Below are 143,330 nucleotides of genomic sequence, written 5' to 3' on the forward strand. Positions count from 1 at the left end.
TCCAAATCTTCAAACTTTCAAGAAGCTCCTGAGGTGACTCCAGTCATTATTTTCATAAGTTCCCTGTCTATCCTAATCTCATTCTTAGGTTCTTTTCTCCTCGGCCAGTCTCCTCGGCCTTCTATTTTCTATTTCTTTCTTCAAAAAAGTTCTTTCCTTTAACCTTAGCTTGCTTAGATGGGTAGGTTTGCTCACCTAGTAGATACACTGACAGGGATGGAAGGGTTTAGGGCCCTGTATCATATTCCCTAGGGTGTTTCCTTGCAGCATTGCCCTCTGGGTGGTTAGCACACCCTCAAAAGGAAGGGAGAGGTCGTTATCCCAATGATCGCCTTCCCTGAAGGGGGACTTGGCATTGGTAAGTCTTTTGGCACCTCTTACTAACTTCATGTTAGGTTATTTTCTTCTTATCTGATTGGGTATTCTTTTGTTGTTTTTGCACAAGCCATCCAGGAGGTATTCATGGCCAAAGAGTGGGTGAAAGATGCCTGGTCTAAGGCTAGACTCTCAGACAACCTTCGCGCAGAGCCTAGCAAGTCCCTGGCCACTGTCGAGAAGAAGAATAAGGAGCTTGCTTGGCAACTGCGGACAGGGAGAGGAAGAGTGCTGAGGCTGGCCTCCAGAACGCTCAAACGCAGGCCAAGGAGCAACGTAAAAAGCTCCACTATACGGAGATACAACTGGCCATGGCCAACCAGCAGGTTAAGGACTTGAAGGCAGAGCTAGAGAAAGCTAAAGAGGCTGCTCAGGCGACTGTGAAGGCTTCAGAGTGGAAATACTATGACCTTAGAGCGAAGGAGATCAAGGTCTGCCTAGCTGATGAGTTGGATAGGGTCTGCAAGGACTATTGCCTCGAGGTGTGGACCCAGGCATTGAACTTGACAGAAGTTCCTACTACTTCGAAGTGGAGGAAAGCTGAGTATGCCTACTATCCACTGGACCTCCGAGAAGCTCTTGAAGCACCTTCAGCCCTTGAGGTAGATGCTGCCCCAATAACAACTGCACTGGAGCAGCTTCCAATCACCCAGGCCTCTCTTCCCCCCTCAAAGACCTCCATAAGGCCTGGCAAGGCTGGTGACCAACGCTAGGGGGTGGGGGTGGCTAAAGGCAAAGAGGCTGCCCTTGGTGGAACTTGGCTAGAGTCTAAGGGCAAATGGTCTGGTCAAGGAAAATGGGTCTCCCAAGCTAAGCCTTTGCCAGAGTCCAAGGGCCTAGAGTCTAGCCAAGGCAAGAGAATTGCTTCCAAGACAAAGGAGTTCGAGCCGGCCAAGCCTCAGGCTATAGCCCAGGAAAAGGAGGCCACCTCAGGCAAGGCTGTTGATCCTCCTGTCTCCCAACCAGCCAGCAAAGAAGATCCTTCTCTAACCCAGACTTAGCTAAGGCCTTTCTTTTCTTTTTATGTTTTTTTTTAATGGCAGTTTGCCCTTGTTTGCAATGTACTTTTCCTTTTTTATTAATGAAAAGATGTTAACTTTTGTTTTATGACAAGTGAATTTTTACTTTGATTAATGTAGAAATTGTACTATTTCCTGCTGAGAAGTTAGACTGATGATGCTTCTAAGGGTGAAACTCATATTAACGATAATGAACTATTGTTAATCCAAGTAAATTGAGCCCACGTAAATAGTGAGAAAAATGGCTATGTCCTAGTACTAGAAATTGTATAATTGGTAGAAGTGTTTAAGTCCTTAGAGACGAACAAATCACTTAGTATAAAGGGGGTGTTTGAGGTCTCTCATTTCAAGAGTACCTCATGAACGCACCTTTAGAACCTTTAACCAAATCCCAGGGTGATTTCACCATTTGGGTGTTGCCACATGTGTCCCTGTTTTCCCTTGATAATGCATATGTCGAGGTCTCATCCTTGGTGAAATTGCGAGGCGTTACTTTACTTAAGACATGTGGTCCAAGGGACCAGGCATGACCATTGTTCTATTTAACCCTTATGGCCTGTTTGGATGTTTAAAAAAGGAGGGAGAGTAGAGTAGAGGGAGGGAGAGTAATTTAAATCCCTTGTTTGGAAGTTTTTTAAGGAATGAGGGGGAGGGATTTGGAGGGGTTTGGGGGGGTTTCAACTACCTTTAACCCCTCATTTTTAATTCCCCCAAATTGGAGAGATTTGGAGGGAGAGTAGAGTAGATAAATTATTGACCAAATGAATTCTCCAATTTACCTTTTTTAAATTAACAAAATTACAAACCAATTAATCATAGACCAATATTGCAATTTATTTTCAAATATGGGTAAATTTGTCTATTTAATCATTTCCTCTCCTCTCCATCCCAATTTTAAAAACATCCAAACAAGGGGAAGGGCTAATTACTCCCTTCCCCCTTACTAATTTTAAAAACATCCAAACAAAGTGGAGGGTAATCATTTCACTCTACTCTCCTCCCCACTACTCTCCTCCCTCTCTAAACTTCCAAACAGGCCATTAGAGATATGTGAGGTGCTAATTTACCTAAGGCATGGGTCCGAGGGACCAGGTATGGCCGAGGTTCTATTTAACCCTTAGTGAGGTTGTGAGACGTTAATTTACCCAAGGGATGGGTTCGAGGGACCAGGCATGGCCATGGTTCTGTTTAACCCTTAGAGATATGTGAGACGCTAATTTACCAAAGGCATGGGTCTAAGGGACCAGGCATGGCCATAGTTCTGTTTAACCCTTAGAGATATGTGAGACGCTGATTTACCCAAGGCATGAGTCCGAAAGACCAAGCATGGCCGAGGGTTTGTTTAACCCTTAGTGATGTTGTAAGGCGTTAATATACCCAAGGCATGGGTCCAAGGGACCAGGCATGACCGAGATTCTGTTTAACCCTTAGAGATATGTTGGGGTGTTAGTTTACCCAAGGCATGGGTCCGAGAGACCAGGCGTGGCCAAGATTCTATTTAACCCTTAGAGATATGTTGGGTATTAATTTACCCAAGGCATGGGTCCGAGGGACCAGGCATGGCTGAGGTTCTGTTTAACCCTTAGCTACAATGACATAGGAATAACAAATGAGATGCGCTTGTATTAATAATAATATGTTTTCAAGTTACTTACATTTCAGGTTCATAGTACAATGTTTCCATCTAGGTCATCTACTCTAAATGCACCTATGCCCGCTACTGAGGTGACGCAAAGGCCTTCCCAATTTGGCCCCAATTTGCCCCAAGAAGGGTTTTTTGTATTGCCAACCACTTTCCTGAGGACAAGGTCCCCTGGCACGAGGGGCCGAGACTTCACATTTTTATCGTATCCCTGCCTCATCTTGTGTTGGTAGTGGGCAATTTTTATCGTTGCCATCTCTCTTTTCTCCTCAGCTCAGTTTAAACTTGCACATAACTGACTATCATTGTTATGTTCTTCAAACTAATCTGTTCTCATCATCGAGAATTTCGTATCCACAAGTATGACTGCTTCCACTCCATACGTCATGGAGAAGGGGGTTTCCCCGGTTGATCTTCTCGGGGTAGTTCTGTATGACCATAGTACATGAGGCAACTCGTCTACCCACTTCCCTTTCGCCTCATCCAGTCTTTTCTTCAGACCATCAAGGATCACCTTGTTGGTGGCCTCGGCCTACCCGTTTCCTTGTGTGTACGCAGGGATAGAGTAGTTGTTCTTGATTCCAAGTTCGCTACAATATCTCCCGAAAGCCTTGCTGTAGAACTGTGTTTTGTTGTCAGATATGAAGGCGTAAGGTATGCCGAACTACGTGACAATGTTTCTCCACACGAATCTCTACACATCTTGGCCCCAGATATTAGCCAACGGCTCAGCTTCTACCCATTTAGTAAAATAATCTATCATAACGAGCAATCATCTTCGGTTTGCAGTAGCCCGAAGGAATGGGCTCACGATGTCTAGACCCCATTGAGTGAAAGGCCACGAGCTAGAGAGTGGGTTCAGAACCCCTTCGAGTCGGTGGATGTTTGGGGCGTACCTCTGGCATTGATTGCATTTCCTCATGTAATCTTGGGTGGAATTCTGCATACTGGTCCACCAATACCCTTGGGTAAGGGCTCTGTGTGCCAAGGATCTTCCCCCTGTGTGGCTCCCACAAATCCCTTCCTGTAGCTCTTTCAACAATGGCTCCACTTCCTCTGGGTGTACATGTTCGCGTAAAATAATCTGCAAGCGTACAGAATCATAACAAGTAGTAAAGTGTTTTTAGAAAACGAATGTCGAACCCACAGGGATTACTATGTTATTGAATACCGAAATTCACTAAATTAATTACTATTTGGAGAATCGAAAATAAATGGAACGTTCTACTATCTGAATTAAATTAAACTATTTAATAAAAATAAATCTACGAATAAAAGATTAACAAAATGCAAAAATCTAAAAGTGTAAAAATATGATAAGAATGGATCTAGAGCAGTTGATTTCACCTAAAAAATCCCACACAATTTATTCTTCCTAATTATTAAATTCTAATAATCTCCCGTTGATGATTAAAAATTCCTTAAGTATTCAATATCTTCTCTCGAATAATATCAAAAATATCTTCAACTAACAATTCTATATCTCTATGTGAATTTAATTAATTGGAGACTCATTACGTACTTAGAATTTTCTAAAAAATCACACTAATCGCGGTAAAGCATCTCTACTTTCGCTCAACTAATGATGTTTAATTCTAGAACTAAAATTAAAAATCACCTCTCGGTCTCATTGTAATTCAAATGATTAAACAATAATTCGTAAAAAAAATAGTAAGCATTAAGAATAAGAATTAAACACTCAATCATGGAAATATTAAAAATAAAATAACTCAGAATATAAATTGTGTGTTCATTGCTAGACTACATCAACGCTCTAGAAAATAAATTTAGTTCATAATAAAATTGAAAAGAAAACAATTAAAACTTATGTTTTTCATCTAAATTGGTTGATCAACATGAAGCTCTCGCCTTTGTCCTCAAATCCTCCTCTTCATAATGACTCCCAAAACAAGTTCTTCTATGCGGCACCCCCTTTTCCTCTCTGGTTTTCCTTCTTTTTTCCCTAAAGAGCCTTTGAATAGGTCAAGGAATCCTATTCCCATTTGGAGAAAATCCCAGATTTTTAGGTTTCACTTAACCAACGATTTTGGCCTATTTAACTTCAAAATATGGACTGTTGGTAAACTACAAAGTTGTAGCTCTTTAAGTTAACTTTCCAGCCCAACTTGAATCATCTCTATTGGATATCTGAGCCAAAAGTTATGCCAAAAACACTACTGATGTGCAGGCTGGAATCCTAATCCAAATTGGACTTGGATTTGGTGCAAATTTCCTCTGATTCCTTACTCCACTTGGCCTTGAATTTAATTGGCTTGGTCTTCTCTTGAATTCATGCTTGACTGGATGAAAGTTGGCTTGATTCAATTGGCTTAGCCCCACTTTGCATGTAAAACTCGTGTTACCTACAACACAAAGATATTATATAATCAGTAACGAAATAACATAAAAGTAAGGCTAAATATGTAGATATGTGAATACTTTATTGTATATATTTCATGCACATCAGTACACATAGTAGATATGGCCCAGAAAAAGACAGTCGATACAATTTTTGCTCTTAAGATAGCCAATATTGCGGGGCGTGCCTTTGGATCTTCACGGCCTCTGCCTTATCCTTTGGCAGGTCTCCACTCCTTAGGAATGCTACTATGGGCTCCATCCAGTTGGGTCTAGCACAAATGGCATGCACCATGGTTGGGCTCTGGTCCTTACACCTCGTCCTGTCTAATTCCTCCACTATGATTAACCGTGGCAGAGCACCATCAGACATGGTTGCCAGTGTAGCTAGTGAATCAGCATAAGAATTTCTACACCATGGTACTTGCTTCAAGGTGAACTTCTGAAAATGTGCCTAGAGTTGTTTTATCTTGCCCAAATAGGCTTGCATCCTTGCATCCTTGGCCTCATACTCTCCCAGTACTTGCCCCACTATTAGTTGCAAGTCACTAAAGACCTGTATGCTATTTCCTCCCAAGCCCTTTAATGCCTCCAATCTCGACCATAACGCCTCGTACTCGGCCTCGTTGTTAGTGGCTGAGAAGGACAGCCTCAAGGATTTCTCCAGAACAATCCCGTTTGGGGAGACAACTCTAACTCCAACTCCCGAGCCCCTTTGGTTGGCAGCCCCATCCGTGTACACAGTCCTTGGAGGGGAAATTTCAGTGGCAAAAACTCTAACAGCTTCCTGGTCTTGTAAACCCTCCTTGGTTTGATCCTCCGAGAACTTGGCAACGAGGTCAACCAGGACTTGGCCTTTAATCGATATCCTCGGCTGGTACTTGATGTCAAAAGCCCCTAGCATAGTTCCCCACTACACCACCCTTCTAGAATAGTCTGATTTCCGCGATAACGCTTGCAGGGGAAGCTGAGTCAAGACCACTACCGTATGTGCCTGGAAGTAGTGTGGCAACTTCTTGGTAGCGTGTATGAGGGCTAAGAAGGCTTTTTCTACGTGAGAGTGCCTCGTCTTGGCATCTTACAGAGATTTGCTGGCGTAGTACACTGGCATTTGAACCCCCGAATCGACCCAAATCAAAAAGAGGTTGATCGCATGGTTTGTGACAGCTATTTAGGCATAGAGGACCTCATCTTGCCCAGGAGAGGACAACACCGGCGGATTTGACAAATACTTCTTTAGTTCTCGAAAGGCTTGATCACACTCCTCGGCCATGGAGAAATCCTTCCACTTGTGCAGAAGTTGGAAGAATGGTCTGCATTGGTTAGCCGACCACGATATGAACCTGTTCAGGGCTGCTGTCATGCCCGTCAACCGCTGCACCTCTTTGGGGCTCTGAGGTGGATGTAGATCGTTTATGGCCTTGATCTGATTTGTTTTGACCTCAATGCAATGGTGTGTTATCATAAAGCCCGGGACTTCCCCTGAGCTCACCCCAAATGAACACTTTGAAGCGTTTAGCCGCGGTTGGTGTTTCTTGAGCACTGAAAAAGCTTCCTCGAAGTCTTGTACGTGCTCGGACGCAATTTTGCTTTTTATCACCATGTCATTTGTATAAGCTTCCATATTCTTACCCAGCTGGGCCTCGAACATTCTTGTCACCATTCTCCGGTAGGTGGATCCTACATTTTTCAACCAAAAAGGCATCACCGGATAGTGGTAGTTGCCGAGGGGAGTCCTAAAGGTTGTTTTTTCCTAGTTGGCACGCGTTAGAGGGATCTAGTGGTATCCTTGGAAAGCAATAAGAAAACTCATCCGAAGGTGTCTAAAGGTGGCGTCTACCAGTTGGTCTATCCTTGGGAAGGGGTCTTTAGGACAAGCCTTATTGAGATTAGTGAAGTCCACACAGACTCTCCATTTTCCATTCTTCTTTTTCACTACCACAGCGTTTGCCAGCCAATTCGAATAAAAACTTCCTTTATTGCCCCAACTTGTTTCAACTTGTTGACTTCCTCTTTCACTGCATTGGAATGCTCATCGAAGGATCTTCGAGGTGGCTGTTTCTTTGGCCAAGCTTTAGGGTTCATGTTTAGCTGATGGCATATGAAGTCTGGATCAATCCCTAGCACTTTGTATCGGTCCTAGGCGAACACATCAATATGCAGCTTAAGGAAAGCCACCAACTCATCGCTTTCTGCCGGTGATAGATGTGCTCCTACCTGAAAGTATTTGTCGGGATTGCTCCCAATAGCCACCTTGGTGAGGCTCTCATAGGCCTCTACCGCCCCAACCTTATCGCCCTCGGCTTCGCCCACTGTAAGCATTAACTACTATAATTTTGGTCGCCTTGTCCATTCCTTCTAGAGGGGTTCGGTGGTTAATTGCTGTGATAAGGCATTGTCTCGCCAAGGCTTAGCATCCTTATATCTCTCCGATCTAACCTTCAGTCGGGAACTTCACCTTTTGTTGCATAGTGGATGATACGGCTCCGAGAGCGTGTAGCCACGGCCGAGCCAGAATAGCTGTGTATGGTGAATACGCATCCACCACAATGAAGTCCACCAACACCTCCTCCTTCTCTACTTGGACCGGTAACTTGATTCTTCCCTTTGGGATCACCATTTTCCCATCGAATCCCATGAATGGGGCTTCGTAACTCTCTAGGTCTATCTCCTTTAGCCCTAATCCTCTAAACAGATTGGGATACATGATTTCAGCCCCACTTACCCCGTCGACCATTACCCTGTGCATGTCGAAACCCCCAATAGACACTATGACAACCAAAACATCAACATGAGGTTGGGTAGTGCCAACCAGGTCTTTGTTAGAAAAACCTATAACCAGATTGGGTCCTGTCCTGGCCCTCTTGCAGAGGTCTTCTCGGCTGAAGTTGGTAATTGGGGGAAACACGGACATCACCCCTGTTGACGTGGACAGCGTCTATTCAGGTTCGGCGAGAATAACATGAATAGTCCCTAAGGGGAGCCGTGGTGCTTGCTCTCCCTGGTATCCTTGATGTGGGGCTCCTCTTTGTGCTGAGGTCTCATTCATGAACTCTCCCAGCTTTCCTTCCCTACTTAGACGGTTCAAGTACAACCGTAAGGTTTTGCACTCCTCAGTGGTATGCCCCTTATCCTTATGATATTGGCAATACACTGACTAATTTCTTTAGGTCGGGTCTCTGCCCATCTTGTGTGGCCAAGTGAAGTAAGGCTCATTTTAGATCTTTTGCAGTATTTGGTAGATTGGGACCCTGAACACTGAGCTGACCGGTTGGACCTCGCTTGGCTGTCCCTGATTGCGGAAGTTTGCCTTGGGCCAAGTTCCCACTATCTTACTGAAGCAGTTATCCTTTCGGTCATGGAAGTCCTTCGCCTTTCCCTTAATTTATGCTTGGTCATCTTCTACCCTCTTATGCTCGTTTATTCATTCCACCAACTGTTTCATGGTCTAAGTAGGTTTCATGGTAAGGGACTCCTATAGGTCAAACTCGATGGGTAGCCCGCTTTTGAAGGTGCATACTGCAACATCCTCAAAGTCCCCTCTAATTCGTTGTACAGGTCTTAATACCTATTTGAGTAGGTCTTCAAGTTTTCTCCCTCTCTCATCAACAACGCTAGCAAGGAGTCCAATGTCCTCGGCACTCTACTACACATAACGAACCTCACACCAAAAGCTCCAGTGAGCTCCTCATAGGAATCAATGGACCCTTCATGTAATCCATCGAACAACCTCATAGCCACGAGGCCGAGGCTGGAGGGGAACAACTTGCATATTAAAGCCTTGTTTCTAGTGTATATGGTCATCTCAGATTGAAGTGGCTAATGTGCTCTATGGGATCAATCCTCCCGTTGTAAACGATGAAAGTGGGTTGCGTGTAGCATTTGGGCAGCTCGACCCTCTCGATCCACCTCGTGAAAAGCAACTTGGAAATCTAGGAAAGGGCCTTGCTCATGGCGTCCCTACCCCCATCTCCACGAGGGATGGGCCTGTGTCACCTTTAGTGCTGCCTTTCTCTGTACGAATCTTCGGAAGGATTAGTTTCTGTTTCACTAATGGGCGTCTTACTTCTCCTATGCCAGCCCCGCTTTAGCTTCAAACTAGAGCCCGATCTCGTAGTGAGGCTCCTACTTTGTAGGTTTCTCTGGTTCTACCTTACTTGCCTGCATCAATGGTTCACCTCCTATCTTAGGCCAACGGTCTCATTTGAAAGATGGCTCCACAATCTCGAACTGTGGCTATGTTGACTGGAACGAGCTGGTCTCGAGCCCCTAGACTCAAACCTAGCTAACTCACGGTCCCGGCGGTTTTCTAGGTTTATGAACTGGTCTTACCACCTAGGATGAGAACTCACGAATACTTCACTGCTAGACATCCTTTGGTGTTCTCCTTGAAGGTGTAGATTAAGTGAAGTTCTGAAGTTCCCCACAAATGGCGCCAATTGTAGGTGTCACGAATGAGCTAACGTAATATAATGAATTTTTAGAGGCGGAAACTTGAATCAAATAACCTAGCACAGTTGAAGAAGAAGAAAAAGACAAGGAACAATTAAGAATACTGGTCCTCTGCCAAGGTCCAAGGACAAATGCTTATATTAAATTGATCTCAAGGAAGATTTGCTACAGTATTTCTCTCTCTCTAGGATTCTCCATGACCCCCATTTCAGGAGAATCTCTTACATTATATAGTCTCCTTCAGCTGATCTTGGCTCTCCATTTGTTGATCATGAAGGCCACTACTCGAGTGCTTGTCCCATTAGACGCCTTGCCAAATCTTATGTGAGTTGCAGCAACTAAGACAACACTATTCAGGAGTCTTCTTCACATAAATGTGGCTAGAGGGTTTGGTGGGGTGCATTAAATATGGTGGCAACTATCATCCCTTCAGACACGTCAGGACTAACCCCCTCTCTGAATCTATTCCTTTACAGTGTGACCTCCTTTGGTAGTGTGTCATTGACGTGGCTAAGGCTCGCCTCCCTAACCTTGCCATTCGAGGGTATGGTCCCCTTGGAACTGTATCAACCTCTTCAGTCTCAGATATGACACATGGCACAATTACCTTATTAAATTTCTATATCTCACAGTTGTAACACTGTAAAATCTGTTAGGATTAGATCCCTTAAATCCTATTGTATGATGCTATGTATGTTATTATTTATGACATTATGTATGACTTAATGTTGTGTTTAATAAAGTTGTTTTATTATTATCTAAAAATAATGATAACATGAATATTAGAACATTATCATATAATCCATGAGATGCATTGTATGTGATTTATGTGATTTAGTCACAAAAGATGTAAATCACAAGTTCCTTGTAAACTCAAAATGTAGTTCGTAGTCGGTGATGAAAATTGGGCATTTCATCTGCGAAGACTATAACATATCAACTAAGATGATTTGTCTTGATCATGAAAATAGAGATTTCTAGTTGGTATGTTGATATGTTTTAAGAGTTAAGACATACTGAACTGGACCGTTGTGAGTTTTATTATTCTCCTAACGGTTGTCAATTGAATCATAAACTCACGGCTTGTATTTGCATAAACTCTTAATCTTGAGAGAATAATGAACTTGATCATGGGGTGTAGGTTGCTTTGATATATCAAGAGTGAGATCTAGAGTAATGGTCAAAACCTCAGTATGTTGGGCAACCACATTTAGTGTTGATGGAACATATATTCTCAAGATAGAATTCATAGTCTCTTAACTGAGATACAAAATACTCCCTTGAAATAAGTTTAATGGATTTGTTATTCAGAGAGTTAGGCCTAACCACTTTAGTAAGGAGTTACTAAAGTATATGTTTATGGAATTGGATTTCATAAATATATGATGAATAACTTAAAGGATTAAACCGGGTACTCAAGGAATTAAGATGTAGTAATCTACAAAATGACAGTCTTCTTTCATGACTTTATATTACTACGAATATTTTATGAAGGGGTTGCATGTACAATAAAGTCTTGGGATATAATTTATAAATAAGGCCTAGAGTGCAACTATATTTATATAGTGGTATTAAATATAGTTAATGGTAATTTTGGACTTGTCAAGAGTTGACAGAAAAGCCCAAGGCCTATTGAAGCTATTGTCTTATTGGTCCCTTTTAGTATCATTCCAAACCACACACTTAAGCCCAATTGGAAAGGCCTAAAAGGCAAGCCCAATTAGATAATCAGTTGACATAAATGGAGAAATATACAGAATTTTTTGTAGAGAATTTTGTAAGAACATTTACGAAGTGGTGCAAAAGTGTTAGACACTTTTTGATATTCTCCCTTTGGAACTGATTAAGAGACCACACATCTTGGGCGTTAGTAGAATTGGAGTGAAGATTGAAAGCATTCCCAAGTGCTTCTGATCTTCGGTTTTGAAATTTACCACTCCAAGGTATACTCTCTTGTTCTCAAATTCTGAAATTTACATAGTACATGTTAACATTTATGAATGAAGTAGATCCATTTGTTTTCCGCTGCGCACATGCATTTTTCTATCAAAATCTTATATAAAAAATGGATCCAAAAATTGAAATTTGTTGTAATTTTGAAATTAATTGAAATGCTTTGTACAAAAGTTAAAGTGGAACTTCATTGATGCAAGAGATTTCACTTCCACTGTTTTGTACTTTAAAGTAATTTTAAAATATAGTAATACTTAACACAAAATCTAATATATACTTGAAATCTCTAGAAACATTAATACGAAAATTGCAATATGTTGTAACTTTGAAATCTAAGTTTCAATAAGAATAAAAAATAAAAACTTGGATATTTAAGGCTAGAAACCAAGGATGTCAATACCGTACCGGAGGCTGTACCGGTTTGGCCACCAATACGATATATTTCGGATACCGATCAAAATCGGTGTACCGTTTCGGGTTTACTGCTATTTTATATATTTAATACATACACACACAAAATCTCTATTTACACACACATACACACACAGACTCTCCAACTTTTAGTCTCATAAATACCTTCCATTTCAACTATTGTGTACTGATTGATACAGCAACCTAAAGATCAACTGGAGATTAGAATTGATGCAGGTAAAACAATTAAAAAATGAGAAAATGGAACTCTTAATTCAAACACCAAATCCAAATTAAGTAAAAGAATTGGAGAGATCAAAGGTTAGGTGAAATAATGAAATTATCTATAAAATACTTTCATTATTGATTATTTTAGAGACAAAAACTGCCACAATTACAAAAAAAAAAAAAAAAAACACACACACACACACACAGCATTTTGTGTTTCCGTCTGGTACGGCCGGTACACGGCCGGTACACGACCAATATTTTTTTCGGTACAAAATAGAAGTGTACCGGTACCAGTGTACTGGCCGGTACCGATACAGTATCAACCACTCTGCTAGAAACCCGTAACTTTTAATATTGTAATTCTTTTACTGTTGTACCAAAATAAATTCCTCATATACTAAATTTTGTTGTATTGCGTTTGGGTCCTTGATAAATTCTAGAGTCACAAAATAAAATAAATATGCATCCATCTCTTCCCTAACCCACCCAATCATTACAATAAAATCAAACCATTTACATCCTCACAAACCACAATTCACCAGCAAACATAGACCATTGTCAAAAGACACCATTCCTTACTACCTTAAGAATTGAAAATTAAATCCAACTCCATGCAAAAGCAAAAACATCTACTGAATAGTGACATATAAAAGATACCCACAAAAGAATGGGAAAAAAAAGGGAAACAAACTTCCTAATAACTAGCCGTTCAAAAAAATAATCCTAATAATCACAACATAAAACACACATAAATAAAACAAGTAAAAAAGAAAAGAAAAGAAAAGGAATACATGTTAAGGGAGACGCCCACATAAAAATATCCAATTGTTAGCATATAACTTAATTCCAATTGTGGATTTTAGTTAGTTTAACTGGTAAAGTCTCTGATGGTTGAATAAGATATTTGGAGTTCAATTTTCACCTGTACCAAAAACTGATTGGCATCTTGGTTTGATGATAAAGAACTATCATCAAGAGCAGACGTCATATGTTGAAACTCTCTCTCAAAAAATAAAAATAAAAACTTAATTCCAATTTGTTTCAAAACAGAATTAAACCAAGAAACCACTATCACAAAGCAACAAAAGCCATACAAATGCAAATAGATTTCAATAAGTTTGAGATTCAAAAAGATAAAAAAAGAAAGATAAGAAACCCAAGTAGGTACTCAACTATCAGATGAATGTTCAATTTAAATATGTAGTGGGAGAGAAGAAGTTTATCTAAAATTAAGGATTTTGAAAATTAGAAATATGACTTGTCTCCATTAATTACAACTTGTCAAGTTTCTATTTAAGACTATTAAAAAGTCAAGCTCAAACAAGGAAATCTTGTTATTAGCATGATAGATGAGTTTTCATCATTAATATCATTTTTATTAAGCAAAGATTGGGTCCAATGTTTTAGTACGCTGGACTCATTGCATTAATAATATGTGTCTATTTTTTATCACGTGTTGCCATCACAACGGATACAATCATACACTGGAGGCTCAAACCAAGTCCATTCGTATTATCTATTAGTCATAAAAATAAATTTAGCATTGTTAGATTTATTTTGGGGCAGAAAAATGATAGGTGATGCCCAAATAAGTAAGGTACAGTCTATAATTGACAACTCCAAGATTGCCTTATCATGATAGATCAAATTACTATCTGAATTAGATGTCAATCACACTGAAAAAGAAAAGGATTACATGTCAAACATCTATATTTTTTTTTAATGAAGATTTCTCACCTTAAAAAAAAACATAGATGACCAGTATAATTGCATTTTCATGCTAACAAAGAATATTCTATGGTAATAACGGAAAGAAATATCATGAAGCAATGTTAGGTGTACTACTCCATGAAGTGAACACTTGTTTCTATCGATAGTGAACAAACTAAAAGGCTAAGATCCATTTTATAAACAGGTGACCGGTAAAGGAAATTAACAATGCGTTTGGTATGAGGAAAAGGTACAACAACATATTACTTGTGAAAAAGTTTGTGCCACGAAAAATGTCATAAATTGTTGACAACAAATTACTGTAGTTCTTTCAAATATTTTGTACTAACCAGATATTTCATTGATAAAATTAGTATAAAAAAAATTTATAAATAAGATAGAATTTAAAATTTATGAGGTATATTTAATAATGATTGTTTTTTACAATTAGGCCAAAATACTAGTTAGTTTCTTTTTTTGTATAGCCAAAATTTTAATAACGTATTTTATATTTGAGGACAAAGCACTTTATTAGTTGGCTTGGCCTAATTAGAACCACAAATTAATAGTTATACTTATACCCAATGAATATTACTCAAGTATAAAATTCTGTCTCAAAAAAAAATATATAATGAGACAAAATTTAATACTTGAGTAATATTCATTGGGTATAACTATTAATTTGTGTTTCTAATTAAGCCAACTAATAAAGAGCTTTGTCGTGAGTTCCAGTTAGCTTAGGTGGTAAAATCTCTTATAATTGAATAAGAGATTTAGGATTCAATATCAGCTATCATTAAGAGCGGACGGCATACGTTAAAACTCTAAAAAAAAAAAAAGTTTTTTTTCCTCAAATAAGAAATGTGTTTTGTCTCATTAATATGAGCAAATCAATTCACTCAAATATATATATATATATCACATCAACATTACAAATTACATGAACTCTGTGATCGACATTGCAAAATGCAGGCTAGAGCACGAGGATGAGTATATTCCGAGCCAAACAAAAAAGGAAAATCAGAAACAAACAAACTACCTTATTTGCTAGGAAACATACCATAGATATTACCAAGCACTAGAGTCTCTATTGTCATTGCAAATAGTAGTCCTCACTCACTCCCTTAGTGTCATCTTTGTGGCTTTCCTATTTGCTTTACAAGACACTAAAGTTTAACTATGCATATATAAAAACAATATGTTGGTTTAGTTTAGGCAAAGCCTTGTTAGACATTCAAATTTATTTGAAATATAACTTTAACCTCTTTAATCCAAGCACCACTTTTGTCAAAAAAATAGTAATGGGCTTGGACATATGATAGGATAATGGCAGACCCAATAAAGTTCTTTCTAAATTGCTTTGTCCCCCTTTTCACAAGGAAATTTATTAAAAGAAAGAAATTATTTAAAATAAAAGACAATACAACCCAATTGAAAAATTCCACAAACCAAATCAATCAGTTTGCGTAAGAGTCGCTCATTCACAAGTGGTCCTTGATTCAATATGATGCAAGCTGACTCCAACCCATATGAGTTCATAATTCTCTCTATCCCATGGGAGTTTGATTCTCCTTGAGTGCTTCTTGATTCGGCCTTTTATAGAAGCTTACTTGAGCCCATAACATGTCAAACAAAGTTGTCCCCTCACACACCCAAAAGGATAATAAGAATGGAATCGGCAACAAATGTAAAGGAAATAAAGAAAAAAACAAACAAAAAACAAATTCTCCCACCCTGTCAAGCTAAAGAGAGCATGGAGAGAGATCCAATTTTGCACAATTATTTGCGTTATTTGTTGTAATTGATAATTTGATACATAAAAAAAATGTCAGTAATAGATCCATGAGAAAGTGACATCAGGTTTGATAAAAACTTGCTACATTATAAGTTGTGAATAAAGTTATGCCCATAGTATTGCTATATAAATAGCATTGTTTTTAATGGTAGGTGACGAAACAACCACCTCAATCTACACTTTCACACTGAATGATAAAAAGTACATCGACTTTAATTCCTAATAATTCCACAAACCAATTATCCCTAACCAATCTTTGAGCTCAAGAATTTTACTCAACCACTCAATATATTCCCTTTCATTGCCGACTTATAAAATTAGTGAAATGGAGAATCTTTAACAATAAGCCATCCTGTTTCGAAAAGGGAACTAAATTGTAGCCTTTGTCTGGAATAAATAGAATTCATTGGGTTGACCCTATGCCATATTCTATGGTAGAGAACACTAACCCAAAAGAATTATGTGGTAAAGAAATACTACCAATCAGAGTAGATCTTATATGCATTAATCTGTGTGGACTAACTTTTTTACTATTAGTTTTTTTTTTTTTTTTTTTTTTTTTTTTTTTTTGCTTATTTGATTATATGCAGATTTTTAAGGCCTCGTTTTTCCAGATACAATTATATTTTGCCAACTTTCAGCAAAAGAAGCATTATAAGTTTTCAACAAAAGCTAATCAAAATGCACAACTTCAAGGAAGAATGATTAGGAGCTTTACAGAAAATTAACATAGTATTATATGAATGTGAATAAATAGTATTTCGGCTTGGAACTTCAAAAGGAAACTTCCCTCCCAACCTTTAGAATGGAACTTTATCATAAGGCCCCCTCAAAAGCAGGTGGTCCTTGATTCTCTATTTTCCTTAAGAAAGTGCTTCAACAGTGAATTTTGTTCAAGTAATCATATGTGCTGGGGACTGATATTAGAAAATTTTCAATGGTAACATTTGAAACCAAGACCTACCTCAACCCAACCCATCAAATATTCACATTTAGTCCATGTCCAAAGGAAACAAATTTGATAAGACAAGCTTAATAAGAAAAATGTTGTGATTTTTACTCATCCAATGTAGCAAAGAGAGACAGCTTTATTCAGGGTCTCCACAAAGACAAAATTGGGACCAAAAATCACAGTTTAAAGCCACTAATTGAAGTAGTTTTCAGGGAAGATGTTAAACTAAAGAAGAAATATAGAACTAATTTCGTGCACATATGGCAGTTTGCAGATGAAATAGACGAATGAACTTAAAAGAAATGAAGAACTTCAAATGCAAGACAAACTGCTGTGTACAGGGCCAGGAGCAGCAATGGAACATTTACCTCAACCGAACATTCTTGAATCTGAAGCAAAGTGAAAAAGGAAAAGAAATTGGCCAACTTGTCTGTACACCTTTGCATCTCTTGCATCTTCATGGAGGTTTGATAAAAATAAATAAATATATATAAATCAGCAACTCATTGCTTGTTTCTGCTTGCAACCTACCATGGCATGAACTGGGCATCATCCCCATTTGCCTCTTCATCAATGGGAGCAGGAAGATTAAGATCAATTAGACCATGAAACTCAGGGAGCTCTTGCTTGAGGACCAAAGTTCTTTCTTCAGAACCTCCAATAAAATGGGACCTCTTGTGACCACCCAAAGCTTGGCCCGACCGGAAAACCCTGAAGCAGATTGGACATTCATGCCCCTTGCTTTTCCTTGGCCCCATTCTTTTCTTAGAATGGCCAGAGAAACTCTGACTAGTTGAGGTCTTCACACTGCAAGACACAACATGTTTACTCTGAGGCTTTGGAACAGCAAGAGAACCAGTGCCTGTGCTGTTTTCGCCGCTCTCATATATAGCCTCACAGTATCCATTGCTCTTTGTATGGCTAGCTCTGTGTCCCCCGAGAGCCCTATGAGAATGGAAGCTCATGTTACAATTCAAGCACTCATATTTGCCTCTCTTTTGTGCATTCTTGCTACCTTTAACTTTGGAAGAATAATTTTTTATCTTCTTGCTGGAGCCCTCTGAAAATTCAGGACTGAAAGAATCATTTTTAGCTTTCATTCTTAAATCGCACTCTGTACCAACTGGACCATATCCTTCATCATTGATCAACTCCTTCCTTAATTCAAAGCTTGAACTTTTACCCAATTCAGAATCAAAGCCCCCAATCCCAGATCCATAATACACTTTAGGCTTCTTAAATCCATCACCCCAATAAGACCCATCAACAGAAACGTCTGACTCAGCCTTTTTGGGTCCATTCCTAAAATACCCAGAATCAGAATTGTCAGAAAGACTAATCTCAGAAGTTTTCAACTTCTTGTCTATTTTCTTCTTAAGCTTCACAATCTCATTAATGTTAGAGGCACAGTCCCTACTATTCTTCATGGTAATTTTCATTTTCACATCAATAGAACATGATTTGGCCTCTAAAACCACTGAATTGTTATCCGAAGACTCTGCCAAAGAATTCAAGCCATTTCTTTGACCAGAGTCCCTAGACAACATCATCAAACACTTAGCCACCTCTTCTTGTTCTTGTTCATTCCCAGACACAGATGAAGAACCATTTGCCATAGTATAACCAGAAGGGTAAGCATCAACAGCCTTGTACCTCATTCTCTTCGATCTCCTAAGCTGTGTTGGACCCGATGTCTCAGTGTCTGAGTGACTATCCATCAATGAATTGTCCTCAAATTTGCTAATCAGCTTCTCTTTATCCGAGTGACAAGCCATGTGACCGCAGAGAGCTTTCAAAGATTGAAAACCTTTGCCACATTCTTTACACACCCTTTCCTGCAATAGAGTAGCACTACTTGAATCCACAAGCCTCCAAGTTTTCCTGGGGTTCTCTCTAAGACCATAACCAGAATCCAAACCATCAGCTTCAAACCCTGACAAATCCCTCTTGCTCCTCCTTCCACCATTCAAAGATTGAAACTTTACCACATTATTAGCATTAACATTACCATCAGCTTCCACTTCTACTTCGTCTTCTTCTTCAGCTGAATTCTTATTCATGTGGGTCCTGATGTGACCACCTAAGGCCTTCCCACACGAGAACCTTCTGTTGCAAAACTTGCACACGAACTTCTTTTGCTGATCTTCTTCCATTGATTTTATATCTGACCAGTAAAAACCAAAAGATGTGCAAAAACAAAACCAGGAAACTATATAAGTATTATTACCTCAAATCCACAAGAATGCTATTGCTACATTCCATGATCCTAAGCAAAAGAATAAGCAGTGAGAAGAAGCACACCCAGATCGAGAAGTTCAGCAACAGATCAGGAAGTTTCTTGCTTTTTCTCTGGTGGTGATGATAAGCAAAGAATCAGAAAGGGGTCAGATGTGACAGTTCGGTGAAGTACGAGATCCAAACCAAAACAAAGGGGTCCCTTTAAATTTCCATTATTCTCTCTCTCACTCTTTGAATGTTCAAAACAAATTTAATGGGGCTTTGAAAAGATAATTCAAAATTGGGTCTCGCTAATGATGGCGATGAAGAGGCCTACGAAGAACAATCAAAGCAAAACCATGACTCTTTCTCTTTCTCTCTCTTTTTGTTTGTGTTGTAGTTGGAGGAGAATTCCATGCATGGAAGCAAAAGACTAAAAAAGGGAATAAAAGATAGGCAGCACGTGTACTCGGGTGAGAGACTTTAGCTGATAGGATTGAACGGTCAGGATTTATGGGGGTGTTTTGAGGATCCCAAGGAAACAGGAGTACTAGATATGGCAAACTGAAACTGAAACATCCAAACTATGCCTTGGCTTTGTCTTTTGCTTGTAAGCTCACACAAAGTGAAGGGTCAGAATATAATAAGATTGGTATGTCCAACCGTTATTGTTTTTGAGCGCCCCCTTCTTCTGGTCCCCATTGAAAATGATATTTATTTAGGCAGATGTTACTATATCTTGATCAATAAATGTAGAATGAATATAAAAAGACACAATGCATTCAGAGAAAAAAAAATGAAGCATTCAAAGAAAAAATATATACATACAAGGACGCAACTTTTTTTTCCACGACTATTGTTATGATATATTGTAATTGGAACAAAAATATTTTATTTCATCTTTTCAGGGAAACTTAAGTGTTGGGTTTTGAAAACCAGTCGTGAATCTTGAGGTTCTAAATTTCATCTATAATATTATATGTCAATAAGGTTGTCAGGGTGTCTCATGCACAAGGAGTGAAATAATCTAAATAAAGATTAAGATATTACCTAAATATCTAAATCATACGTGTTTACTTTTCGTACTCCATTTTGTAATCTATCAATTACCCGTTAATTTCCTTTGAAAATAACCAAAGTTTAAAATAGAGGGGAAAAAATCAAACACGTGACACACTACAATTTGTGGAGTATAAAGTAGAATACTTAAAATAGAACACATGATTCTGGTTCCTCCATTGGTACTAATAAGTATTGGACCCATATGACAGTGATGTTTCTCTGATCACACCACTCATTAATTGAATTATTATGAAAAAAAAAAACAAAATTTTTTTTCTTGGCATTATTCTATTTTGATTCTCTTTATTCAATTTCCCTTATTTGCATTTTCTAGAATCCGCACCAACATTTTTCTATTTACTTTGGCAACTAATATAATATTTCCCATAAACAAAACTACTAATCACTAGGGCCAAACACAATCATAACAGGGAAAGCATAGCCAATGGACCTATATAATGATATTTATAATCACTTCGTTTTGAATTGTTATAAGTCCAATTGTAATTTTATTTATTTTATTTATAATGGGTTCATATCTTATTTTGTTGCGAAAATATTAAGAGATTTTGTTATATTTATAAAAGAACTCATAATAAGTAGTAATAAGAACACCAAAGAGTAAAGATTCACCTAAATAATGGACGAATAAATAGTATCATGAACTATTTGCATATATGGAGGTGGATATTAATCTTTAACATTTTCCCATTTTTCCCTTACATATTGTCAATAATTGGAACAGATCTGGGAAATATGAATGAAACCATTCCAGTAGCCATAGCTGAAAATTGGAGTAATACATTGAAACAGGACAGTCACTGCTGATGAAGGTCCTTGGAATTCTTTCATAGCTAGCTTTATCTTATTTGTGTTTATATATCAAATTGAATTTCTGTAAAATATTTTATTGTCAAGTTCATTTAAAGGATATGTAGCCACATGGCAAAAGGAAAAACGAAAAAGGAGTTAAGGCTATGTATACTGCAAAGACTAGTTCATAGTTTGGCTATGAGGTAATAGATTCATTGGTTTCACATTTGCTACAGTGCTCAAGAATTAACAAAAAAAAAGGACTTACCTTACCTTTTTTTATTAACAATGAGAACAACTTAGAGCATCTTCAACAGGAGAGCTAAACACAAAATCCTCTCTACTGTGGAGAGTGAACCCACAAAATATAGGTCTCCAATAGTCTCTCTAAATCTCAAAAAATTTATTAAAAAAAAAAAAAAATTTGCTCATGCACAGTAGCTCACCAAGTTTGATGGGCTACTATTCCTTAGCAATTGAATTTTTTTTATTACAAATTTCCAGCAGGTAGTATTATATCAACTCTTTCTCTTGTTGATTAAAAAAAGATGAAGAAATAAGAAAGATATAATAAATAAATAATATTTAAATGAAGTAAATAAAAAATAGAGAGTCTATTGGAAAGCGTATTTAAATAAGTAGTTTGGTAAAAAGTAAATATAACTGTTCACTCTTCAAATAGTACAAAAATTTAAAGAATTTGCTGAAGATGCTCTTATTGTAGTAGATATATTATTTTATTATAGTAGATATATTATTTTATTGTGATATTTATATTATTTTATTGTGTTAAAAGCTAAAACAGATCCCCTGATGCTGGATGTTTTGTAAAATGGGTAAATAAAATAAATAAATTAACTTTTTGTGGTATCAAATAACTAAAAAAATAGCTTCACCAATGTGGACGCTGTTGTAAGTCTATTGTTTTTTTTTATTTTTTGAGAAACAATAAGTCTTTTGTTGAGTGTGGAAAGGGTGTCATAGTTCAGTGGCACGTGTGACTCTCCTCATGGGGAAAAGAGTTTAGGCATAATCCAAAGTGTCATCCCATGCTTAATTTAGACCAGTTTGCACATTGTTGAGTTTAATTTTAGGTGTTTTCTGTTCAGTGCTAAGCATAATGCGCTTTCCTTGGTGGGATTCATTTTCCGTGTGATACTATGAACATTATTTGATTAAGAAAGTATAATAAATTGGGTGAAGAAATTTAATCTAGTTTTGGTCACTTTTGGTAGCTGCTTTTTCTGTTTGAAGAAAGTATCACTCCTAACAGATATTCGAAGTTATCCATGTAACAACCCAATAAATGAATGTCATGTGAATTAATTTTATAATTTTTTTGTCAGAATTAATCTACTGACCTTTCACATGCTATTTATTTATTGAATTAAAATATGAATGACTTAGTATATCCATTCTAGATACATTCTTATCCCGTTTGAAAATTTTTGGGAGTATCAATTACACTTTACACTCTAAACTTTTAGAATATATAGTTTGCATCCTAAACTATAATTCGTGTTACAATTTGCACCCTACCATCAATTCTACCGATATCTTGGATGGCACCACGTGAAAAAACTCAATTGTCCATCTTCTCAATCCCTTAAAAACAAAAGAAAAATCATACTTTACCTCTCTAAACTATATTCTAAATTACATTTTACACCCTAAACTTTAATTTTTTTTTTTATCTAGCAAAATTAACAATAGGATGCAAAGTGCAACAGATTATAATTGATGGTGAAAACTGTACATTCTAACAGTTTAGGGTACAAAATTTAATTTGTGATATAGTATAAAGTAATAAAATGTAATTACCCAAAAAATTGCTTGCTTTCTTCTCTCCCAATCTATTAACACACACACACACACATATAATATATATTTTGGACAAAATTTAGTTACAAAATTGGTTATAGTCTAAAGCTACAATTTTACCTAATAAAATAAATATTAATATATATTTTAAAAATCTAATCGTTAAGAGCAAATTACAATTTACCTACCTGTGGTTTGATCGAAATTTAAGTTGCCTGCCTGTAGTTTGACTTTTGACACTTTACCCACCTGAGGTTAACTCAGTTAAGGTTCTGTGACCCACCTCAGTTTAAAATATGATTAAATATGTAATTTTGTTTCATTTTTATATCTCTCCTCTCTAAAAACACAAAAAACATAAAAATTCAAGAGAAAATAAAATCATAAAGACCTTAGTAAAGATAAAAGAAGATCCAGTTGAGCTCAAATCACAATCTCACCTTCTGACATTCAAACAAACCTGAATTATCAATTTTTATTATATATTTCGGAAAAATAAATAAGAAAAATAAGGAATTTTCAATTTTGACATTTTACTAGGAATCTCCAAGAATTACGCTTTGAAATTTTCTTTTATTATAATTTCTGGATTTTGTCTTAATGCATATGAGTGGTGAGGAACAAAGTAAGCATCAGATCAGAGGAGCTGGAATTTAAGAACGTGGGTTGATGCAATAATGAATAATCCGATATTTTTTTAGGTTTTTCTTTTAAGGGAAATGAAATTCCAAGGATACCCTTTTGTTGGAATTGGATTCCGATGTATTGAATTCCTGGGAATTGTAAAGAAAACAAAATCAATTGGAACTAAAGTCAGTTTAGGAACAGAGATTTCCCTTGGAAAACGTAAGCTTCTTTAATCCTTATTAGCATCTTTTTTATCTTATTTTCTCCAGAATCTTTATGTATTTTATGTGTTGAGAGGAGAGATATATAAAGGTGGAGCAAGATTACATATTTAGTCCTGTTTTTAACGGAAGTGGATTACAGATCCTTAACTGAGTTAACCTTAGGTGGTTATAGTATTAAACTTCAAATCACAGGAAGAGAATTTAAATTTCAGTCAAACAACATGTGGATAAATGTAATTTGCCCAATCCTTAAATTGTACATTCTTTGCATTCTTAATACACATATCAAATTTTGTATCAATTGGATATTATTTACTGTATGATTTATAATTTTATATTTTATGCATAATTTGAAACTTCAAAAACTTACAATTTAAACAATTTATTGATGAGATAGCTATTAATATTTAATTTTCTAGAAATTTTACAAGTATGAAGGATATAAGATGAAGATGTAATCCAATGATGAATTTGTTAAAATTCACCTCCAATAAAAAAATATTGAATAAGATTGTAATTTTAGGTTTCATTTAATTTTGTAACTAAACTTTATCCATATATTTTTAGGTAAGTCTCATAAAAATACTTCTTCTTTTTTCTTGTTCTTTCGGGTATGGCTGGTTAGTTTCAAGCGGTTTGTTTTTATTTATTTATTTTTTGAGTAAATAACCAATTGTCTTTGTACTAGCTGATCAAAATGTGACAATTTAACTAATAAACTTAATCATAATTGAAGGCATTGACTTTGAATAAGATATTCATCAAGCTGTTATAATCAATCCATTGCGCATGGTAGAGGGTGTGTTGATAAATGAAGATACCTGTTCGAACTTCGAACAATGCGGACACATTTCAAAGGCATAATAAGTGCCGGCTGAGCAGTGAACTCTGCCTCTATCTTGGTTGTTGTAACCAGTTCTTATATTTTTAATCTCAACAGGGAAGGCCTCGGATCGAGTGTGAAACAGCAGTCCACTTAAAGTTACTGTTGAAGCAGGCTTCAACCATGACATTACTTTGTTAGTTCAATTTAAAGAGCTTTAGAACTTAGAAGTTGGTAGGATGAGCAAGATTACACATTTCCTTTAAACTTCAGAAGCTTAAAAAAAAGGGGGAGAGATACAATTGAGGTTGTATTAGCGTTGCATGCATTTGGCTATCCAGTTGCAATATAAAGTTGAGCCATATGAAGATTTAAACTGGCTGAGCACTGTGATCATCTTACAGAAGCATGACTTATGTCCTATGTTTACCTCTGCATTTGTTCTGATGGTAAAAGTTTATGTAATGCTTCTGGCAGTTGATCATAGTACTCAACCAATGACAGATATATGCAGTGGAATTGTGGTTAAAGTTATATAAAGTTACAATGTGAAAAATAGAGAGAGCAAAATTGGTTTCCGACCCCAATAAAATATTAAATATACAAGAGCATAGCAACTTACAAAAAGCATGTTTGCTCCAGAGCATTTCAATATGCTAACAAATATGAGATTTCCAAAGAATGTACACCAAGGAAAATGGAAAAACAAAATATCCAAGGCTCTTAGAAGAAATGTTCTTGCATGACAGTTATAAGTTACAACTGCCAAAGCCTCAAAAATTTTGGCCCTTGAAAAAAAAAAAAAACCCAGATAAGATATGTACAAAGAAATTGACACAACTATCTCAAAGAGCCACTAGTTGATGCCTTTTAGTCATCCCTCTTCTTGTTATCCGAAGTGCCTTCCCCAAAAACCTCTTCGATCATGTTCCATGGGGATAAAATATCAAAATTTTTTAAAGAAGTTGATGTACACCTGGCATCCCAAACTTTAGCATCACAGGGCTCGAGAAAATAGAATTGACCCACATCGCTACACCAATCAGCTTCGCTGCGTTTTCCATGCTCACTATTAATGCCACGCACCTGTAAAGCAGTTCCATTGTTAACAGAACCACAGGAGCTACTCATATTGGCTTGACAATCAAATGACAAGCATGAGTCATCTTGGGCATAGAGATCCTCCTGATCACTCCCAGGAGTATTATCCACATGCTGAATTAACTGGTCAAATTTGCTCTCATCATGCGATTTCAAAACTGGTGCTTCCGGCAAAATATCCACACCACCATCTTCTTCAAGGACATCTTCTCTACCATGTCCCTTGCCACCGTCATCATTGCAGTCATCATCACCATCGTTATCGTCATCATCATCATCACTACTACAATCATCTTCTTCAAAAGAATCTACCTGATTATCTTGATCAGCAAGAGAGATAATAGCAGAGTCTTCATCTTCTTCTGAATCCCCAACCTCATAGGAGCCTCTATTACTTCCATGCCATTCATCATCATCACTGTCTATGTCCAGAAAAGTAGATCTGTTCTGAGCAGCACGTCTCCAAAGCATGAACACGTTGAAATAATAGCTTACAAGCTCCTTTTTGCTTCGAGAAGGAAACACCAATGACAGCTTCTTCCAAAAATTCCTACGCAGGGATAGAGGATTGGAGTAAACAACCTCATGAAAAATCTCCTCTTCTTCTTCAGTCCATTTGTGTGCCACCTCCTCTCCCATGTCAGAAAACCCCAAATTCACAAACTTATCATGCCCAAGGGTTTTTCTTAGTTCTTCCCGAGCTTCATTGACGTGCTGGCGAACACATCTAACAGAGCCAGAATCCAGACAGTCACAGGCTGTCCTGCCACATCCAGCATAGTAGCCCTTGTCTGTTGACATATCAGGCATTGGGATAACACAAGTTCCCATCAGCTTCTCCTCACTGCTGCCACCATCACTAGTGCTGGAATCACAATTCTCTGCCAGATCTAACTTGTTCTTATTTATATGATTGCCCCACAATGGAATACTGGCTTGATGATCTGCACCAAGAGGAACTTGTTTTCTAGGATAACGATCCAAGTAAGAAGGCAAGACATCCTCAAATGGAACTAATGTTCTCCGTGGGAAATCTACTTCGAAATATTCTGGGGAAAGATATGAGTAGGCTGATGCCCCAGACCCATCATCTTCTTCATTAGAACTGATGGAGAACGACGACAAGGGTTCATTGGTCTCAAGATCCTTGTCACCTAAATTTGAAACTTCAGTAACAGTGTCTTTTCCAAGTTCCTCATCCCACTGAAATTTATGAAAGCCATCCACAACCTCACCTGTTTCATGCAGAATATATTGAACATCAACAAACATTTTGCAAATAAAGATGGTTCAGTCCGGTTAACGGCACATGATACCAGCTTTGCCAGTGCAAGCTAAAAGATTACAAATCGCCTATTTTTACCTGAAGAAATAGGTTCTTGTGGGGCATTGTAGGCACTGTTACAAGGAACAAGTTCAGCAAATGGAGTCCGTGTATTTCTATAATCAGGCTTCCTTGGGTGCTTACAAGGAAGCTCTGGGAACTCCTCATCATCAAAAGACCTTTTAAATCCCATGTTAACCTGAAAGAAGAAGAACTAAAAGTTAAATTTGAAGGTGCAAAACAATCAAGAAGATCATTCAAATGTATCTGATGTGTGTGCGTGCGCATGTGTGTACCTATTTGCATATGTATATATAACCTCAAAATGAATGATGCACAGAGCCATGTTAATTTTCTGTTAAAGCTTACATACATAACAAGGAAATAAAATGTTCCTAAAATGATAACAATAAGTTATTATTGTAGATACAGATACCATTACATGTTTTACAGTTTCCACACACATGGAGGAAAACCAATAATAATAAGCAAATTTATTTACCCATTTCAGTTTTTAAAGGTTTCAACAGGTAGTCCTTTATTGATATAGTAAGTGAGCTAACTACGAGAGAACAATTGTAGTGGGTTCCTTTTTATTCTTACAACAAGTGGGAGGGGGGATGCGAATGCAAGTTCTCCGCATAGAGAGAATTGAGCAATTTCACTAAGCCACATAGCTATTGGCTGTAGTGGGTCCTAATTAGCTCAACTAATAAACTATCTTATGCGTTGGGATCGAATCCCAACTACATTAAAATGTCTTATTGGTGCCTTGAGCTGACGATAAAAAATAATGATCATAGAACAGAAGTTCAAAAATTCAATCATATCTATTAAAAAAAGCCAACAATGTAATCCAACATGCAAAAATCCTAATATAAATAAATTAAATACCAAAAAAATTGACATTTATAAGTAACTATATGGTTATCAATGAAGTAATAATCATAACAAAATTATTTATTTTTTTACCTCTCGAATCACACGCCTTAATTCGGATGATATGTTCACTGAATCACACGCCAAAGACGATTTCCCTACAAGGCTATACGTATCCCCAATTTAATTTCACCAAATAGAAAACCCCCAAATTTTTCTGAAACCCTAACCCTAGACGAAGCAATTACGCTTCCGAATCGCCTATCAAAACCCAAAATCGAGGACAAAAACTAGCACGAAACAATCAAGCACCGAAAAATCAATCAAACCCCTCTTGAAATTCACAGAAAACAAGAACAAACCCAAACCGAACGATTCGAAACCCTAGAAAATTCAAACCGGAAGAGAAAATCTACAAAATTAGAACCGAATTAGAGAGGGGGAATAGAACGAAACACGAAATTAGAAAAGAAAAGGCAAAGCTTTATAGAATTCGAAGGGTCTAAGGGACCGAATCGAAACCCTAACCCTAGAATTGGGTAAAATCAACGGGTGGAGATGATTTGGGGATCAATCGATAGAGGATTGAAAGAATTAAACAGATCAGGGATTTGATTCGAAGATTTGTTGAGATTAATCAGAGGAAAACCAGTGCTAGATCTAGAGGAGAATCGAAAGGAGTTAGCGATTGATCGATGTTGAAGAAAATATCAAAGAATATGTACGGAAACGCGGTTTTTTTTGTTTGTACACGAGACGGTTCGAATTCGAAGTATTTGAGAAAAACCGGGTTTAGTTTATATAACCGATAGCACTCACTGACCAGGCCACTATATAATAGACAAAACCGGCCTCCTTTGGAAATTACCATGAAAGTCCTCATTTAACTAGTTTTTTTTTTTTTTTAATATATATAAATAAAAAAATTAAGAATAAACAAATCCTTCTAATAATAATTAAATAACTGATAATCCAGAATTATCCACTCACAAGTCAAAGCTATAATTGAGGATATTCTTAATATATTTTGTAAATGTAGTGTCGGTTTAAAACAGCTTATTTAGTTAGAATTAAGAATTTTTTTACTAAAAGTACTATAAATAAAACTAAAAACTAGTTAAAATAGTATATTGAAACTTATGAATAATAACAAAAATATGTTAAATAGTAAAAAAGTTAGTTTTTTTAGCAACTGCTAAACGCAATTGTAGATTTTTCTTTTGTGTATAAACAGAGTATTGTGATTGTCCATCTTTTAGCTCAATGGATTACCCTTTTGTTTTGGACTGAACTAATTCTCATCTCCTCCTTGTTGCCTCGAATTGTCTAGGCTTTAGATAGAGATGGTCCCAAGCCCAATTCTTTTGGTTGTTCTTTGTTTTTAGTCGATCAATAAAATATTTATTTGACAAAAAAATTAATAAAAAAAATCAAACAAAATAATTTCTCAGTGTAACTCATATTAGTCATATTTAATCTATATAATATAAAATATAGTAACTTTTGTGGCATAAACTCACTTTTTTTGAGATTTAGGAGAAGCGGTAGGTAGACAATTGTATTTTTAATTTCTAAATAAGTTAATTCTCAAAATCATACACTGTATTTTTATTAATTAATTATATATGATCTTCAATTAATATGTGTATCACAAACATGCTTTTTTACAAACTAGGCTAATTTTCCATTTTAACCTTTTCAAATCCAATGAATATGATCATGTATTTTCTTTCACTTTTTGATTCATTAAGCTGTTCTTAAGTATGTAAACAAGTCAAGTTTTGTTGAGTAGTGAATGTTTGAAAATGATTCAATAACAAAAATAAAATGTTTAAATTTAACTCAAGTTCAAATCAAGCCTACAAATAATGTTCAAACTTAATCTTGTCAAAAAGTCTAAAAACTTGAGCTCGACTTGGCTCAACTTGATTTATTAGTCAAGCCAAGCGTGAGCTCATCGTCAAACTTTTAAGGTTGAAATCCAACCTAAGTACATTATCAAACCCATATCAAACTTATTATCAAGCCTATTTGGTTTGGAAAATTGGTCCAAACTTCCTATTAAATAAAGTCTTAGTTCAATATGTGTTTATTTATCAAGTTCAAATCAAGCTTATTACTAAGCCCATAAAAAAACTTAGGCTCGGCTTATTTTATATTAAGTACTAATATTTACGAGACTATTCATGAACTTTTTTATTTATTTTCTATTTGGGCTACTTGTTTATTAAACAAGCATATGAGTTTTGAACGCACAATCTTACTTTTTACTCACACACGTGGATTGAGAAAGTTTGAGAGAAAGAAAGTCATTTAAGGAGCAAAGCACATTGGAACTTTTTTTTTTTCCTTTCTAATTTACTTTTTTTTTTTTAATTTTCTATTAATAGATGGGGCAAAATGATTTTTAGCCAGAAGCTAAGTTTATGCGGTGTGAGTTTGGAAAGCACGTCTTGTGCATTTTCCAACTCACACATTTTTTTTGCGGGTCCTGTATATTGTTTATGAGACTCATAAGTATTTTTTTTTAGTAAATTTTTCTTTAAAATTGAGTCTCACAGTACTATTTATATATTTAAAAATTACTTTATTATAGTATTTTTAGTTTTTAATTTTCAACAATAAACAGTACTTAGAGAGACCCATCATCTTCACATACACAGCCCATTGTTTCGTAGAACACAGCCCATTGTTTGTTTTCAACTTTGCCGCAGTTTAAAATTGACTAGCAATGACGTCCAAAACCAGTCTCGTGTGAAATATTGACCTTCTAGAAGGCCTCGCATTCCCACTAATGCACTGTGCAACATATTAACATTTTAAAGCCTCTTTTTTTCTTTTTTTTTTCTTCTTCTATATATAACTGCTCTTTTACTCACTTTCAGCAAATCAACAAATCAATTAAAAGATACCCAAATAATGAAAAGGCTTAGTTTGTTGTCTATTGAGTTGTCAAGTCGCAACATAGATTACTAACATTGACTAAAGTCCAGACCAAAGAGGATAATTAAATCTATCAAATTGAGATTTTAAAGTGCACTCTTTATGTAATGATTATTCTGCAAGTATTAAGTGCTTGTAGAATATGAGAGTAAGGACCAAACTTTAAGTCTCCAAGAATAAGTTTTTAACTTTAAGTAAATCACAATTCCTGTAACCACTTAGTTAAGCATCGTAAAATTTAAATACAATTTCTTAAGGATTATACTTTAAGTTATTCAATTAAAATTAATTATGTGACCTTGGATGGTGTAATTATATATATACATAGAAGTAAAATTAGCCAAAGATAATAAACTAGTTGTTCCGCATTGGCTAATAAGCCATATGTATGGTTGAATTTAATTGGAGAATCTAAGGTAATCCTTAAAGAATTCGTATCTAAGTTTTATCCAGTATTTTAATTCATGGCATCAATAGTGTCATTTCTTGAAGTTCTACCGGAGACTAGGCCAACATGAAAAGTGCCAATCCTCTAGCAATCACCAGTAGGAAGAGAGGAGATCCAAGAAGGGTTTATGCATAGTTAACTTATCAGAGGCATATCCAACAAAACTCTTTAGTTAGGGCAGCCACCTCTTCTTCTTCTTCTTCTTCTTTTTAAAAAAAATAATATTTTATTTATGAACATTAAGCAGATGAAGGAAACAAGAAGAATTCACATAAAACTGAAAAGACTGGAGCAGTGGCCAGAGGTCTACCTGGTGGCTAACTTCAGTTCTTCACCAACTCCTGAGGAGGACAGGTTACCCAATTTCTTGATAGTGCTCACACAGAAAGGGACAGTTTATGTGTTTGTTTGTTTGTTTGTTTTTCCTGTTTCTGTAGGCAGATTGTACATTAATACAACTCACCCACTTGACTGGTTTCAAAACAGCAAGAAGGTAGGGTGACTGGTCAACTCCTGAGGCCTCAAAACATACATCCCATATGTAATTTTATTCGGGGGCTTAGCTCATTTCATATTCTAGAAGTTCCAAACAAGCAATCAGTGATGGTGTTGCATTTCCTGAAAATCTACCATCTTCCCCCTTATCTTTAAGAATTTCATGAGCGATGAGACTCTTGAAATATTTGAGAATAGCATATTAGGCACATTAATGCTCCATCTGTTTCAACAGAAAATATTAAAAATACTGACTTGTTTTGTAGTGTTTATTTGACATTAAAAATGAGCTAGAAAGCATTTCCACTCTATTGGATTTTTTGTCCATCGAAAAAACATTTCCGTTAACTTGCATTTTCCATCTTACCAAACAACAGAAAATGCCGAAGTTTTCTCGAAAACGTCCTGAAAATTCTCTAACTACTCGAGTAAAAAGTAAAAGCATTATCTTTGGAACTTTGCTCATAGAAAGGGGGTTTCTTTTTTTTTTTGTTGGGGGGGGGGGGGGGGGGTCAAGTGTATTTGAAGGAAAAGAAAAGCAGATGAGACTTATTGAGTATAACTACTTAAGATCATATCAGCTAAATAGGTAGAATGGTATTAAAAAATCCTGAGTTGTGATTTATTACATTATATCAAATAAAGAACATATTCCAATTTTCTATTAGCTAAAGACAGATTCAAGGATAAAACAGAAGGAAGAGAACATAAAACCCAACTCTAGAAAAAGGTAAAATTTGGTAGGACGATGCATCCTCTCTCACAAATTAATTCCCTGCTCACCATGAGCCAATAGAAATTATGCTTCTCATTTTTATGCCACAGCAGGCATGTCCTTCAGCCATGGGTCCAGTGGCTTACCAATGGAGTAAACGATAAACCCAATTTCCCTCAGCTTCTCCACATCCACAATATTCCGGCCATCAAACACAAATGCAGGCTTCTGCATATTATCATAAATCTTCTGGTAATCAAGCGTCTTAAACTCATCCCACTCAGTCATAATGCAGATACCATGAGCATCCTTAGTTGCCTCATAAGCATTCCAAACAACGCTGACTTCCTTGACGGATGTAGGGCTCAGTGGCTGAAGATGAACTGGATGGTCCCAATCAAACTTCTTCATTGCAAGATCCCTCTGGATCTGATCCCCAGTCACCTGTGGGTCATATATGCTCAATCGAGCTTTGTCCCCCAACAGCCCTTTACAAACATCAATAGCTGGGGTCTCCCTGGTATCACCAGTGTCCTTCTTGAAAGCAAAGCCCAGAATTGCAATCTTCTTACCGGAGACTGTGTTGAACATTGAGGCAACCACGCGGTTCACAAACCTTGTCTTCTGGTAGTCATTCACCTTAATAACCTGTTTCCAGTAATTCGCTACATCAGGAAGGCCATTGCACTCACAGATATAGACCAAGTTCAAGATGTCCTTCTGGAAGCAAGACCCACCAAAACCAACACTGGCATTCAAGAACTTGGGACCAATTCTTGTGTCCTTGCCAACAGCATGGGACACTTGGGTGACATCTGCACCAGTTGCCTCACAAAGTGCTGACATGGCATTCACAGAAGAGATCCTCTGTGCCAAGAAGGCATTGGCAGCAAGCTTAGAAAGCTCAGCAGACCAAAGATTAGTGCAAATTATACAATCCACAGGGACCCAATGGGCATAAACATCTTTCAATGCTTGTATTGCCTTTTGCCCATCTGGGGTCTCCCTACCTCCAATGAGGACTCTATCAGGATTGAAAAGGTCTTTAATTGCAGTTCCCTCGGCAAGAAATTCTGGGTTGGAAAGGATTTGGAAGTTGATCTTCTTGCTATTGTGGGTCAGGATCTTTTCTATTGCCTCAGCAGTTTTCACTGGGACTGTTGATTTCTCAACCACAATTTTGTCAGATTTCGATACATCAGCAATCATTCGAGCAGCGCTCTCCCAGTAGGTCAGATCAGCTGCTTTGCCAGCTCCAAGACCCTGGGTCTTGGTAGGAGTGTTAACTGAAACAAAGACTATATCAGCCTCGAAAACATGTTTCTCCACATCAGTGGAGAAGAAGAGGTTCTTTCCTCTGCACTGCTTCACTACTTCATCAAGGCCAGGCTCATAGATGGGAAGAGTATCACTGTTCCAGGCATTAATTCGAGATACTGATATATCAACCACGGCTACTTCAATTGCAGGGCACTTAAGTGCAATCACAGCCATGGTAGGCCCACCGACATACCCAGCTCCAATGCAGCAAATCTTCACCATATTTGTTTGTTTTCAACAGCCTACAACAACAACCAAGTCTTGAGTCCCAAAAAATTTGGATTCAGATATGGATCCTCAACAGACCAATGAATGATACCTAAAAGATAAGACATTTCTAAGCATTTGATGTCTGAAGTGACTATCACTCCTATACTTGACTATACAATCAGGGGTAGATTTTAAGAGAGCAAAAACCATTCAAACAGTTAACCAATCATTCCCAAACAATCTTTAATCATAAAAGTTCAACTTTTTTAAAGCTTCCTTTTTCAAGGTACAGGTTTTAAAACAAAATCATTTTCAAAAAGCTGAAAATAAGCTGGATCAACCGGGAACCATATATACACCAAAAATCATAATCAACTTAAGAGTGACATCACATTATTCATCAAAAAGAGATCAATTCTGCATTTTATAACGATAAAATTGAAACTGAAATTGACTCATACACAGAGAAATCAGATCTATGGACTCCCAAAGTGAATAGCACTATAAAAGTTGAAGATCCAGAACTTCAAGTAGATGCAAATGGGATTACAGTATTATGCACATGCAATTGAAATGCAAAGCCTCATTTCATATGATTTGGGTCTCTCACAGCTCAAAAAATGACATACCACAAAACCAAAAATCCCAATAAGCAGATTCAGCTATCAGATCTACACTAAAAACATGACAAGACCAGCAGATCTGTCCATAAACAAACAGTTCAACCCACCAAAACATAAAAACAAAACAAACCCACGCACAAAAATGCATAATTTAAGCATTTGACAAAGAAACTGAAAGCATAACTCATAACCCGAATCATGCACAACCCACATCAGCTAAACACAAATAGAGCAAAACCCAATTGAGTATAGGGAAAAATGGATTACCTTTACTAATGATCACTGGATTTTGTGCAAAGAAAAAGAGAAAATCTGATGATGCAGAAGAAAAATGAAGGAAAGAAATTTCTTTTTTCTGCAGAAGACTGAGGAAAATGGAAGACCTTGCCTTCCATATATATACCCCACCAAGGTGTTTGTTTCTTAAAAAAATTATTTAAAAAATTAAAAATAAAAACACATTACCGTTTCTTTAGATTTAGACCATTCTGTTCAACACGTTTTCAATTTTGCCACTCACCAATCATGATCCTACAACTAACCACCAACCAGTTGATTTTTAGTTTAGAATAGCAAATTTTTTTTAATTATTTTTAAAATACTTGTAAATGAAAATCATAACGGTCATTTTTTAATTATTTTAAATCTTACATAATTTTAGTATGTTATTTAAAAATACATAATTCTAAATAGGGAATGATAATTGATTTTTTTTTTAAAGGTAAGGAAGGATAATTGGTTAGTGTGATATTCTTTAGAATTGTTAAGATAACATTAGTAAAGAATACTAAACATGCTTTCAAAAAAAAAAAAAAAAGAGAATACTTAACATGTAACAATTATTCTATGCATATGATATATGTATTTATCGCATATATCAGTTGCATTAAAATACTTTATTCTTAATATATCATGAAAAATACTACCTTGTTCATCACATTTTTATACATGTACCATACTTATATAATTATTTTTCTAATAGAAGTCACTTCATACTTTTTTTCTTATTTTTTTTTATACAAAATATAATTTATACTCTAACCTAATCTAAGGGTATATGTGTGTGAAACTCCCTTCTAGAGACTTGAACCCCAGCTCTTGCCCCCCACATCCTACAAGCATTTATCCTTGTAGCGTGACCACCCATCAAGGGGGAGCGGTGGTAAGTCACATCATACTTAGTTAATGTTAAACGTTAACACAAGTTGTTGCTTTATATAATATATATATTTCATAATAATATATGAATGGTTAAAATCATAAAGGTATTAGACTAAAAATAAATAATAATAATAATAATCATAAATGTGTGTTGTGACGTTGAATGACCATAATATTACATATAATCATACTCATTCTATTATAAATGGAGTTAAATGAATTTTATTACATCACTAACACTTTTTTTTTTGTTGAGGAGAGAATGACCATAATATTACATATAATCATACTCATTCTATTATAAAAGGAGCTAAATGAATTTTATTACATCACTAACACTTTTTTTTTTGTTGAGGAGAGACATTACTAACACTTAAATTAATAAATATTGACTCATATGTTTTTTTTTGTTTTTTTTTTAGAAAAGACATTATTAACACTTTTCTTTTAGAATCTACATCACTAACACTTTTTTTTTTTTTTAAGAATCTGCATTATTAACACTTAAATTGAGGAACATTAACTCATATTTTTTTAAAGAAAAATGCTACATCCACAAAATTAAGTTTTACAACAATTTTACAACAAATTATATGTGTTAAGTTGTTACAAGCTGTTACTTGTGGGCAAAAAAATAATTTGAGTGGTGGTTCAAATTAAAAACTTAGAACAACCTGTTACTTAGGATTTGTTGTAAAAATATTATGAACGTCACACGTTTTTTTTAATGATAATTTAAACTTTTGATGGTATGAAAAAATTCCATTCACTCATTTCATAAAGAATAAATAGGATTCTAACTTTTGAAGAACAAATTACTTTAAAAACTCAAGAAAAACTTAATGGGTGATGAAATACACAATTTTGCATAATCTGTAAAATTCTAAAATGTTTGACTACTTTTCTTAGTTTATTTAAGAGGTTTAGCTTTTAAAGCCTTACTCTTATATTTATAATTTGTTTTGATGAAGAACCTTGTGTGAAAATAGTTTTCACATTTTTTAATAGTCGGTAATATCATTAAAAAGAGTAATTCTTAGGTATTTTCGGAGCACGAAGAATGGTGCTCCTTCCTCTCACATTTATGGTAGGGTCCGCTCATTAAATTCATGGTGGAGTCTACTATGAATCTGAGAGGAGGGAGCACCATTTCACTATACTCTGGGACTACTTATACTCTAGGACTACTTAAGAATTTTCCCATTAAAAAAATGATCAAAATAAAATTATTTATTGACTTTCTTTATTTAACTTAGGGTGAGATAAAATTGTTTTTTAATAAAATTTTGTGAAAAACATCTCTATTTAATGCAAAGCTAAATAAAAGAAGTTTAGATATAGATTTCTAACTTATTTTAAGGTGTTAACTAAACATGAAAAAATAAAATAATTTTTTAGATTTTTTTTTTGTAAAATGATTTATTTAAAAAAATGTTAATGTCAATGAGTGTAAATCTTGACTAATTTATTTTTCTACGTATAATAAGCTAAAAAAAAAAAAAACAAGAAATCATAAAGAAAGTGTTTTACCATGCCTAGCTTATTTTTCTATATACAACTTTCTTTTTTGTTATGGAAATGATTCACTTGTTTCCTTTTCATTTCTAATCTAGGGGTCAAAGAAAGAAGGAAAAAAGCAAATGCCAAAACTATAGTATTTTACCAACCAAGATACTATAATAATAGTGCACCGACAAAACACTTTTCTGAAATGCAAAGCAACTCAAACATAAATACATATAAAAAAGGTTTTCTGGATTTCATAAAATGTCAATGTTTATTTTAAATATTAATCATGAAAAGGTGTAGAGAAAACTTTAAATGGCAGAAAAGTTGCTCTGGTCCACATGGACAGAGGGATTGAGTGAGATGAAAGCCATGACAAAATAGAAAATAGTATATGCAACATATTTTAGAGAATTTAAATTGGAATAAATTGAGTTCAACGATGCATGATGGTATGGTTGACCAATATTATACAAATTATATTCATGCATATTCATATTATTATAATTTATAGATATTATTATTTGGGAGACGTGTTAGACACTACAAGCTCATTACCACTAATAAATTGATTAAAAAGGAGGCTTTAAATTTAAAGGCCCATTGTATTCTTACTCACATAATCTCAACAGTAAAAAGAATTTCTGACTTTTTGCATGAAATTTTAGAGTAGTCCTCGTGAAATTTTAGACCAGTTTTAGGACGTAACAAACTGTGAGAAGGTAGTTATTATTTACATATAGACTTATTATTTTTTATTCATCTATCACACTTTATCGCATCACAATTGTAACAAGAAATTGTGAAAGATTTTGTGATTTTAGACTTTTTTCTGAAATTTTATTCATAATGAATAATTCTTACTGTGCATAACTGGGTAACATGATAGCCCGTAAATATTGTTTATTTGTATTATAGTATATTACTTATGCATACAATGTAATCATTATGAAAGGTTCAAATCTTATAATACTTAATTTGATTAAAACTAGCAATTTTATCATTCCATCCCATTAAAAAAAAAAAAAAACACATTCCATCCCATCACAGCATTGATGATTTGTCATTACATCATTTTTTTCTTTCTTCTTTCATGATAAACAAACTTTTTTTTTTTTTTGGAGAAATAACCAAACTATCTTTAGATACTTAAAAACCAAACGAGATCTTATTATCATAACTTAAAAGAGAAGCAAAACATCATAATAATGGTTGGCCTCCAAATTGCTTTTGGCTAAAATTTCTCCAATTCACTATAAAACGATTCAAATAATTATTCATGTGTTCTTTTAATCTCATGTCATATTTAATGAGTCATGTAATTTAACACAAATTCATAGTTTATGAAGTGTCACATAATAATTTAAAGGAAAACTTTATTCATACTATTAATTTTGCATTCAAATTTCCTTCATATTGTTGACTTTATGATATCTCTTTGTCAAGGAAAGTAATGCGGAGATAGACATTTTAATTTATACAGTAAAATGTTGATGAAGCAACTCGCTAATTAACTATTCATTAAACTATTCCCTCGGGTGTAAGTCAATCTTATAGAATGAAATTATTGCAAATTAAAAGAAGCACTGTACTTTTGTTTTAAAAAATTGTTAGTACTATGTGCCATATATATATATGGGAACCATATTAAGTCTGAAATAAAGTATAAAGCATAGAATGTTAGTACTTAGTATCAGGCTGTCAGGATACGTGGTATATTGTGATAATCAAGGTAAACCATTCAAATAAGTCATACAATGGCATCACTCTCATGACCACACATCATAATTGATTAAATGCCATGTTGACATTAAGGCAATGCCTATCAAAAAATTAAAAGAGACATTAGGGAATTGGCAACTACAACCGCATATGCCTGAATTTATGTTTTGCGGCTTTGAAAGACTTCAATTCTTATATTCCATTTAATGAAGCTGGTCCACATTAGAGCAATTTGTAGTTTTGTACTTCTAGGATTTATTTATTACTCACCATTTGCGGAATCGGAAAAGGCTTGGATCAAGTAAATGAAAAAAATAATAATAATTGTTTGAGTCTCTTTTGTTAGAAAATCTTGTTGAATCTCTTATCATCTTATGGCCATTTTGAAGTTGTTTATGACTGTCACTACTTTAAAAAGCTTTTACAACAAGGAGAAATTAAAACTAATGCAATATTTGCAATTAAGTTTTATAAGAGTGTTAAATATTAGTTATGATATATATTCTATGTTGAATATGTTTGAATAGATGCGGAAAAAGGAAGTATAAAATAGGAACACAAAAACACGAGGGTTATGTGGTTCAACTTTACGGTCTACGTTCACGAATGAAATTCTTAAGGGTTACATTTTTATTATATAAGAGTGTAGTACAAAACTTATATTATAATGAATCATAACATGGGTATATATAATAGATTAAACCTTAAACTCTATGCTAATGTGCTAATATATTTATAACAAAGACATTGTCAATAACCTTACGACTTAGGGTGTGTTTGGATATCACTTATTTTGCTGAATCTAAAAATTTATTGCTAAAATTATTGTAGATAAAGATAAAAATTAGTTGAAATAGTACAGTGAGGTCCATAAATAGTACCAAAAAGTGCAGTGAAGCCCATAAATAGTAAAAAAAAAAAGTTAAATAGTAAAATAATTTTAAGTTTTTAGCCTTATCCAAACACACGCCTAGTGACATTGTCCAATTCTATAGTGAGAGCCTCAATTCAAATTATTTTCCTCACTTGTTGTAAAAACACACACAAAGAAAGTTTTTTAAATGTGTAGGGCTTGATTTAAAATCTATAAAAATATAGAATCAAAATAAAAACTCACGCCTAAATTATGGAATATGAAATATAATTTTTGTTTTCTTCCCAATTTGGTACTGTACATGTCCTTATCACAAATGATATACTGCCTACCTCATAGTCATAGAAGACCTCTTGGTTAAATTTGTGGGTCACATACAAAGACAAATTTGTGTTATTCGATTCAAAGTTTTGTTCACTTTTTTGTCGATTTCAGTGCAAGAGAATGGCGGGATCAGCTGTCCAAAAATCACTCACGAAAGTCTAAGAAAAGAGAAAAATCAAAAAATGGAATACGGAATTTTTTTCACATATAATACACACACAAAAAAAAAAAAAAAAAAAATTGCAGCGTTATCTGCGGCGTGAATCAGTTTTTTATATAACAAAGAAAAGAAAGGTCATCATTATAAACGAATTACAAGCTAGTTCAAATTTCAGCTTGGTGCAATTTTAACAGTTTTCTTTTGGAAAACATACAAAGCCTATAAAGCCAAGTTGTATATTTTTTTTAAGAGATAATTACAATATGTTGATAACTTCTAGTGATTAACGTGTTAATTGTGTAACGAGTGTTACTAATTAGGATAATTATTTCAAGGTTCTTAAAGTTATTATTATATATTTATTCTTATTGAAGTTTTATTAAAGTAATTTAGTGGGATTAATACCACATAGGCGTTAATCTGTGTGTGGATGAGAGTTCATAAATTCTAATTTTTAAGGGTAAATGTTTGATCCATTATTATTTTCACATCTATTTATTAATAATCTGTGACAAAATTTAAACGATTGATAATCACTATTTAAGAATTTTATGGTAGAAATTACACTACAATGATTCTAATCCGTATGGATGCAAGTGTGTATGTTATAAGCTTGATTATAGTGAGTAGTGGTTAAATAGATTTGATTCTGCTCAACGTATGATATGATCAAAGAAAGTTAAGTTTCAACTAGAGGCCTAACTTGTTACAAAGTTCAACAATTTCAATCAAGATTCTCTGTATCATCTGCCAAACAAAAAACCTGAAACCCTTGAATTATTTAAGGGGTACAGGAAGTACTTGAGAGAACCAACTGAAATAAGATAAAACTTCCACTTCCAAGCCAAACATTGAAGCAAAGTCAATGAAAAATTTCACTGCCTCAAGAAAAAAGAGAACATGTTCCATATATATCACATCTCTTTTTATTTTCTGGCCCGAAAGAATAAAAATAAAAACCAACTATAAACGGTCTGAGAAAATCTCACGATTAAATAAAGAGAAAAGTCTATATCACCGAAATCATAGAAAAATTTCAGACCTTTTCACTACTTGTGCATTGTGATAGATCCAAGTGAAGTGAACTGTGAGATTGATATGAAAGTCAAAACATAGTCAGATTGTCCAAAATCATATATATCAAATCCTAATTCAAACAAATAAAATATCTCATTCAAATACATACGCGAGTATATATATATTCAATAATAAATATACTTGTGATAATTATTTATTCTTTACTTTATACCAAAGTAGCTAAAACAATTAATAATATTGTAACAATTATAAACAAATTTTAGTGGTTAAAATACTGTAGTATAAGCAAAATAAAACTAATTAGGGTAAGGTTACTTCAATCCAAAACCTATTCAAAATCCTTGCAGTTTCCCAAGACCAATCCAATGTAAACCTTTTAGCAAACCAAATAAAGAATTTATTACAAACAAATTTGTCACTTTGATCCTTGGACCTCAAATCTCAATGCCATCCAACACCATGGAGACAACAAAGCAAAGATGCTTTACATGTGAAAAGACTAAGTTCTTAGAAATCTTCAAATAATTGATATTGGCTTCATCTTTTATCTATCAATAAGGAACCTTAATGACAAGTCAGTAATGCACATAGTGGCCAACAAGCATATAGTTACGTTGCCCTCAATAAGAATCAAGGAATAAAAGTGATGTGCTTTTGGTGAAATTTTGCTTAACTAGACATATACTGGTTGGCTTCTTAGATAGGAGAAAAGATGAGGAGGGGGGGGGGGGGGGGGGTGGACCGCAACTCCTCTAATAAATCTTTAGGCGTAAAAAGCAAAATCCTTAGGGTGGCTAAGGTTTACATGATACAATTAGGGTATAAATATTGCTAACTTCAATATCAGAATTACTAAGTTACCCCAAAAAAATAAATCTCCTTTTTTTTTTTTTTGTGGAACTGGGTATTACAAAAGGTGGCTGGAATGTACTAAATTTTAGCATATACCGAACATCTTTCTCCCTACTCTCCTCTCCTTTCATCTCCATTCGTTCCAAACATGCCCTAACTATCGCATGATTTTGCGAAAATAATTCAAATCATAGTCATATGCACACCAACCTACTGAACATGTATTTCCACCTTAATGAGGAAATCAAGCTAATGATCACAGACATATCAGTATAGATCAATTTATTTGCTCTTCCCTTCACTGCCTCTATTAAGAATCATCAATAGTACAACAGACCCCACGGCAACAATGTCCGTTTTATATTTGGTACAGAAACACCAGCACTGCACCCTTTAAAAAGATGCACAGATTCATAACATTGCTTAACCCCGGTACATAGCTGTGAACATTAAAAATTTATCAGCATTGCCAATTTCCTCAGTATTTCTTTGAAGCACTCATTTCTTCCACAGACCTGAACATTTAACAAGATCCTGTGGCTAAAGCGGACTTAATAAATAGAAAACAAAATCACATTGTTAACAAACCTACCATTTTTCTCGAAAAATATTTTTGATCTCCAACTGGCTATCAACTATTGCTTCTTAAGTGCATTCATTTTGTCCCTGAGATAGTAAAGCTTGGCCCTTCTCACTTTCTTCTTGTCCAGCACCTTTATCTCCTTTATGTTAGGTGAATATCTGTCATACATTACAACAAATGATGAGGATAGCTAAAACCATATATGTGATGCATAAGGAGGTAAGTAGTTAACAAACTCCAAAAGTTTGACCTTAGTTTCAAATTTGATTATAGTTTATTTACATCCATATTCAACCACATAATTTCAAATTGGGTAAACAACGTTGTTACTAAGAAAATACACCTGTGCAGAATTTAGATAAGAAACTTATAAATTGTTCTTTTATTTTTTCTTTACAGCAACTGAATGTGAATCCACTTCATATTGTGGCAACAGAACTGCTAATACTTGTATCAACAAGATCTGTTAAAAACAGCAGAACTGCTGAAACTTGTATCAGCAGGATTTATTAAAAACAACACCAATCTTTTCCCCCGCGTCCACTTATTAAAAGAATAATTTTACAGATTACTGCTTTTATTATCGACTCCACGTCTGTGCATGACTCCCCCCACCTCCCCCCCCCCCTCTCCCCCTCCCCCCTCCAACCCCCTTTTCTCTTAATTGAAAAGATAAAAGTGAAACAACTTATTACATTGCCAATCATTATATTGGAACTTGGAAGTCTAAGATACACAAGTTCAATAGAATCCTGTCATCTGTGGTATTTCAAGATTTGATTAACAACATATTATGCATATAAAAATGACTACTGGCACTATTTAATGTTGACAAAATGATGAGAAGGCTTCTGTGGAACGACTACTGGCACTATCTAATGTTGCTGCCAAGCCACACGGCAAAAACCAGGAAGTTGCTTTTCCAGTTAAAAGCAGCAAGGCCAATGCTTATTAAAGGGCCATATTTACTTAAAAGAGCAAAAATGAACCTCAAAATACTTACAGCGGGAAGAGAGATTCAACTCCAACCCCAGCCACCAGCCTCCTTAATCTGAATGTAGTATTTAAACCAGCATTACGCCTTGCTATAACAATGCCTTTCAGAACTGAAGCACGTCGCTTGTTCTCAGGTACTACCTGTTCATATGAAGGATCATAATGAACAAATTTACTTAACCAACATAACAATAGCAACAACATCCTCTTAAAAAGAATTTGCTATACCACTTTGAGTTGCACAATATAACCAGGTTTTATGTCAGGTATTTCTCGGTTCTCCCTGACTTCCTCTACAGCTTCCTTATCTAAAATCTGTGAAGTACAATACCAATTATTATCAAATTGACGAAAAGAAGATGATACTATTGATTACTATAATAGCAACACAATGATGCGTGCCTGCATTATGTGCTTGGCAGTTTTATCGAGCCTCTTAAATTTGATCCTGGGAGTTACATCAGGGATAGATGCAGAAGAATCCTGCGAAGCCGATTCAACAGTATTTTCAACCGTTGAAATGCATCTGCTAGTGAAAGGAGGTAGCACAGCTGCCCAATGTAACAAACCTGGCCTAGAACTTCTGCTTGACACTGATACCGAAGGTATGCCATTATTAGATGGTGTTGTCATAGCTGCTTGGGAGCCAATTCTTGTCTGCAAGAACAAATTTGTAAACATCATACAAAGATGTCTTGATTTGAGAAAAAATAATAGCTAATAATTCACCCAAAAAAATTTCCTCCACAAATAAATGTTAAACAATGTAAACCGTGATGTGTAATCGCCCAACTGCACCTTTCTAATTCAAAGTATGAACCGCATAAAGCTCATTGGCTAATAATTAATTTCCCCACAAATTGGTAAGCATAAAATGCAAGTAAGTGAAACAAGTTCTGCTGGTATCAATTCTCTAGATTTCAAAGTCACAGAGGTGGAGTAAAAGACAAATGACCGGTGAACACAACTCCAAAAATCTTTGGGAATAGCATTAAACAAAGATCATAATTTTTTATCAGTCAGTTTTGCAGCTGTTAACAGTAACATACTTGCCTGAAGCATCTCTATATTGCCTTTTTTTTTCTTCTTTTTTAAATATTGGTAATTAAACATGCACCCAATGTATTTTTATCATTACTTCACCCTCCACCTTGCTCTTACAAGGGGAAGAGTGATTTGAGCTAGAGCTCATTGGTAGCATCTTCATATTGCATCTAAGAGACAAGATATGAATCTTCAGACAATCAACCACTTAACCCCGAAAACAGTACATATGCCTATTGGAACTCAATTCCACACTAATCGAAAGATTGGGTGCCATCCACACTCAGTATTCCACACATCAAGCTCACTTTATTATCATAAACAACAATTTGATCCTTACAGGTGACAATTTGAGGGGTAGAGAGATGGTTTTTGTTGACTGGTGTATCATGTGCCGTTGTAATGGGGAGACAGTGGGTCATTTGTTACTTCATTGTGGTAAGGCTCATTGGTTGTGGAGTTTGGTGTTTAGATCTTTTGGGATTTCTTGGGTTTTGCCAAGATTGGTTGCGGATACTCTTTTTGGTTGGTGGAATTGGCCTGGAAAGCATGTGTCTAGCATTTGGAATTCAGCTCCATTATGCTTGATGTGGTGTTTTTGGAGGGAGAGAAATAGGAGGACGTTTGAGGACATAAAAAGTTCGGATGACCAGCTATTGGCTTCAGTGGCTCTCTGTTTGACTGGTCTAGGGCTTGTGGACTCACCTCTAGTGACTCTCTCCCTATGTTCCTTAGCTCTCTCTTGTGTAATTAGTATCTTTTCATCTCTTTTTTCTTTTTTCTCTTTCTTTCCCTTTGTACTTTTCTCTCTGCCTTATGTTTTCTACATAAGGTAGTGTTCTTGAATATATATCTTTATTACTTATCAAAAAAATAAAACAAAAGCTTTCACAAGAAAAAATTATCTCATGATCACAAGAAGCTCAACAACATCAAGATCAAAGAAACATTTGACACATGCATTGATTGACAAAGACGCATAACACAATGTTGCTTCAAACCTCTATGCGTTCCCCAACATTTAGCAAAATTTTACTCATAATTAAACCTATAACAACTAATCAACCACACTAAATATCCAAATTGGCTGATACTAAATACTATTAAGACAGTTCTTTTTTTCTTTTTCTTTTTTTGATAATCAAATTTCACTTTTTTCTAGAGTTGGGTTTTATGTTCTCTTCCTTCTGTTTTATCCTTGATGGACTCTAAGATCCTGTAGTCTCTGAATCTGTCTTTAGCTAATAGAAAATTGGAATATGTTCTTTATTTGATATAATGTAATAAATCACAACTCAGGATTTTTTTTTTTTGATAAGTAAGAAGAAAATATTATTGAAAAGAGAATAGCAAGAAAAACACAGAGTTCACGGTAGTGAACAAAGAGTAAAAAGAATCAAAAAGTAACAAGCAGCCACTAAGCTATTCTAAGAGAAAAAAGAAAATCCATAAGTGTAGAACAATCCAAGAGCCCCCAATACCGAGACCAATCAAAGGGGGTCCGTTGGCATAAATCTAACAACTAAGCCAAAGATTTCCCAGTATCCTCAAAAGAACGTCAATTCTGTTTAGTCCAAATAGTCCACATTAAACAGCCTGAAACCAAATTCAAATATCAAAATTATGCTTCCCAAGCCAATGATACCAACAAAATAATAAGTCCGCAACTAAACCTAGCATGACCCAATCTATCCCAAACAACTGAAGCATATACATCCACAAAGAATGAGCTACCAAACAAAAAATTAACAGGTGATCCACAGGATTTTTTTAGCACAAACAATCAATCCCAACTCAGGATGGTAATTCTCTATTGAATATCATCTATTCAAATTCTTGTGCGTGCTAGTTAAGTAGTCATACTCAATGAGTCTCGTCTGCTTTTCTTTTCCTTCAAATACACTTGACCCCCCAAAAAAGAAACCCCTTTCAACAAGCAAGGTTCCAAAGATGATACTTTTACTTTTACCCAAGTAGTTGAGTTACTTAGAGAGAATTTCTGCATTTTCTCGCACTTGGGTATGATGGAAAATGCAAGTTAACAGAAATATTTTTTCAACTGACAAAAAATCCAATAGAGTGGAAATGTTAAGCAAAATCACCCCAAAAAAAAAAAAAAAACAAAGCATTATAACTACTGAGACAGATTTAACCAAATCACAAATTTTCTCAAATTAACATTTAACTTGGATTAAACCCAATTACAATAGTGTCCAATTTTTTCAATAGTGTTCGTGCCCATGATTCTTAGCTTATATAACACTAATTAGTACACTAATAAATACATAAATAAATAAAGCAAAACTGAAAAAAAACATAATCAGGCTGAAGATGGTAGTACATTAGAGTACAATGAGTGAGAAGACATACGAATTTGGAGAGGGACCCTAAAAAGCGAGGATTTGAAAACCCAGTTGAGCTGCCATGAAATTTGGCAGTTGCAGTGGCAAAGTGAGAACCGTTTGATTTCAAATCAACGTTGTTTGAGCATTGCCTCCGGACCAATCGGATGCTCCCACGTAGAGATTGCATCGTTTTTCTTCAACAAAAAAACGATGGTGTTCTTCGTCCTCGGTGAAAATGGAAAATGAAAAACCCTCGGAGTGAGACTCAGGGTTTTGAGGAAAAAAAACAGGAAAGACTGGAAATATGGGCCGTTGATGGGCCTGGTATCGGAATGAAATGGGTTTTTTATTTTTTATTTATATATTAGCCCATATGTATTTTATTTATTTATTTATTTTAATTTTACAAACAGAGGTATCTAGATCTCTTCGAGTGTCTGAATATTGTCCTGGATGTATAAAGTCACCCCATTCCTTACATGCCAAGTTATTACTAGAAAAAATTTCTTGAGGGTGACCCCTAAGACACTGGCAAGAGACTTAAGATTTCATAGTTTTAAGTTTAGAATAAACTCTTATTCTTGTAGGAACGGTGGATCCCATTGTAAGCCATGAATTTAATTAATGAGACTTTACAATTCATGTGGAAGGAGAATGTGTCATATCGTTCTACTTTGAGAGTATTGAATAACAAGTCTAGAGGCACAATAAAATTCACAACTATTTTGAGGTGGCAAGTTGTTAATATATTTGATAATAAAGTAGGCTAAGCAGTGAATCTATATTAGAATCAATAACTTAAAATGAGGGGTTTAAGTGATAGCTTAATGGTAATGACATATTTTATGGTATCCCATATTTATAGTTCAAATCCCACCTCCCCTCATCTCCCCTATTATCTAAAAATAGTAAAAGAAGAAAGAAGTATAACATTTGACCAATATTTTTCATGGTAATTTATACTTTAAAAGTTTATTAGGGTGATATTTTTAAAAGTAAAATTGAGATTTTAGCCTCTATGTTTCAATTTATTTTAGTAAAGAGGGATATAATATTTTTCACATATTTTTAAAAATTGCTAATATGATCTGTTTTAATTGGAGCAACATCACTTTTACATAGATCAACCGTTAAAACCATTTCGTTTTTATGTACCAATCATAATAGGTTATGCATCAATTGTGAAAAATATCTTGTACTTAGACTTACTGATTTTTTTTCCTTTTTTAATATATATTTCTAATATTTCTATTTATATATAGTCACTTACGATATATCGATAATTCTAAGATTTTTTTTGTTTTCCCCAATATCTATATCAATATTTATGGTATTTAAGCCAAGATATCTCTAATTAAATATTCAAGCATTATTCTAAATTTTTATAATCGATAAGGATCTCTTGAGATATCATTGGGAACTAAAAACCATGGCTTAGGATTATCCCAGAGCCTAAATAAAAGGTTTAGATATAACCATAGGCTTTTCTCAAAAAAAAGAAAAAAAGAAAAAAAGATATAACCATAGGCCTAGGAAAAATCCTAGTCTACTGTTTTAATTCTAAAAATACAAAAAGACCTGTTAAAGATTTAAATCATTTTGACAATGACAAAGTCTTCATACAGGTCTTCTTCTTCTTCTTTTTCTTTTTCTTTTTTGAAGAATCTCCTTTAACTTATTACATAGTGATTTAGATAACAATCCATGTGTGTTTTAATTAATTAAATTATTTAAACAAATCATACAACTATTAAACAAGTCATGTGACTAAAATCATATGATCACCTTTTGAATTACCCCATAATATTTTGGAAGAATTCTTCCAAACCAATTTAAGATTTTTAATTCTTCCCAGGTTTGGGGCTTAAGAAACTGATTTTTAGAAAGTATGAATGGCCATACCACATAACAAATTGGCCTCTGCAATAGTAAATACTGAACTATAAATTGTGAACAATGATACTTGAGAAATTATACAAGAACTAATGCTGCCCCAGGAACAGTTTAGTCTACTTTCTTATTTCTTTGGATTATTGAAAATAAAAATATTCAAATCAATACATGGAGGACACATTTTCTTCATATCTTAGGATGAACTGCCTCAAAAAATAACAAGATGGAACAATTAAGAATATGCTTTCAGACACTGCTTGTACATTCAACAAGCAATGCATTGATTTGGAAGAGTCTGGTTGCTGCACCTTCATTTTTGTCCATCTTTATGTTGAAGCCAAGAACTGCTTGAACCATGTAACAGAGTCCTTTGGATATCTCTTGAGATTGTCTTTATAATCAACAAAATAGAGACCAAATCTTGAAGTGTATCCAGCTGCCCACTCCCAGTTATCCAATAAAGACCATGCAAAATACCCTCTCACATTGCAACCATCATTCCTGCAAGTATCAGCAAAGCGAACCATTATAGATCTTATCAACAATGACCAGGGAATATGTGCCTGCTGGATAGAAGACACTATTACATACTTGATTGCAGCCAGCAACTTGGTTAGATGGTCATTGTGATATTTGACCCTTTTCCCATCCTTTAGAGCATCTTTAATGGAGATAAATGAGTTGTTTGGATCATCCATCCCTATTCAACCATGATAAACAAGATTTAGATTGAGATTTTCATCATATTTGTAGCACATTAATGCGGATAAATATGTTTAAGCTACAGATGGTGATAATTCAATCGCATTTTAGAATAGTGCAATGCTAGAAACACGAAAAGGTTTACAATTTTTTTTCCACAACTTACAAAGGCTGCAAATTGTGATTGGTGCAACATAACTTGCACATGATCTCACCACTAACACTACTTTTTATTGCACACCAATCACAACATGCCATCTTAACTGTTGATAATTTTTGTTTCACGAGACTCATTGTTTAGGTTATCCATTGAAATGTGTTCATTTATGAAATAAATAATAAGTACTTGTATACAAATCAGCAAGGTTAAATGGAATAACTATTGAAAAAATTGAACAAGAATCCGAACAATTCTTTTATTTCTAATCCATTATAGAAATAGTGTACTGAGTTATTTGCTTTTGAAAACACAGAATTCGCCTCAAATGCTGTTTAAGATGTAACAACTTAGTTTATGGGGTATGAAAACTTTGATTCTTTTAGAGGATTACCATTTTCAGTGATAATAACCAGAGGGTTCCCATACTTTTGCTTGATGTAGTTCATTAACTTTCTGATCCCTTCAGGTACTATGTACAACCAAATAGAATTTGCCTGCAATTTATATGGGTAACAATATATATTTAGGTAGACAAATTATATTATAATCAAAATGCTTGCATGACCTACAGAGGCATTATATTTTTCCACTCTCTCACCAAAATCTAGCCAGTCCAAGAAAAAAAAGGTCAATGTAAGCTAGATTGATGTTGGTTGGCCCTCTATCATGTCATGCCACCTTTCTTAGAATATAGAAAATGTTAAACCTATAATCAATTTTAGTACAAAAAACTTATAAACTGAAGGGACAATAAATAAAATTAATTCCACTTCAACAACAATATAAATAAATTTCATAAGTACTTTTTTGTGATTGGTAACACATCACTACATCAGTTTGTACGGTTTAAAATTAAATCATATTTGTAATATCCCTAATATTTCTCTAATATATTAACTTATATGTTGCTTTAGATACACTTACCTTGTCTCCAATAGCTTTCCCATCTTTGAATGCTGAAAACAAAGACAAAAACCAATATGACAAAAGTAGAATACAAAGTTAAAACAAATAGATCATTATCTCTAACTAGGTAAGTTTTCCAAACAATATTACTAAAGTTTATGCAGTTTTAGAAAGGAATCACCATTAACTTACGTAGGGTAATTGCACCAGAGTCTGCAATGGAGTCATCAAGTATTTTACCAAGTGAATCACTTGAATTCTTTCTTGCATAATATGTTGTATAGTAATTAATGCCAACAAAATCCAAAGAACCCTTGATTAGAGCTGCCTCGGATTTAGAAAATTCTGGCAACCGGTTTCCTACCCTACTTCTCATCGAGCTTGGATAATCCCCTAAGATCAAAGGCTCAATAAACCTGCAAATATAATGTAACAATTCCACTAAGTAACAATAAAATTTAAAATCTAGGAAAACCATAAAAGGCTTACAAATTAATGCTACAATTGATGTGATTGATGTGCTACATCAACAACATAATAAATAAATTTCTGTATTACTTTTTTTATTTGTTAAAACTTGTTTGCAATATTTATGCAGTATAAATTGTAGAGATAGTATCATTACTCTAAAATACATCAAAACATAATTGCTGGTGATAGCAGAAGCTATTTGTTGGAATAAGTAGTAAACAATCAACGATTATGCCAGTATAATAGTTTTAAAAAAAAAAACCCCTATTTTTCTCTTCCTTATGCACTCTTTGAACCAAAATGTGTTGCTGAATAGAAGTTAAAAGTTACCAGCCAAGCTGAAAATCTTGAGCTCTTTGAGTAGCTTCAATGTCATCTGTGGAGTTTGTTGCTGGTTCAAACCACATAACATCAAAAGCTATTCCAAGTGATCCACGCTGTTTTTGCTGCACAATAGACAAGGAAGAATCAATCAGTGTTGTTTATATCTAGTTAATCGTGAATGCTGCCAAGCAATGTATAAGTGCATGCACAGACATATACAAGCATGATTATTTGCCCGTTTGGATCCAGCGTTTTGCTGGCTGAGTTTTGCCTTCTTTTTTTTTTTTTCTGCTGCAGTGGACAAATGGGTTGGTGCGCGCACTGTGCGAGTACTGCGCACTGTTTACGTACATTTTCAGCAATTTTTTATTAAAAATGGTCCCGCAACACTATTCATATATTTAAAAATTATTTTACTACAGTGTTTTCAGTTTTCAGTTTTCAGCAATAAGTTTTATCCAAACGGACCCTATATATGTTAGTGCACACCAAGGACCAATGTTTATCAAAAAAAAAAAAAAAAGTACCAAAAACTGTTTCATATAATGTTTCATCCTTGTTATGTTGATTTGAAATAGTATCGGCCATCATACCTTGTACTTTTTTCTGTATATATCTGCCACAGTAGCATGAGAAAGGAGAACATTGTGGGCAACAATGTAAGGCTCGGTTGCAGAGTTTCCTGCCCTACAAAATACGTGAAGTAAGATAGAGCACCGCCCTGGTGCCTGGAGGCCAACGTCGTACCCTTGGACAGTAAATGTATGAGGCTCATTGAATGTGATCCAGTGCTTCACCCTGTCACCAAATTTCTGAAAGCATGTCTCGGCATACATTGCAAAGTCCTTTCTGTAACCAACTATGATTAGTTACTTGAACTGCTAGCATATAAACTATTCAAATTTACAAAAAAGGAGAGAGAAGTACAAAAGTAGGATCAATTACATGATTTGGGGGTTCAACCATCCGTTGTATTTATCTTCTAGTGCTTGAGGAAGATCCCAATGGTAGAGGGTCACATATGGTTCAATTCCTGCACATGTTGTCTTATATTGCATAAGCATAGCTCCAAAGGAATGTATACTGGATATGTGCCTGACATTAACGCATTAATTTTAATGCTTTTGATCTTGCATTAAAGTTGCTATCAACAAGTTTATCAAAAAGAAAAAAAATAAGTTGCTATCAACAATCTGATGGTTACAGCCTTCAAATTGGTTTGAGGTTTCAAAATAAGGTCTTCACCCTTAGAAAGAGGGGTTTCGATTTGACTTGACAGTGTAGATCAATGCTAGCATAATTTATAGATATGTAAGCTTACCTTTGGCTAGTAAAGCATTGATGAGGTTGTTATAGTGATCAACTCCTTTCTGGTTAATTTCACCACTTCCATCTGATAGAAAGGAACTCATAATAAGAAATTTCATTTTTAATTCTATTCTTAAATAAGGTTGCAGAGAAACTATTGTGAAAAATAAATAAGATCTTGAATAGCTATATTATAAAAAATAAATACACAGTTCTTTTGAAATTTCCCAACATTGGGTCAAGTTACACAATGCTTTGGAAGTAATAAAATAATGGCGTAAATGCACTTTTAGTGCTTACATTTTGGTGTTTTTCCATTTTAGTCCTTATATTTTAATTTTATCACTTTTAGTCCCTAATCCAATTAATACGTTCTATTTTGGTCCTTTCCATCAGTCAACCGACGGAAATCGCTGAGGTGGCAACCGGAGGAATTAAAATACTAAAAAAAATGCCACATCACCTTGACACGTCAGCATATAAATTTAAAAAATTTATTTATTAATTTTAACTAAATAATAAAATTAAAAACTAAAATGGATAGAATTAAAACATAATCTAAACTAAAATTCATGATTGTTCTTCATGTTCATTTGTTCGTCATTTTATAGAGCCTTCTCTCTCTCTCTCTCTCTCTCACACTCGAGCCTCGATGGCCTTGAACTCATCACTTCGATCACCAGCACCACCACCACAGAGGTCTTCTCCATCTCCGAACCAACTATCTCAACCTTGAAATCTCCGATCCGAACTGTCTTTGTCTGATGGTGAAGCCTCTCAAGCTCATCACCGCCGCCACCATCGATGGTGGTTTCACATCGGATTGGTCTCAAGCCTCTTAAGCTCTCTTGCTCTGGATCGGTCTCACCCTCTCTTCGATCTAAGCAAGGCACAACCTCCTAGCTCTGTCGTGAAGCCTAGCCACCTCCACCACGATGATGGTGGTTCCCAACCTCTCATCCTTTCTCTCTCTAAACCCGAGCCAAACACTTCATATTTTTCCGATCTCTCTCTAGAACCTAGAACTCAACTTCTTGATCTATTGCCTAGGACGGCTTGTGGAATTGAGGAGGTTAATGGTTTCACGGATCTACCAAGAACCGTGGCCGTGGCGACGCGTGAGATTACATGTGGCGGCATGTGAGCTTGTGATCAACACAGGTATGACAGAGGGTAAGGTACTGGGATTTTTGTGCTCATGTTCTGTGTTTGTGAGGATTTGTGAACATGTACATGTATTAGAGAGTGTATACTCACATATGAAACAGAGGTTTTCAGATTTACCTTTCGTGTTTGTGATTTTTGTTTGTTTGGCTACAACTTGTTCTTCAAATCGAATCTCTGTACACGTCGCTAGCGGAGGAACTGAGCGCGATGAGGAAGAAGATGGAGAGGCTGAGGTCGGACAGAGAGAGAGCGGAGAAGATGCTGAGAGAGAGGGACTTGATGTTGGAGATGAAGATTTCTTTGTTTTTGTGTTTTGAATTCATTTAATTTTTGAGATATTTTGTTTAATTTTTTGATATTTTGTTAACTGGGTTTATGGGTTTGATTTGCTGAGAATATAGTGTTGATTGTGTTAGAATTTGGGGAAGAACATGAGATGATCTTGATTTGTGGTAGATCTGATGGTGCTGGGTTTGATGATCTCTGAGGCGTTGAATTTGGCTTTTTTTTTTTTTTTTTTTTTTTTCATTTATGTCCTAGTGATTTGGGTTTGAGTTCTTGGGATGCTGGGTTTGTGTTCTTGTGATGAGTTTGAGTTCTTAGTTACTGGGTTTGATTTGGGAAGAATATGAAGAACCATGTGAATTTTAGTTATTTAATTCTGTTTTTATTTTTATTATTTAGTTAAAATTAATAAATAATTTTTTAAAATTTATATGCTGACGTGTCAGGGTGATGTGGCATTTTTATAATATTTTAATTCTTCCGACTGCCACCTCAGCAATTTCCGTCTGTTGACTGACGGAAAGGACCAAAATGGAACGCGTTAATTGGATTAGGGACTAAAAGTGGTAAAATTAAAATGTAGAGACTACAATAAAAAACACCAAAATGTAGAGATTAAAAGTGCATTTACACCTAAAATAATCCACCTACGGTTAAATTCTATCTTCTGATATGAGTGCTGGCAGGACATTCTACCGTATCAAAGAAGGACAAAGCATAAAGCAGTTAATTTCTTTCATAAAAAATTGTTTAAAGCATGGTGTGATTGAGTGATTATGACACCTGTAGCCTGCATTTCATGTAAGCTAATTTATTTTTGATCCATCCCCAATCCAAGATTACTTTTATTTAAGCACTGTAACTGTTGATTGAAGGCTTTATTTGCTTGATGAATTAGTTCTAGATGAGCACTGATGCTGATTCCAAAGAAGACTTACTAGGAAAAATCCGAGACCAAGCAATTGAAAACCTATAGGCATCCATTCCCATGTCCTTCATAAGTTGTATATCTTCCTGTTTGCAAAAAAACAAAAAATTTAAAAAATGTGTACCTTTTATCAAGAAGAAACAGGTAAAAAATCATTTCTAAACCGAGATTGGTTGTGTTTAAAGCAACTTATTCAAAAAAAAATGTACTTGAAATATGCCTCAGAAGCATTCATATGGCTAATTCAAAAATTAAGCAAGCATTCATATGGCTAATTCAAAAATTAAGCAAGCATGCATACACTTCTTTCAAGTCAAGTTTCTGACCATTTGCACATTCAAGGTTGTCCTAGACTGAGTGAGACATATGATGTGCCAATATATTTGTGTACCTTTTATCAAGAAGAAACAAGTAAAAAATCATTTCTAAACCGAGAATGGCTGTGTTTAAAGCAACTTATTAAAAAAAATGTACTTGAAATATGCCTCAGAAGCATTCATATGGCTAATTCAAAAATTAAGCAAGCATTCATATGGCTAATTTAAAAATTAAGCAAGCATGCATACACTTCTTTCAAGTCAAGTTTCTGACCATTTGCACATTCAAGGTTGTCCTAGACTGAGTGAGACATATGATGTGCCAATATATTTGTGTTCAAATCAGAACATTCTTATGGTATAAGCAGAGGATATCATCCTAGAAGGCCATAAATTAAGTCTTATATTTTCTAGTGACTAATCCCTCATTGAACGTGCATGACTATGTAGGAGCATGATTGGCTATCATGGGATGAATCCTAACAAACCAGTATTATTTCACCTAGTGAAAGAACCAAAAATGGATCGAGTAGATTTACATTATAACGGTGATAATCATCCACAGCGACATCGGCATTACTGAAATCAGCTACTTTACCTGTAACAGAATACAAAGGTAAACAATAATCAGACCCTTGAAAAACTCAATTCTTTCACAGTTGTTAGGTACACAATAGAACTTTATGGACTTCTGCTAAATTCTAAATGGTATCTAAAACATAGCCAACAACTCCAATTGGTCATATACTGAATGATGTTTTGATTGCCAAAAGCCTATAAAACTTATAGATATGTTTGAAGTGGGCTAATACAACTTAAGCATCATAATGATTACAAAGTAAGAACTGGCAAATTGCAACAAACGAGACGCTAAGAAGCACGGACACTTCAAAACCCTTGGTGTGTTCATGTTAGACACTCTAGGATACTTTTGCATGTGTGTCCTTGTTATGTTCGGAAAAAAATTTATTTATTTTAAAATTCCTTGATTTTAGATACATTTTTAAATATTTTGATAGCTGTTATTTATTAAGAAAATTTAAAATAAACATAAAATATCTCTAAATAAATAAATTATACCTAAAGATATATATTACCTAATTAATTAATTGTCGCATTCCCACCATGTCAATGTTCTAATTTTCAAGAATTGTGTCTTGTGATAGTGTTTGTGTCCATACTACTTAGGAAAACTACCTAGTCCATTTTGTGCTCATAACAACTGGGGGAAGAGGATTCAAACACAAGTTCTTCTAGGAGAGTTAGATGGTGCTACTAAGCTATAAGAATCTTGGTACTTGTGTCTGACTTTTACACTTATGTTTGGTTAAAAGGAAGAGAGGTGGAAAGGAAGGAGAGTGTGAGAAAAGCAAGGGAAAAGAAACTTTTCGCTTGTTTGGATGCGTAGAAAAGGAAAGGAAGGAAATGGAAGGATTTTCTTCCCCTCTCTAATTTTCTTTTTCCTTTTTCTCCCCTCAATTTCGCCAAACATAGTGTAAGATTTTAGGTTTTGAGTGCGAAAAAAATTAAATTGAAGAAACAGGTGACACTTTGAATATGGTAACACATAATGGTGGACATGATTTGAATAATTCATCATAAGACGAAAGTCAAAGAGAGATACAATAATAATTTTTTTGTTCATTATTAATATATGCAATAATATTATGGAAAATTCTTAATTTATATTATACTAAACAATATAAATCTTACATTGCTAATGTAAATCTTATCTAATGTAAATCTTACATTGCTATTATAATGTATAAGAAATTTCTTAATATTGTTTTTGTTGGGATTATATTTTTCAGATGAAAACTAAGAATTTTAATAATGTTATATTTATTTTAATGTACCCAAAATATATATATATATATATTTACCAAATTTATGTGAAAAAGTGTCCCAAACAGTGGGTCCCCTCCCGTCCTCTTTCACCGCTCCTTCATACTGCATCGATCAAAGGGCAATTCTTAGTAAACAGCATAAATATGGATTATATGATCACATGTTATATGTACTTCTTGGCTTTTGGCTTAGGCGAATAATCCAATGAAGAAAAGACAATCCAGCAATAATAATGCTATTTTTAATTTAAGCTGAAAGTTCTAACATGACATTAACACTAATGAGAAAAATAAAAAGGGAATCTTATTAATATTCTAAATGCAATAATTTTCATCTTGTTCTCTCTTGACTTGCCAAACAGATGTGCTATGTTTCCACCAAGTCAAATCTACAATGAACTGACCTCCATAAAATTAATAAGTTTTTTTTTTTTTTGGTTAAAATAAAATTAATAAGTTTAAAAACACAAAAAATTTCCCTTTTTTTTTAATAAGAGGTGATATGTTGTGATTGTTACTAAAGTGCTAATAAAAGTTGTGTTGGTGGTCTCATGTAAAAGTAATATTGCTCCAATTGAAAATTGTCAAGTTAATAATTATAAAAAACTTTTTTTTTTCTCTCTAGCCTTACAGCATTTATATTAGTCCTTATTAAAAAGAATAAGCCCCACATTTTAACCAACTCCCAAAACCTACCACATTAATTAGTTTATGTATTGTTATGGAAAAAGACAATTATGCTACAGTATATGTGTAAATTTACACAATTACTATAGCTTTGCAAATGAATATTTTAATAATTCTTTACTTGTTTTGGTTTGACTATGAAAGAGAAAGAAAGAGAGATGATTTGGGATAATAATAAAAAATTGTCCGTCATGCTATAGCCTTGGTAGCGTGCCCAATGCTTCCAAGGCCATGGCTGCCTCCATGGGCAAGCAGCCAAGGTATAGACACTATGGGCATGGCCCGAGAAAGGTAATAATATTATAATAAAATAAAATGTAAATTAAATAAAGTGATGTTGAGTGTTTTAAAAAGTAAGTATATGTAAAAAAAAAAAAAGTAATTTCTTATACTAAAGTAGATAGAAAATTTTACTCAAATTGATCCGAATACGGAAAAAAAAAAAATACAAGATAGTGGCTTGCCAAATTATTTATTGTGAAAAGCTTTGCGAGTCTAACATCACTAAGGATAAAAAGAAAAGACAAAAAATAATTAAAAAAGGTATTGAGTTAACTAACTCACCTAAGGACCTATTTAAAAAGATGAAAGTAGTTATTATTATTATTATTATCATTATTATTATTATTATCATTATTATTATTAATGTTGTAAAGGTTAGTCGTTATGTTTGTGTCGTGAGGTTATATAGTCCCATGCAAATCATGAAGGACTAAGAAATAAGAATATTTGTGAATTTATAAAAGATTAGCTTGGGGAAAAAAAAAAAACTACTTATACTAGTTCCTATATAATTTCCTCAAATGATTGTAAATGCAAGTCATTCGCTCACTCAGTCGCCACATCTAAAGCTTAAAAGTCAAAAAAGTCTATTTTTAGTTATTTCCCTTATATTTTCTGGCCCCAAAAAATAGACACAGAATAATTGGTTCCCCTATATTCTCGAATCTCAAGGAGTTTGTGGCCTATCCCCGCCACTTTATGAGCGAAATAAGTGGGGATGACAAATATGCTCCTAGAGAGAGAAACTAAAACCCAAAAAAAGAATATATATATATATATATATATATATATATATTTAGAAAGAAAAAGAAAAAAGAAGAACTAAGCACTTTTCATCTACCCAATTCTTTTCAGATACTCATGAAGAAAGAGTGAGACAAGTTAAGAATCAAATATTTTTATTTCAATTTCTGTTTATTAAATTTCACTGTTTTTATCCTTCTTTTCTTATTGTGGTTGAGTGGCTGTAGTGCACCTTCTCATACATGGAAAACGACTTTAAGAAAACAGTAAGTCTATTGGGGTGGCTTATTGTGGATTGGTGCACAATTACAGTGTCAGTAACAGGTTTATTATGGAAAAGTATTGTTCCAACAACAACTTTCTCACCTTAATAAATTATGAATTTTTTTCGGTGTTTCTGTACTTTTTAAGAAATTCACCAAAGTATTCATATTCACATGCAAACAAGACACAAAAAAGTTTTTGGTGTTTCTGTACTTTTTAAGAAATTCACCAAAATATGCATATTCACATGCAAACAAGACACAATAGAAGTTGTTTTGAATATTTTGATGTCCACTAAAGGAAACAAAATTGTGTGAGTTTTGCTTAACTCTTCTCCTAAAGAAAAAGCTTGCATTAATTAGAGGGGCCCAAAAAACATATCACAGACATAACTGATAAAATATCATTGATGTCAATAATAAATAAATATAGAAGGTCTTGGTTAATGGGGTCATGACCAACCTGGAAAGCAGAAGAGGCAGTCCCAAAAACAAAACCCTTTGGAAAGCTTCCTCTGGTAATATTCTCTGACAAACATATGTGGATTCTACAAACCATCACCAGTGTAACCAAAGCAATGCCTATTCTTCTCAGCCTCATAGTTTGTTCAATGAATTCTTATTAGATATGAGAGAGAAAGGAAGATATTTTTTTGTGCTGAGGACTAAGACTTGTTTGGATTCACAGAAAGAAAAGAACGAGAGACAGAGTCAGAGAGATAGAGAAGAAAAAGATGAAAGTATTGCAACTTGTATTAAGACAAGACTTGGTTGGATTGTATTTATAGGAGATAGATAGAGAGGGATTGGAAGAGACTAGAGCAGTGAGAAAAGAGAATGTTTTAGAATATATGGTCTTTGAGCAAAAGCTAAAACAATGATGGTGTTAAGTGGTGCATCATGTGGCTACACAAATGGTGAGGTGGCTGTGGTTTTTAAGTCCTGAGTTCACACGTTTTTGCACCATAATAAGCATCCATGGGATTGCTTTTCGATACCCTTTTGCTTTGCTTTCATCTATGTTCTGATCACTGATGTCATTGGTGCGTTATTAATATTATCATGTTTCTTTTTGTTATTCTCAAAAAAAAAAATGTTTCTTTTTGTTTTGATGGATCTTATTCGTATTGGCCGACCATAACAGCCACAAAGAATTCTCATCATTAAGTTAATTATGGTCCTGTTTCACATTTTTTTAAGGTACAACTGTATAGATTGACCAAAATAAATCTCATTCAATTTAAATAATAACGCACAATAAGTCTGATTTTTCATTCCACTCAACAAATTTTGGAGTGTGCATTGTATAGACCTATAATAGTGGCCTTTGTTCACTGTTTACTTCCTGAAACTTTGCATCTAAAATAAATTCTCAATTAACAATTAATAATTATCTCAGGTACCCGTGCTCATTTTTCTCATATTTATGGTGAGATTCACTCATTAAATTTATGGTGTGTCCATCATGAATGTGGGAGCATATCCTCCGAGAGTACGTAAGCATTTTTCTATATTTTCTTTCTCATGATGCTTGAGTCCTGCAATCACATAATTTAATGGGGCTTGTCACATATCCTCTAACCAAAAAAAGGAGTGAGATTGTTTGTATAATTGTATTGCATGCATGAAGCTGGATTCTCTATTTTTATATAAATAGCCCATGCATTTCCTTTTCTTTTTAGGTGAGTATATAACCAATCTTAGTCACAGTGACTGTGTTTGTATAATTGTATGGCATGCAGCTGGATTCTCTATTTTTATATAAATAGTCCATGCATTTCCTTTTCTTTTTAGGTTGAGTATAACCAATCATAGTCACACACTACAGTTTGATTGAGCTCATATATATGTGGCAGATGCGTATTCTTAGAGGTAAAACTAATTATTTCTAGTTTTGGATTTCTTGTAATGATATACAACTCTAATATAGGGAAACAAATGTCATTATTACTTAGATTTGTATAGGAAATGAATGAATTGGGTGAAAATGATTTAGGCATGACGCTTCTCCCTTTTAGCTATCAGTCTAATCTAATCACTTTTAAACCAACATACTCTGCGTGATTCTTTTTGAGAGGTAGGTGTTCAGTTACGAAGGGGATTGTTTCTATAAAGTGAGCAACCTCATGTGTCTTTCTTGTGCTTATCCAAGACATGAAAAGACACCGTTGGCAATTCTTTTTTCTTTTCTATTTTTGTTTTTACATGTGTGCTTTTCTGAATAAGTTAGAAACGGGTCTTGTTTTGCCGACTGTTTTTTGATGAAATGCTAGCTAGTTAGTTCACTCAACTCATCGGTGGACACTACTCCATATATTCCAATGCTTTGAGGTGTGTGAAAGCATCTCGTGAGACCTGATTTAACGGTCATATTTGATAGGCTACAAATGTGGGATTCATATGAAAATGAAAGAACGTTATTGGGTGAGTTTATTTTTATCTATAAAAAAATTATACAAATGTTTGAAGTTTTATTTATTTTTGCACAATAGCATAAGTTATCAAAATAAAGCTAAACCTACAAAGATTCCAACACAATCATTTCATGTGAGGGATAAAATTTTTTTCCTATTTGATTGATGATATAATTATTTATCTTTGATTTTTTTGAAAATTTTGCAAGTATTGAAGATATAAGATGAAAACGTAATCCATTGGTGAATTTATCATAATTCACATTTAATAAAATAATATTGAGTGAAATTCTATAACTATATTTGCAGTCAAACCTTCTCCTTGTTAAATTTTCTAAATTCTCTTAATAAGTTTAATAAAAAAAAAAAGAGCTTTGTTTTTAGTTATCCCCACATCTAAATTAAATATTACTATAAATAAAAAAATTTAATCATATATGATTTATTAAATTTGAGAAATAATTTAAAAAAATTTATAAGAATAAATAAGTTTTTGTCTTTATCAACTGAAACTTAGATGCATATATGTTGCATGTTTTGTTAAAACACTTATTGTTATTTTATTTAAAATGCATATTGCATTTTTTTAAAACACTTTGTTATTTTATCTAATAAACTAATTAATAAGAAAAAAAAGTTGTCGTCATTATCAACTAAAACTTAGATGCAGCATGTTTTGTTAAAATATTTATTGTTATTTTATCTAAAGAAGTGGATAAAAACAAAATAAGTTGTTGTCTCTATCTAAAAAATTGTTTTTATCTAAAATATTCCTATAATTTGGTGAAGTCACTTGGCACAATCACAGTTTTTAAGCCATTTTTTAAAAATTATACTAGTATTATTATCGTGCAAATGCATGACTTGATGAAGATTCATATAAAAACTAGTTTTTTTTATAAAAAATGATTAAAACTAAATTATTAAATAAATAGTAATAATTAATTAGAAAATAAGTAGATAATTTTAATAAAAAAATTACTTTAAGTTCTAATTTTTTAGAGTTTAGACTTTATACTTTGAAGTGTTTATCTATTTATATATATTTTAAATTATCTTTGTACTTATGTGTTAATTTCTTAATATGAGATGTGGTATGAGTTTGATCATTCCTATTTGGATTATGTTTAATCTATGTCCTAGTCAGCACAAACAATAATAAATAAAATAGTTCCTCAATAACGATTTTTTCCTAATGATAGGTTAATAAAAAAATCAGCACACTTAACAAAAATATACACAAAAGAGTTCAAGAATAAATACAATAACCAAAACACTCACAAATTAAATAAAATAACCAAAACCCAAAATCAAAACATACACAAAAGAGTTCAGGAATTGAGAATAAATTTTTTTTTAAAACTTACATATGAGAATCAAAAACTTAAATGGGTGTCCATTATTTTGCTTCTTTATAGTAAACTCCCTTTAGCATAATATCCTGTACACAAATTCAAAAGCAAAGAAAAATAAGTAAGATGAATTTATTATATTAAAACATAAGCGTAAGTTGCATCTTGGGGAAAAAATGTGAAAAAAAAAAAAAACATTGTGGGGTGTATTGTGTGGGATTTAATTATAGGGATGACTTTATTGGTTAAGAGACATTACATAAAAAATTCATGACTTTATTGGGATTTAAGTTTAAAATTTTTTATAATAGATTTTTAGTTTGGGTAGAATTTAAATTTGTTAAATGTATAAAATTAATTTACTAATTAGTTGTTTTTAAAATATTGATAATATATAGAATTTTAGTTGGAGTAGAAGTCAAAATGTGAGGTTTTTTTTTTTTTTTTTTTTGAGAAAGAAGACGTGGTTTCTTGTTTGGGATTAAAGTTAAAAATTTTTTGCAATGGACTTTTAGTTTGAATAGAATTTAAATTTGTTGAAATTTAAATGATAAAGTTTTATCTAAGCCCAACTTTTATTACATGATATATAATATAGTATATATATATATATATATATATATATATATATATATATATATATATATATATATATATATATATATATAAACCTAACACCTTAGTATTGCATGTGATAATGATATTTTTGGTGCCATAAATAGTTTTCTTAATCCTTGGATCCATCAGGAGGAAATGCCTCATCTGTGGTTCATCGGGACAAATTTCCAGTCCACCTCCTTTATGCCTCGACGGTCTAGGCGCCACCCTCTCCGGAAACTACCACCTACTTCCCTTTGGGCGCGTAAGCTCAAATACATGGTTGGTATGTAATCCCAATGGGGACTTTCGTGGGAGCCCAACGGATGGATGCATAGCAACTCGACGGACGGTCACGCATGGGCCTGATGGATGGATGTGCATGGACTCAACAGTTGGACATGTTGGGCCTCACATACCTTTTTGTGTGTTCTCCACTCATGTATCCTTATATGGAAATAACTTAAGCACCATGCCCAAAAACCCTACAACATGTTCATGTCTTCCCCATATGGAAAGAGGAACCCTGATATCTCGGGGCCTTAATTCCAAACCTTCTCTACAAGGAAAACTCCTACATTTAAGGGATCTCAGCTAGCTCTATATCACTATATAAACACTAGACCTCCTCTCCAATAAGGTACGTGAAAATCTCTAGCTCTCGCACTACTAAGCTCTTGGAGATTCTTCTATCATTAACTTAACATACGGAGGGTCTTTAGCCGGCACCCCACTAGTGCTCTCTGTAGGTTCTTTGTTTTTTTTTTGTTCTTTAGGTACTTCAATTGGCACGTGTGTGGACGATCAGCTCACTGACCATTTTTTAGCATCATCAGCATGCATTATGATTTTTTTTTTATTAAAAAACCTCTAAGCAATTACCACAATATATTTAAATGAAAAAACAAATTCACAAATAAAAAACTAACTAAATTTATAAAAATTAAAATTGAAAAACTCAAATTAGTGTGAAAATACTAATGCTTGTTCAGACTCCAAAATTAAAATTACGGTTAGATTGTTTATACTCTAACTTAACAAAGTGCAGAACAAGAGAAAATATACGCAATAAACCAGTAACACTACTCTAAGCCATATTCAACCACAATGAACAATAAATGAAAAGTTTAAAGAGTAGGGAAGAGAGATGCAAACACAAGATAACACTAATACATGTTATCGAAGAGAAAACCAAAGAGCTCGGTGAAAAATCTCTCTGCGACCCTCCAAGTTGAAATTGATCCACTAGTGAATAAGTTGGAATACATGAATAACAAAAGACTCTCTAAGCCTAGTTTACCCCATGTACTTGAGCTCTCCAAGCTCTTGCTACCAACGGACTTCTCGGAGTATTGTCTTCACTAACTTTCCGGATCTTGCAATCAACCTGATTGCATCTGCCACTTAATGGCTCCTTTCAATACTTCCCAAAAGCACCAAAACTTGACTCAGCACTCAGATTGGGTGAGGTAAGTGTTTAGGCTAAGAACCTCTCAAGGATGTAGAGATGAAGAGATAAGAGCAAAGGAAAACCAAGAGAAAATGTGTAGATGATTTTGGGTATAACAATCTCTAACTCTTAAGTGTTTTTGCTAGGGTTTTCTCTCTGAAAAGAACTCCTTATATTTCGTGAGTAATGAGAGTATATATAGTGTGCGTAAAGAATTTGGTAAAACGCTTTTTCTTTTTCCAAATTGAATATTTCGCGAGTACCTCGCGAGATGGCCTTTCTTGCGAAGTACTCGCGAATTTGACAGTCTGGCATGACTCTTTAGCTTCTAGTCATATGTTTCACATGTAGCCTTTCATGGGTTACTCTTCTTGAGAGCTTCTTGTGAGCTAATCGCGAATTGCACTGATTCTTCATTGACGTTTGATTCTTTATCAATTTCTCACACTCATCCCTTACAAATAAACCCACATAAATACAGGGAAATGATTGAAGAAATTACAACAAAATTTGACACGGAATTAAAGCTAACAAAGGCTAGTTGAAAATAACAACTTTACACAAATTGAAAGCATAACAAATTAACAATCCAAAAAAACAATTGCATGTTTTTTTGAGTAGGAACAATTGAATGTAGAGTTAAAGGGAAGCCTCGATTCAATAAAAAAAAAATCCAAATATCCAAACAACTTAAGAATTATAGGAGAAGGAGAAGAACGGTGCAGAGGGAGATAAAAGTAACAGTTGATAGCCAAAGAGAGAGTTTAGGCGTATAAAATTTGTTAAAGGAAAGAAAAAAATTATGGAGTTGTGTATTAAACACTGCTTAAAAAGAAAACTGTTAAGAGAAGTTGAAAAGAAAAAAATTATATGCTAATATTAATCAGTTAGTAAAACGTTAATTGTAGAAGTTAAAAAATTAATAATAAAAGAAATTGTATTAGATGGAGAATTCAAATTATAATCGAGTAAGGGTTTTTAATCAACTTAAAAATGATCGGAGAATGTGACCCTAAAAAAATAGTGTATTAATTAAAATAATCAACAACCTCACAATACTAATAACTACTTTTAATGCCTTATTATTATTATTATTATTATTATACAAGATAGAATTCTACTCTAACCTAATCTAAGTGTATATGTGTGTGAAACTTCCTTTTGGAGACTTGAACCCTAGCCCTTGCCCCCCACACCCCACAAGCACTTATACTTGTGTAGTGACCATCGCACCAATGGTGTGTGGTGGTGTTATTATCATTTTTCTAAGAATACTGTGATACACTTGCAAAATATATGATCAAAATTGTGTCATTTTTTTGTGATTTTATAAAAACATAATCGCAAACCACACCACACTTGTACAGCCGGTAAGATTACTTATCATAATCTCTCCCAACCTTCATAGAAGTTGGGGATTTGTGCACTAGATACAATCAAGTAATCAACTAAAGCATAATCTAACATGCAAGAAAGATGCGTATAACTTCATTAAAAGTGAACTTCTTAACAAGGAAGTCATCCACAATTTTTGAGATTATAATTATGGAATAATTTTAACACGTTGGTTTGAATGGCAACCCAACCTGGGGTTTAGAGTACAAGAAATGACCTACTTAAATTGGTCACAAGTTCAGTAAAAAAAAAAAAATTGGTCACAAGTATCTTATCACTTCATCTCAAAGTGACATATACATAGATCGCAGTTATATTTGATTTCATCAGCTAAATTAACACTAGTTGTCCACAACAACCAATCAATCCTAGAAGAAAAACCTCTAACTCTACATGGCAAAAAGTAATTACAGAATGAATACTTAAAAAGCCCCATAGCCCAATTCCAGGAAACAAATCCTCCTGTGCCTCAATTTTCAGCATCAAAGCTAAGAATGTACGTACCTAAACAAATTATGGCTTTTTCGAGAAATAATCGATTGCATAATCCAATAAATATATTATTAATGATGTGGAACCTCACTAAGACACAAGGTTCAAACCCATTGGGTGTAAGATATTTGATTTAGAATAAAATAATGCTAAAGTTAGTTCATTTATTAAAAAAAAAAAACTTAGACAAAAGGCCATTTTTCTAAAGAACACAAAATCTTACCATCATGTATTTTTGGAGTGATGGTCATTTCACAAGTACAAGTTATTGTGGGGTGAAAGGAGGTAAGGATCGCGTTTCAAGTTTTTAAAAGAGAGCTTGAGAGTTTTCCACACATATATATATTTAGATTAGACTAGATTATGATTTATATCTATATATCAATATTTGGAAACTCTGTTGCTAGAATTTCGGGTTGCTTTCCAATTCGTATATGCCAGATGCTAGACGCAATCCCGCAGGGAGTCTCTGAAGCCATGAACACTCTACTTACATATATATAAATTATGTATATATAATGAGTTTAAGGCAAAAGAAAATTCTGTCTTATTTTAATATTATATTGCAACATTGCGTATCAATTAAGTTCAAGGCAACTAGATATTAGTTATTAATTATAAATGTCCTAAGAATGAATCTGAGAATCTTAGAGAATTAGTGAAGTGACTAATTTCTGTTGTCTAAAGCCTAAAGGTAGTTTAAACTTTGAAGCTATGCAACTCACTGTTGGTGACGGCTAGAAAGTTAAGATATCATGTCACTCTCTGCAAAATGTGCAAGAAAGGTGTTGAATTACTCACAAGTGGACAGTTCATATCGGCCCATTGCATTTGATGTCTTCTAAGTTCCATCTTTCTATATCTATAAAAAAAAATCAAAGTATATTCAATTAAATAAGTACATTAGTTCACAAGCAATTTAGGAGTTGCAATATTGCATTATACATACAAGACAAATCAAATAATTTCTGGTCATGACATTGAAGTATTTTGTTTCTTTTCCATTATGTAATTGTCAGTTGAGATCAATTTATCTCATACGTTTTTGAATTGAATTCATTCTAATGTACTATATCTTCGGAATCAAAGAGAAGTAAAAATTATTAATCAATGCGGATGCTCATGCTACTGAAGTTTTCTTTTTTCTCTGCTACCAATAATTCTAACATACTAAACTCTAAAGTACTAACCCAGCCTCTGGTGGCTGATTGCAAATCCTTCACTAATACTAGGGAAACTAACAGAGCACACTACCAGATCCTTTTTTTTCTTATGTAAAACCTCCTTTTGATGTAATGGAGGTTTTAATTTCCGATAACTCTTCTGTAATCATTACTTGGTCAAATCCGGGTAGTACTATTAATAATTAATATGGTCCAAGTTTAACCAAAAAATAAAAATAAAAATAAAAATAAAAATAGAAAATATTCAAATTATTACAGATTCTATTACAAAAGGCTTACAAACTAATATTACAATGAATGTGATTGATTTAACATCAATAATATATAATCTAAATTTCAAAAATATTTTTATGTTTCATGTTTAAAAGTTGATACATTAATTTTCAAAATTTATGTATCAAAATTTGTAATAAGTATAGTATCACCCTTTGTATTAAAAACTCACTATGGTTTAGAATGGTCTCATCCTTTTTTAGTAACAAAAAAAAAAAAAAAAAAAAAACCATACTTCTTGTTGTGTGAAACTGTGAATTAGTAGCCAAAAAGCTTGGATTCTATTACACTTGCAACTCTTTTTGTGTGTGTGTGTGTGTGTGTGTGTGTGTGTGTGTGTGTGTGTGTGTGTGGAGAAGAACAACTCTTTTCTTCTTTTTTAATAAATTTGATTATGACTTTTGTGGGGGTCAGAAACACAAAACAAGCTTAGAAGAAGTATGAGTTTCTAATCAACACAACTAATTTCTAAAGATAAAGGGATGAAATCCCACAATGAGAAGACTAGATAGGTGATCGGAGATGAAAACAACAAACCTAAATTCTTTCATTGATAAAAATCAGTTTCTAGAGCTATACATTGTCCCTCTTGCAATGTATAGGTTGCACAAATGTGGGCCTCGCCAAATATCTAAGAGGGGTGTTGCATAAACTTGTCTCACAAGGTATTTTCTCTTTGTTCTAGTGTGAAATAATTATATTACCCATGAGAGCCTTTGTGTTCGAATAGTTATTAGACCTAGACAAAACATTAACTTGGCCTATGAGTTGGGTCACTGGTTCAACTAGTGAGTCACCGGTCGAACCACATGGATCAAATAAAATTTTTAAAAAACTATATATATATATATGTGTGTGTGTGTGTGTGTGTGTGTGTAAAATTAAGTTTAAGAAATCATAACATGAATATGTAATTTATAAAAAAAAGAGGTAATACCTAAATTAAACTCGCCATTATAATTTAAAATCAAGGTTTCACAAGCAACAACATTAGAAATTTTATAAAATTTACAAGCAATATAAATGATTGTCATAAAATTGCAATGAAGTCTTTGCTAAATAAAATCTTGTCACTTGTCTTAAAATACTATAAATTAAAAAAAGGCAAATCTCAAACTACATAATTAATAAAGAGAAAAAAAAATTAAGGTCTTAAACTTAAAGCAATAAACAAATAAAGCATAAAAAACATAGATAAAAGAAGTGAAAAAAAATTTGAGGTTAAACTTAAAGCAATAAACAAATAAAGCATAAAAAACGTAAACAAAAGAAGAGAAAAGAAGGTTTAAGCAATAAACTATATAACATATACTGATATACTCAGACCTAAGTGCTAACTAGTTATGTGAAAATGCATTGTTGTAGTTTGGGGAACTAAAATAGTGACAAGTGACTAGGTAACGGTATAGTAGTATAAATCGGCAGAAAAGTAAGAGGATAATGCATGTATTTATTTAGGTTTTCTCTTATTTAAATTGTCGTATCATCATGCATAAAATAGTAAAGAAATTAATGAGATGGACCAATTAATCTAACTTTACACAATTCACAAACTTAGTCATCTTAATGAAACGGTCACACAATTTGTTTAAAACCTACTGAATTTTGCCGGTTTTGACTAGGAGCTAAGCCGGGGGGGAATTGCCCCTTGACTCCTCCCAAAATATTTCATATATATTACTATTAGGAGTTTTTTAAAATGCTTTACCCCTTAGGCAGAAAATAAACATAAATCAGGAAAAAAAAAAAGCTTCTCGACCCTGCTGAAATAGTGGGAAAAAGGCAAGCTTACCTGACACCCAATAGTGGGAAAAAGGCAAACTATACCCCCTTGGGCAGAAAATAAACACAAATCAGGAAAAAAGCTTCTTGACCCTACTGAAATAGTTGGAAAAAACACCCAATAGTGGGAAAAGGCAAGCTTACCTAATGCCCCATAAGTCAATGACAGTGTGCAGGAAAAAAAACACAAAACAGGGAAAAAGTTTCCAGACACAAGCGAAAATAAAGGGAAGTATTTCCCTGGGCACAATAACATACACCAAGAGCTTTGACTTGTCTGCTGTCAAGCTTAGCAAAATAATAATAATCATCACTCATTTTAGTGTCTTTGTTATGACATTTGAATTGATAGTCCTATATTTTACACAATTTTCTTTTTGTCCTCAATTTCTTGACAATTCAGTTTTAAATTGTGAGTTTACATTATGAACACAAATTTTAATTACTTTGAAAAATAAATAGAAAGTTGAATTTCACCTATAGTTTAAAAAACAATCAAATCAAGACAGTGAGACCTATATACAACTTTGCAAGTAAATTTCTACACTTTTAATATTTTAAAATTTATTTATTTCCACAATTTATTTTATAGAATTAACTCAAATGTCTAACTATAGTATATGTTTGTATTAGTTTTTGTATGACACTTATAGTTGTTATTGTTTATTTATTTTTTTGTTAATATATATTAATATTTTTTTCAGTTATTTTTTTTAATATTGACTTCTAATCTTGGTTTCTTGAACTAAAATCCTGACTTCGCCACTGGTTTTGATTGAGTCTTGTGCACATTTTATCCAATTGATCACTTGGAATGGTCTATTTGTCGAGTCACCGGATTACTAATTCGACTGGCTAGGCTAAGTTAGGTTTAATAACACTTCGAAGTTTCTTCAAACACGTTTCATTTTCTTCAATATCTTTTAAATGTTTTTATTTATATTTTTTCTACAAGAGAAACGTGTTGGGTGAATTACGCTAATTATTTTTTTGCTTTCTAATATTACCAATGCTAGCTCCAACTTAACCACTCTCTCTCTCTCTCTCTCAATGTTGTGATGAACTGCACACCATATTCTTTCCACATCACAATGATTCTAATTACCATCTAGACAATTTTATATAGAAATCATTAGGTGGAAGGCACCGGAGCTTATCTACTTGGATGAGAGCTTATGCATAGATCAAATTGGTGGCTTGACATTAGCCAACAAACCATCAGAAAGTTGCATGCGCGAAGAAATGCAAGGAGCTGCATTAAATGTTGCATGGACTCATAGCCCTCTTTATTGACTTCTTTGTTGATAGAAGTCTTGCATTGTTCTCATGTTCTGGAACACTTGACATGCATACATGCTTCACCTTTTAGCCAAACTGTATGACTTCATTGGCATTCATGAATTGTCAAGAAGGGCAAGGAACTATACCTGAGCAAACCAAATACATGCTAGCCGAAATGTATGACTCCATTGGCAATAAATGCTGGCCATTTTTGTTGACTTGATAAGTTTCATGACGGTGATATTTTTGCTGAAGTTTAGCTATAAAGAGAGGTGGAGCAAATGAGAGCTATGTATATGAGCTACGGAGATTGCAATTAGAACTTCTTTTGTGTGTGAGAGAACTAAGGGTGTATTTGAGATTTGGGTATATGAGAGAATGTCTATAAGTCATTGTTGTAATCTCTAAAATTATAGTGAAAATTTATTTTGTTGCTTTCTGTAAACGTAGGCATATTGCCGAATCACGTAAATTCTTTATGTCATATTTTCTTCTCTATCTTTTTTAACCTTGTGTAAACAAATTATTTCACCAATTTTCACAACACAATGGCAACAATCCAATAGACTATGTACATGGTATCCATGACTATCATCCTTCGCTTAATCAGTTTTAATCTCATACAGTTTTGATGCTCTAACTTCCTCTGATTTACACAATTACACCTAACCCTACTCATAATTAAAAAAAAAAAACTGTTTGGAGCTGTTCCTGTTCTTTCCACAAATGGTGCATGTTACATCATCTCATTTTCTCAGCTCCTTTCAAAGTAGCAGATGCAGGAGATAATGGCTGAACACAATTAATCCGTTTTGACCGAGTACAAGAATTTCTGCAGGAAAGACATATTGCCGAATCACGTAAATTCTTTGTGTCATATTTTCTTCTCTATCTTTTTTAACCTTGTGTAAACAAATTATTTCACCAATTTTCACAACACAATGGCAACAATCCAATAGCCTATGTACATGGTATCCATGACTATCATCCTTCGCTTAATCAGTTTTAATCTCATACAGTTTTGATGCTCTAACTTCCTCTGATTTACACAATTACACCTAACCCTACTCATAATTAAAAAAAAAAACTGTTTGGAGCTGTTCCTGTTCTTTCCACAAATGGTGCATGTTACATCATCTCATTTTCTCAGCTCCTTTCAAAGTAGCAGATGCAGGAGATAATGGCTGAACACAATTAATCCGTTTTGACCAAGTACAAGAATTTCTGCAGGAAACTGATGGTGGGTAGCCAAACCTTAAGTTTCTTAATTATCAACTTTATTTCTATAATGGGCTATAGGATCTTGCCTTGACAATCTCATGCCTGATTAATGGAAGAGCTAAGCTGCGATCACCTTCCATTGAATGATAGAGATAGAGTCCAAGTTATGATAGGCCAATAGGGCACTACTGAAGTAAGCCTTTGGGAAAAATTCAACTTAGGTAAAGACTTCTAGAAGCTCTCCAACAACTGTAAAAGAAAGTAATATAAAATCGATTATCAAATATTATCATACACTATCATAATTGAAGAAATTACATATTATCTATTTCCTTTCGTTCGTGAGATTCAATAATTTTCATAATTTTAAATCAATTTCAAGTAGACACATTAGGAGTCAGTTTTTTATTTATTCTTTAATATTTTAGAAAACTCCTACATCAGTACGGGTATAGATACGTCACTATGACATGTCAATTTTTGAAAAAGTATGATACAGGTACAGTTGGAATATGTATATTAATTAATTATTAAATACATTTTTATTTATATTTTTATATATGGTTAAGCATTTATTTTTCATATAATATTAAACATATATCAATTTAAGAGAAATAAAGAATATTATATTTCTATATATTATTAATCATTTTTTTATTAGAGTAATAATAGATAATAAAACAAATTCAATACTGTTAAAGGATGTTCATCTCAACTTTATTTATATAATGGGCTATAGGATCTTGCATTGACAATCTCATGCCTGATTAATGGAAGGGGCACTACTGAAGTAAGCCTTTGGGAAAAATTCAACTTAGGGAAAGACTTCTAGAAGCTCTCCCACAACTGTAAAAAAGTCAAATAAAATTGAGTATCAAACATTATCATACCGCAGTGTGCTCATCAAAAAAAAAAAAAAAGTGGTGTAAAATAACAAACCACTAATCATAAGTAAATGAAAAAAATTGGTTGTCTTCTATTATAATTGAAGAACTTATATATTATCTCTTTCCTTTCCTATGTGGGACTCGATAATTTTCATCATTTTAAATCCATTTTAAGTGGATATATTTAGAGTCAATTTTTTTTTTATTTACTCCTTAATATTTTAGGAAACACTTGCATGAGTACGGATACGGTACGATGACACAACAATTTTGAAAAAGTAAAACACGAATACAGCGAGAATATGTATATTAATTAATTATTAAATATATTTTTATATATGGGCTAACATTTATTTTTCATATAATATTCAATATATATCAATTTAAGAGAAATAGTGAATAATTTATTTCTATATATTATTAATCATTCATTATTATCAAATTAAGAGTAATAATGGATAATGAAACAAATTCAATACCATTAAAGGATGTTCAAATTTTTTTTTTTTTTGATATAAGATAAAAATTCTACACTAACCTAATCTAATTAAGTGTATATGCGTATGAGTCTTCCTCCTAAAGACTTGAACCTCGACTATTTGCCCCCTTAGTCCACTTGCACTTATCTTTGTAGAGTGACCAATCCTATCAATGGTGTGCGGTGGTTGATGTTCAAAAATTAGAATACAAATCAAGAATAAAGATATTTATTAATTTTCAAATGCAATATTATTATTTAAAGTTAGGCTCTTTTAGATATACACCAAAGTAAATTTCTTTAAAAAACATTCTCTCATCTCCTCGTGTATGTGTTAATACTTAGTATTCTAAAAAAAAAAAAAAAGCATGAGTTCTCTTTGTTTTGTGAAAGAGTATTCGATTCCTCTTGTTCTCGTGTCCCAGATTTGTCTTCCTTTTTAATTTTTTTTTAAAAGGACTCAGTTGAGACATGTATGCAAAAATGTTCAAAAAGTGTCAAGTGTCTGACATGAATATGATACCCAAAATGAAATGTTTGTACTTTTCTAATTCTGAAGGATGGGTTTTGAGATGGATGGGTTCTTGGTGAGCATTTGTTAATCTGGGTATTTGGTTTTGTGTTTTGATTACATCAAAATGACGTCGTTCCATGGGTTATTAGCAGTGCCTTTTGTTTTAGGTAAAACGACGTCATTTTGGAAGACTAATTTGGCCCCAAAAAAAATCCACTTTATACGCTAGCATGTTGCTTAATGGGCATGTAGGCAAGATACCGACAAGGGATGGATCTTGCTAACGGAAAGAAAGTGTAAGTGCTGGTTTGGATCTAGCTTATAAGAGCGCGTCTGCGTTTTGTTTTTGTTTTTGTTTTTTTTTTTCTTCTGCTGCAGGGGGACAAGCGCGCAGTGCGCGTACTGTGCGTGCACTGTGCGCGCACTGTTTATGTACGTTTTTAGCAATTTTTTATTAAAATGGGTCTCACAGCACTATTTACATATTTAAAAATTATTTTGCTACAGTGTTTTCAGTTTTCAGCAATAAGTTCTATTCAAACGGACCCTAAGTAAAATTCAAGCAACCCCAAATTTCTATTTTGTAATTTATGAAAAGAAAAAAAAGAGTAAAAAAAAAAATTAAACAAACTAGCCTCATCATACACGCTTCGCACGTTTAATAAAGCTATTTTTTTAGTGGTCATAGTAAAAAAAAATTTGTTTTTTTATTTTATATATATAATTTTTATTTTGAGAATCTAATTTATAAGTAGATAAATAAATTTAAAAATCAACAAAGAAATAATTCCATTGAAAGATAGAGTTATATTTTTACTGGATTGTATTTTAATTTTCCCCCTACTTAAATAACAATGTAGGGTATTTAAGAAAAAAAAAATCTAGTAGTATATATAAAAAAAAAAAAAAAAAAGAAGGGCAAAAACCCGCTATCTTTCAACTGTATCCCAGCCGCAACAGACAGAGAGAGGGCGAGCAATAACCCCATTGGAAAAAAAATGGAGGACGATGAAGAAGAGCCACCGCTCGCTGTTCAAATCGAAGAAGAAATCAAACACTCAACGCAGCCACCACCAAACGACGACGTTTCCGTCGGAGTAACCGTCATCACAGGCTACCTCGGCTCCGGCAAATCCACTGTAAAAACACATTTAACTCTCTTAATTTTTTTTCCCAAATTTTCGATACAACCACTCTCTCTCTCTCTCTGATCTTCGTTTGATTAATTTTGTGAAAAAAGCTGGTGAATCACATACTTAATTCGCAACACGGGAAGAGAATAGCGGTGATACTGAACGAGTTCGGCGAGGAAATCGGCGTGGAAAGAGCCATGATCAACGAAGGCGACGGAAATGGCGGAGCCGTCGTCGAAGAATGGGTTGAGCTTGCAAATGGCTGTATTTGTTGCACTGTGAAGCACAGTTTGGTCCAAGCACTCGAGCAACTTGTGCAGAGGAAAGAAAGGTTAACTCCAATTAACTATATATTTCAACAAAATTAGCGATTATCCCAAAAGTTTAAGCTATTAGAAAACGCGTGGGCCTAAACCACTCTTATTAAGTGGGCCCAACACGGGTTTTAAATTACGATCTCCTGCTTTAATACCATGAAAAATTAGGATTATTTGAAAAGTTTAAGGTTTTAGGAAATAATTTGATTATATCAAATTTGAGTGATATATGTTGTTTCTTTTGTGTGTGTAGACTTGATCATATATTATTGGAGACCACCGGGTTGGCGAACCCGGCTCCACTTGCTTCTATTCTTTGGTTGGATGATCAGCTGGAATCATCGGTCAGGCTCGACTCAATTATCACTGTAAGTTCTATTTATTTGATGTTTTGTTTATGGGATAGATTTATGTTCATTACTTGCACTACTAGTCAAACTAGGGATATATTGCTTGCTCTACAAGTACATGGACTTACAATAAGCCTGGACTAAATCTTGTAAGCGTGTTGTAAAATTCAAATATAATAATTGGTGCTGATATTTTGTTATTTCGGTCTTGGTTTATCTCGATGGAATGGATGGGTTTATTTGATGTTAGAGATACTTACATTATGAGTAGGACTAGGGTTGCTTTGCTGCACATGGACCTACAATAAGGTTGGATGGGATTTGAAATTTGAGTGTAAGATGTGATTTCAAATCCATAACATTATGAGTGTTCTGTTGGAGCAAAATCCTGAAAGCATTAAAACGTAGTATTTTTTTGTTAAACCCCTTGATTTTAAGTGCTTAAGTCCAAATGCAACTTTTATTGTTTTACTGTATGATAATACGTTTGATCATATATATAAGTCAATTGTTGTGAATTTTCTTTTAATAAGTTTTGGCAATTGAATGTGGGATTGTAAATCACATTGCAGTGTTGTTAGAGTACTGTTGTATACTGTGTCTTTCTTGCCAAATACATATAACAGCATGGGGTGTGTTTGTGTCATTTCTGTACTCAATTTGTGTCTTGTGACGGTTTCCTTTCTCTCCAGTTCTTATTACCATGCTGAATTAAAAGATACCTCTCTTATTACTCAATATCTTTCTCTAAGAGATATGTTGTTCTAATAGGTTGTTGACGCCAAAAACCTTCGGTTTCAGCTCAGTGAACGCCGAAATTCATCTTCATTTCCTGAAGCATTTGTTCAGATAGCATTTGCGGTAATGATCATGTTTTTACATTGTGAGGACACATGTGGCTAATAAATTTTTTTATTATTGTTTTTTGTTTTGTCTTTTTAAGCTGGAATTTTGTCTGAATATAATGCATGTATTATGGTGTGAGCACCTAAGAGATAAATTTTGTTGTTTGTGTAGGATGTTGTAATTCTTAACAAGGTTGATTTGGTTTCTCCTGAGGGCTCTGGAGGTGTCCTGGAGGAACTGGAGAAGGAAATTCATAACATTAATTCCCTTGCCAGTATCATTCGTTCTGTTCGGTGTCAAGTTGACTTGCCCAAGATATTGAACTGTCGGGCCTATGAGGCTACAGTTAGTCATACATCTCTTTGTTTTTCATCTGCAAGTTTATCTTCTTAGTTCATACTGACTTTATTTAAGTGACATCACTGATTTTTTTGCCCTTTTCAGCATGCTGCTCGTTTAGAGCAATTGTTGGAAGAGAACCGTTCTCTATCTACCAAAGATCTTCATGATACTGGTGTGAGAACCTTATGCATTTGTGAGCCACGGCAGGTTGATCTTGATAAGGTAGTTTTTTCACTTTTGAAATAGCCATCATATTCTTGTTCTGGAAAATTGGCACTTCATTACTGCTTTTGACAACAGTTTACAATTCATTACAAGTATTGCAACCCAATTAGTTGGCAAAAAGTAATCTTCCAATGGAAACTTGATTAGTGGGTGCTTGCTGTGTTTTGTGTTTTTGTTTGGCTCAATGTCCATATAAACTAGGGCTGCTTTAGGCAGAGAACCAATATATAAGTGTATCCTACTAAAAAGGCTTAAAATTTTATTAGGTTATGCCATGGTTCTCCTCTATTTAAAAAGTAAGGTTCTAGATTATTGGATGGGTGAAAGAAGACTTGTGTCAGTGACCAAAAATATTTGGGACACAATATTTGTAAGAATATGGTTGCTAGATTCTGGTTGGTCAAATGGATAAATCTATTGATTTACTTATAAATCTCAATACTTAACAGTTACACTTTAGGATCTGCAGGAAATGTCACAAATAACAGCTGATCTTTTCTGTTTTCTGTCACCAAAACATTTAATATCTTGACCACACTAGTGAAAGCTCATATATTTTAACTATGTTATTTTTCGCTGGGGATGCTTGTCTTCTTTACTTATTTTATATCAACTTGAATCAGCACTTCCTTGTTTATGTTGCTATTGGTGTATGACATCATACCTAATTGTCGTTGTTTATAGGTTCGTTTATGGCTTGAGGAGATTCTTTGGGATAAGAAATACAGTATGGATGTGTATCGCTGCAAAGGAGTTCTAAGTGTTCAAAATTCTGATCAGTTACATACTTTACAGGTAGTGTTTCATTTCAAATGCACTCTAAGTACTCTTCATTGGAAGTCAACTAGTGCTGCATTAGACCCACATCACCTTGGGGTTCTGGTCACTGGGATGCTTATTTAAATTTTTTTTATATTAATCGTTGGATAAATGGTATGTTTATTTGAATTAAAATCCACATAAGGGTTTCATTTTTCTAGGGTGCATATGAAATGGCCAATATGCACAGGACCATGCTAAGGCTTTATGTACGTGTGTCATATAGGGTTTTAGCCTTACTAGGCACTGCAACCCTTAATATTGACATTTCTCCGTCATTTTCTTTTCATATTTTTTTCTTTTGAATTTACTGCTTGAATTAGTTTGTTTTTGGAGGAACTAATTTTGTTGTGTTCTGTGATTTAAAAACCTTATGTTCCTGGCAGGCTGTGAGGGAGATATATGAGATTGTTCCAGCTCGCAAATGGAAAGGGGAAGAAAATCAGATGAACAAGATAGTTTTTATAGGTATTATCTAATATACAACATCATCTTCAAGTGAGGTTCTTTATGGATACTGGTCAAGCTCCTATTTTAGTTTTTTTAATCTGTTTGTTTTATATTGCAGGTCATAATCTGAATGAGGATGTTCTTACTGATTCCTTCAGAACTTGTACAACTTCTTAATTTCTAATACTAGCTGACAGTTGATTGTCATTACATCTCAATGTTAGAAAGTTAAGTTGTAAATCATGATTTGGATAGAATAGGAAGTCCTACATCAAGTGTTATCAGCAAGAACTTTGGACGATCCAACTTGTTTCTAATATTTGTATTCTATTTTTTCTCCCATGTTAAATTTTGGTTACAGATTGAATGAGAATTGATTACTTTAACTCTTTGGGGTGTGAATTAAGTTAGTGATCTTTAGGCATGTTAGTACTCTGGTTGGGACAGTCATTCGGGGCTTTAGTTTCTTCACTTTGCTATGTTTTATTGATGTTGCATGAGGTTGGATGCTAATATAGCTTAAAGGAAAGGGAGACAAGGTTGCATTCGTTACATCCCTTTATTTGTATTTTTTAAGTTTATGGAGGAATATCAATAAACAACCAATATATAGTCCAAGAAAACCACAAAGAGTAAAGTCTAATTTTGGTCATAACTGTCCTATGCAACTGCTGTTCTGTTTGTTTCTTATGCAACTGATGTTCTGTTAGTTTCTTATTTTCCTATGGTTGTTTTATATACATACTTTCCAGTCAGTTTTTTTTTTTTTTTTTAGATAGGTAGATAATGGGGGCGTGGGAGATGAAATTCAAATCATAAACATGATATACCATAAAAGATGTCATTTTCATTGTGCCAACACTTGATTCCCCCATCATTCTTCTTTAAATTTGATTAGTTGTCTGAACAAGATAATTGGTCTAATCACAACCAATATTGTAATGTGCAACCATTAATTCCACAAAAATGTTTTGGTTTTGAAAAAAATTCTCAAACTAACAGTAAAATTGGCTGAACTAGACAAAATGACTAAATCGAAAACGTATTGAAATTTAAGAATTAAATTAAAATGAAAAAAAAATAAACTTACATAATTGAATTGAAAGGTTAAGAGTAATGTTATAGACATAACATTTTTACAACAGTTGAGTAGATAGATTTTCATTGGTTCTTATTTGGGCTCATCACTAACATCACTTTCATTTATTGTTCAACAACTAGTTACCTCAATTGTTGTAAAATGTTTTGAAAAAATTCTTGTGACAATATTGAAATGTCAAAGTTTGAGTGTGTTAATTATGGGGCTTTTGTTAATGAGTGCAACCGCACATCCATTAAAGAAGAATTTGATGAGTTCTACTCAACCTTAATCTTCATACACTCGTTAGCCAGATTCTATTTATAATTTAAGGGTTTTTTTATTTTTTTATTTTTATTTTTTTCTATCTCCACCTAAACCCAACATACACACTACAATTAGGGGTGCACATCGGGTAATTCAGGTAAATGAGTCTCAATGGTAAACCCATAGTGATACCTATATATATATATATCATATTTTTCTTTTAACTTATATAATCTAAATTCTAATAGAAAAAAGAAAAAATCTAAACCCCATAACTAAACTCACAGCCGCACCTAGGAATGGCCATAAGTAGGGTATGGATCGGGTATACCTATACTCTACCCGAAAAGTTTGCCCATGAATATCCAAATATCAATACTCATTAGTATTCATACTCGAATCTTACCCGAATTTATTATCTATGGATATTCATACTCTACCCGAAACTCATTTATTTATTTAATTATTTTTTAATCCAAATCATTTTAACTTAAAAACTAATTAATAGCTTTATCTTAAAAAAGATAAAACTAATCAATAAAAAATTTTAAAAAAATTTTTATTGATCTACTTCTTTCTTTTTCTTTTTCTTTTTTTAAGATAGGGATTGAAATTTTATTAGATAAAAAAATAAAAAAAATAAAATAAAGAAGCAACACATTTTATTCGGACCTGTTTCAGAAAACCTTGAAATAAAGCAGTACAACCCTGAAACAAATGCACAAGGACCTGTTATGCAGACAACAACAATTCCTCGGTATTACTCCGGTGATGTTATCTTCTTCACCCACAACCCCACTGCCTTCTCTTCCCAATCCCAATCCCTAATCCCCAATTCCTCCTCCTCGTCCGTACAGCAACAACCACCAAACCCTAATTTCCCAAATCAAAACATTTCTGAAAAGGCTGAAATTACTCCCTCAGATCAAGAAACCCCCAGAGCATGAAATCTCAGATTCTGAGATTTATGTTGATATGAGTGATTCAACAACAGCGAATCTTCTTCAGGAAGACGATGAAGAAAACCCTAGGAGGAGAAATTTCTGGGGCTGGACCTTCTGGTGCTGAAACCACTCTTTTTCTCTCTAACTTTCTCATTTTCTCTTCATTTTCCTCTCAAATTTTCTTTTCCTCCAAACACCGCTTAGCCGCCCCCCACCCTCTCTCTCTCTCTCTCTCTCTCTCCCCCCCCCCCAACAAGTACAACCCAAAAATCCAGCCCATCTGCTACCCCTTTTGGGCCGAACCGAACTGATCGGCCCATCAATCACCGGGTTCACCCAGCCCAACCTAACCCTCTAAACCGTCCAGACCAAACCTCAATCCAACGCAAATATCCAAACCCGAACATCATAAAACGTTGCGTTTCGATAGTTGAACTCTGAGATTTCACTCTCTTCGCCGACCTAACCCCTTTCTCTCATTCTCGTCTCAACGATTAAGGTAACCTTGCAATCTTATAATCTTTTTCGGTTAAGGTTTTACTTTTAGCTCAAAATTAACCAATCAGATTGTACCAATTCCTAGGATTCTGGAATGTTAATATTTACATACATGTCTGTTATTGCACCAAGAATTTTTTTGTTTTTGTTTTCTTGCAATTACAATTCATTTATTATTATTATTTGATGGTTCTAAGAGAGAATTTAATTTAGAAATTTTTTACTGAATTTACTTTATGAACTCATACTTAACTGTGTTTTGAGTTTAAAATGAGTGTTTGTAAAAAAAAAAAAAGCTACGAGGAGTTGTAGTTGGAAAACAGAGTTTTGGGTTTTAAAAGACGCTCTTTTAATCTCCTTGAAACGCTTAACCAAACGGAACCTTAAGTGAAGTGTATCAAATAAAATCGATAATGGGCACCAAGGTGTAACTCTTTTGTTAGCGTTTCGTTGCTTTCTTATTGGATTTGTTGCACAAAGCTTCACCTTTAAAAATTAGACAGTTGGATTATTTATATACATTCTCATTCGGTCAAATTTCGTGTGTTAATAGGATGTTACTTCCTCTTCGATCCATAAACTTATGTTTTGTTTATAGTTAAAAAAAAAAAAAAATTGAAATTTAAACGTTTTACACATGAGATGATCGTCTTGAAGTTTTGCATGAATGGAGGGTATTAGAAGAATTTGTAATCCAATGGTAGATAGATTTGTCATATTATGCAACTAATATAAAATTATTGACTAGTGTAACTTTGATAAAAGTATTTCCAGGTTTAATTTGAATTTATCTCATATATTATGTATTGAGTTCTTTTCTCTACGGTGTTTATGTAGTATTTGCACCTAAAATTTTAGGAAATGTTATCCATATTCTTTCAAAATCTCTAATGCTTAGCTTATAAGAGTTGTTATATACATAGCACAGTCAGTGGTGTACTTGCCTCAATAAACATATGCACAGAATGATTTGAAGTTTTCTAATACCACAAGTTAGGATTGCACTGTTAAGATTTCAGAATATTCTTGCACTAGTGTAATACGTTTAAAGAATCTTTAATTGCCGAACGTCCTTTGTACCTCTTGGCCCTGCAAATATGGCTCAACAATAGTGGATGTATTGCTTTCTTTTATTCGATGTCCCAAAATGAGTGTCTACTTTCAAAAAATAAAAGCATTTAGACCATTAAAAAAAAAAAACATTTTTATTTTCATCTTCTCATGTTACCCTTCACTAATTCAAAAAACCAAATGAAGACACACTTTACAAGTTGTGCCACCTTTGGGAATTTTGGTAAACTTGTACATCTTTTCTTCTTCATTAAATGTTGTGCCATTTCAAATTACACACTCAAATTAGGATGAAGCTGATGAAATAGGCATTTTAGAAAACTGATTATAGTCGAGTGATCTTTATTGATTTATGTTCATTGGTTTTTATGTAGTAAAATATTTTTAGAAGAAGTGCAAACAGCCACTTTTTTTGTCCAATGGCATTGGTGGTAATCTGTGGGCAACCGTGCAGTGGGAAGTCCACAGCTGCCCTCTTCCTAGCTGAAGCTCTCAAAGAGTCTGAATCAAAGCAAACAGTCAGGATCATTGATGAAAGTTCCTTTCATCTTGATCGCAATCAGAGCTATGCCAATATGAATGCAGAGAAGAATTTAAGAGGGGTGCTTAGGTCTGAAGTTGATAGATCAGTGTCAAAAGATAATATAATAATAGTAGATTCTTTGAATAGTATAAAGGGTTACAGGTATGAGTTGTGGTGTTTGGCTCGTGGTGCGGGAATAAGATACTGTGTTCTCTATTGTGATGCGGAAGAAACCCATTGCAGAAAATGGAATGAAGAACGAAGGGAGAAAGGAGAAGCTGCATATGATGCTGAGATTTTTGAAGATTTGGTAAGAAGGTTTGAGAGACCGGATAGAAGAAATAGATGGGATTCCCCTTTGTTTGAGTTATGGCCACATAAAGATGGAATAGAGAAATCTTCTGCTGCTGTTTCAGATGCTGTTTCATATTTGACAAAGAAGGTGGACTCAAAAACACAGGATGTAAAAATTTTACAGCCAACAATCGCAACACAAAGTGTACGATTTTCAGAGGCAAATTCTCTATATGAATTGGATAGAGCAACACAGGAGGTGACTAATGCTATTGTGGAAGCACAATCCCAGGCACTTGGAGGGCCAATAAATGGGGTATCTCTTGGCCAGGGATTACCAACTGTCAATATCTCACGATCAGTTGGGCTACCAGAGCTACGTAGGCTGCGACGAACTTTCATTAAATTGACTGGGCAGACAAGTTTAAGTGGCCCGCCACCACCATCTGATGCAGACAGTGCCAAGAGGATGTTTGTGGACTACCTGAACAGGGAATTAGGAGCTACTTGAAGGAGTATGATGCGGATGATGTTAGAGTAATGTATTATGGAAGATCTCTTTGTACTAAATTGATTTTTGATGTGGACCAGTAAGTTATTTTTGCACTTGCATTCTAGGTAATGTTGGAGTTGGAGTTTTTCTACCAACGAATATGTATGAAGGGGCTTGCTTTTCATAGGGTTTGCACCATGCCTTTTTCTTTAATTTTATCAAGTTGTTTGTGAATGGGACCATGTGCTATCATTTGTACATTATTCTATTAGAATTTGCAGATTGCAGACTAGCCAGTGAAATTTCCTTAGCTGGAAGCTTCTGATCATGTCAATCATATCCTTGCATGCAAGGCACAGTCCTTACTAAGGGGGTATTTACATTTGCTCCCTAGTCGTTTGGTGAGTTCTTTTCTAGTAATGATTATTGCGTGGGGTGTAGATCAGAAAAATGAAAGGTGAAAAACATGCTGCCCAATCTAGTTATCAGAATGTTGAACTGAACTGATTGTACCAAACCTCCATTAACTGGCCAAAGATTTGTAATATTAACTTTGTTAGCACATTGAGATGAGAATTATAGTCAAGCAATCCTCTTAGCAGAGAGACAATTGGAGATCACAATGGGTTTGGGTTGGTTTCTTGAAGGGTGAGATCTCGAGAGACATGGGACAGTTTTTGAGTTGAATTTCTCAAACCCAAGTTCACAGGCCTGTTCAGACTTCAGAGGCAATTTAGCCTTTTTGAAAAAGTAGTTTGCAATACGTTTTTATGTCGGGCGTGGATCCAATGATTTAGTTTTTTTTTTTTTTTTGGTAAACCAATAATTTAGTTGTTACAACCAAACCCACGCATCCCCAATCACACTTTAAATAATAAAAAATAATAAGAAACTGGAATTAAAAAAAAAAAAATAGATTCTCCATTATTATTACTCCTCAAGTCAAGACACAAACACAAATGAGTTTCTTTTTTGTGCAGAAATTCAATTCTTGGTTCCTTATATAACAATAAAAGACTTTACTAGTTAAGTTGATTGAAATCTAAAAACAAATTAGGCATCTGATACAACGCTAAAAGCCATCATAAGTAGCCTAATAAAATAATTCAATAAGCTTAGATATACAATAAATTTCACAATTTTTCCCACTAATTATTGAGGTAGCATGTGGTTGGTGTACAACTAAAGTAATACAAATTATGGTTCATGTGAAAATGATGTTATAAATCAAAATATGTTGCGAAATAAATTGTTTATGCATTATTGAAAATAAATTCATTTGAAAGCCACATTTGCATATATAGTTGTGACAATTTCTGTATGAGGTCACTCATTAACACAGCTCACCTTTTGTTTGAACCACCCTGGAGTCATGGAGTAGCCATTTGCCAAAAATGATAAAGAATACCTTAACTTCGTAAAGAAGCAAGATTTCTATTAGCATATTAGGTACCAACCTGGACCTACCAGATTAAAGTAATTCAGATCTTAATTAAAAAAAGCAAAACAACCAAAGTTAAGCTCCAGTCTAAGAAATCCCTCCTTTAATGGGACTCCTCAGATTTGTCAAATCTAGGTTTGTTTTCGAAAACTAATCTTGACTGTGAGTCTAATAAGTTTTTGTTTCTGTTTTTGTTTTTGTTTTTGTTTTTTTGTTTTGTTTTGTTTTGTTTTTTTTTTGTTGTTGTTGTTGAGATTCGTCAATAAGTAATAAGAAGTCACAACTCACAAATGATACTCTACTATTAGTAATTATGTTTACAAATTTCAATAAAAGTAATTAATTTTTTTTAAGTTTTAAAAAAATCATATATTTAGGTCAAAGCCATAAATAAATTAATTTATTTATGAAAAACTTGAGAATAGTTTGTCCATGTTCATTTAATAAAATAAAGGAACTTATTTTAAGCTTAATTATTAAACAAATTGTGCACAAACATCAGGATAAATTCATGAATAAGTTTATGCGTACGAAGCTTGCTTTATTTTATATATATAATCTCAACTATAAATTACTTATTAATTAATAGTATAGATTTGTGAAGGAGTAACAGTTTTTTTGTTGTAATTTTTACTACATATGGAACAAAATAAATTAGTTAAATAGCTTGTAAAAAAGTTTGAATTTGTTCAAAAAAAAAATTAAATTTAAATATATAATTAGTTTAATAATGAGCTCGGACTCAGAACACATTCCAAATACAATTAAATGAATTTAACTTTTAAAACTCAATTTGTTTTAACTTGTTTACCGTCTTGTTTTAAAGTTTTTAAAATGAAATGAAGCAATTATCACTTCTTTATTTTATTTTATCTGTATTGTTTTTTTTTTCCTGTAAAACAAGGAGCAATAGTGCTATAATCATAATATATTTCACAATTTTTTTTCAAGAACTTATTGAGTTGGTCAATTGTGATTACTACATCAATTTCATACGATATCATCACTAACATCATAATTTGGAATATTTTAAAATGAAATGAAGCAATTATCACTTCTTTATTTCGTGGGTTAAAAAAAAAAAAAAGACACAACAATCCCACCAACATAATAAATTTAACAATGTTTTGAACTGATTCTAGTAAGAAATTGAGATTAGTGTGTCAATTTCACATGAGATCACCATTATATATCATAATTTATGGTACTCGATTCACAACCATCAACTTACTCAATTTTGTAAAAGTGATGCTACAAATATAAGAATTTTCACAATAATTAAGTTCACAAGTCTTATTAAGATAATATTTTAATCTACTAATAAAAACTTGACACATCGACAATTGTAGAAATTTTATTGTCTCTAACCTTTGATTAGTAGTATTTGTTATTGGACTTGATTTACCTACAAAACGCTATAGCCGACATTAGATAGAGACGTATCTAATTTATGTTATATTTCGAATTATATCATAATCGTGTCGACTTACTTATAGTACACTACAATTGACACAATATGAATATATAACTAATTTTTGTTATACATTCAAATTGTATCGTAATGATGTCGGCTGCAGTGCACTGGAGCGATCGTTTTCCCTTTCTTGTTTAGACTTATTGTTAGTGAAAAAGGAAACCCACAAAAAATAACAGTGATGTCACATGGTTGAGACAGGAACGAACGGAATAATTAGACGACAGAGTTGTGATAGGTTGACGTGAGAATTACAGTAAAAACACACGTTTAACTGTTTAAGCTCCATTTGTCACTATTTTACTAACTCTATAATCAAAGCCTTAACTCTAAATTAGCCTAGCTCTCAATCTATGTTCCTTAATGTCACAAAGTAGCTTTTAACGGCTAAATCTTAACCGTCCATTTCTTGTCCTTTTCCAGATCTCAATGCCACCACAGATGTCCATGTCAAAAAAACATACTCATTTGTTTATTTATAATTGTGGAAGTCATAAACACAATAAATACTAAATTTTTGTGTGTTTAATATTAATTTCGGTTAATGATTCAGACACTGTTTGTTTTGTGTGTGTCTCTCTCTCATATAAATAAAAAATTGGGAAAAAAAAAAAACTGTGAGAAATGACTTAATACAAACACAAATAGAATCCGATAAATTTGGACTCAAATTCACAGAAACTCTCTCTCACCCAAAAATAGTTGCCTGGCTTTTGAATCTCACACAAGTCTGTAATCATCAACGATCCAAAATTGGTACGCTGGGAAAAGTTCTTTTTTTTTTTTTTTTCCAATTTTGTTTTGTGTTTATTTTTTTGGGAAATTTGAACCAATGTGACTGTGTTTATATTAATGTAGACACATTGATTTTGGCTTGGATCTGTGCATTTCTTTCCTTTTTGAGATCTGGGTTTTGCTCAGTGGATTATAATGATTGAAAAAGTTCAAGCTTTTTTTTTGGTTTAAATTTGTGGTTTTTGGGTTTTGGGTTGCTGAGAATCATGGAAAAGGAAAGGAAAATTTGGAATTTTTTGAGTAAAAACTGATGTGGGGTTCTTGTTTTTTTTTTTTTTTTTGGTTTAATCAGGAATGAAATTGTACCGTTAGTGACTCACTTTTTGACTTTTTGCAGGTTGATCTGGTTGATTGAGAAGAGTGGCGTTTTTCAGAAATTGGCATCAGTTGGTTGTATGCAATTTTGTTTTTGGAATTCAGCAATAGTTGGAATTCTAATTCTTATAGATTGTTCAGAATTTTTGTTTCTGTTATTGGATTGTTGATCCGTTATTGGGTGTTCATACTTGGGGTGTTAACAATCTGAATTTTGCATTTCACGTATGTGTATGGTGGATTTGTATGACTTTGCTTAATGTGAAATGTGAGTCTGATGGTGGGAAGAGATCTGCGTGTGTATATTTGGGAAGTGTGAAGGGTGGTTTTTTCAAATTTCAATGTTTGTAGGGATTGTTCGGATTCATGGTAATATAGATAGAAGCTTGTCTGTTATGATAGGTTATGGTTATCACTGTTCTTGGAGATATAGGTTAAAGGAGCTTGTTATTTAGTGGAATTTTCTTAATTTGATTGTTAAAGGGGGTTGCACGATTTGGACATGAGAAGCTCTTGGTTCAGTAAACTATCTGTTATTTTCGGCTCTAGACCGCCGCTCAGCTGGTTACTCTTGTGCCTTATTAGCTTGGTTGCACTAATTACAGTTTTAGGATCGTCTTCTTCTAATGCATTTGACTCTGTAACTCCCACTCCGGTACCAAACATTTATTTGAACTATAGAAGGCTAAAGGAGCAGGCAGCCGTAGATTATTTGGAGCTGAAGTCTCTCTCACTTGGAGCTAGTCGCCAAAGAGAACTTGGCCTTTGTGGCAAAGAAAGAGAAAATTATGTTCCTTGTTTCAATATTTCAGAAAATTTGTTAGCTGGCTTTAAAGATGGGGAGGAGTTTGATCGGCATTGTGAAGTTTCAAGAGATCGAGACCGGTGTTTAGTTCGCCCTCCTAAGGACTATAAGATTCCCTTGAGGTGGCCTACTGGTAGGGACGTGATATGGAGTGGAAATGTGAAGATAACCAAAGACCAATTTCTTTCGTCTGGAAGCATGACCAAAAGGTACTTCTTTTTCAGTGTGTGAAAGTACCTCTAACCACAAAAGTGATTAAGCTTTTAGAACTCCCTACTATTTGCATGTTAATTGGTTTTTATGTCATTTTCTTCGTTGGGATTCTGAGCAATTAATGATTTGATTATGTATCCTTTTTACATTTTCTCCATAGGTTGATGTTATTAGAAGAGAATCAAATTACTTTTCACTCTGAGGATGGATTGACCTTTGATGGTGTTAATGACTATTCTCGCCAGATTGCGGAGATGATAGGGTTAGGAAGTGACTCTGAATTTCTTCAAGCTGGGGTAAGCTTAGTTCCTCCCAATCCCCATCCTCCACCTCCCTGCCCCCCCGCTCCCCGCGCGCCAAAAAAAAAAAGGAATATAATTTCTAGTTGTTACTCTTTGGGCACCATTGGGTTTTAAAAAGATGGAATTTTTTTAATGCAATTCTTTGTTGTTCTCTTAATGTTAAATGATTTACTTCATAACTTGAAGCAAAGAAACCTTATGGTTTGTGGGTTTTCTTTTTTGGGTTACTCTCCTTTTCCTTTTGATAAAAAGTAGTAGAGGTGTAGAAGTATCAGTTGCATTACATATTTCAACTTATTTATGTTGATTACAGGTGCGTACTGTACTAGATATTGGCTGTGGATTTGGTGGCTTTGGAGCTCATTTACTCTCACTGAAGGTAATGGCTGTTTGTATTGCTGCTTATGAGGCAACTGGCAGCCAAGTCCAATTTGCCCTTGAGAGAGGTCTTCCGGCAATGATTGGAAACTTCATTTTGAGACAGCTTCCATATCCATCATTATCATTTGACATGGTTCATTGTGCTCAGTGTGGTATTGTTTGGGATGAAAAAGGTACTTTAAAGTTAGATTAAGCATTGTTTCATTTGACTTATTAATGGTGTGCTTCCCACTGGCTCTGGGTGCTGAACTTGTGGATGCTTGATTGATTGATGTCACTTGGGTTTTTATTGCTTGGTTGATATGTTGTTGACTTTTGTTATGGGTAATATTGATTCTCCATCATTTTCCGCACTAATAGATAGACATAGTTCTAATCTTGGTTAATAAGGCTCTATAGCACCATCAAAACCACGAGTTAGTTTTTGCCTCTGGTTGACTTTGTCCTATCCTTTAATTTCTTTGTCCTATCCTTTAATTTCATCTTGGATTTTTTTTCAAATCTTGTAAAAAGAAAGGATAATTTTTCTCCCTTTATGAAGGATAGTCACTGTTATATATGGTTAGAGCGATAATTATCCATTTTCAAGCATGGAAGGTGGATTTTCCAAGAATTTCTCTTCCTTTATTTTTTCAACCAGACTAAAAGACACATTTAAAGAGTTGCTAGCCTGCCATTTAAGTTTGTGGGCATAATCAGCAATAAACAGAGATGCAGTGGATTTTGGGTTGCATACAGTAGGAGGTCAGGATATGTGACAAGTGTTCTGTTAGAGGCAAACCCCCTTACAAAATTTGTATAACAAGTATGAATTAAAAGCCTTAGTATTTTTGAGCTGTTCTAGGTTATAACAACTAGGAACTTTCCTGTTATGTTAGTATTTGTCATGTAAATAAAAAATTTTCTGGTAAAATTGTGCACATGAAGAGAATATGTGACCAGAAGTTTTTTAAGAAAAAATTAGCCGAAATGCAGTGAAGTGGAATGAGTGATGGTGAATGGTAAATTGGTGATGCTTGGTAACATTATTGTGAAATAAGCAAGCATGAGAATGGTATCTGATTTTCCCTTTCTCAAGAATTAAAGACAGATAAGTTCGAGCCTATAGTAAATCAAAGAAGAGCTGGTGATTTGCACCAGTACATTGGTAAGAACAAAACGTGATTTTTTCATGTGGCCACATTAGAAGTGGAATCAGCATAATAGATCCCTTTGTTTTACTGAATTAGAACCAGTAAACCACTGAAATAGAAGCATTTGTGCAAGAATTTTGTTATTGCTAACTGCTAAGGCAACACAAGGCAGGGCACTGTGAATTTAGAGTTGACACATGTAACATTCCAATGAAAAAAAATCTGTGTTAGTAAGGGGACAAAATGTTGGTATAATAGGATAGAGTTGGGAGAGGCTCTGTTCCCATTTAAATCCTCCAATTTACTTCAATCTTATCCAGATGCAAAACATGTGGTATTTAAAAAATCCAATGGTCTTAAATACCCCATTTGAACCACAAAAAAATAAATAAATGCCATTTGTCTCACATCTAGCTGAAAATTGGAGGGAATTTGGGGATTTAAATGGGAGGGGATCTTTCCCCGTAACCATTTGGATGAAGAACAAGCTCCTGAGATCTGTTTAGTTTTCATATGATCTTATGTATTTTTATTAGAGATAATCATGTATTTTACTGTTCAAAATGTTTGAAATAATTGTCAGTCGTCTTGAAACATGAGTTTTTAATCTTGTCCTGAAACACAAGTTCTATTCTATTATGTTGGCAACCAACAGAAGCACCACAGTGAGTGAAGTAGATGCTTCTGTTATTGCCATCTTAATTCTGCTTCCGGCAGCATCATAGTGACACTGTGATAGTAATACATAGAGCCTGTCATGCATAGAATTGTTTAGTTCATGCAGGGTAAGGAATGCTAATTTAGAGTTTCTGAGACCATATTGGCAGTTAGCTTTATAGAAGCAATGGATAATTATATTTGGCTCATATGGAGTGATTTGGTTAATATATAAAGCAGAGGGGTCTAAGTATTATTTTCTTCTGTAAAATAACATGTCCTTGCTGTCTAATGATGACTTCATCAAACAGATGGAATGTTCCTTATTGAAGCTGACCGGGTACTCAAGCCTGGAGGTTACTTTGTATTAACATCACCCACAGACAAGCTACATGAAAGTTCAGTTAGTATGAAGAATAGAAACATGTTAACACCATTGGAAGAACTGACCCAGAAAATCTGTTGGAGTCTTCTAGCTCAACAAGATGAAACTTTCATCTGGCAGAAAACTGGGGATACTGATTGTTATGCATCTCGGTAAGGATATAAAAAATGATGCACTTTTTTTCATGAATAATGTTTTGTTATTAAAAAATAAATTTAGGGCTAGGTTTTGATACTTTAACTAAGAACAAATTTAGCTTTGGTTTTCTTGCTCCATTTGATTAGTTGTATTTGTAGAGCTGCCATATTTTTCTCTTTAAATTATGGTTTTATTAATGAAATTTATTTATTTTTTCTTCATTGTAGCAAGCAGGGTGCTGTACCACTTTGTCAAGAAGGGCAGGATGATCAATCATATTATCAGCCCCTTTTATCATGTATAAGTGGGACCAATAGCAAACGCTGGATTCCAATCCAGAACAGATCCTCTAATTCTCATATGACCTCAACTGAGCTTGAAGTTCATGGAAAGTATTGTTTTATAATGATTTAAATTTTATTCTTATTACTAATTTTTTGGTGTTCCAGTTGTCTAACCTTGTGAATATTTATCTTAACCTTTATGTTCCGCCTACATCATATCATAAGGCTGTGCCAGCTTATTGATTATCTTGTTTCTTTGCAGGCGTTTTCCCTGAAGATTTTTTTGAGGATTTACAGGTTTGGAAATCAGCTCTGAAAAATTATTGGTCTCTGCTTACACCCCTAATTTTCTCAGACCATCCAAAGAGGCCAGGTGATGAGGACCCATTACCCCCATTTAACATGGTACGCAATGTGATGGACATGAATGCTCATTATGGGGGTCTTAATGCTGCATTTTTGGAGGAGAAAAAATCAGTATGGGTGATGAATGTAGTGCCCATCAGAGCTCCTAATACACTTCCTCTTATACTTAATCAAGGTCTTGCTGGTGTTTTGCATGACTGGTAAGTTGTTAATTTCAGTTTCTTCTAGAACTTCTATTTCTATATTGGTATTAGAAGCTCACTTTGGGTTGAATTGATCTGGTTGGCTGCCCTATCACGAATGTGATGCAAAGTGTGTTTCAATATTTTTCAGTATGTTCATTTTCTTTTGAAAACGTGTACTAATGACTGATCAATACTCACACACACATTTGGGTCTTGAATAGGTTTTTAGAAATGCATGCTAACGTTGTATAAATAGAATATTATTAGTTAAATCTCCCTTCACTTCCCTTTTTAATAGGAACCAAGGGCAAATCTGAATCTTTAAGATGTCAATTAATATTCTCACTATAACTTCTCAAGGGTAAGACTTCGCTAGATTGGGTTTTTCATATACCCCTTGCCTTTATGACATATATCACAACTTACATGTCAGATTAGGTTATCATAAAAGGAAATATAAATAATTAAATAAAAAGCATAGAGAAAGAAAACAACTCCTGCGTCAAAATTTTAGATATTTAATTTAGACGTAGTGTACATATAATTCATTTATATGGTTTGTGAACATGATGTTCACAAACTTTGGTTCTGAAAAACCTTGTTTTCAGCCAATGATCCCCAGCTCAAATGGCACCTCCTTCTCACATAAGAAAGGCTGGAGGACAAGGTCGTGGGTTCAAAAGCTTGTTTTCATTTCTAGGCTCCATAACCTATAATTTTTTCTTTTCTTTTCTTTCAAATTTATTAATTAAGCTGCACTTAGAAATAAAGTTTCTGTGCCTCCTGGGCATGAGGGTAAACTACCTACCTATTAGGTGAAAAGCCCCCAGTTTACCCGGTAATTGGTTTTGGCGGGTGGGGTCAGTTGCCCGTAGGAGTTTGATTAACAATGAGGATTGTTGTGCAATATACTCTACGACATGCAACTAATCTGAGTGAAGTACTCTTATGTCATAAAAAAAAGAAGTTAACTGCAGTTTAAGTTGCTTTGCGGATAGTAGAGTTATGGTTGTGATTATCTGTTGTTGCACAGGTGTGAACCTTTCCCCACATACCCTAGAACATATGATATGCTTCATGCAAGTGGGCTTCTTTCGCATCTTACTTCAGAGAGGTGCAGCTTGATGGACTTGTTCTTAGAGATGGACCGGATACTGCGCCCTGAGGTAATTATATTGTAGCACAGTTTTATTTTGCTTATGCCAGAAAATGTACTGCAGTATGAATTGACTATAGTGCAGTATGAATTGAGTATAGTGCAGTATGAATTGATTATTTATCTATCAAATTGGAAGATTGCCTGCAAAACCTTCCCTTACTTTACACTCTTTAACGGTACAAGGTACAAATTTAGAAGGAGACTTGTTATTTGCCTTTCCACCCTCTTTCTTGTTCTGATCTGGTTTTTTTATGCTGGAAAATTCAGGGAATATGAGTTGTTTACATTCTTTTTATTTAAGTTGGAATGTAGCTTGTAGCACCTGTCCTTATCCTATAATCCTTTGGTAGAAGATACATAAGTAGGATGGGTGCGAATTATGCCTTTTCCCTCTCTCTTATCTTTTTCTTGATTTTATTTTCCTAAGCCACTACCCAGAAGACATCCCCTTCCTATTGTAAGTTAGTCTTGTTGAATATCAGTTCCTTTTTTTTTTTTCTTTGGTTTCCAGTATCGCAAGTCCACTTGCATTTGATGTGCCTCAATATAAGTTGTGTCAATCATGATTATAATGCAATAGTTGCCAATGAGCTACAGCTCAACTGGCACTTCCTTCTCCCAGAACAATTGGTTGGAGGGTGAGGTTGTGGGTTCAAGACCCACTAAGTGCCTTTGTAACTTACAAGTAATACAAAAAAAGAAAAAGAAAAAGAAAAAAAAGATGCAATAGTTGCTCCTTGCTTGAAAATCAGACTGCTATATGAAAAATTTGATGATCTGTTATGTGAAATTATGATTGGTTGCAGGGATGGGTTGTTCTTTCTGATAAAGTGGGAGCTATAGAGATGGGACGCACGCTTGCTGCCCAAATACGATGGGAAGCAAGGGTGATTGACCTTCAAAATGGCAGTGACCAGCGGTTACTAGTTTGCCAGAAACCGTTCGTAAAGAAATGATAGATTGAGCATCTGGAGGTCTCACCTTTGCGACAGAATACAATTTCTTCCTCTGGTAATTCCACTAAATCTGTCATGGAATTTGGGAAATATTCTGGACCGACTAATGTTTGCGCAATCATGACTTGATGTTCTTGTAATAGAGTTCACACATTCACCCTAAAACGAGAGTTAGAGAAGGTCGATTTGAAACTAGAGAAAAATTAATGAGCATTAGTTTCGGATGAAAATATGACACAGAACAACAGGTCTAGGCTGTGATCCCTTGGAAGGGGTCATCCTTGTGATTTTTTACTATTAAACAAAATCTGCTTTTGAAGCCCTACTTATTTTTTTTCTTCCCTGTAAAGCAGCTTGTGACATTCTAACAATGAGGGAGTAAATAAAATAACAGTGTCAGTGGAGGGCATTTGATTGATTGTTTTGTTTTGTTTTTTTGGTTTTTGAAAACACTTTTAGTGGATTTCTTAAATAATTTTATGTTGTTATTGTCAGGTTCTGGATCGTTTTGATAGTGATTCCATGTAATATACGGTCAGAGCCTGATTGATTTGGCCATGTCCACCACTAAACGAGAGGGAATGTGAAGGCTGTAGATTAAAGAGGTTTGCCACAAAAGTAGCTGCCAATCTGTTTCATTTTTATTTTTTTGGGGGTTTAGGGTTATATGTAGCAATTCATTCATCAATTTTTTTTTTGGCATTTTAATTTGTTTTTTTTTTATTTTAATATTTCTTTATTCACTGATTTTGCACTCCTTGGAATTAAACAATATTGTTATTGAGTAAATGGCCACGAAATTAATTGTTAAAATTATTTTTGTAACCCTTTCGCTTCTCTCTTGAGCATTATCTAACTCATCAGTGTAATTAATGTAGGAAAAACTTAGGTATAGTTCATTTTAAAGTATTGTATCTTTGGTTTCTTGATTAAGTGTTTGTTTGAGATCTGTTTATTTTGCTAACACTGAAAACTTTTTACTGAATGTACTATAGATAAAGGTAAAAGTTAGCTGAAATAGTAGAGTGAGACCTACGAATAGTACCAAAAAGTGCAGTGGAATTTATGAATAGTAGTAAAAATAAGTTGAGTAGATAAATAAGTTGGCAAAAATAATCCATGTCAAACGGACACTAAATTCAAAAGTATTGTTACATTTATCAATAAAGCACAAACAATGTTTTCTTTTCTAAATGCAATATAATTCTACACAATTTTATGTTGAGGTTATATTCTATAATGATATGATATAAGACCCAAGTTTTACAAAACCACAACTCATTTGATCCCATACTCAGTGAGCTACACTTTATTAATTGGGGTAGTGGTTGGCTCTAATACCAAATGTTACAAACCTATGGGTAAAACTCACCTTTGAAAACAAACTTATAATGGAAGGGTGCCTAAAAGCTTATAAACGCATGGTTAATGTTACACTTTACCAATATGGGACACTAGAGAGAAGAGTCTGAGTTTGGTAGGGATGTAGTGTAAAACATGGATTTTACACTATTCAATAAAAGATTATCACATCAGCATTTTACTTAAAATTTAATATATCCTATCACATTTAATAACATCTTAATAAACTCATAATTTGGTTAGATTTATATATGAGTATTAGAATTGATTGGGTGGTTGTGCTTATTTTTAAATATGTAATAAGATGCTATGACTTGTTGGGACTAGAGGGGGTAAAACATGAGTTTTACAGTATACCCTTACAAAATTTAATTTCATTAAAGAATAGACATATTCACACTCAATCAATTTTAATACTCATACGAAAGTCCAACCCAATTGAGAGTTATTGAGATGTTATCTAGGTGTGATGTATTGAGTTTTAAGTAAAAAATTGATATGACAATCTCGTATTTGATGATATAAAATATGGATTTTACACCAAATCTTTACCAAATTCGGATGCTTTTATGTTTGAATTTATTGGGTAATCTAAGTACTACACCTAATGAATTGTGCCGAAATTTTACCCATTATTGTTATGCTTTTGTTTGAATGTTGGTTAGTTAGTGTGGAGATAGTTAAAACTTTGATATCTATTTGATGCCAGTATATCCAATAATAGACAGTTTATATAAGATATAAATAAAAAAACATATAGGGAAGGCAAAGATTTACATAATTTGGTCTTAGGCCTACATCCATAGACTTTGTCAAGAAGAAAATCTTACTATAATAATTGGGAGATTACAAAGGTTGCAATTGATCAAGCATTGTCTCTTTCGAATATGAGATCTAATAATCGAATGGTAGGAATAGTAATTCTGTAGTACGATGGCTTCTTGACTCTTTTTTTGGTATGTTTCTTAGAACTTCTTCAACACTCCATTTTCTCACCCAAAATAGAGAGAAAAAGTACTTTCTATTTTATTTACCTATTTTCTCAAACACACTTTACACATTTTTTTTTTCTATTTCATTTAATTATTATTTATTCATTCTTTCTTTATTCTTTTTATACTGCTTCTTAAAATTTTCTTTATTCTTTATTAATTCTTTTGCAACAGCTATATTTTTCATATTTCCCAAATGGTAATGTTTTTGAAATTTTTCAACAGCCAGATTTCCCAACAATCACTTTTTTTAACGGTCATATATTCCCAAGTCCCAACAATTATATTTTTCTAATTCACGATAAAATTGGAAATTGGAAACAATGAAAGTGATGAAACTCATTCCCAACTCCAATTAGATCCAAGATCATCAAGTTTTATTTTTATGCTCGTATTATTTATTTATATATATGTTTTTTTTTATCATTTATTTATATATGTTAATCTTTGGTTTAATCTGAAATTTATCAAAAACTATGTTATTCTTGAAATTTATAAAAAAAATATATGTAATTTGAAAGTCCAAACTAAACTAGATAGGGAGCAACTGTCTCAAAAGTACACATATAGCTTTATCTTCTTAGCCCCCAAAAAAAAAACATATATAGCTTTTTTTTATGTTTTTTTTTATCAGAAAACATATATAGTTTTTTTTTGAGATAATTTTAACCTATGACGATCATTCTTGATAATAGCTCTTTATCATCAGATCAAAACACCAATCGGTTTTTAGTGTAGGTGAGGATTGAATTCCAAATTTTTTATTCAACCATTAGAGAGTTTACCAGTTGAGCTAACTGGAACCCATAAAAAAACATATAGCTTTAAGCTCTGTACACATATAGTTTCTTTTTTTATTTTTTTATTTTATTTTATTTTATCATGCTATTTTTCTTATTGCAATTATTCACGGCATTTAACTTAAAAGATAAATAAGTAAAATAAGCCTACGACAAGTCAATATTCAGCAACCTATTGGGCTGCACTTAATGCCCCCAAAAAGTGTACATTGCATATAAAATAATTTTACGTCATTATTGCCGAGTTTTGATAATTTTGTCAATAGTTAATGTTTATTTCACAATATTGTTGTACACACTTTCTTTTTACACCAAAATCGTGACTTGAAGTTGAGTAAAAGGATAATGAAATCTTTAAATAAATGGATTATAAAATATTTAGAAAAAAGTTTATCATTATAATTTCCATAATGAAACTTGAAAATTTTCATTTTTAATATAAATTATAGAATTTTCTACCAAAGTGAGTGATACAATTTTAGTGGAACCAATGAAGTCTTCAAAGAAATGGATGATGCAAACTTCAATAGAAACAAGATCAAATTTTACAATAAAAAAGGAAGATTGAGAACAAGAAAATATCACCTTGTCTCTAGCTGTAACTGCTTAAACTTGACCAGTTGGTCAATTCTTTTTTGGAAAATTTCATTTTAAGCTTGTAACAAATTAAACTCTATAGTTTTTAAAAGTAACAAATTAAACTTTGAAATTTTATAAAATAAAAAATTAAATCATTAGGTTTCAAAAGATAATAAAAACTTTGAATTTTGATAAACATAGAAAGTGTGTTTTGCATTTTAGCGTTTTTGATACTAGATAGTTTAAGGTGTTACACTTCGATCTTAGATTATTTTCTTAAGAGCACTGTTGTACCAACTAAATATTTTGTAAGTTAAATAAATTGTTTCATAATTTTTTTAGAAAAGAATTTCAACCTATAGCGTCTGCTTCTGATAATTTTTTTTTAATTATCAAACCAAAACATTTAATTAGTTTTTAGTGTAGGTTGAATTATATATACTAGATTTTAAAATTTTGGAGGGCCATGGCCCCCACACCCTAGTGTAGTTTTGCCCACTAGAAAAGTTTAGATAGCTTAAAATAATTTTATATAGTATCCCTATGCAGTGGGGAATGTGGAGGCCATAAAGGGGTTTGCCATTGCAACTGCATATCAATTTTATTTTTAATATTATTATTATTAGGATAAAGTTTAGTTACAAAATTGGTTATAGTTTAAAACTACAACTTTCTTTAATAAAATTAACATTATTACATATTTTGAAAATTTAACCATTGAATTGTATATTCTTTACACTTCTAATATACACGTCAAATTTTGTGCCAATTATATATTATTTACTATATGGTCTATAAACTTATATTTTATACATAATTTCAAACTACAAAAATATGCAATTAAAAAAATTTATTAATGATATAACTATTGGTTTTTAATTTTCTAGAAATTTTGCAAACATGAAGGATATAAGTTGAAAATATAATCTAATGGTGGATTTGTTCAAATTCACCTCCAATTAAAAGATATTAAGTAAGGTTGTCGCCATAAGTTACAAGTTTACAACCAATTTTATAGTTAAATTTTGTTCTTATTATTATTTTATTTTGTAGTGATCCTTCAGTCCAATTTTTTTGGCATTAATTTTGGTTTTTTGATTTCTTTATTAATGGATTTTGAAAATTTATCTTGGATTTAAAAATCCAAGATAGAATGTCAAATGGCCACCACAAAACGCAATTGGTAGAATTATTTTGTGACCCTTTCTCTTTTTCTATTGAGAATTATATACTTTTGTGTTATTCTTGTGAATGCATCTAATTATAATGATACGATGAAAAATAAAAATAGAAAATAGAACAAACAATCATATAAAACACACAAATATTTACATAGTTTGTTCAACTAATTGGGGGATCAAATAATAATTCTCCAAAATCTAATTTCCAATAATCTAACATTAAATCTGTTGCTGGACTTGACACCTTTGAATGTGGGGTTATGTCTTCTTTCTTAGGGTGTTTTCTTAGCCGGCAAACTACCAGATCTTTTATCTGCAACATAAAAATATAACAAAGTCAAGGACGTTACCTTAATCCAAAGCCTAGATAATAGTCACAATCGAGAAAATAATATAGGGAAAAAGAAAAAGTAGATCTATGTCAAGAAGAAAAGAAAACAATATGTCAAGAGGGTAAGAAAAAACACATACATAAACCCTATAATCAAGAGGGATAACAAATTAAATTCCAAAATTTTATGTAAAAGAAAAAAAAAATTAATCCTTATAAATTGCAAAGATTATGAATTAAAAGATTTCATATAATAATAAATTAAACCATTGATTTCATATACAAACTTCATATTTTAATTTGTTACTTATGATATTATAAGGTTTAATTTTTGAAACAGTAGGATCTATATCAAATACAATTTAGTAAAAAAATAAAAAAAACAAAAAAATTTAAAAAACCGAGGCTATATATATTTGGTAACTACTTTTGTTTATTATTTTCAAAAAACTTGTTTTTAAGAAATAAACAAAAAGCAATTTTACTACGTTTGATTAGTTCAAAACAGCACAAAATTGAGTGAGCAATATTTCTTGAGCCTATTAACTAGGCCTAGGCGATGTACCAATTTTTTTTTTTTCTATTTCTTTCGAATCAGTAACACTTTAATAATAGTTAGAAGGTCAATACATGTGTGTAAATCATCTTATACCAATTCAATTGGTTCATGCATGCACATTCTGCCATAACAAAAAGCTGAACGTGAATTCGAAATATAACCAGCGAGCATGAGTTTTTGGTGGAGTGGTGGTGCGCATATAGGCTGATGGTTGGTTCAACAATGGCGGCGCTGATCGATAGGGAGTGGAGGAGGGAGAGTGTGGTGGGTTTGGCTGCACGTTTAAGAATTGTTGGTGTGCTTTGATTTTACTTATTTATTTAACTGTTTTCATGAATTTCTTTGAATATTGAGATTTCGAAAATAGTTTTTGTTTTCTATATATTTTGAGTTACCAAAACATAGTTTTTGTTTGGAATATAGAAAATAATTTTTGAAAACAGAAAATTGAAAAGAATTTTTTTTCTTTTTTTACCTTAGCTTGCGACAGAAGAGATTTGTCCAAGGAAAGTTCATGCAAGATCCAACGATTGTTGTCTTTAGATTCATCATTCTTATAATGAAAAGTCTTTTTGAATCCAATTCTTGTCCTCGTCACCGTTTCCAAAACATCCTTAGCGTATTTTCCCGAAGCATCGCCCTTCCAACAACCATTGCCAATGGTTCGCTTGATACGAGAGTCGGTAGAGGAGACCCTCTTCAACCTTGTGAAGAACAATAGCTCAAGCTCTTCCTGGCTTTCCTCCAGATTTGGCCCTCCAAATGCTTCCCAGATTTTCCAAGGTTCAGTGTTGGGTGCGTAGAGATCATGTTCTGGAATACGACCTTCCTCATGGGTTTGTGTTCCTATCACCTTTGGGTAAAGGTAGTAAAGCACCAACTCTTCGTCCGTGGGACAAAACCTATAACCCTCAGGGATCATCGTGGCCGCCATTGTTATTTCTCTTGAATATGATCGCAAAAGTTCTAGCAAAAACTCTAACATCAAAGTTGTATTTTGACTTGTCTGACTTGATGCATGTGTGCTTGGGATTATCTCTTCCTTTTTAGGGCAGGGACGGAGCCAGGACTTGGAGTTAGGGGGCGACTTTGCTGCTAGCTGTGTGCGGTGGCTCCAACCCTTAAGTCTATTTTTTTACTACTAAGGATTTTTGTTAAAAAATTTTTAAATGGCCAAGTAGTTTGTTCTGGGTAAAATATATTGATTGGACTTAATTTTTTTAGTTTTATTATATTGGTAATTTTTATTGTTAAGCTAATTTTTTTGAGTTTTTATATTTTGTTTTAGATTTAATCTATTAATTTTTTATGTCCTTTAAAAGGTGAAAAATGCTAAAACTACAAAATTTTTACAAATTGCTAATGTGATAAGTGGTTATTGATATATAAAAAGTTATACAAGTGTACGAACTAATAAGAATTTGTTACCTTAATAGTTTGTATAAACATTGTAAAAACGTTTTTGGCTATAAGATTACTCTCAAAAGAATTAATGGCATTATTAGGGGGGCAAAGTGTAATTTTATTGAACAAAATTGTTAAACTTAGTACCTATTAATATAATAATATTTTTATAAAAAAAATTAGGGGGGCCATTGCCCCCCCTAGTCCAATAACAGCTCCGCCCATGTTTTAGGGTGTTTTCGCAGTCGACAAACTACCATGTCTCCTATCTACAACATAAGAATGTAACAATGTCAAGAACGTAACCCTAGATAATAGCCACAACCAAGAAAATAATATTGGAAAAAAGAAAAATAAGATTATGTCAAGTAGGAAAGAAAACGGTATGTCAAGAAGGTAAGGAAAAATACATATAAATCCTAATCAGGAGGATAACAAATTAAATTCTAAAATTTCATAAAAGAAAAAATTTAGATTGCAAAGATTATAAATTAAAATATTTCAAATAATAATAAATTAGACCATCAGATTCATACGCAAACTTCATATTTTAATGTTACTTTTGATATTATAATGTTTAATTCCTGAAACAATAGGATCTAAATAGTTTAAAAAAAAAACTGAGGCTATATTAGTTGGGTTACTACTATTGCCTTTTGTTTTCGAAAATTTGCTTTAAGGATAAAAAGAAAAGCGATTTTTATTGAAGTTTCAAAGTTAAAAACATGTTTGAACTGATTTGAGCATTTCATGAGCCTATTAACTAAGAGATTAACCTAACTTTTTCTTTCTTTCTTTCTATTCAGTATTAGTAACACTAAGAAGAGACCTCACTTTAAATTGTCACTTTAGTTTATTTCCTAAAATTAATAACACTATTGAAAAATCTCACTTTAAATTGTCGTCCTAGAATTAATTATAAATTTTCAAATTTTCAAGTTCTCCTATTATAAGTTTTCAAGTTTTTAATCTCTTCAATATTAATTACACTATGAAAAAAGCTCACTTTAAATTGTCGTCTTAGAATTATAAATTTTCAAGTTTTCAAGTTCTCATATCATAAGTTTTCAAGTTTTCAATCTCTTTCAATATTAATAACACTATGAAAAAAACCCCACTTTAAATTGTCATCTTAAAATTATAAATTTTCAAGTTTTCAAATTCTCTAAAAAGAAAGAAAGGAGAGAATGTTTACCTTAGCATGTCGTAGAAAAGACTCGTCCAAGGAAAGCTCATGCAAAATCCAACGATTGCTTTCTTTAGAATCATCATTCTTATAATGAAAAGTCTTTTTGAATCCTATTCTTTTCATCGTTTTACTCTTTGTTTCCAAAACATTCTTAGCGGACTTTCCCGAAGCATCGCCTTTCCAACAGCCTCCGCCTATGGTTTGCTTGATGCGAGAGCCGTTGGAGGAGACCCTCTTCAACCTTGTGAAGAACAAGAGCTCGAGCTCTTCCTGGTTTTCTTCAAGATTTTGCCCTCCAAACTGTTTCCAAATTTTCGAAGGTTCAGTGTTGGGTGCGTAAAGACCCTGTTCTGGAATATCGTGTTTTGGAACAAGATCATGGGTTTGTGTTCCTGTTACTTTTGGGTAAAGGTAAGACCTCACCAACTCTTCGTCTGTGGGACGAAATCTAAAACCCACAGGGAACATTGCAGCCATTGTTGTTAGCTTTCTTGGTTTCTGATGCAAAACTCTGCTCTAGTGTGTAGAACTGTTGGTATAGAAAGTGTGCGTATAGTACGTATATATATATTCTCAAGGTCGGTTACCAAAAGAAAATCGGTAAAGTCTTTTTTTCTTTTTTTTAAAGAAAGAAAATCAATAAAGTCGGTTAAGGCAATAACAGTTTGATTTGCTAAAGTGTTTTATCTCTAACATTATTTTTAATTATAAGATAGAACTCCTACCTTAGCAAGGAGTAACACACATACAGTCGGCCCTTTGTGTCCCAAACAATTTATAAAAGGTGTGATTTAACAATTTAGAAGGTTTCTAACAATTTAGAAAGATAATTAATTTTTTAAAATAAAAAAATATAGGTGAATTTTGCACTTTCTTACACCTTTTAGAAGTCTTCCAAAATATTGAACTAACAGAAATTCCATCCAATTTAAACCTTAAACTGCTTCATGACTAAAAAAAAAAAAATTATCAAGTGTGTCTAATAACTATTTTTATTTTTAAAAATTCAAAATAAATGTTAATAAGAACTCAATTAACACTTTTACATCTCATAAAACAAGAAGAACGATTTTTAGACCAAAATATATATAATATAGAAAGTTAAGTAAATAATATTCAAATATTAATGTAGGGACATTGGGCCCAGTAATTTATGAAGGGTGGCCCAAGAATATCTTTTGGGCTAAAAGTCCAATCCGAGGACATCAAGTGATCTAAGGGTGTGCGAAAGTACCTCATAAAGAAAATACTAGGTAAAAAAACGATAGTGTCTGAATAAATATGTCCGAGGAAGACTGTGTCCTCGGATAATGAAGCCGAGGTAATAGAAGGGAAGGTTTAATATCCCAAGGTTATGTTATAGAAATTCATATGGTTTTGGGAAGACACGGTATACGTGGAGGATAATAGAAAGGGCGGTGGAATATCTAAGATAAAGCTGCTACCACCGCCCCTGCATTAAAGACTCTGCACCTAATATGCTGACTGTATTAATGGAGAAATGGGACCTGAGTATGAGGTTTGGAACTTGGCCCCTGTCTCCAGAAGACTTTAGGAAAAATGGATGGAACAAGTATCTAAGCCAGCATTATAACCATGAGGTGGAAGATGAGAAGGGGTGAACGAGGAAGTATAAATAAGAAAAGGGACCTTCGGAAGAGGGGGAGGCTTTCTTGGGAGAGAAAAGAAAGAATAGTATATGATAAATCTGACTGTCCACAATTATAATTGATCTTGAGAAGCAATATTATAAACTATCATCGGATTGTGTCCGAGGAGGAATTTTCATTCATATTCTTATAAATAACTCCCTATTTGTGCCATTGGGCCCAAAGCCCATTTTTCTTTGTTGTTTAAACCACCTTTAGAATCTAGATTTCAAGCCCACTCTCTACAAATTTATTGTAAAAAGGCCTTTCAATCCCTTTCCCTTCCGATTGTGAGCCAGGAGCTCGAATTGTGTCCTTACAATTAATAATACAGTAAAATTTATTGTCTTAAGTCCATAATATTTGGGAAAGGTTTTGCTACATACTTATATGTAGCAATTGCTGAATACATGATTAATTATGTGGTAGCAAAAAGAAAGTGGCAAGTCTAAGTGTACACTTGATCATGTACATTGCACATGACCTTTGGACACGTGTTGCTTTCTCTTTGCAACCACCTAATCTATTATGCAGCAATTGCCACATACAAGTATGTAGCAAAACCTTTCCCAAAATGTATTGATGAGTGTGAACAAACAGGAGCCACTACTAGCATACATGTCTCCTGGTGTTTTCTTATCAATTTTATGTTTTCAAATAATTGATGGTGTTGGTTTGCATTTATATAACATCAATTATTTATTTGGGTAGTGATTATCACTTACTTGCTAATATCACAGACTCACTATACACATGACCACGTAGATTGAAATTGTATTTTTTAAAAACTCGATTTCAATTAAAATGGAGAAATTGCGTTTTCAGTACATTATTTTGGTAGAGTTTGGATAGCGTTTAGTAGCAAGCGTTGCGTGTCTGCGTTTCCTTGGGTGGGTCCCGTGCACTGTTCACGGGACCCACAAACCTCTTTTTCCAGTAAATAATATAACTTTTAAACTGGGTCCCATGACACTATTCACACATTTAAAAATTATTTTGTTACAGTGTTTTCAGTTTTCAGCAATAAGCGGTATTCATACAGACCCTTTACCATTTCACAATTTTAACTAAAATGAAAACAGGATTTCAAAGGAAATATGCAATAGTAATTGTGTAACTTTATTTTCCCTATTTATTTTTTATTTCAGCTACTGTGGTGGGGGGTAGACAATTTAAGAGGAGAAAATCGATTAAACAAAGAAGTAATCCCATATAATATATGATTAGAGCTGGATGAATTTGCAATGTCCCGAGAGGGTAATGTGGAAGCTATAGATTAAAGAGGTTTGACATTGCAACTGCATATCAATTTTTTTTTTGGGATGGTTAACATTTTAATTTTGGTTTTTTGTTTTCTTTAATTGTTGATTTTGGACTCTTTGTCTTGGAAGTAAACACTCACTAATCATCACAAATTGTAATTGTAAAGTCACAATTTGCACCCGAACTCAACAGTATGAAGGAAACAGACCCAAAAAGCCCAATACAATGAAATTTATAGAGAGTGAGCTTAAAACCTAGGTTCTATGGATGTTGGATAACAAAAATGATGGGCTAGATCCTCAATTTACATGCAACGAACTGTTTATGTAACATAAATTTTCCTCGAACATATGCTGAGGATGGTTTGTATTGCTTTTTCTTCTTCTAAAGATAGATTACAATTGAGGGTGGTGTGTACAGTGTTTCTCTCTTTCTTCTCTGACCCCCTTCCTTGAATGCCTTTCATTTCCTTTTATATCATCCTCCTTCTTCCCTCCATCTTCCACGTATAGATCAGATCATCGAACTAGATCCTTGTCCCATCCACCGCTCTCTTGAAGTCTTTAAACAATAGCTGTAAGGCTGATCCCCACTGTTCAGATGTCATTTTCTCATTAATGCGGCCAGAGTGGTTAGTGCAGAGTCTTTAATGCGGTGATAGCAGCTTTCTCTAAGATATTTCTCATTCGTTCTTTCTCTCTGTGCTCTTGTGGAACATATTGTCACCCACAAGACCTTCTAGAATATCATTTCTATCACCATGGTGTATCCTCTGATCTTCATGTTACTTAGCCGAGGAGTTGCCCCTCCTTGGACTATTTCTATCAGCCTCTTTGGCAACAGTTTGATTGTGGGCTTTTAAGTTCGGTATTGTTACTACCACTAAACCTTCCTCAAACAAGTTAATACCCTTGGATCAGACCCAAGGCCCAAAAACGTGCCTGGACCTTTTGTCCTCACAATAGCCCCTCAAAACTTCATTTTTTTTCTTCCATCTGAGGAGAAAATTGAGGTTTTGACCCCACATGCCAACCTTCGCACATTTCTTAAACTGCTACACGTGAGAACGTCATTTCCTTCTTTAAAAACCGTTTCTGACGCCTTGAAGTCCACAATGCCCCTATTAATTGCTCTAAGTGACGCATTGTCACCCACGTCCAATGGTGAGATGTAAATCTAACGGTCTGGATTCTTCCTTTGAATTTTGAGCGGGATAACTACCATTCGGTTTCGCCTCTCATATAAAACGCCTGGGAAGTTACAATTTTTCCATTTACTCCGGAAATCGACCAGCTCTAAAGAGTTCCTCATCTTTTCTACTCCTAAGAAGTTCTTGAAGAGTCATCTACTCCTTCCCTCGTAAGTTTTCATGCTTTTAAGTTCTTTTTCTCCTTGGCTATAGTCCTCGGCCATTAATTGTACCTCATTTTCTTTCTAAACCTTCACCTTTACTCCAACCAAATGGGTAGATTCAAATGTTTAGTAGATATTAACGCCGATATGGAGGGTTTCCGAACCAAATACCACATTCCTCAGAAAGTGGGTTTGAGGTACTGCCCTCCAGAAGCCATAGCTGAAGATAGGGAAGAAGGAGAAGTTATCATTCCCATAATCCCATTTTTAGAGGGTGGAGTGACACTTCCCATGAAGAACGTAGCCAGTGAATATTTGTGTAATCATAGATTATGCCCAGACCAATGTACACCTAACATGTTTAGAATCTTAGGTTGTATCAACGCTCTTAATGAGCAAATGAGTTTGAATCTCACATGGCACAATGTTGTCTATATGTATGAGTGTCATAAACTTAAAGACATAGGGTATTACCTCAAGTCTCGGTCTAATATCATTAGACTCATATCGTGTCTTCCCAAATCTAACAAAGGCATGAAGGACGACTACTTAATCGCTTCCGGGAAGTGGTACGATGGTCCTTATTGTCTAGTCAAAGAAGGAAAACCAGGTGTGATTCCATAGGATTTAGGTCCCTTGGCTTGGAGTTTAGTTCTTCTAATCTTATCATTTAGATTCACATTGCATTTTACTTTTTCCTTGTTTCACATCTGTAATAAAGAAAAAGACATATTTTGCTAGGTTAGACAAATGTAAAAGTTCTAATGTAGACACTGAAGTTTCTAAATCTATGTCTAAACCTACTATTAGATAGCAAAAGAAATCTGTTTTTGTGTCTACCTGTCACCTTTGTGGTGTTGTTGGTCATATTAGACCAAATTGTTCTTTGTTGAGGCAAAAACCAAAATCTGAGACCAGATTTGCTGTTAGGAATACTGCTGTTTCTAAATTTGTTACTATTTGTCACTTTTGGGGTGTCTTTAGTCACATTCATCCTAATTGTCATAAATTGAAATTTAAACATTCTGTATTTCAATCTAGGATATGTGATGAGATTTCTCTTGCCATAAGTCTATACAAATTGTTTCATATTCTTTTGAAAAAGTCCACAATTAATTGAAAGAACTAAATCAAGGACAAGTAAACAACACTTACCTTAAAGAATCCTTTCTCACCTATAGAACATGAATCTTCGACTTTGTAGGTGAAAATCCATGTGAAGCAGAGTGTATATAAGGGATTACACCAATCTTCTGAGAATGACTGAAATCCTACCCTACAAATTCCTTTCACAAGCCATCATTTCTTATAGCTAACTAAAACTTAAAAGGAAATAGTGGATTCAATAGGAGAGATTCCTGTATCAATTATTGGACTATAAAGATTTCTGAATTGACATCATTTAACCATGTTCTCAGCATTTCTCATGTTTAAAATCATATTTCCCCATTCATTCAGGACGATTCAGTGACATATGCTTGGTTTCAATTCGCATGCAACATATCGGCATCTAGATTTTCGTAAAATAAATAATTATAAATGTTTGGGCCTTAAATACTGCAGGCTTTGTCTTTCAAAAACGGCTTTTCTCACTCATGAAAATAAATATCTTTCTGAAAAAGATCTTGAATAATTGAATACCAAAACTTACGTGTCAATCTATGAATCTCATAATTTCATTTGTTTGAATTGTTTGAAGGTCAATAAAAATAAAATAAAATAAAAGTTAACTTCAACGTCGTCTATTATTCACATTATACCTTTCAAAAACATTAGAGATAGAGGTTTTTTTTTGTTGATTAAAAAATGAGAGGGGTTCAGGTGATAACTCAACAATCCCCACATCCCCCATTCCATGCTATTTACATATATATATATATATATATATATATATATATATATATATAGAGAGAGAGAGAGAGAGAGAGAGAGAGAGAGAGAGAGAGAGAGAGAATTAATTTGGTCGTATGCAAAGGAGGAGAGTGATCAATACATTAGGATGGACGAGTTGATTTCAGGTCGAGAGAATGAAAAAATATAGAGAAAGACTTAAACTAACATTATTGAAAAGAATAAAAAATGACATCAATTAAAAAGATAATGGATAATATGACTTCAAATAAGGAAAATAAGAAGAAGAACAACAACATGTAGCCCCTATTAATCTATTTTAATCTATAACCAGCCCTGTAAATTTGGAGTTAACGTTTGATGGTTGTTGTCTCAGCATATGGCTTAAATGTAAAGTTATTAAGTTGAGTTTTGGTAGAGTTCGAATTAGCTAGAATCATGTTTTTAACCCTAGATATCTCTTGTAGTGTGCCACTATTAGAATAGGGAGATATCTCTTTGAAGGTTCTGTTGCGACGAACTAGAACTAGAGTAAAAAAAAAATTATAGTCTTTGTTATTTACAAGAGGTCTATGGGTGTATTTGAGGATTTGAATTTTGTGGGAATGCCTTCTTTGTATCTTCATATTTGTTATTGATATTTTCTCTTCATCATCTCCAGGGAAGGTAGGCCTAAGGCATACTTAGGCTTCATTTGGTTGGAGGTGAAGTAGGGAGGATGAAAAAAAAAAAAAAAAAAAAAAGAGAGAGAGAGAAATAGGTTAAATGGGTGTTTGGTTGGGATGGAGAGTGGAGGGAAATTTTGGTGAGGCATAGGTGTTTTTTCTCCTGGCCTATCAAAATCCTATCTCTCTAATTTGAAGAGAAAACTTAGAGGACTTTATTTTAACCTAATCAATTACATTTTTGTCCATTTTTTTGTAACGTTGGACATGGAAATCTCAGGTAACCGTTGATATTTGACTTTGCTTCAACCTACTTAATAACATTTTCTTGTTTTTTGGTTCACATTGTTCATCACTTTTTTCTTTTTATTTTTTTTTAATTATTTCTTTTTCGTCTTCTTGTTTTGGCCCCCACCTTTTGTCTTTTTCATCTTTTTATTTTTTTGTTTCTTCTATCTTTTGTTTTTATCAATTTCTTTAATAGTTTCCTTCTTGTTCTTTTTTTTTTCCCACCAGTTTTGGATCTGGCTTCTGCCTATTAAAATAATAATTAAAAAAAAAAGTGAAATGTCCATATATAATTTTTTAAAATAAATAAGTGTATAAAAAATTGTGTTATCTTTTTTTTTTTATTTAATAGGGACATAATTATAAATTTATATCAACTTCATTTTCCATAGTTTTTCATCTCTCTACTTTTATATCCTTCCAACCAAACACGTATAAGAGAAAATTAAATTTTTTCTATCCTCTCATTTTTCTATCATTTCTCCATTTTCTATCCTCTCAGTTTTCTGTCGCTCCAACTAAACGGATCCTTATTATTATTTTATTTATATATTTGTATCTATTTTTCTTTCAAGTTATCTTCTTTTTTATATTTGTTTTGGAAATCTTTCTAAAGTTTATAACATTTTTCATAATCAATCTTATGTGTGAATGTTTACAGAGGCACTTTCACACAACATGTTGTATATCTCTAAAAGAAATTCCATAATTTTAATATGCTTTTTATTGTAATTTATTGGATAGAGCGGCTGCATCTTGCAGTCAGCGTTTTCAGCTGCTTTTATTTTTATTTTTATTGAGAAGTCATTTTAGTTGTCAGTTTTTATTGTTCATGCACTATTCACGGAACCCACTACCATTTTATTCAGGAAAAAAAATTAAATATAGGTCTCATAGCACTATTCACACATTTAAAAATTATTTTGTTATAGTATTTTCAGTTTTCAATTTTCAGCTGTATCCAAACGTACCCTAAAGCCTAGTTTGGATACAAATTATTGTTGCCACGTTTTGCAGATTCTGCGTTTTGTAGTTTTTTTTTTTTTTTCAACGTGCATGAACAGTAACCGGTACTGTTCATGCATGTTATTTCACTGTGCGGGAAACCAATTTTACTGTTCACGCACTGTAGTTGCACTGTTTATGCACTGTTCATGGGACCCACAAGCACTTTATTCAGAAAAAATATTAAAAATGGGTCCCACAGCACTATTCACACATTTAAAATTTATTTTGTTACAGTGTTTTCAGTTTTCAGTTTTCAGCAATAAGCACTATCCAAACGGACCCTAAATATTAACTCCTTTTTCTTGTGGTTAAAGTTATTTTCCTTATCTTTTTGGGGGTGGCGAAGAATAACTTAGTCAATTAGTCACTTTTAATAATTTCTAACCTAGGATGAGAAAAATGAAAGAAGTAAATTATAAATTGAAGGAAGAAGGAGAGGCACAGGACCGGCACAAGGCCAAGGCCTAAGGCCCCAACTACAAAACATTTCAACCCTTTCATAAAAAAATGTCGCACCCTATATTATAAAAATGCCCAAATCTTAAGATAATATTTTTTTTAAAAAAATAGTTGTGCACTATTTTTCTCATGAGTGAGGCTAAGGTTATTACAAATTTACTTCATAAAACTTACAAATAAATGTGCTACCAATCACAAAAAAAAGGTAATGCAAAAATTCATTAATTAAATTGTTAAAGTTCATAATCACATTTATTGTTACATTAATTAGTAAACATTTTGTAGTAAAATTTGTAATAGCTTTCATTTTTTCTTTTTCTTATCTCCATCAAAGCCTCCAAAATACTAGACCAATAAAAACTTTAGCCAATTGAAATCTTATAATGTTTGGGAGGAAAATCGTTGAAAATGTGCTAGTTCATCAATGATGATTAATTTCTTCTAATAGTTTAAGACTTTAATTTTTATAAACTAATATCCTACACAGTAGACTATAAACATTAGCCACCTAATCTCCTAAATAGTCATGATACACCGAACAATCTTTACTTTCTTAATACTAAAATTAAAAATTAGATTACAACTTTAATAAATCATGAGTTACCTTGTTAAATTTTATACTTGAACTATAATAATTAATTCTCTACATGAAGTTAACTTTAGTTCAGTTAGTATCTATTCATCAAATAATATATTTCACTCTACAAATTAATCTTGACTTAATTAATATTAAATAAAATTATTTAATTTATATATATATATATTTATGAATAACTTATTTAATCTGTATTTAAATATAAAAGCCGTTATTTAAATTTATGGCCTCAATTCTCAAACTATATTGAGCCGACTCCAGAGGAGAAGAAGAAGATTTCCCATACCTGTTACCAAGAAGCTTATGTAGGTCTGTCCATTTCCCTTCGGCATGGATTTTAATGTAGTTTTTAAGGATCGTAGTTTTTAAGGACCGATCCTTAAAAACTACATTAAAATCCATGGCGAGGGGAAGATATCTTATCTTCCCATGCAGACCATGCTCCTTTGATTACACCTGTCGGAGAGCATGGCCTCCTTTCCATTTTTGCTCTCTCACAACACATTTCTGCTCTCTCACAACACTTTATATATATTAACAAGGCATGACATGACATGTGAGGAAGATTTGGACAAATTTGTCCTCTTAAAATAGGATACGGCTGGCAGTGGTTGAGGACTTTTTTTTTTTTTTTGGACAAAATTTTCCCCTTAATCTATTTTCCTTCTTTTTTCTTTTTATTTCTCATCAAATCTCATTTTACTAATATTTTATCATTCACTTTTTTTTATTTTATCAATAACAAAAATTTGAAATTAAAAAAATTTATTTATGACATAATTATTGATCTTTAATTTTTAAAAAATTTTACAAACATAAAAAATATAAGAAAAAGATATAATTCAATGGTGGATATGTTAAAATTCACCTCTAATAAAAAGATATTACAACTAATTTTGTAATCTAAGGTTACAACTAATTTTATAACTAAACATTGTCCTACAATAAAATGTGACAATATTTTCACAATATATTTTTTTAATCGTGGTCAATTCTAATCTAATATTTTATTATTTTATTTTATTTTATTTTCATATATGAAAGATTTGACCATTCAACTGTTGTGAAAATTTCGTGATAATTTCTTGTATTGTAATACAATTTGTAATTTTTATTTTGTAAAATTAGATACGTATCCCATCAAATCATTTTACTTTAATTTATTTATGTTTACTTCTTCTTTTTTTCTCAACCACACGTATCCCATCACCTTTACACTTATCAACTCCCATCTTTTCTGCTTCTCATTTGTAATTTTTATTTTGTAAAATTAAACACGTATCCCATCAAGCTACCTTTTACTTTAATTTATTTATTTTTACTTCTCCTTTTTTTTCTCAACCACACGTATCCCATCACCTTTACACTTATCTTCTCCCATCCTTTCTGCTTCTCTTTTCTCATCTTTTAAAATTTTTTTGTTCTCCCATTTGAAAGTACTCTTGGCTCAACTTCCCTTGTCTTCTATTTTTTTTTTCACAGCTTTCTTGATTTCCCCTGCATCAACCCAGTTTCTCCATCAATATTTTTTTTAAAGTTCTCCCCTATGTTCTTATGGGTTTTTTTTTTTGGATGTACTGATGTTGGTTGTTTTTCTGTGAGATGGTTTTTTTTTGGATGTATTGATGCTAATTGTTTCTTGTGAGATGGGTTTTTTTTTTTGGATCTATTGATACTTGTTGTTTCTTGAGGATTGTGATTTTAGTTTTTTTTTTTATGTTGGTTGTTTCCTGTGAGAGGATTGTGATTTCAGTTTTTTCTTTTCTATAAGATGTTTGGTGTCGTTTTCCTGTTACAGAAGCATGAGTTTTCAAATTTTCCTGTGTGAGACGCTTGACTAGGCTTGAGTCGGTGAGAGAAAAGAGTATTTTCGTCTCTTTATTCTTTTTTTCTTTTCCTATAAAGTTGAAAAGACACATAAAACTGTGTAAAAGATTGCAAAAAAGCTGGGTAACACAATCCAATATTATAATATAATAGTGCTTCAGCAGTGAATCACTGAATCAGTGATTCACGTGTTAGTTGTTAAAGGGCCCCCTATAATAATTATTATTGGGACCACCTATAATTCAGCCCAAAAAAAATGTTATTATTACAGGGACCACCTATATTTGATCTTTTTATTTTTTTTATTTTTATTTTTTATGAATGGGTTATATTGATTTATGGGATTAATATTCATATTACATAAAATATCATAATTTTTATCGCAGTTATTTTACTTGGCTGATTGTGACGGTTGTATATCACTTTTACATAAATTAGTCATAAATCTGGACGTTGCGCATGAAAATTATTTTTATGGTGATTTATTAAATTTTTTATACAATTTAAACTAATTTAGTAAAAAGTAATGAATTTTGTAATTATATTTTTATTTATTATCAAAATAATCATAAATGTAATATAGGAACAATCATATATCATAAATTTAATAATTTTTGTCCTACAAAAATGAAAAAAATACAATTTTTCTCAGAAATTCAAAAGGCAAGAAATAAAAATTCTTTATAACATTTTGTGAATCATTAAAAAGAATATAAAATTTTAAAATTATTCTTTTAGTTTTAAACAAACTTTCATAAACTTATTTTTTCTGCCTACAATCCAAAACACTGAAAAAAGTAACTAAAAAAATTAATAAAACTTAACTATGATTAATTGGACCAATTAGAAAAACAATTTGTTGTTTATAATCTACTAATGTTATTTCCTTTGCAAAAATTGTAATTTCGTCCCCCAAAACATATTATCAAATAAACAATTATTAGTAAAATCTAAGAATTAAATTTTTATATATACATTGTTATAAAATAATAATAATAATAATAATAAAAAGTAAAATTGCGGAAGATAAATTTTTTTTCTCATCCAATAATTTTTGTTTAGCCAACCTTTGTTTTTCTCTAAATAAATGGCATTGTAAAATACTCCTAATACAATTATTAAGAGTATTTTGTCCACTACAAATGATTAAAAAAATAAACAAAAATGATTAAAGTCTCATAGTTTAACATCTAAATTGAGTACTATAAAAATCATGCTATCAAATTACAATAACTACCAAATTAAATTATCTAAATCATGTTATGTAGTAGAATAATATTATATTTTTATATGCTATATTTGATCATTTATAATGCAATAGGATAACATTTAACAATCAAAGAGATTAAAAAAAAAAACAAAACACAACAATTAAAAAAAAAAACAAAACAAAACTGAATCACATTAACCTAAAGTAGATTAAAGAATATAAAAAATTATCAACCTAAAGCGAAGGTGTAAGAAAAATAAAAAATAAAAATCCACCCAAAAAGTGTGTGTGTGTGAGAAAGAGAGAACCTTTTTTTTGTAAGGGAAAACTATGCATAGAATGAAAGAGATAGTGGCAAATTTATAGTAAGATGGTGTGAATAAGAAGAGATAATAGAGGAAGATGAAGGGAAAGATGAAAAATGATATTAATGTAAAGAGTAGTGGGGAGATGAGAAGGTGAGGGAAGGAGAAAGGTTAGAGAAGCAGTGGCGAGATGAAAAGGTAAGAAAGGGAGAAAGGTTGGAGAAATGTAAATATGAAATAAAAAAAAATTATAAGAAAATGGAAAGAAAAAAGATAATGACGTGGATGCTGATGTGGCTCAACATAAGCACAGTAGCATTAAACGCTACGCTTTAGTTTTTAGAAATATAATATATAGATTCTAATACAATTATTAAGAGTACTTTGTCCACCATAAATGATTAAAAAATAAACAAATATGATTAAAGTCTCATAGTTTAACATCTAAATTAAGCACTACAAAAATCATACTATCAAATTACAATAACTACCAAATTAAATTATCCAAATCATGCTATGTAGTAGAATAATATTATATTTTTATATGCTATATTTAATCTTTTATAATGCAATAGTATAACATTTAACAATCAAAGAGAGAGAAAAAAAACACAACAATTAAAAAAAACAAAAAACAAATTTGAATCGCATTAACCTAAAGTAGATTAAAGAATATAAAAAATTATCAACCTAAAGCGAAGATACAAGAAAAGTAAAAAAATAAAAATTTACCCAAAAATTGTGTGTGTGTGTGTGAGAGAGAGAGAGACAGAGAGAGAGAACTTTTTTTTGCAAGGAAAAACTATGCATAGAATGAAAGAGATAGTGACAAATTTATAGTAAGAGGGTGTGAATAAGAAGAGACAAAATAGAGGAAGATAAAAGGGAAAAATGAATAATTATATTAATGTAGATGGTAGTGGGGAGACGAGAAGGCGATGTAGAAGAAAAGTTGGAGAATTTGGTATCACCGCAAAATTGATATGAGCATTCAGAATTTGGTAAACATGCTGTGTGATAGGTACACGTCTTTAAGCAGTCGTATGTTAGTAAAAAATGTCATAATTATCAGTATCATAATTGTATGTAACAATATGTATCCACATACTGACTTGTATAAGTAATAAAGCTAACCTGAACAGAATCTGCTGCTGCATATCCTGCTGCTTCACCTCCCATAAATTGAAGACCATTTCCAAACCCACACAAGAACCCAGCCAAAAAGGCCCAGCCTCGGCCATTCCAGTCTGACAAGTAAGCCTTAAGGGATGATTTGGGTAAGTTTAGTATAGGGTGGTAAAGGAAGATGATATTTAGAACGATGCCGATGACAAAACAAGAAACTGAGAAGTAGAAAAATGCAGTATAGACAGACAAGTGAGAAACCCCTTCCTTTAAAGTGTGCCATTGATCATTTGTTGCCAAATTGAACGCTGGAGAGAATAGAGAGAAGCAAATTCCAGCAAAGAATGTTATGGCCAGTCCAGTTATAGTGCTCCTACCAAACACCTGCAATTAGAATATTATAACCAGTAAATCCAAAGATATTTTGTCTATTGCTGCAGATTCAGTGCAGTCATCATCCCATAACTCCATGTAAATTAATTATGTGTGTGTTGGAAGGTATAAATGAAAATACCATAATTCTAGATTAAAATTTTAAAACTATCCATAATCAATCAAAACTGCCAACCTTAATCGATCTTCTGTTCTCAAGTTCTATTAGGAAACCTGCAGTTCCAGCTCTGGCCTTCTCTGCAGAACCACTTCCATTTTCGACATCACTCTCTCTAACTACTGATGTCCCATGTTGGAGAGAGAGAGAGTTAACAGTTTTATTGAATGAAGGAATCCCAAAGCTAGAAAACTAAGAGTCTAGAGAGTTACCATTGTTTTTAAGTGTTTCTTTATCCGTGGAAAAACCTGTAGCTCTGTCAAAAGGTTCAATTGTAGAAGCATTAGTGTTATATGATCCATAATGCATAAGAAGGAAGAAAAGATTTCCTGATGCAATTGAAATTTTACTAAAACATGACCTTAACCTAACAAACTCATAGCAAGGATTAGTTGAAAAACAACCATCAAGATAAGCATTAAGAAAGAAAATTAACAGCACTTCCTTTCAAGAAAACAGAACATACTTCTCAACAAATTTATTGTCTCCTCAAATGGAAGAATAAAAGGCTTCTTTCATTAAGTTAGAAGTTTTTGTACTTTTTTTTAATGCATTATTGGCAGCTACTTATCATAAATTGAGCTGTCCCTAGGCTTCTCATTTATGTAGTCCTATGCAGGTGCTTCATTATTCATTAACATAGCACAATGTAACAACTGTATTCTTCTTCTGAAGTTTTTTATGGGAACAAATACAGGCAAAAGGAAATAACAGAAGCGAATGGAAAATGAACCACACAGAAAGGTACCAGTTTAAAAATTGATTCAGATTTAAGATTCCATGGGTAATTTAGCTGATTTTCACTAATCAATTAAGCAACATTTATTATCAACAAAAGAAACCTTTAATCCAAATCAGAACATTTTCATTTTTAAGTACGAAGGTTAGAGGTATACTCAGTGGACAAACTTTTGAGCTTTTCCTTATTGTCAGCTGCATTGGATGCATGAACAAAAGAGCCAAGACAAACCGCAATCAAGAAGCAACCAACACTAGGGAAAAGAATATCAGCTCTGTTGATTTTATCATCTAAAAAGTAATTCATGGTTGTGCCTGTTACAATCAAAACAAATACAATAATGAAAAATTACTATCTTGCCAAGCTTTTACTTCATCCTTTTCAAAATGCATTTCCACACACAAATACATACACAAATTGGGGTTGTGTGCATTTATTTGTATGTACATGTGCATGTTCATTTGCCTGTGTATGCTTAGAGAGAGAGAGAGAGAGAGAGACCTATAACAACAATTATGCTTGAAGTAATCACTTCTGTCACTGATAAACCAACTAAAGCCAAACTATACTGTGTAGACAGATTACCAATGCTGAGCACCACCCCACCCGCCATTGCAAATAACACGGAGGGCCAGTTATCCTGCATCAAGCACCCCAGAAGAATTATGAATCACTTTTAACTGATACAATGCCATTGCAACAAGATTCATGGCCAAGTATGCAGCATAAATCCCCCTTAGAAGATTCAAAACTACTTCCATTTGAAATAAAGCACAATTGAGATTTATAATGCTACATAATTAAAACTAGATGAGGGACTAGGATGCTAGTTTACTTAAAAGTGAATGACCTACTATAGATTGAACCATTTAAGTGAACATCATCCCCAAGGCACAAGCGAACTCAGCATCCAATGACATTTCATTCAGCACCGTTAAAGTACTTATATGCATTCTCATCTCCAACAAGCTTCTCAATTATATCCAGGCATCCACAAATATTTAAAATTTTTTCCTAGATTTGATAAGTAAATTTGTTCAGAAATCAAACTGCCATAATTTAATTGCCAAATACTAGAAAATCTAGAACATACGGCTTCTCAGTCTTTCACCTCCTTTTCATGGGTAATAGTCATATGTTAGTTTGCAAGTTTTAAGAGGCAAGATAGTGTTCAAGCATTCTGGACATCTTGAAACAAGGCCAAACTGCTAGTCTTTGACGGCAAATTTGCTGCTTTCATATATAATAATTGTTCTCACAATCATAGTTGCAGGAATTTGTCATATAATCGATTATTTCCCTTCAGGAAATGATTATGCAATTCCCGTCTCGAAAGGTTTGCAACTATCAAAATTAATGACAAAGCTTTACACTAAATAAAGACATACAGTTACCTTAACGTAGAAACTAGGCATATCTTACTTTATTGAATAGTATATAAAGAATGGACCAAAAATTACAAACGTGGGCTATCAATCCAAACTTTCGGATGGAATTTTGGTTAATTGGTCATAGTTACAGCTGAACAAAATTTTACAGTCATTAAGGTTCCTGAGCCACATAAGGATGGAAATTTTTGTTTTCATTTTTTGCCCATGTACTGGTGTTAGGTGGTACTTGTGCCTATGGCCAAACAATGAGAACAGGTCTTGACACCTTGTGCAGTGGTCTCATCTAATGAAATGTCATTGGATATATGTCCATGGTTGTCGTTGCTCAGTTCCTCAACATAGATCGATAATTCTAGTTATGGCATTTAACAACAATGGGAGCCACTAAAATGGGCTGAGTTCTAATTAAACATATGCCTAATTTAAAGAACAGCTAGTCGGTAATAATAGACGTTGTACCAGAAAATAGTGTACATTAGTCACAGAAAACAGAGCTCTACCATACTGTTTCAATCTGCATCAAACAATGTATCTGTTTTATTCATGCTTTTATTTGTGGTGTTCTTTCCAATTTTGGAAATGAAATTGTTATACCAATAAAGCTCTACCAAATTGTTTCAATCTGCATTGAAGAATCTATCTATTTTATTAATGCTTATATTGGTATAAGTATAACAACTTCAATTCCCCAAATGGAAAGAGCACCACCTTTCATATACAAAGGGAACTCACCTGAGAAAGTTGAGTAAAAAAATTTGGTGCACTAGGCGTGCCCTTGCCTATCTCCCCAAATGTCAAAGCAATAATGACAGCAGCCAAGAGATTAGTGATCGAGTAGTCAAGATAAGTGTGTTGAGGAACAGCAGGCCATGTGCCCAAGAATAACAAGGCAAGCAACATGCACACAATGGCACCTCCTTTGCTCTCCACCACATACATTTTTTAACTCCAGGAGATAATGCTCTGACTATGAGGTAATAAATTAAGCAAGCGAGATATACCATAAAAATCCTGCAAAGGAGTAAATGAATCATGATATAAATTCACTTGCTCCAAAAATCTGAAATGCAATGATGCCACTAAAGGACAAAAGGAAAGCATTGACTATCAATATCCTGATTGATTGCCTAACGCTAAGGACCACATACATCACACTGACAAACTTGGGTCTAATAAAGTTCAGCGTATGTACATAAGTGGGAAATAAAATGAATCTTGACACAGAGGAAATAAGAGACAAGGGGTGAGCTCAAAACCACAGATTCAGAAGATTTGACTAGTGGCTACTTTTCATCATATTCAAGAAAAGAGGAAGACCAAAACAACACTCCCCCATTTGGTAATGTTTTTCAAAATTTTCAATGGCCAGATTTCCCAACAATCACTTTTTTTAATTGCCGTATATTACCAAATCCCAACAACTATATTTTCCAATTCACGATAAAATTGGAAACAATGAAACTCATTCCCAATTCTAATCAGATTCTGAAAAGCACTTGTGACAGCGTAATGAGCGTATTATCTATTTATATATGTTAGTCTTTTGTTATAAAAAAAAAAAGAACCTGTTAGTCTTTGGTGTGATCTGAAATTTATCAAAAACTATGTTATTCTTGAAATTTATAAAAAATATGTAATTTGAAAGTCCAAACTAAACTAGATAGGGAGCAACTGTTTCAAAAGTAGTAAAGTACACAGATAGCTTTATCTTAGCCGAAAAAAAAACAAATAGCTTTTTTGTTTTTGTTTTTTAACATATATAACTTTAAGCTCACCCTCAAAAAAAATTAAAAATAAAAATAAAAATTTAAGCTCTGTACAAAGCAAAGAAGACCTTCTTTAAATAAGCCTATGACAAGTCAATATTCATCAACCTATTGGGCTGCACTTAATGCCCACAAACAAAGTAATTTTATGTCATTATGGCCGAGTTTTGATAAGAAAAATTCTTAGGTATTCCTAGAGTATGGAGGAATGATGCTTCCTCTTCTCATATATATGGTAGACTCTATCATAAATTTAATAAGCAATTTCCACCATGAATATAAGAGGAGAGAGCACTATTTTTTATATTCTAGGAGTACCTAAGAATTACCCGTTTTATTAATAGTCAGTGTTTATATCACAATGCTGTTGTACACAATTGTATACACGCTTTCTTTTTACATCGAAATGGTAACTTGTAGTTGAGTAAAAGGAAAATGAAATCTTTGAAGAAATGGATAGTAAAATTTATAGAAAAAAGTTTATCTTTGCAATCTCCATATTGAAACTTGAAAAGTTTCATTTTCATTTTCAATATAAATTATAAAATTTTCTAACACAGTGAGTAATAAAATTTTAGTGGAACCAATGAAGCCTTCAAAGAAATGGGTGATGCAAACTTCAATAGAAACAAGATCAAATTTTACAATAAAAAATGAAAATTGAGAAAAAGAAAATATCACCTGGTCTCTAACTATAACAGCTTTAACTTGACCAGTTGGTCAATTCATTTTCGGAAAATTTCATTTTTAGCATGTAACAAATTAAATCCTATATATAGGTTTCAAAAGTAACAAATTAAACTTTGAAATTTTAAAAAATAAAAAATAAAATCACAAGGCTTCAAAAGATAATAAAGTAAATCCTCAACTTATACTAAACACAATGGATTGAAGTTTAATTTGTTAATTCTTGAAACTACAAGTTTAATACTTTTTTAAAATTCAATTATTAATTCATTGTTCTTGATAGAATAAAATGCAAGTTTAATACTTTTTTAAAATGTACCCACCCTTTATGTTTTTCCAAAATTCATTTTAGTCCCCTAACTTTGTTTTTGCTCATTTAGTCCTCTAATTTTCAGTTTTATCCAATTAAGGCATTTTCATCAACTTTTGTTAATTTAAAAAAAAACATCTAGAAAATATTTTTCAACCATTACTTGAATTTTTTTAATTAAAAATTTTTGAAGAAAAAATTTTAAAATTGAAAAATTAACCACAACATATAAAAAAAGTTGATGAAAAAACTTTCATTGAATAAACTTGAAAATTAGAGGACTGAAATGAACAAAAGTAAAGTTAAAGAATTGAAATGAATTTTGATAAACACAAAAAGTGTGTTTTGCATTTTACCCTTCTTGATACTTTGTAGGTTAAATCTTTAAATTGTTTCATAATTTTTTTTGGAGAGAATTTTAACTTATAGCATTCGCTGTTGATGATTGCCTTTTATTATCAAACCAAAACACTCGATTATTTTTAGTGTAGGCAGAATTATATATCACTACAAATAGCCGCGTTTTTTAGCTGCGTTTATAAAAAAACGTGGCCATACCTAACCTATAGCCGCGTTTTTTAAACGCGGCCATAGACTAGGGCTAAAGCCGTGTTTGTAAGTGACTTGAGCTGCGTTTTACGTCCGGCCCATAGCCGCGTTTTAAAAAACGCGGCTATAGGTCCAACCAAATAATATTTTTTAACAGGCTAGCATGTACAGCCTAATAAATAGTTTTTTTATAAAGGCGGGGCTATAGCCACATTTTTTAAAATGTGGCCCTAGGTTAGGTCTAAAGCCACGTTCGTAGGTGACTTGAGCTGCGTTTTGAGTCTGGACTGTAGCCGTGTTTTCTATAGGTCCAGCCAAATAATATATATTTTTTTTTAAAAGATGGCTTGTGCATATTTTTTTAAAAAAAAATTTCCCCTACAGAGGGCCTATAGCCGCGTTTTCAAAAACACGGCGAAAGGTCTAGCCAAATAATATATATTTTTTAAAAAGATGACCTGTGCATCCGAATAATTTATTTTTTTATATAAGGGAGGGGCTATAGCCGCGTTTTCAAAGATGCGACTATAGGTAACACCAATAAGAATAAAAAAAAAAGAACCCCACTTTCCCACCTACCCCCACTCTTATCTTTTCTTTCTTTGGTCCTTCTTCGGCACGTGTGCTTTCTTTCTTGAGTTTCTTAATTTCCTGGGTTTCTCTCTTTTTTCTCTACAAATCATGCCAAGGTCTTCTTTCTTTTTCTGTTTTTTTTTTTTTTTTCCTTTTTCTTTCTTCCTTCTTCACTCCAGTACAACACTTTTTTTTTCTTTGTTTCTTTGCTGCTACTTCTTCTTTTCTTTTTTTCTTTCTTTCCTTTTTTTTTTTTCTTTCAACACAACGCACACACTCCTCTCCCTCAATGTCCCACCGGTACACTCCACACCACCATGTACTTCATTTTTCAGGCAAGGGTCACCGGGAAACTTCATAAGAAAAACTAAAGGCTCACTCATCTCTACAATTCAAGGTAAAAATTTTCTAATCTTTTTATGGGTATTATACTTTTGCTAGATATTATTTTAGCTATTTTGTTGCTGATATTGTGTTTATGTTTAAATGGGTTTGTGTTCTTGAGCTTGTTCTTGTGTTTTTGAGCTTGTGCTTTTGTGTTCTTTGAATGGATTTAGTGTTAAATTTGGGTTGGTTTTGTTGAATAAGAGGAGATTCATGGGTTTGTATTGTTATATTTTGGAGCACGTTGTATTTGTATTGACAGTATGTTGTGTTTGATTTTAAATTTTTTGGGTGTGTTTGTATTGGGAATATGTTGTGTTTGATTTTAAACTGTTTGGGTTTGTATTTGATTTTGAATTTATTGGGTTTGTGTTTAATTTTGAATTTTTTTGGGGAAAAAAAAACCCAGAATTTGTTTTGTTTTTTTTTTTAATAAAACATATAGCCGCGGTTATAAACGCAGCTCAAAGTGGGCCTGTAGCCGCGTTTTTAAAAAACGCAGCTATAGGTCTCAAACTATAGCCGCGTTTTTAAAAAACGCGGCTTTAGGCCTGACCTTTAGCCGCGGTTATAAAAACGTGGCTACAAACCCGCAGGGCTGTTGCTGCACTGCTTAGGCCTGGGTTGTAAACGCGGCTATAGCTTATAGCCGTGTTTTCGAGGTCTATAGCCTGGGCATGTATTATAACTTAACTGTGATACGAGTCATGGTCCTTGTGCACAATGTTTTCAAGTTAATTATTTTCACGTATTGTAATGTGCGCGGCAGTGGGATATAGCATTAATTCGTGGGAACTCTAAATTTCGATGACATTTTCAAATTGGTGTTTGCATGATTTATTTTGATCAGATCACTCTTGTTTGTTTATGAAAGTACACAATTTCTTTAAGTATTTCAAGAATAGAGGAATATATAAAGGATAGTATCATATGTTGGCAATAACATGTGTTCTTGTTATCGAGTCATACATACACTCTATAAGAGTAAGAAAAATGTGAGTTTAAGACTCTAGAAAAAAAAATTTACGTTCATTAGATGCATATTTTTTTTTCTTGAGAAAACTAAATTTCTTTAGAGCATGTTCTACACTAATTTAAATTAGATGGTTCAAGTTTTCAAGCCTTTGGTGGAGGCTTCCATTAAAATAACAGTTCTGGGAAATGGAGAAAAGAATAAGATGAAAGCTGCAAAAGTTTGTTCGTTCATGTTTTAGTGGTAGGTCTTAATTTAGTGGCCGAACCTATTTGATGACTCAGCAATTTAAGAGGAGAAAATCGATTAAAAAAAGAAGTAATCCCATATAATATATGATTAGAGCTGGATGAATTTGCAATGTCCCAAGAGGGTAATGTGGAAGCTATAGATTAAAGAGGTTTGACATTGCAACTGCATATCATTTTTTTTTTTTTTGGGATGGTTAACATTTTAATTTTGGTTTTTTGTTTTCTTTAATTGTTGATTTTGGACTCTTTGTCTTTGAAGTAAACACTCACTAATCATCACAAATTTTAATTATAAAGTCACAATTTGCACCCGAACCCAACAGTATGAAGGAAACAGGCTCAAAAAGCTCAATATAATGAAATTTATAGAAAGTGGGCTTGAAACCTAGGTTCTATGGATGTTGGATAACAAAAATGATGGGCTAGATCCCCAATTCACATGCAACGAACTGTTTATGTAACATAAATTCTCCTCGGACATATGTCGAGGACGGTTTGTATTGCTTTTTCTTGTTCTAAAGATAGATTACAATTGAGGGTGGTGTGTACAGTGTTTCTTTCTTTCTTCTCTGATCCCCTTCCTTGAATGCTTTTCCTTTCCTTTTATATCATCCTCCTTCTTCCCTCCATCTTTCACGTATAGATCAGATCATCGAACCAGATCCTTGTCCCATCCACCGTTCTCTTGAAGTCTTCAAACAATAGCTGTAAGGCTAATCCCCACTGTTCAGATGTTATTTTCTCATTAATGCGGCTAGAAAGGTTAGTGCTGAGTTTTTAATGCGGTGGTAACAGCTTTCTCTAAGATATTTCTCATTCGTTTTTCCTCTTTGTGCCCTTGTGGAACACATTGTCACCCACAAGACCTTCTAGAATATCCTTTCTATCACCATTGTGTATCCTCTGATCTTCACGTACTTAGCTGAGGAGTTGCCCCTCCTCGAACTATTTCCATCAACTTTTTTCGTAACAGTTTAATTGTGGGTTTTTAAGTTCGGTATTGTTACTACCACTAAACCTTCCTCAGACAAATTAATACCCTCGGATCAGGCCCAAGGCCCAAAAACGTGCCTAGACCTTTTGTCCTTACAATAGCCCCTCAAAAATTCATTTTTCTCTTCCATCTAAAGAGAAAATTGAGGTTTTGACCCCACGTGCCAACCTTCACACATTTCTTAAACTGCTACACGTGAGAACGTAATTTCCTTCTTTAAAAACTGCTTCTGACGCCTCGAAGTCCACAATGCCCCTATTAATTACTCTAAGTGACGCATTGTCACCCACGTCCAACTGTGATATGTAAATCTAACGGTCTGGATTCTTCCTTTGAATTTTGAGCAGGATAATTACCGTTCGGTTCCGCCTCTCATATAAAACGCTTGGGAAGTTGCAATTTTTCCATTTACTCCGGAAATCGACCAGCTCTAAAGAGTTCCTCATCTTTTCTACTCCCAAGAAGTTCTTGAAGAGTCATCTACTCCTTTTCTCGTAAGTTTTCATGCTTTTAAGTTCTTTTTCTCCTTGGCTATAGTTCTTGGCCATTAATTGTACCTCATTTTCTTTCTAAACCTTCACCTTTACTCCAACCAAATGGGTAGATTCAAATGTTTAGTAGATATTGACGCCAATATGGAGGGTTTTCTAACCAAATACCACATTCCTCAAGAAGTGGGTTTGAGGTACTGTCCTCTAGAAGCCATAGCTGACGATAGGGAAGAAGGAGAAGTTGTCATTCCCATAATCGCATTTTTAGAGGGCGGAATGACACTTCTCATGAAGAACGTAACCAGTGAATATCTGCGTAGTCATAGATTATGCCCAGACCAATGTACACCTAACATGTTTAGAATCTTAGGTTATGTCAACGCTCTCAATGAGCAAATGAGTTTGAATCTCGCATGGCACAATGTTGACCATATTTATGAGTGTCATAAACTTAAAGACATAGGGTATTACCTCAAGTCTCGGTCTAACATCATTAGACTCATATCGTGTCTTCCCAAATCTAACAAAGGCATGAAGGACAACTACTTAATCGCTTTCGGGAAGTGGTACGATGGTCCTCATTGTCCAGTCAAAGAAGGAAAACCAGGTGTGATTCCATAGGATTTAGGTCTCTTGGCTTGGAGTTTAGTTCTTCTAATCTTATCACTTAGCTTCACATTGCATTTTACTTTCTCCTTGTTTCACATCTGTAATAAAGAAAAAGGCATATTTTGCTAGGTTAAACAAATGTAAAAGTTCTGATGTAAATACTGAAGTTTCTAAATCTATGTCTAAACCTATTGTTAGAGAGCATAAGAAATCTGTTTTTGTGTCTACATGTCACATTTGTGGTGTTGTTGGTCATATTAGACCAAATTGTTCTTTATTGAGGCAAAAACCAAAATCTGAGACTAGATTTGCTGTTAGGAATACTGCTATTTCTAAACTTGTTACTATTTGTCACTTTTGGAGCGTCTTTAGTCGCATTCATCCTAATTGTCATAAATTGAAATTTAAACAATCTGTATTTCAATTTAGGATATGTGATGATATTTCTCTTGCCATAAGTCCATACAAATTGTTTCATATTCTTTTGAAAAAGTCCACAATTAATTGAAAGAACTAAATCAAGGACAAGTAAACAACACTTACCTTAGAGAATCCTTTCTCACCTATAGAGCATGAATCTTCGGCTTTGTAGGTGAAAATCCATGTGAAGCAAAGTATATATAAGGGATTTCACCAATCTTCTTAGAATGACTAAAATCCTGCAAATTCCTTTCACAACCCATCATTTCTTATAGCTAACTAAAACTTAGAAGGAAATAGTGGATTCAATAGGAGAGATTCTTGTATCAATTATTGGACTATAAAGATTTCTGAATTGACATCATTTAACCATGTTCTCAACATTTCTCATGTTTAAAATCATATTTCCCCATTCATTCAGGAAGATTCAGTGACATATGCTTGGTTTCAATTCGCATGCAACATATCGGCATCTAAATTTTCGTAAAATAAATAATTATAAATGTTTGGGCCTTAAATACTGCAGGCTTTGTCTTTCAAAAACGGCTTTTCTCACTCATGAAAATAAATATCTTTCTGAAAAAGATCTTGAATAATTGAATACCAAAACTTACGTGTCAATCTATGAATCTCTTAATTTCATTTGTTTGAATTGTTTGAAGGTCAATAAAAATAAAATAAAATAAAATTTTACTTCAACATCATCTATTATTCACATTATACCTTTCAAAAACATTAGAGATAGAGTTTTTTTTTTTTTGTTGATTAAAAAATGAGAGGGGTTCAGGTGATAACCCAACAATGATGACATTTTTTGTGACGTTTGTGGTTCAAATCCCACATCCCCCATTCCACGCTATTTACATATATATGGAGAGAGAGAGAGAGAGAGAGAGAGAGAGAGAGAGAGAGAGAGAGAGAGAGAGAGAGAGAGAGAGAGAGAATTTGGTCGTATGCAAAGGAGAAGAGTGATCAATACATTAGGATGGACGAGTTGGTTTCAGGTCGAGAAAACGAAAAAATATAGAGAAAGACTTAAACTAACCTTATCGAAAAGAATAAAAAATGACATCAATTAAAAAGATAATGGATAATATGACTTCAAATAAGGAAAATAAGAAGAAGAACAACAACATGTAGCCCCTATTAATCTATTTTAATCTATAACTAGCCCTGGAAATTTGGAGTTAACGTTTGATGGTTGTTGTGTCAGCATATGGCTTGAATGTAAAGTTATTAAGTTAAGTTTTGGTAGAGTTCGAATTAGCTAGAATCATGTTTTTAACCCTAGATATCTCTTGTAGTGTGCCACTATTAGAATAGGGAGATATCTCTTTGAAGGTTCTGTTGCGACAAACTAGAACTAGAGTAAAAAAAAAAATTATAGTCTTTGTTATTTACAAGAGGTCTATGGGTGTATTTGAGGATTTGAATTTTGTGGGAATGCCTTCTTTGTATCTTCATATTTGTTATTGATATTTTCTCTTCATCATCTCCAGTGAAGGTAGGCCTAAGGCATACTTAGGCTTCATTTGGTTGGAGGTGAAGTAGGGAGCAAGAAAAAAAAAAAAAGAGAGAGAGAGAAAATAGATTAAATGGGTGTTTGGTTAGGATGGAGAGTGGAGGGAAATTTTGGTGGGGTCTAGGTGTTTTTTCTCCTGGCCCGCCAAAATCCTACCTCTCTAATTTGAAGAGAAAACTTAGAGGACTTTATTTTAACCTAATCAATTACATTTTTGCCCCTTTTTTTTTGTAACGTTGAACATGAAAATCTCAGATACCCGTTGATATTTGATTTTGCTTCAACCTACTTAATAACATTTTCTTGTTTTTTGGTTCACATTGTTCATCACTTTTTTCTTTTCATGTTTTTTTTTTTTAAATTATTTCTTTTTCGTCTTCTTGTTTTTGCCCCCACCTTTTGTCTTTTTCATCTTTTTATTTTTTTTGTTTCTTCTATCTTTTGTTTTTTTCAATTTCTTTAATAGTTTCCTTCTTGTTCTTTCTTTTTTCCCACCAGTTTTGGATCTGGCTTCTGCCTATTAAAATAATAATTTAAAAAAAGTGAAATGTCCATATATAATTTTTTAAAATAAATAAGTGTATAAAAAATTGTGTTATCTTTTTGCTTTATTTAATAGGGACATAATTATAAATTTATATCAACTTCATTTTTCATAGTTTTTCATCTCTCTACTTTTCTATCCTCCCAATCAAACACGTATGAGAGAAAACTAAATTTTTTCTATCCTCTCACTTTTCTATCATTTCTTCATTTTCTATCCTCTCATTTTTCCGTCCCTCCAACCAAACGAACCCTTATTATTTTTTTATTTATATATTTGTATCTATTTTTCTTTCAAGTTATCTTCTTTTTTATTTTTGTTTTGGAAATCTTTCTAAAGTTTATAACATTTTTCATAATCAATCTTACGTGTGAATGTTTACAAAGGCACTTTCACACAACATGTTGTATATCTCTAAAAGAAATTCCATAATTTTAATATACTTTTCATTGTACTTTATTGCACATTTACTAAGGCAGCGTTTGGATAAAGGGGTTGCATCTAGCAGTCAGCATTTTCAACTGTTTTTTTTTATTATTTTATTTTACTGAGAATTCATTTCAGTTGTTAGTTTTTATTGTTCATGCACTGTTCATGGGACCCACTGCCATTTTATTATAAAAAAAAAAGGGTACCACGACACTATTTACACATTTAATAATTATTTTGCTATAGTGTTTTCAGTTTTCAGTTTTCAGCTGTATCCAAATGAACCCTAAATGTTAACTCCTTTTTCTTGTGGTTAAAATTATTTTCCTTATCTTTTTGGGGGTGGCAAAGAATAACTTCAATTAGTCACTATTAATAATTTCTAACCTAGAATGAGAAAAATGAAAGAAGTAAATTATAAATTGAAGGAAGAAGGAGAGGCACAGGACCGGCACAAGGCCAAGGCCTAAGGTCCCAACTACAAAACATTTCAACCATTTCATAAAAAAATGTCGCACCCTACATTATAAAAATGCCCAAATCTTAAGATAATATTTATAAAAAAAAATAGTTGTGCACTATTTTTCTCATGAGTGAGGCTAAGGTTATTTCAAATTTACTTCATAAAACTTACAAATAAATGTGCTACCAATCACAAAAAAAAAGGTAATGCAAAAATTCATTAATTAAATTGTTAAAGTTCATAATCACATTTAATGTTACATTAATTAGTAAACATTTTGTAGTAAAATTTGTAATAGCTTTCATTTTTTTTTTTAAAGAGTTTCAACCTATGGCGTCCGCTCCTGATAATTACTTTTTATCATTAGACCAAGATACCAATCAGTTTTTGATGTAGGCGGGGATTGAATCCTAGAGATTTTACCAGTTAAGCTATCTGGAACCCACTTTTTTTCTTATCTCCATCAAAGCCTCCAAAATACTAGACCAATAAAAACTTTAGCCAATTGAAATCTTATAATGTTTGGGGGGAAAATCGTTGAAAATGTGCTAGTTCATCAATGATGATTAATTTCTTCTAATAATTTGAGACTTTAATTTTTATAAACTAATATCCTACACAGTAGACTATAAACATTAGCCACCTAATCTCCTAAATAGTCATGATACATCAAACAATCTTTACTTTCTTAATACTAAAATTAAAAATTAAAAATTAGATTACAACTTTAATAAACCATATGTTACCTTGTTAAATTTTATACTTGAACTATAATAATTAATTCTCTACATGAAGTTAACTTTAGTTCAGTTGGTATCTATTCATCGAATAATATATTTCACTCTTCAAATTAATCTTGACTTAATTAATATTAAATAAAATTATTTAATTTATATATATATATATTTTTTATGAATAACTTATTTAATCTGTATTTAAATATAAAAGCCGTTATTTAAATTTATGGCCTCAATTCTCAAACTATATTGAGCCGACTCCAGAGGAGAAGAAGAAGATTTCCCATACCTGTTACCAAGAAGCTTATGTAGGTCTGTCCATTTCCCTTCGGCATGGATTTTAATGTAGTTTTTAAGGATCGTAGTTTTTAAGGACCGATCCTTAAAAACTACATTCAAATCCATGGCGAGGGGAAGATATCTTATCTTCCCTATGCAGACCATGCTCCTCTGATTACACCTGTCGGATAGCATGGCCTCCTTTCCATTTTTGCTCTCTCACAACACTTTTTTGTTTTCTTTTTCTTTGCAGACCATGCTCCTCTGATTACACCTGTCGGATAGCATGGCCTCCTTTCCATTTTTGCTCTCTCACAACACTTTTTTGTTTTCTTTTTCTTTGCAGACCATGCTCCTCTGATTACACCTGTCAGATAGCATGGCCTCCTTTCCATTTCTGCTCTCTCACAACCCTTTAAATATAGGCCTCCTTTCCATTTCTGCTCTCTCACAACACTTTAAATATATATATATATATATATATGGCATGGCGTGACATGTGAGGAAGATTTGGACAAATTTGTCCTCTTAAAATAGGATACAGCTGGCAGTGGCTGAGGGCTCTTTTTTCTTTGGACAAAATTGTACTCTTAACTTATTTCCCTTCCTTTTATTTTTTATTTTTCATCAAATCTTATTTTACAAATATTTTATTATTTATTTTATCAATAACAGAAATTTAAAATTTAAAAAATTTATTTATGACATAATTATTGGTATTTAATTTTTTTAAAATTTTACAAGCACGAAAGATATAAAAAAAAGATATAATTCAATGGTGAATACGTCAAAACTCACCTCTAATAAAAAGATATTACAACCAATTTTGTAATCTAAAGTTACAACTAATTTTATAACTAAATATTGTCCTACAATAAAATATGACAATATTTTCACAATATTTTTTATTTTTGATCGTGATCAATTCTAATCTAATATTTTATTATTTTATTTTATTTTATTTTCATATATGAAAGATTTGACAATCCAACTATTGTGAAAATTTGATGATAATTTATTGTATTGTAATACAATTTGTAATTTTTATTTTGTAAAATTAAATACGTATCCCATCAAATCATCTTTTACTTTAATTTATTTATTTTTACTTCTCCTTTTTTTTTCTCAATTTATTTATTTTTACTTCTCCCCTTTTTTCTCAACCACACGTATCCCATCACCTTTATACTTATCTTCTCTCATCTTTTTTGCTTCTCATTTGTAATTTTTATTTTGTAAAATTAAACACGTATCCCATCAAGCCACCTTTTACTTTAATTTATTTATTTTTACTTCTCTTTTTTTTCTCAACCACACGTATCCCATCACCTTTACACTTATCTTCTCCCATCCTTTCTGCCTCTCCTTTGTCATCTTTTAAAATTTTTATGTTCTCCCATCTGAAAGTACTCTTGGATCAACTTCCCTTGTCTTCTATTTTTTTTTCACAGCTTTCTTGATTTCCCCTCCATCAACCCAGTTTCCCCCTCAAAATTTTTTTTATGCTCTCCCATATGTTCTTATGGGTTTTTTTTTTTTGGATGTACTGATGTTGGTTGTTTTTCTGTGAGATGGTTTTTTTTTTTTTTGGATGTATTGATGTTAATTGTTTCTTGTGAGATGGGGTTTTTTTTTTTTTTTTTTTTTGGATCTATTGACACTTTGTTGTTTCTTGAGGATTGTGATTTTAGTTTTTTTTTTATTACTTTTTTTTATGTTGGTTGTTTCCTGTGAGAGGATTGTGATTTCAGTTTTTTCTTTTCTGAAAGATGTTTGGTGTTATTTTCCTGTTAAAGAAGCATGAGTTTTCAAATTTTCCTGTGTGAGACGCTTGACTAGGCTTGAGTGGGTGAGAGACATGAAAAGGGTATTTTGGTCTCTTTATTCTTTTTTTCTTTTCCTATAAAGCTGAAAAGACACATAATACAATAGAAGTGTTCCGTTCACAATATTTTTACAATATTTTTACAACAAATCATAAGTGGTTAGTTGTTATTGGTTCAAATTTGAACCTAACACTAATATTACTTTTTTGCCCCAACAATAACAACCAGTAACATCCTGCCACTTAGAATTTGTTATAAAAATGTTGTGGACATATCATTTCTCCATAATACAATAACTGGGTAACACAATCCAGCACTGAATCAGTGATTCACGTGTTATTTGTTAAAGGGGCTCCTATAATAATTATTATTGGGACCACCTATAATTCAGCCAAAAAAAAATGTTATTATTACAGGGACCACCTATATTTGATCTTTTTATTTTTTTATTTTTATTTTTTATGAATAGGTTATATTGATTTATAGCAGTAATTTTAATACTACATAAAATATTATAATTTTTATCACAGTTATTTTACGTGGCTGATTGTGACAGTTGTATATCACTTTTACGTAAACTAGTCGCAAACTTGTGCGTTGCGCATGAAAATTATTTTTATGGTGGTTTTATTAAATTTTTTATACAATTTAAACTAATTTAATAAAGAGTAATGAATTTTGTAATTATATTTTTATTTATTATCAGAATAATCATAAATGTAATATAAGAACAACCATAAATCATAAATTTAATAATTTTTGTCCTACAAAACTGAAAAAAATACAATTTTTCTCAGAAATTCAAAAGGCAAGAAATAAAAGTTCTTTATAACATTTTGTGAATCATTAAAAAGAATATAAAATTTTAAAATTATTCTTTTAGTTTTAAACAAACTTTCATAAACTTATTTTTTCTGCCTACAATCCAAAACACTGAAAAAAGTAATTAAAAAAATTAATAAAACTTAACTATGATTAATTGGACCAATTAGAAAAATAATTTGTTGTTTATAATCTACTAAGGTTATTTCCTTTGCAAAAATTGTAATTTCGTCCCCCCAAAACATATTATCAAATAAACAATTATTAGTAAAATCTAAGAATTAAATTTATATATATGCATTGTTATAAAATAATAATAATAATAATAATAATAATAATAATAATAATAATAATAATAATAATAATAATAATAATAATAATAATAATAAAAGTAAAATTGCAAAAGATAAAATTTGTTTCTCATCCAATAATTTTTGTTTAGCCAATCTTTTCTTTTCTCTAAATAAATGGCATTGTAAAGTACTCCCAATACAATTATTAAGAGTACTTTGTCCACAACGAATGATTAAAAAATAAACAAAAATGATTAAAGTCTCATAGTTTAACATCTAAATTGAGTACTATAAAAATCATGCTATTAAATTACAATAACTACCAAATTAAATTATCCAAATCATGTTATGTAGTAGAATCATATTATATTTTTATATGCTATATTTAATCATTTATAATGCAATAGGATAACATTTAACAATCAAAGAGATAAAAAAAAAACAACAATTAAAAAAAATAATAAATCACATTAACCTAAAGTAGATTAAAGAATATAAAATATTATCAACCTAAAGCGAAGATGTAAGAAAAATAAAAAATAAAAATCCACCCAAAAATTGTGTGTGTGTGTGTGTGTGTGAGAGAGAGAGACAGAGAGAGAACCTTTTTTGTAAGGGAAAAATATGCATAGAATGAAAGAGATAGTGACAAATTTATAGTAAGATGGTGTGAATAAGAAGAGACAAAAATAGAGGAAGATGAAGGGAAAGATGAAAAATGATATTAATGTAGAGGGTAGTGGGGAGATGAGAAGGTGAAGGAAGGAGAAAGGTTGGAGAAGCAGTGGGGAGATGAAAAGGTAAAGGAGGGAGAAAGGTTGGAGAAGTGTAAATGTGAAATAAAAAAATTAAAAGAAAATGGAAAGAAAAAAGATAATGACGTGGATGCTGATGTGGCTCAATGTAACCGCAGCAGCATTAAACGCTACGCTTCAGTTTTTAGAAATATAATATATACATTCTAACACAATTATTAAGAGTACTTTGTCTACCATAAATGATTAAAAAATAAACAAATATGATTAAAGTCTTATAGTTTAACATCTAAATTAAGCACTATAAAAATCATGCTATCAAATTACAATAACTACCAAATTAAATTATCCAAATCATGCTATGTAGTAGAATAATATTATATTTTTATATGCTATATTTAATCATTTATAATGCAATAGTATAACATTTAACAATCAAAGAGAGAAAAAAAAAAACACAACTAAAAAAAAAAAAAAAACTAAATCGCATTAACCTAAAGTAGATTAAAGAATATAAAAAATTATCAACCTAAAGCGAAGATGCAAAAAAAGTAAAAAAATAAAAATCCACCCAAGAATTGTGTGTGTGTGTGTGTGAAAGAGAGAGAATCTTTTTTTGCAAGGAAAAACTATGCATAGAATGAAAGAGATAGTGGCAAACTTATAGTAAGATGGTGTGAATAAGAAGAGACAAAAATAGAAGAAGATAAAGGGAAAGATGAAGAATTATATTAATGTAGATGGTAGTGGAGAGATGAGAAGGCGATGTAGAAGAAAAGTTGGAGAAGTAGTGGAGAGATGAAAATGTAAGGGAGGGAGAAATGTTGGAGAAGTGTAAATATGAAAAAATAATAATTATAAAAAAATAGAAAGAAAAAAGATAATGACATGGACGCTGACATAGCTCAGCGTGAGCATAACAGCATTAAACGCTATACTTCAGCTTTAGTAATATATAAATTCACCGTTTTCTCTCTTCTCAAGGTCTGTCAAATGAACAATTATGACAAGAATGGTAGTTTATTGGATTCAGATCTTCTAGAGTTCTTAAGGTACTCTACCAATAAATTTCATTAAATCCTAACCACTCTTTAATGATTTAATGGTTTAGATTCTGCCATGTCAGCATTTCATTAATAATATTTTTAAAATAATAAAATAATGTTGTAAACAAAATAATTAAGATGATTGTTAATGAAATGCTGACATGGCAGAATCTAGACCATTAAATTATTAAAGAGTGGTTAAGATTTAATGAAATCTATTTGGTAGAGTACCCTAGGAACTCTAAAGGATTTGAATCCTAGTTTATTAGGTGATATCATTTATCACTGTCTAATATTTCTGAAGAACATATAACCCAAATACTCCTCTTGTTAATATTGGGTTGTACTTTATAATTAATCATTAATTTGTTGTCCTATTTCTCTGCAACCTTCAATCATTCTTGTCTAACTCAAGCACTGTTATTTCTGAAGAACATATAACCCAATTACTCCTCTTTTTAATATTGGGTTGTGCTAACAGAGATACATTAAGAATTCGATTGCAAATTTTCTTTACTATACTCGTCAACCTCGCTCCAATCTGCGTCTTTTTAAAGAGATGACTAAGGAGAATTCTGTAGTTGAATGTTGGGAATGACAGTGACACTGGACATGGCCATTTTTGCATCTCAACCAACCAACAGCATATGTCTTCTATCTTCACAACTGTGTAAACTATTTTAACAATTTATGTTCTATACAATTCCCAGACAATGACTTCCCCAACTGCAAACTTATTTTCTATGCCCTGATGATGCCATAAGAACTCCAACAGCTACAACAAACATAAATAACATGCTGACAAGAAGTATATACGTTTTTCGTGATGATCTCCGATACTCTCCAAAGATAAGTATGGCCCAAAAGGTGCTCACAAGTGGAAGTGCCTGTGTATCACCGCAAAATTGATTTGAGCATTCAGAATTTGGTAAACGTGCTGTGTGATAGGTACACGTCTTTAAGCAGTCGTATGTTAGTAAAAAATGTCATAATTATCAGTATCATAATTGTATGTAACAATATGTATCCACATACTGACTTGTATAAGTAATAAAGCTAACCTGAACAGAATCTGCTGCTGCATATCCTGCTGCTTCACCTCCCATAAATTGAAGACCATTACCAAACCCACACAAGAACCCAGCCAAAAAGGCCCAGCCTCGGCCATTCCAGTCTGACAAGTAAGCCTTAAGGGATGATTTGGGTAAGTTTAGTATAGGGTGGTAAAGGAAGATGATATTTAGAACGATGCCGACGACAAAACAAGAAACTGAGAAGTAGAAAAATGCAGTATAGACAGACAAGTGAGGAATCCCTTCCTTTAAAGTGTGCCATTGATCATTTGTTGCCAAATTGAACGCTGGAGAGAATAGAGAGAAGCAAATTCCAGCAAAGAATGTTATGGCCAGTCCAGTTATAGTGCTCCTACCAAACACCTGCAATTAGAATATTATAACCAGTAAATCAAAAGATATTTTGTCTATTGCTGCAGATTCAGTGCAGTCATCATCCCATAACTCCATGTAAATTAATTATGTGTGTGTTGGAAGGTATAAATGAAAATACCATAATTCTAGATTAAAATTTTAAAACTATCCATAATCAATCAAAACTGCCAACCTTAATCGATCTTCTGTTCTCGAGTTCTATGAGGAAACCTGCAGTTCCAGCTCTGGCCTTCTCTGCAGAACCACTTCCATTTTCGACATCACTCTCTCTAACTACTGATGTCCCATGTTGGAGAGAGAGAGAGAGTTAACAGTTTTATTGAATGAAGGAATCCCAAAGCTAGAAAACTAAGAGTCTAGAGAGTTACCATTGTTTTTAAGTGTTTCTTTATCCGTGGAAAAACCTGTAGCTCTGTCAAAAGGTTCAATTGTAGAAGCATTAGTGTTATATGATCCATAATGCATAAGAAGGAAGAAAAGATTTCCTGATGCAATTGAAATTTTACTAAAACATGACCTTAACCTAACAAACTCATAGCAAGGATTAGTTGAAAAACAACCATCAAGATAAGCATTAAGAAAGAAAATTAACAGCACTTCCTTTCAAGAAAACAGAACATACTTCTCAACAAATTTATTGTCTCCTCAAATGGAAGAATAAAAGGCTTCTTTCATTAAGTTAGAAGTTTTTGTACTTTTTTTTAACGCATTATTGGCAGCTACTTATCATAAATTGAGCTGTCCCTAGGCTTCTCATTCATGTAGTCCTATGCAGGTGCTTCATTATTCATTAACATAGCACAATGTAACAACTGTATTCTTCTTCTGAAGTTTTTTATGGGAACAAATACAGGCAAAAGGAAATAACAGAAGCGAATGGAAAATGAACCACACAGAAAGGTACCAGTTTAAAAATTGATTCAGATTTAAGATTCCATGGGTAATTTAGCTGATTTCCACTAATCAATTAAGCAACATTTATTATCAACAAAAGAAACATTTAATCCAAATCAGAACATTTTCATTTTTAACTATGAAGGTTAGAGGTATACTCAGTGGACAAACTTTTGAGCTTTTCCTTATTGTCAGCTGCATTGGATGCATGAACAAAAGAGCCAAGACAAACCGCAATCAAGAAGCAACCAACACCAGGGAAAAGAATATCAGCTCTGTTGATTTTATCATCTAAAAAGTAATTCATGGTTGTGCCTGTTACAATCAAAACAAATACAATAATGAAAAATTACTATCTTGCCAAGCTTTTACTTCATCCTTTTCAAAATGCATTTCCACACACAAATACATACACAAATTGGGGTTGTGTGCGTTTATTTGTATGTACATGTGCATGTTCATTTGCCTGTGTATGCTTAGAGAGAGAGAGAGAGAGAGAGACCTATAACAACAATTATGCTTGAAGTAATCACTTCTGTCACTGATAAACCAACTAAAGCCAAACTATACTGTGTAGACAGATTACCAATGCTGAGCACCACCCCACCCGCCATTGCAAATAACACGGACGGCCAGTTATCCTGCATCAAGCACCCCAGAAGAATTATGAATCACTTTTAACTGATACAATGCCATTGCAACAAGATTCATGGCCAAGTATGCAGCATAAATCCCCCTTAGAAGATTCAAAACTACTTCCATTTGAAATAAAGCACAATTGAGATTTATAATGCTACATAATTAAAACTAGATGAGGGACTAGGATGCTAGTTTACTTAAAAGTGAACGACCTACTATAGATTGAACCATTTAAGTGAACATCATCCCCAAGGCACAAGCAAACTCAGCACCCAATGACATTTCATTCAGCACCGTTAAAGAACTTATATGCATTCTCATCTCCAACAAGCTTCTCAATTATATCCAGGCATCCACAAATATTTAAAATTATTTCCTAGATTTGATAAGTAAATTTGTTCAGAAATCAAACTGCCATAATTTAATTGCCTAAATACTAGAAAATCTAGAACATACGGCTTCTCAGTCTTTCACCTCCTTTTCATGGGCAATAGTCATATGCTAGTTTGCAAGTTTTAAGAGGCAAGATAGTGTTCAAGCATTCTGGACATCTTGAAACAAGGCCAAACTGCTAGTCTTTGACGGCAAATTTGCTGCTATCATATATAATAATTGTTCTCACAATCATAGTTGCAGGAATTTTTCATATAATCGATTATTTCCCTTCAGGAAACGATTATGCAATTGCCGTCTTGAAAGGTTTGCAACTATCAAGATTAATGACAAAGCTTTACACTAAATAAAGACATACAGTTACCTTAACGTAGAAACTAGGCATATCATACTTTATTGAATAGTATATAAAGAATGGACCAAAAATTACAAACGTGGGCTATCAATCCAAACTTTCAGATGGAAATTTGGTTAATTGGTCATAGTTACAGCTGAACAAAATTCTACAGTCATTAAGGTTCCTGATCCACATAAGGATGGAAATTTTTGTTTTCATTTTTTGCCCATATACTGGTGTTAGGTGGAACTTGTGCCTATGGCCAAACAATGAGAACAGGTCTTGACACCTTGTGCAGTGGTCTCATCTAATGAAATGTCATTGGATATATGTCCATGGTTGTCGTTGCTCAGTTCCTCAACATAGGTCGATAATTCTAGTTATGGCATTTAACAACAGTGGGAGCCACTAAAATGGGCTGAGTTCTAATTAAACATATGCCTAATTTAAATAACAGCTAGTCGGTAATAATAGACGTTGTACCAGAAAATAGTGTACATTAGTCACAGAAAACAGAGCTCTACCATACTGTTTCAATCTGCATCAAACAATGTATCTGTTTTATTCATGCTTTTATTTGTGGTGTTCTTTCCAATTTTGGAAATGAAATTGTTATACCAATAAAGCTCTACCAAATTGTTTCAATCTGCATTGAAGAATCTATCTATTTTATTAATGCTTATATTGGTATAAGTATAACAACTTCAATTCCCCAAATGGAAAGAGCACAACCTTTCATATACAAAGGGAACTCACCTGAGAAAGTTGAGTAAAAAAATTTGGTGCACTAGGCGTGCCCTTGCCTATCTCCCCAAATGTCAAAGCAATAATGACAGCAGCCAAGAGATTAGTGATCGAGTAGTCAAGATAAGTATGTTGAGGAAGACGACCTCGCCTTTCTAGGAGAGTCAGAACAGCAGGCCATGTGCCCAAGAATAACAAGGCAAGCAACATGCACACAATGGCACCTCCTTTGCTCTCCACCATGTACATTTTTAAACTCCAGGAGATAATCCTCTGAGGTAATAAATTAAGCAAGGGAGATATACCAGAAAAATCCTGCAAAGTAGTAAATGAAACATGATAGAAATTCACTGCTCCAAAAATCTGAAATGCAATGATGCCACTAAAGGACAAAAGAAAAGCATTGACTATAAATATCCTGATTGATTGCCTAAGGCTAAGGACCATATACATCACACTGACAAACTTGAGTCTAATAAAGTTCAGCATACATAAGTGGGAAATAAAATGAATCTTCGCACAGAGGATATAAGAGACCAGGGGTGAGCTCAAAACCACAGATTCAGAAGATTTGACTAATGGCTACTTGTCACCATATTCAAGAAAAGAAGAAGACCAAAACAACACTCCCCCAATGGAGAAATGGGTAAAAATTAACAAACTTTGGTTTAATAAAGCTTAACATACACGAGTGGGAAACAAATGAATCTTCATACAAAGGAAAGGAGAGACAAAGGATGAGCTCAAAATCACAGATTCAAAAGCTTTTGCTAATTGCTGCTGCTCATCAAATTCAAGAAAAGAAGAAAACGAAACTCCCCCAATGGAGAAATGGGTGAAATTCTGTTAGTCAAAGGGTCCCTAAAACACAATATTGAACGAAATAACAAGCAAAATATTAGTTGCAATGGCATAGTATTAGTGAGAGAGTAATCAGAACACATACCATTACAGAGTAAAACCCAATTCGCAGAGTACAAATTTACAAAACTTTAGAAATCCAATCGTTCTTATCATTCACCAATTGCCGAAAACAATGGAAGATATTAAGTAATAGAAAAACACACGCAAACACACACAAAGACTCAAATTTTGACTAAGCGTCTAACACTCAACAATGAGAGTCAGAAAAAAAAAAAAAAAAAAACCCACCTACCAATCAAACACGGATGCAAAAGCCACTATTTTTTGGGACACCAAAAGATCCCCACACACATCACAGTCACAACTAAAAACCGCAGAATCTTTTTCCCAAAGGCTGGGAATACCTTACAAATATGGAAGTGTCCTCTCAACAGTGAAAAACAACTGCTTTATGTGACACATGATTTCATAACTGAAGTGTCAGAAATGGAAGAAGAAGGACAGAGAGTAGCTGAGTTGCTGGACATAATCCTCTGACTCTGAGGTAATAAATTATGCAAGGGAGATATACCAGAAAAATCCTGAAAAGGAGTAAATGAAACATGATATAAATTCACTTGCTCCAAAAATCTGAAATGCATTGATGCCACTAAAGGACAAAAGAAAGGCATTGACTATCAATATCCTGATTGATTGCCTAACGCTGACCACATACATCACACTGACAAACTTGGGTCTAATAAAGTTCAGCATACATAAGGGGGAAATAAAATGAATCTTCACATAGAGGAAATAAGAGACGAGGGGTGAGCTCAAAACCACAGATTCAGAAGATTTTACTAATGGCTACTTTTCATCATATTCAAGAAAAGAAGAAGACCAAAACAACACTCCCCCAATAGAGAAATGGGTGAAAAACTGAAAATTAACAAACTTTGGTAATGTTTTTCAAATTTTTCAATGGCCAGATTTCCCAACAATCACTTTTTTTAATTGCCGTATATTACCAAATCCCAACAATTATATTTTCCAATTCACGATAAAATTGGAAACAATGAAACTCATTCCCAATTCTAATCAGATTCTGAAAAGCACTTGTGACAGCGTATTATCTATTTATATATGTTAGTCTTTTGTTATCAAAAAAAAAAAAAAATGTTAGTCTTTGGTGTGATCTGAAATTTATCAAAAACTATGTTATTCTTGAAATTTATAAAAAATA

General features: G+C 33.2%; 13 protein-coding genes across 23 annotated transcripts; 3 read left to right on the forward strand and 10 right to left on the reverse strand.

The window, feature by feature from the left end:
• Positions 1 to 7,329: 7,329 nt before the first annotated feature.
• On the reverse strand, positions 7,330 to 8,308 carry LOC142629221 (uncharacterized). The gene is made up of 3 exons (XM_075803182.1): positions 7,834 to 8,308; positions 7,612 to 7,706; positions 7,330 to 7,533 (listed from the first exon to the last, which is right to left on the reverse strand). Exons 1-3 carry the CDS (start codon positions 8,306 to 8,308, stop codon positions 7,330 to 7,332), a joined length of 774 nt encoding a protein of 257 aa, XP_075659297.1.
• Positions 8,309 to 17,072: 8,764 nt separating this feature from the next.
• LOC142629555 (uncharacterized) lies at positions 17,073 to 19,511 on the reverse strand. The gene is made up of 2 exons (XM_075803561.1): positions 19,200 to 19,511; positions 17,073 to 19,062 (listed from the first exon to the last, which is right to left on the reverse strand). Exon 2 carries the CDS (start codon positions 19,049 to 19,051, stop codon positions 17,426 to 17,428), a length of 1,626 nt encoding a protein of 541 aa, XP_075659676.1. The 5' UTR covers positions 19,052 to 19,062; positions 19,200 to 19,511; the 3' UTR covers positions 17,073 to 17,425.
• A 5,535-nt stretch (positions 19,512 to 25,046) lies between these two features.
• Positions 25,047 to 28,563, reverse strand: LOC142629689 (uncharacterized). The gene is made up of 3 exons (XM_075803731.1): positions 27,883 to 28,563; positions 26,950 to 27,109; positions 25,047 to 26,821 (listed from the first exon to the last, which is right to left on the reverse strand). Exons 2-3 carry the CDS (start codon positions 27,101 to 27,103, stop codon positions 25,356 to 25,358), a joined length of 1,620 nt encoding a protein of 539 aa, XP_075659846.1. The 5' UTR covers positions 27,104 to 27,109; positions 27,883 to 28,563; the 3' UTR covers positions 25,047 to 25,355.
• A 3,689-nt stretch (positions 28,564 to 32,252) lies between these two features.
• LOC142627104 (UDP-glucose 6-dehydrogenase 1-like) lies at positions 32,253 to 34,995 on the reverse strand. 2 transcript variants are annotated; one of them, XM_075800902.1, is made up of 2 exons: positions 34,811 to 34,995; positions 32,253 to 33,952 (listed from the first exon to the last, which is right to left on the reverse strand). In XM_075800902.1, exon 2 carries the CDS (start codon positions 33,930 to 33,932, stop codon positions 32,490 to 32,492), a length of 1,443 nt encoding a protein of 480 aa, XP_075657017.1. In that variant the 5' UTR covers positions 33,933 to 33,952; positions 34,811 to 34,995; the 3' UTR covers positions 32,253 to 32,489. The 2 variants fall into 2 exon arrangements, with proteins under 2 accessions (XP_075657017.1, XP_075657018.1); XM_075800903.1 differs by having other exon boundaries at positions 32,253 to 33,970; positions 34,811 to 34,910.
• Positions 34,996 to 42,453: 7,458 nt separating this feature from the next.
• LOC142627091 (uncharacterized) lies at positions 42,454 to 47,423 on the reverse strand. Of its 2 annotated transcripts, none has more exons than XM_075800883.1 (6): positions 47,174 to 47,423; positions 44,162 to 44,416; positions 43,988 to 44,074; positions 43,767 to 43,900; positions 42,773 to 42,921; positions 42,454 to 42,620 (listed from the first exon to the last, which is right to left on the reverse strand). In XM_075800883.1, exons 1-5 carry the CDS (start codon positions 47,333 to 47,335, stop codon positions 42,816 to 42,818), a joined length of 744 nt encoding a protein of 247 aa, XP_075656998.1. In that variant the 5' UTR covers positions 47,336 to 47,423; the 3' UTR covers positions 42,454 to 42,620; positions 42,773 to 42,815. The 2 variants fall into 2 exon arrangements, with proteins under 2 accessions (XP_075656998.1, XP_075656997.1); XM_075800882.1 differs by having other exon boundaries at positions 42,454 to 42,695.
• Positions 47,424 to 49,137: 1,714 nt separating this feature from the next.
• Positions 49,138 to 60,340, reverse strand: LOC142629739 (beta-glucosidase 40). The gene is made up of 13 exons (XM_075803776.1): positions 59,896 to 60,340; positions 57,493 to 57,559; positions 56,149 to 56,207; positions 55,303 to 55,378; positions 52,926 to 52,997; positions 52,550 to 52,637; positions 52,198 to 52,453; positions 51,611 to 51,726; positions 51,002 to 51,225; positions 50,828 to 50,859; positions 50,295 to 50,397; positions 49,633 to 49,741; positions 49,138 to 49,542 (listed from the first exon to the last, which is right to left on the reverse strand). Exons 1-13 carry the CDS (start codon positions 60,031 to 60,033, stop codon positions 49,368 to 49,370), a joined length of 1,515 nt encoding a protein of 504 aa, XP_075659891.1. The 5' UTR covers positions 60,034 to 60,340; the 3' UTR covers positions 49,138 to 49,367.
• A 15,322-nt stretch (positions 60,341 to 75,662) lies between these two features.
• Positions 75,663 to 79,623, forward strand: LOC142626711 (uncharacterized). Its single transcript, XM_075800421.1, has 9 exons — positions 75,663 to 75,891; positions 75,993 to 76,216; positions 76,456 to 76,570; positions 77,324 to 77,413; positions 77,570 to 77,743; positions 77,843 to 77,962; positions 78,650 to 78,760; positions 79,171 to 79,252; positions 79,353 to 79,623. Exons 1-9 carry the CDS (start codon positions 75,751 to 75,753, stop codon positions 79,409 to 79,411), a joined length of 1,116 nt encoding a protein of 371 aa, XP_075656536.1. The 5' UTR covers positions 75,663 to 75,750; the 3' UTR covers positions 79,412 to 79,623.
• A 1,645-nt stretch (positions 79,624 to 81,268) lies between these two features.
• LOC142629310 (protein KTI12 homolog) lies at positions 81,269 to 84,636 on the forward strand. The gene is made up of 2 exons (XM_075803270.1): positions 81,269 to 82,022; positions 83,467 to 84,636. Exon 2 carries the CDS (start codon positions 83,512 to 83,514, stop codon positions 84,418 to 84,420), a length of 909 nt encoding a protein of 302 aa, XP_075659385.1. The 5' UTR covers positions 81,269 to 82,022; positions 83,467 to 83,511; the 3' UTR covers positions 84,421 to 84,636.
• Positions 84,637 to 87,880: 3,244 nt separating this feature from the next.
• On the forward strand, positions 87,881 to 96,314 carry LOC142628320 (putative methyltransferase PMT5). Its single transcript, XM_075802418.1, has 10 exons — positions 87,881 to 88,073; positions 88,450 to 89,441; positions 89,606 to 89,741; positions 90,061 to 90,301; positions 92,230 to 92,455; positions 92,669 to 92,828; positions 92,987 to 93,291; positions 94,310 to 94,442; positions 95,242 to 95,446; positions 95,887 to 96,314. The coding sequence occupies exons 2-9, from the start codon at positions 88,930 to 88,932 to the stop codon at positions 95,389 to 95,391; spliced, it is 1,863 nt and encodes a 620-aa protein (XP_075658533.1). The 5' UTR covers positions 87,881 to 88,073; positions 88,450 to 88,929; the 3' UTR covers positions 95,392 to 95,446; positions 95,887 to 96,314.
• Positions 96,315 to 100,465: 4,151 nt separating this feature from the next.
• On the reverse strand, positions 100,466 to 102,129 carry LOC142629222 (NAC domain-containing protein 54-like). Its single transcript, XM_075803183.1, has 2 exons — positions 101,671 to 102,129; positions 100,466 to 100,618 (listed from the first exon to the last, which is right to left on the reverse strand). The coding sequence occupies exons 1-2, from the start codon at positions 102,127 to 102,129 to the stop codon at positions 100,466 to 100,468; spliced, it is 612 nt and encodes a 203-aa protein (XP_075659298.1).
• A 670-nt stretch (positions 102,130 to 102,799) lies between these two features.
• LOC142629223 (NAC domain-containing protein JA2-like) lies at positions 102,800 to 104,265 on the reverse strand. Its single transcript, XM_075803184.1, has 2 exons — positions 103,795 to 104,265; positions 102,800 to 102,868 (listed from the first exon to the last, which is right to left on the reverse strand). The coding sequence occupies exons 1-2, from the start codon at positions 104,263 to 104,265 to the stop codon at positions 102,800 to 102,802; spliced, it is 540 nt and encodes a 179-aa protein (XP_075659299.1).
• A 12,865-nt stretch (positions 104,266 to 117,130) lies between these two features.
• LOC142627550 (ureide permease 2-like) lies at positions 117,131 to 121,073 on the reverse strand. 3 transcript variants are annotated; one of them, XM_075801428.1, is made up of 6 exons: positions 120,799 to 121,073; positions 119,261 to 119,315; positions 118,833 to 118,989; positions 118,149 to 118,192; positions 117,955 to 118,058; positions 117,131 to 117,770 (listed from the first exon to the last, which is right to left on the reverse strand). In XM_075801428.1, the coding sequence occupies exons 1-6, from the start codon at positions 121,003 to 121,005 to the stop codon at positions 117,336 to 117,338; spliced, it is 1,002 nt and encodes a 333-aa protein (XP_075657543.1). In that variant the 5' UTR covers positions 121,006 to 121,073; the 3' UTR covers positions 117,131 to 117,335. The 3 variants fall into 3 exon arrangements, with proteins under 3 accessions (XP_075657543.1, XP_075657542.1, XP_075657540.1); XM_075801427.1 differs by having other exon boundaries at positions 117,135 to 117,770; positions 117,955 to 118,055; positions 119,177 to 119,315; XM_075801425.1 differs by having other exon boundaries at positions 117,136 to 117,770; positions 119,177 to 119,315.
• A 16,117-nt stretch (positions 121,074 to 137,190) lies between these two features.
• On the reverse strand, positions 137,191 to 143,150 carry LOC142627010 (ureide permease 1-like). Of its 7 annotated transcripts, none has more exons than XM_075800790.1 (8): positions 142,513 to 143,150; positions 141,257 to 141,559; positions 139,634 to 139,772; positions 139,290 to 139,446; positions 138,606 to 138,649; positions 138,410 to 138,513; positions 137,851 to 138,225; positions 137,191 to 137,676 (listed from the first exon to the last, which is right to left on the reverse strand). In XM_075800790.1, the coding sequence occupies exons 2-8, from the start codon at positions 141,491 to 141,493 to the stop codon at positions 137,524 to 137,526; spliced, it is 1,209 nt and encodes a 402-aa protein (XP_075656905.1). In that variant the 5' UTR covers positions 141,494 to 141,559; positions 142,513 to 143,150; the 3' UTR covers positions 137,191 to 137,523. The 7 variants fall into 7 exon arrangements, with proteins under 7 accessions (XP_075656905.1, XP_075656903.1, XP_075656904.1 ...); XM_075800788.1 differs by having other exon boundaries at positions 142,401 to 143,150; XM_075800789.1 differs by having other exon boundaries at positions 142,397 to 143,150.
• Between the last annotated feature and the right edge of the window lie 180 nt (positions 143,151 to 143,330).

The sequence above is a fragment of the Castanea sativa genome, chromosome 3 (genome assembly GCF_040712315.1).
Source record: "Castanea sativa cultivar Marrone di Chiusa Pesio chromosome 3, ASM4071231v1".
Lineage (NCBI taxonomy): Eukaryota > Viridiplantae > Streptophyta > Magnoliopsida > Fagales > Fagaceae > Castanea > Castanea sativa.

Coding starts and splice junctions, on each gene's coding strand:
- LOC142629221 (XM_075803182.1), bottom strand. CDS start 8,308: ATGTCCGTGTTTCCCCCAATTACCAACTTCAGCCGAGAAGACCTCTGC. Junction 7,707..7,833: donor GGTGAAGTTCCCGACTGAAG/GTTAGATCGGAG, acceptor TAATGCTTACAG/TGGGCGAAGCCGAGGGCGAT. Junction 7,534..7,611: donor ATCCCGACAAATACTTTCAG/GTAGGAGCACAT, acceptor GTGTTCGCCTAG/GACCGATACAAAGTGCTAGG.
- LOC142629555 (XM_075803561.1), bottom strand. CDS start 19,051: ATGGAAGAAGATCAGCAAAAGAAGTTCGTGTGCAAGTTTTGCAACAGA.
- LOC142629689 (XM_075803731.1), bottom strand. CDS start 27,103: ATGGGATTTAAAAGGTCTTTTGATGATGAGGAGTTCCCAGAGCTTCCT. Junction 26,822..26,949: donor ACAAGAACCTATTTCTTCAG/GTAAAAATAGGC, acceptor TGCATGAAACAG/GTGAGGTTGTGGATGGCTTT.
- LOC142627104 (XM_075800902.1), bottom strand. CDS start 33,932: ATGGTGAAGATTTGCTGCATTGGAGCTGGGTATGTCGGTGGGCCTACC.
- LOC142627091 (XM_075800883.1), bottom strand. CDS start 47,335: ATGCAATCTCTACGTGGGAGCATCCGATTGGTCCGGAGGCAATGCTCA. Junction 44,075..44,161: donor CTGCCAAGCACATAATGCAG/GCACGCATCATT, acceptor TGTACTTCACAG/ATTTTAGATAAGGAAGCTGT. Junction 42,922..43,766: donor GTTGAATCTCTCTTCCCGCT/GTAAGTATTTTG, acceptor AATGTATGACAG/ATATTCACCTAACATAAAGG.
- LOC142629739 (XM_075803776.1), bottom strand. CDS start 60,033: ATGAGGCTGAGAAGAATAGGCATTGCTTTGGTTACACTGGTGATGGTT. Junction 52,638..52,925: donor CAATGCTTTACTAGCCAAAG/GTAAGCTTACAT, acceptor CAACATGTGCAG/GAATTGAACCATATGTGACC. Junction 52,454..52,549: donor TGGTTGAACCCCCAAATCAT/GTAATTGATCCT, acceptor AGTTGGTTACAG/AAAGGACTTTGCAATGTATG.
- LOC142626711 (XM_075800421.1), top strand. CDS start 75,751: ATGGAGGACGATGAAGAAGAGCCACCGCTCGCTGTTCAAATCGAAGAA. Junction 76,217..76,455: donor CTTGTGCAGAGGAAAGAAAG/GTTAACTCCAAT, acceptor TTGTGTGTGTAG/ACTTGATCATATATTATTGG. Junction 78,761..79,170: donor ATCAGTTACATACTTTACAG/GTAGTGTTTCAT, acceptor TGTTCCTGGCAG/GCTGTGAGGGAGATATATGA.
- LOC142629310 (XM_075803270.1), top strand. CDS start 83,512: ATGGCATTGGTGGTAATCTGTGGGCAACCGTGCAGTGGGAAGTCCACA.
- LOC142628320 (XM_075802418.1), top strand. CDS start 88,930: ATGAGAAGCTCTTGGTTCAGTAAACTATCTGTTATTTTCGGCTCTAGA. Junction 90,302..92,229: donor TATTGTTTGGGATGAAAAAG/GTACTTTAAAGT, acceptor TTCATCAAACAG/ATGGAATGTTCCTTATTGAA. Junction 94,443..95,241: donor ACCGGATACTGCGCCCTGAG/GTAATTATATTG, acceptor GATTGGTTGCAG/GGATGGGTTGTTCTTTCTGA.
- LOC142629222 (XM_075803183.1), bottom strand. CDS start 102,129: ATGGCGGCCACGATGATCCCTGAGGGTTATAGGTTTTGTCCCACGGAC. Junction 100,619..101,670: donor CTCTTCTGTCGCAAGCTAAG/GTAAAAAAAGAA, acceptor TTTATGTTGCAG/ATAAAAGATCTGGTAGTTTG.
- LOC142629223 (XM_075803184.1), bottom strand. CDS start 104,265: ATGGCTGCAATGTTCCCTGTGGGTTTTAGATTTCGTCCCACAGACGAA. Junction 102,869..103,794: donor CTTTTCTACGACATGCTAAG/GTAAACATTCTC, acceptor CTTATGTTGTAG/ATAGGAGACATGGTAGTTTG.
- LOC142627550 (XM_075801425.1), bottom strand. CDS start 121,005: ATGTATGTGGTGGAGAGCAAAGGAGGTGCCATTGTGTGCATGTTGCTT. Junction 118,990..119,176: donor AAGCATAATTGTTGTTATAG/GTCTCTCTCTCT, acceptor TGATTGTAACAG/GCACAACCATGAATTACTTT. Junction 118,193..118,832: donor CTCAAAAGTTTGTCCACTGA/GTATACCTCTAA, acceptor ACCTTTTGACAG/AGCTACAGGTTTTTCCACGG.
- LOC142627010 (XM_075800783.1), bottom strand. CDS start 141,958: ATGAAGATTCATTTGTTTCCCACTCGT. Junction 138,514..138,605: donor AGAAACACTTAAAAACAATG/GTAACTCTCTAG, acceptor ATGGGACATCAG/TAGTTAGAGAGAGTGATGTC. Junction 138,226..138,409: donor AGAACAGAAGATCGATTAAG/GTTGGCAGTTTT, acceptor TTCTAATTGCAG/GTGTTTGGTAGGAGCACTAT.